Below are 144179 nucleotides of genomic sequence, written 5' to 3' on the forward strand. Positions count from 1 at the left end.
CATTGAGAGCTTTACTTATGAAAGATCTGGTCCATTTTGGGGCTTTGTTTAGTAAACATTTAATGATCCAGACAGTTCGATTATGGAAGTAGTTTGCTGAACTAGATGAAAGAACATTTAAATTGTATTAGGCTAAGATGCCTATTTCCAAAAGCTTTCAAACTTATTTTTACTTTGCACAATAAAATTCCATAATAAACTCACTGAAAAAAATAATCTTCAGACACTCAATCACCTTCAATAGATTAGTTTTCTAAGTTGTTTTGGAGTTGTACAAATCTAATGATAATACAAATCTAATGAGTGACAAGTTAAAATTATATTCACTCCTAGCAACACATATAAGGTTAGCCAAATCAAAGAAGAGGAAATTATGTTACCTGAAAACTTATGGCTGGTTAACTCAGTTTTCGTCTTCTGGTATCCTCTGTGCATTGCTTGGGTTTATATCTGCAGAGATACTTTTAGTAATGATTCATGTTAGTATCATTGTATTGTAATCATTTTGCAGAGAAACACACAGTACCATGCTGTCACTGATGCACATTTACTGCTCAATTAAAAAGGAAAGAGAAAATAATATTATCTTAAACTTCAGTGGGTAGTTCATGTATAGCCATATTTTTTCTTACTGTGCACTTGATTTCCTGACCTAAAATCTTTTAATTAGGTGCTAGGGATCAAGCAATTCTTTAACTTTAATAATTGACATGACAAACCTAGAGGTGTCAAGTTACAAACTGCAAAACCTAGAGGCATCAGGACTCAGCCCTGACAAGTCCTGGCTCAAATTAAGCACTGCTAAAGGCTCTTAAGCATACTAAGAATTCCTAGGACAAGAAGGAACATCCTATCATGGGTCAGAAATTGGTTAAGATAGAACAGGGCAGAAATAAATGATCAATTTTTAGAGTAGAAAGCAATAAATAGCAGGGTCTAACAAAAATCTGCACCAGGATAAGTGCTGTTGAGCACATTCATGAGTGGTCTTAAAAAGAGGATAAACAACGAGGTTTGCAGAGGGTACAAAATTTCTCAAAATAGCTGAGTTGAAACCATACTGAAGAGTTACAAAGGAACCTCAGGAAACTGGGTGACTAGACAACAAACTGGCAGATAAAATCCAATGTTGATAAAGCAAAGTAATGCACCACACACAAAAACAAATCATAAGCACATTTAGACCCAATCCTTTTGTAAGCAGGTACCAATCAAGGAAGAGATCTTAGAGTCGTTGTGGGTAGTTCTCTAAAAACATTTGCTCAGATCACATCTGATAAAATTCAGGATGTGACAGCGTGTTTATCAAGACTGATAAAACTCTTGGACTGCAACCTGTTCCTATTTCTCCACATGGACACCAAGGATACTGCCAAAAATTACTTTGAGGGGGTCACTGCAGACTATGTGGCTTTGGGAAGAAGGATAAAGGAGATTGAGGCATCAATTTTATTGTTTGTCCACCCTAGCAAAGGAAAAGGCCCACATATGGACTATCAGATTATGCAAGTAAATGTTTGGTTGAGCCCGTGGTTTCAGAGACAGGGCTTTAGATTCTTCAATCAGGATGTTGTTCTGTGAAGAAGGATTGCTAGAAAGAGACAAGATCCACCTAATGAATGGAGGGAAGAGCATCTTTGCAGGCAGGCTTACTGATCAAGTGAGAAGAACTTTAAACGGACCACTTTATTGCTGACACATGTTTACCTTGGACCCTCAACACAACATTCTGAGTGGCAATGATTTGGCACCAGTTATACTCCTTTATCCATTTTAGTATGTTAAGTCACATGTCTATCACTAATTTCCCTAAATCCTTCATTCGTAGTGTTTACTCTTATACAATGAATATTAATAGGCAGGTGATGAATATTATTATACCTACCCCTATTTACAGTTTACAGGATTTGTAATTAGATCAGCACATTCCTACATTACATACTTTCCAAATCTTCAGGTTACAGAGATTACAAAGAATGTGACCCTGAAAATACTTTTACAGAGCAAGTAAGAAGACAAAACAAAGAAGACACTGTTTAGTTCAACTATCTTTCTAGGTTCTAAGGATGAAGGGAAAGAGCATAATTATTCATCAGAAAGGACAGTACCTGTTCTGGCCAGATATTTTATCTATCCTTTTAGGGTTCAAGGACAATGGGGGAAAAACATGTTCAAAGGACAATGCCTGCTCTGGCTAGACCTCTAACACTAATGTATAGCTTTCCCAGGACCCTATTAATCTTATATATACCAACAAGAGCATGTTAAATCTCAAACTAATAGCTGGGAATTTTTAAGTAATCAATCGAATAACTGGTCTACCAAAGGCAGTGAATATGTATCCTTAAAGTCCAACACACAAATAGCTTCCTTATAATTGTGGCCTATAATTATTTATAAAACCTTCTTCTGGTATGTTTATATCATCTATAATACATGTTGCTCATATCTATACTATGCTCATAACATAATTTATTATCTTTCAATACACTATTTATAAATGGAACCTTCATAAAAAAGGGAAAGCTTAAAATGGTAGCATTCTATATGTCTGATCTGTGTATCTACTTTTTACTCTTTGTTAGTAGTTCCAGGACAATGCAGCTAGGTAAACAAGCTGGATTCTAGTATGACTTGCATCTTTTGAGTAGATAATTAAATAAATTCTATTTTTTTTGGTGATTCATGAGCCATAAAACTCACACTGATTTTCACACTGTAGCATGCATTTACAGTCTGTGCTCCTTTCAGCATCATGTAGGAAACATACATTGCGTATTCTCCTAGCATGGATATAAATAGAAACATAGATGGTGAAGCACCATTTAATGGAACACAATAAGAACTCTCCTTAATGCTGTGGGTATGTACCTTTTCAGAGTATCTCTACTCACCCACATAGTGTCGCCCTGTCCATGCTGCTGTTTTTAGCAGTCCCTATGCTCTATGCTTCCCCACTGCTGGAGTCTTTCCCTGTTTCAGGAAAAGGCTTCAACAGCAGGGAAAGACCCTTGCAACTCCCCCAGTGACTGCACTAACAGAGCCTTTCACTGACACATATAGTTACACAGTACAGCATGGATACAATCTGTATTTTACTGTGGTGTGTAACTAACCTTACATGTTACCAAAATAAGTGTTGATTGTACATGTGGCCCATGAGTACAAAGCCGATGGCTAAAAACCACTGTAAATCATTAAGAAACAACATACACAGAATTCTATTTTTTACTCTTCAGAATTAAGGCACACTTTAAAAAGACTTACATCTTATCTTGGAGATAGCTGTTTTCCTTTAAAATACAAAAAAAAAAAAAGAAATACAAAACCAAGGAACAAAGAAGAAGGTAATATGTGCAAGTCATCTGAACTTCCCCTTCATGACACTGACTCAACAGTGAATCACAATCCAAACTGGGAAAGCATACTGCTAAATTTGTGGACATATAAACATATTGATGGGGTTTCATAGCTATAGCATTTATGTGTAAGGACTCGCTTTCGATAGCAAACAAATTGACTATAGTCCAAACCAAGTACATGAACAGGCTGTAGCACAGATTGTCATTTCTATCAAATAGAATCCCTAGACAGGCTTCGTCATATATCTGACACTCTTCATTCTGTGCTTTGGAGAAATTGCCTAGATCACTGACAGGAAAACTAGCTGATTTTTTTTAGTTTTATTTTTAATAATATATAAAGTTTGAAAGAACTCTCAAAAGTTTGTTTCTGCTGTAGGATATAGAAACAAGAAGGTCAAAAGAGAAGTAAAGAGAGTCATCATGCAACTTCAGTTATTGTATGCTAAGGACTGGATGGTGCCTCATGCTGTAGCCACTGTTGTGTATTGGGGCCAGATCAGAGCCACTTGACAGAAGCTCTCATCAGTGTGTGGGGAAGAGAAACAACATCTCCAGAAACTTTATTGCATTCAGGATGAACAATCAAGTTACTGGCCAATGAGTTCCAGTGGAGAGTGCAGAGAATATATGGGATCATCATCATCTCAACTCCCTGCTGCTCTCTTTGGCTACATCTGCACTAAAGCTCTATTTCTCATCTTTTGAGTGGTCTCGTCATTTCAAAATATAATGACATCCCTGTAAACCTCGCTATGCTGACATCCCTGTAAACCTCATTCCATGAGGAGTAAGGGATGTTTTGGAATAGCGATTTATTTCAAAATAAGTGCTGTGTAGATAGCACCAAATTTTGAAATAAGCTGTTTCAAAATTGACTTGAAATAAACTACACAATTTGTGTAGCTCAAATTGTATACCTTATTTCGTGCTATGGGTGCAGTGCATCCCTTTGTGGATATTTGACTGACTTGCAATCATTTGAATGCAGGATTTGTGTTACAGAGTCCATAAGTTTCAAGTGAGAAGTCTCAAGGCACTCTGTGTTTTCTTGTGAACCCATATATGTCAGACTAGTCCTATTGTTCTCACCATGAAGTTCTTAAGGGTTAAACTGAGTATATCCATTATATATAAATATCTAATGCCCATATTTTGTTGATTATATTTATTATTATAGCAATGCATTTTATATTTTTCTTTCCCCATGCATATATAAAGTCTTTCCTTGAATTATCTGGTATCAAATTTCCAAGACATAACATACCAATGGAAACAAAGCTTCATTACAGTTCTATATTCATCAGTTTAAAGATGATATTAGTAACAATTTAGACTAATGCAGTACTAACACTTTGTTAATAATAGCACCTTTTCCCCTCAAATATTATTTTACTGTAGCTGGGTTTATGGATCAGAGTAAATAAAAGTTTCAGATCATAAGTACTTTGTAACAGGAGTTATGCCCCCAATCTAACAATTTTGCATGTCAGTGTGATTCCTGGTTGTAGCAAATTACAAGATCAGGACTTAAAACTTTACCCATAGTTCATTTTAAAAATTAGCATCTATATAAATCTTTTCTGTATAACACATTTTATCATTGTTTATGAAACACAGCAGTTTTTGTAATCATTATCTATTATGAAAGTAGTTATAGGTCACAGAGGTCTCCTAATGCAACTTTTTGTCCATCTGCTTCTCATGTGAAGGAGTAATTTTCATAGGAATATTTAATCAGAAAAGCTATTGACAGTCATTTAAAGACAAGAGACCTATTGTGAAATCTCCCACTGAGATTCTGATGCAAAGTAACTTTCCTCTGAGGTCTGAGGAATTTTCCAGTAGGCCTCCCATAGAGAAAATGCAGGTGAAATTAAAATGACTACTTCAAATTAAAGTATCTCCCCAGTTAATTAAAAAATCATCAAAATTCTTGTCTCAAGACATTATTACCCATGTATCCTCTTGGATCATCTTTCCTTCTCCACTTACATCCTCAATACTCTTTCTTCAGCATTTCTAAAATATTTTATTTCTTTTCAAATATATCCTTTCCTATCTATAGCCTGTGCCAATATATTAGATCTGCTAATAGTTTATGCAGTGTTGCTGTAGCAATGTTGATCCCAGGATATTAGAGAGGCAAGGTGGCTGACGTAATATTTTTTATTGGACTGACTTCTGTTGGGCTATGTCAACACTGCAAATCTATTTCAGGAAACCAGAGTATCCCGCAATAGCTATCCCATATCTTCACAGCAAGCCTGCTATTTTGGGCTTACTATTCCAATGTCCCTGTAAACCTCATTCTACGAGGAATAAGGGGCATTTTGGAATAGTGCTTTATTTTGACAGCACCAAATGACGAAATAAGCCATTTCAAAATAGTTGTGATAGGCATGTGAAGGGTTTGTGGATCCTGAAAGATTGGTTTGATGCTCTGTTGATCACTACAGTACTGGAGTGCATGTTTTCCATCTGGATCTGATGCCTCTTTGAGTTGTTTTGTCCTGGTCTGTGAGGAGTTGCTTCTGATGCTATATTTGGAAAGGTTGGGAGATATTTTTTTTTTATTTATAGTCCAGGAAAGAGGATTCAGCAAAGCTTTCTTTCAGAATAGAATGCCCATCAACATGGGTGGTTGGTGAAGCTACCACTTGGAGAGGCAGTAGCTTCCCAGCCTAGGCTCCATTCCCTTTCCACTGTTGCCCTCCTCTCTTCCCCACACATCCTGTGTTCCCACTCACTGTTTGCTTGTCCCCTTCCAGTAAAATCCCTGAACACAAGCAAATTATTTTTGAAAAAACCCTCTACTTTTCTGCAGTTTCTTTCTCAACAAAATGGAGCATGTTTTGTACCATGTGACAGGTATGCAGAAGGTACCTAATTGACAGCACTAAATTTTTGATAAGAAATGTCAGTCATAGGTTTATTACATACCTTCATAGATGACAGCAGGGATTTCTCTACACCCCTGCTATGGGAGTATATACCCCCCAAATTTCTCCAACAACCCTCCCAGTTTTGTGAACTAGTTACATGCCAATTTAGTGATTGTTTGGAAATTTGAATTGAAATTGAAACATTAATACACATTTTAAAAGTATGTACTGTGTATGATAAGATATGTGCATCTGAAAAAGTATAATAGATTTGAAAAGTATGAACATAGACTATCCTTATATGGCTTTGTTTTTTATGATAATGTCAGTGCATTCATTTTGGTGATGTTGGGCAAGAATATATCAACATGTCACCTGAAGAGTCAAGTAGCGTATCTACATCTGACCAGCCCGAAGCACAAATACAACTACCTACTGAAGAAACAATGTCTCCAAAACCTAAAGGCAGTTTCCAATGTTTGTTGATCATATATATATATATAGTGTTCCCATATATTAAAGTTACAAAAGATGGCTACTGGTGCACCTCTTACAAAAAAAGCTTACAAAGAAGGAAATCTTTCCAATGCTATAACTGGTAAAAGTGGAGGAGCTTGATTTGTCAGACCGATCAGCAAAGCCAATGCTGACAAACTACGTGAAAAGGCAGCAAAACACCAGGCTTCTGGACTGTATCAATATGTAGAAAGCCTTATAAGCCCACTTTCAAAGCCAATTTTAGAAGTACTTAATGAGGCTGTTAAGAATGCTGGAGACACAACACAGTTCATGCGAAAAAACATGGCTGTGGCATCATACTTTCTATTTAAGCAAGCGATACCACACACTACAAACTGGAGGCCAATGTTAAGTGCATTGTCACTTGTTCATCCTGAATTTGAACACTGGTTGCGAACAAAGCCAGCAAATGCTCACTATGTTTCTGCAAGAAACTCAACTGACTGACTAGCATGCGGTACAACAGTGAAAGACTCAACAGTTGAAAAAGTGAAGAACTCTCTCACCACATTAAAAAAATTTGCATACATGGCTGATGAATGCACTGATGCAAATGGGCATCAAGTATTAAGTCATTGTGTACGTTATCTTGATGTCAGTGGTAGGCCAGTAGAAGCATTTATAGATGTTCAAGTTATAGAAAACACATTGGCTGCAACTGTGACAACCCACATCTTAGCAGAGTTAAATGCTTGCCAATTGGACCCCCAAACAGATGGTTGCTTGTGCATTTGATGGAGCTGCAAACTTCTCTGGAAGACATGGTAGAGTATAAACTTTGCTCAGAGAAAAGTGTGACCCTAATCTCTCCTATACATACTGCAGAGGCCACCTACTCCAACTAGCACTAGTATGAGCTACAGAATCATCAAAAGACATTAAAAAAGCTATAAATTTAACGTCTTCATTATATTCTTTTGTCAGCAAGAGTCCAAAAAAACTGAATATCTTGGAAAATATAGAATATTCACTGGGACTGAAGTTCAAATTAGTCCAACCTGGCTTTCTTATGAGCGAGTCTTGGCTATTGTCTTAAAATTACTCCAGCCGTTATTACTGGCTTTGAAAAGTATCTACCAAGATGGGATGGATTTAAGTAGTGAGGCTGCTGTATTACTTTTGCTACTATGTTCAGAGAAGACTATTGCCATTCTCTCTCTTGTAAATCTACTGTTGAAACCACTTGGGTCATTAAACAATGACATCCAGGAATCTGCTACAACAGTAGTAGATCTTTGTCCAGCAACAAAAGCTACATTTGGATCAATCAAAGAGCTATCCATTGAAAAAGTACTGGAAGAAGCAAAGATTTCAGACCAGAAGTTTACTAATGAAGGCATTTATATTGAAACCTTAAGTGAAGAGGAGAAGAAGTATTTGTGAAGAAAACTGAAAAAGTACACAGACTTGATTCTTAAAAATTTACAACAGCAACTTCTAGATTCTACTCAACCTCCACGTAGCTTTTACAGATGCCTGTTCTATAAAACACCAACACTTGAGTGGAGTGAGGCACTCCCAGCAATGGGACTGCCATGTGCTCAGGACAGAATAGAGAATTTGAATACAGATAGAAATATTTGAATATCATACAATGAATTAATGAAGATTTGACTTCAACTTCTTTTTTATCTTCACTAGTGGCTTGACCGGATCTTTGTGCTATGTTTCCTGGGATGAAAGTAGTGGGAATTCATCTCTTGCTACTCCTAGTCACAACAGCTACAGTTGAGCATTCTTTTTCATCATTGAATAGAATTTTGTGTTCTGAAAGAAGTCTCCTTCTGCCTGATCATGTGAATGAACTAATGAGCATATCAATTGAAGGAATGGAAGTACCAGACACACGAGAAGCCACCGAAGATGAACACATTGCATTTGAGAAGTTCATTATCAGAGTCATGAAAAATTATAACAAGAAACCAAGAAGGATGTAGACGTAGTGCTTCATAGAAGGCATGAGTAGCCAACTTTAATTTGTGTGATTTTAAAACATGAGTTAAATCAAATAAAATGGTCATGAAACATTTTTCAGTTTTTACTATGGTGCCATACAGCCCACCTTCGCCCTCATGGTCTCACCCCTTGTAGCTGGTCAGAGTAAGTCTAAGGTCTGACACTGGGTTCCCAAAGTACAAAATACGCCACACAGGTATCTGTCAAACACAAGTAGTTTATTTCCTGACTGCTAACAGTTGTGCCCCATAAATGGAAGAACAACATAACAAAGAAGTGGCATATCTTACGTCCCTTCCTGAAAGCCTGGGACCCCGGGTAGGCTGTGGATGAAGTGGGAGGTTGTCTCAGCTTCCAAGGCACCGGTACCCAAAGCCCAGTGGTGAGGTCCGATTTCCTAGGCTCTGAGGAAGCCTTAAATATAGTTTTCCTGCCTTGTTTGGCAATTTGGAAATTTCCAGGGCTTACTCATTAGTGCTGATGTAGAACTTAGCTGTTAGTTATCGATCTGGTTCTGATCTGGATCTTCCTGTTCTTTGGCCCTGTTTACATGATCAGTACATTAGGGTAAACATAATTGTTTATGTGTTCTTGCCCTTTACCCTTATCTCATACTTGTTCTTGCTATACTGGCAACAATGCTTATCTTAAGTGGCGTATGTTCCCAAAGACTTGCTTCTGGCTCATCGGATATAGGGAAAAGGGAAAGGGGGAAAGAATGCAGGCCTCACCACCTCTAAACTAACACGTACAAAGTTCTTCCGCAATTGACCACTACACCCCTCATCGGCCCTGACACCCCGCCCCATAAATTTGAACACCCACCTAATTCAGTACAGGATTTCCCTTAATTCCTGGGGAAAACACTGGATGACAGGCAGGCAGTTTGCAAATGCCCCAGACTCTTCTCATTGATACTGGGGAACACAGAATGACAAACACCAGTTTAAGCTAATTGAGAAATCTTTGTCCTTTATTCACATAATCAAACACAGTGTTAGGCCTCACCCTATGCTGCATTTGCCCCCTGACAGGAAGAAAATGAGTAGAATCAGACTGCAAAAGTTGCCACCTCATTTTCATTTCTTCATACAAACCAGCTGAGGGCTTCCTATGTTGCTTGTCTCAACAGCAAATAAGCACCTCAGACAATGAATAAGAATTGCTAAAGAATATACCAGTAAAATAGAAGCTGGCTGCTGCTTTAACAAGAAACAGCCCCCATTCAGCTCACAGAACCAAGAAGGCAAAATATTCCACTCAGGCAGCATGATGGTACCAGCTTTATGTACCAGACTGGCAGACCCAGTATCCCCAGAGGTGAAGGAACCAAATCCCTAACCCTGGTCTCAGCAGGCAAATGTAATCTCCCAACCAATGAAAAGAGCTGAGACTGAAAAGGGTTGATACCTATCCTACCAATAACTTCTCTCTTCCTTGCCACCACGTCCCTCCTCCCTCTGCCTCCTTTCTTCCCTCCGCATCCTTTCTCCCCAAGCGCCCACTGCTCAATACCACTGCCCTCCACAACGATGCATGTCCCCTGCCTGACAATTTCAGAATTTGAACAAGTAAAAAAAATTGTCCTGGCTCAGGCCATTGCTTACCTATGGGAGAGCTCTGAAGGACTCCTCTGGCCCAGGTGAAGGGAGATCCATTACTCCTGGCCATTTATTGTTCTGTGATAAGAATATATTAATCATTGTTTTGTTTTGTGCATTTTAGTACAAACTAATTGATCATGATAAATCATAGACTTGTGTATGGCTCTTTGAAGAAAAAGTTTAATATGGCAAGGTAGGGAGATATATCATTCAAAGAGGAAGGACGCATGATTAACAGATTGGTAACAAATTTAAAAAAAATTATATATTTCCTCTTCAGTGCTTACAGGGTTTTGAAAGTAATATTGTTAAATCTTTTCAGAGTAAAGAAAAATCAAAACAGGAAAAGTGGAGATAGCTAACTGCTGAGTGTCTGCTACCAACTTAAATGAAGTTTTGCTTCTTGGTCGTTAATTTGACTGTCTTAGGCTATGTCTAGACTACAATGATCAATTGGAAAAAGAAATGCCATTTGTGGTACGCAAATTACATATATTTTTCCGATTTACTTCCAAAAGAGATTTTTTCGAAATTTGGCCCATATACACAGGGCCAAATTTCAGAAAAAAACCTCTCTTTTAGAACATCCCTGCTTCCTCGTAAAATGAGATTTACAGGGATACTGAAAAAATGCTTCCACATTTCCAACTTTTTTTTCGGAAAAGCAGATGTGTTCCTTGGATGCAGCAGAGCTTTTCTGGGGTACCTCCGGTATCCTGGAAAAACTCTGCAGTTTAGACATACCCATAAAGAGTTATAAGAAAGGGGAAAATCCTGGCCCCATTGAAGTGAATAAGAGTTTTGCCACTGAGGATATGTCTACACTAGCCCCCTAGTTCGAACTAGGGTGGCTAATGTGGGCATTCAAACTTGCAAATGAAGCCCAGGATTTAAATATCCTGGGCTTAATTTGCATGTTCCCCGGGCAGGTGCCATTTTTAAATCCCCTTAGTTTGAACTGACTGCCCGTGGCTACACGCGGCAGTCAGAAGTTAATCCGAACTAAGTCCTTAGTTCAGATTAACTGTTACTCCTCCTGCAATGAGGTGTAACAGTTAATCTGAACTAAGGTCTTACTTCAGATTAACTTCTGACTGCCGCGTGTAGCCATGGGTAGTCAGTTCAAACTAAGGGGATTTAAAAATGGCACCTGCCCGGGAACATGCAAATGAAGCCCAGGATATTTAAATCCCGGGCTTCATTTGCAAGTTCAAATGCCTACATTAGCCACCCTAGTTCGAACTAGGGGGCTAGTGTAGACATACCCTGACTTCACTAGGACCTAAATTTCACCCAATGTGCCTGACACACAAGTTGACTTAGCTTGAAGATGTGTGACTTCCAAGAACCATTTCATTTAAAAAAGTTTACCCTGAATGCTGCTCAAAGTCCATGAAGAAAAGAAAGTAAATTTATTTTACTTTTATTTTAAAATATTCTGTACCCCATTTCCAACAATCTTTTTTTTCCCCAAAGAAACCTTTAGGGGCTGGAATGAGAAAAACAGAAAAGGAAACCTTACTTTGAAACCTGATAATTTTTATTTTGATTTTTTTTAAAATCATGACACTTCATAATATCATTTGCTGTTTGCAAACAGGAATGTATATGTATATAAAATATAGTAATTTTCTGTGCATGTGACAATTTATAATTGAAGGTAAATTATGCTAAACTGGCAATTCTGTCTTATAGCTTTCTTTCAGGAAGGAATTCAGGTATGAATAAATCTGGATCTCACAGATGTCTTGTAGAAAAGTGAAAAGGTTTTATCAGTACTAATTAATTAGTACTAATAAATGTAATTCCTTAGGCTGCTTATCTCCGGCAACCATTATTTCCTTAAAATGTTTCACCCATGGACCTGGGATAATTAAACCCAAATTAGCAGTATTTCGCTTTTCTCATTTACTTTTTCTAAAAGTAAGAACATTCATTCAGACAATAGTCAATTATTAATATGTTATTGTGTGTTCTGGCAGTAGTAATATCCAAGACCCAAATAAAAAATAACTCTATCTTATGCTTGGAGTTGCTTAAAAACATAAAAAGATACAGTCCTACTCTAGAATATACAGATACTAAAGGTATGCCTACAAAGCAACATTAACCCACGTCTTCACAGCAGGCAGTTATTTTGAAATAATGTTGAAATACTGTCAACCTAGAGGACTTCTTACTCTGAGGACACGTCTAGAAAAACCGTTCTGCGTCCAGGGAACATATTTGTTCTTCCGCCTTTTTTTTGCAGACAAGCAAATGCACTCTTTCAGAAGCTCCTGTATTCCTAGTTATTCCTTATTCCATGAGGAATAAGAAGGCTTCTGAAAGAGGGCTTTTTTTCAAACATTTGGCCCAGTCTAGATGGGCCAAATGATGGAAAAGCCTCTTCCAACAAAATAATCGGAAAAAGCTATGCAAACTGTGGAGTGCATTTTGCGTATCTTTTTCCCCCAAAAAGATGTTGTCTAACTGTACCCCGACTGCTGTAACCCTCATTGTATGAGGAGTAAGGGAAGTCAGCGGAAGAGTGCTCCATTTCAACATAAGTGCTATGTAGACACTCACAATTTTTAAATAAGCTATTTTGAAATAAACTACACAATTGATGTAGCTGAAGTTGCATAACTTTTTTTTGAGTTAAGCCCTGCTGCGTAGATGCACCCTAACATGACAAAATAAAAACAGACAGGATAGTAGAATGGGATGCAAAATGGGGTTCAAGAGTAGGACTGGGCTGGGTAGATTTTATGATCATTGATAGCACTTATTCACTAGTGGTGATGAAACTATTTGTGTAAAGGCTGCACTGTCTAGTCCAAAGAGATCAGAGTAAAGGTAGCAATATATTTTGTTAGTTCAATTTTTTCTCATTGTATGTGTATTCCTTAATGGTGGCAAAGCTGGGATGAGGAAAGATATCTAGTTAGGAACAAGAGTTGGGGAAGAGGAAGAAAAGTCTGCAGCAGAGAAATGAAAAGGGAGATGAGACAGCTAGAATGTTGAAGAGGAATCTGAAGAGATGGGAGACTGAGAACAACAGTGGTGTGACTGAAGTACATTCATACACAATATTCACTCAACATTTTTAAAGGTCATTCTCTATTAATAGAAAAATCACACAGGATGGGAGTAAAGGGGGTGGTGCTAAACTTCTGCTCTTCTTCTGCTGCCAGCCAGCATAGCTCATTTTGCTTAGGTGAGTGGATCAGAAGCAGCAGGTCTCTTCTAAGACCACTATCAAGGATTTTTCCCCACTGTATAGTAAAAGTCACCAAGTTTAATCTCTGAGAAGTGAACTAAAAATCTGTAATTATTCATCCATCCCATCCTACTCAATGCCCAGCAGGTTATACTGATTAAATTCAGAACATTATTTTGGAATTATCAGACAATCTTAACACAATAAAAATAAAAGGTAACACAAATCTTGATGTTGCTTTTACTTTAGTGATCTTAATATGTCTCCTGTTGATTTCACCCTTGAGTAACCCTCTGGTATCATCACTTTTTTTAAGATCCCTGTTTAAAGACACTGATCTTCCTCCCATGTTCTATTAGTTTACTTGACTTTCGTCACCGTGGGTATCTCTAGACTACAGGGATTTGTTGACAAAAGTGGACTTTTGACAACAAAACTATACCTGCATCTACACTGCTGCTGAGTTCTGTCGACATAATGTCAGAACTCAGCAGTTTTGTCGATGGCTGTAAACCTCATTCTATGAGGAATAACGCCTTTTGTCGACAGAGTTCTGTCGACAGAAGGTGTTATTGCATCTACACTGTCCTTTGCATCTACACTGTCATGTCAACAAAGCGGCTTGCTTTGTCGACAGAACTGGATATAGTCTAGACACTCTTTGTCGACAGAAGCTTTGTCGACAGTATCTGTCGACAAAACTTCTGTCGACAAAAGCCTGTAGTCTAGACTTACCCTGTAAGTGGAAGAGAATCCCACCCTTTGTTAAAGAATAGTGTTCTAGCCATCACAATATTACAAGTACATTGTTCCAAGTAAATGTTTCTTGTAAGCATTTTAACTTATGCCACTGCCTCTGTGTTAGCCATTTTTAATTACATCTGGAAGGATGGTTAAAAATATAGATTATACTTATTCTTTTTAAAATCTGATTAAACCAAAGAGGATTTTTTTCCTCGCCTGCTGTTATAAACCTGTATTCTCTATGTAATTTTTCTGGAATGGAACATGCAGAAGCATGGTCAGCTATAAATTGTTGCAAGGTACTTGTCAATCTCAAAAAAATAGAGATAAGCAAAATCAAAGGAACACACTTGATAAGATAATTACCTTTCAGTTTGCAAAGGGCTAACAATTGAATACATTACCATTTTCAAAAAACTCAGAGCGTGTATAATGATTCAACATCTTGCTTTCATCTAATGTCTTGTCAGTAAATGCTGTAAACAGTACACATTTTTCAAAAAAGTCCAGTTTAGCAGGCACTACTCTTCAGAAATTGGAGTTCATAGTGATTACTCACATTTATGAACATTTTTTCAAGCAATGTGATAGACAAGTTGCCTTCATGAAGTTTTTGTTCCAGTACTCTTTGTACATTCTGAACACCCACATTGAGAGTGCAAGGAATGTTGAGTTGTGCTATTCCGCTTTATATACATACTTTAGCTGTACTTGGGTTTAAGTCAAATTTTAAGTTTTGATGCTAGCTTTACTGACAATAAATCAGAATTTGGGGAAAAATGGCAGCATTTGGAGCCTAAAGAAAACAATGAACTCGACATAGGTGGACCCATGTACCCACACAAAGCACACAGTGGTGGATATAGGTCTTTAGGTATACAATGATCAAAGCAAAATTATAATGTAGACATACCAAATATTTCCTGCTTGTTTCCTACTTGTCTACAGAATGAACTACTGTAAGGTATTTCCACTATATTGCAAATATTAAAGTATATGGTTGCTGTTATTATTAGTATCCTAGATGTTTCACAGAAACACAAAGTGTGTGTCTAAACTACATGGCTCATCAAAACGAGGTTTAAAGGATCTGCCAATGAAGGTTTCTGGGGTTGGCAGATCCCCATCTAGACTGCCGCGCTGAGACAACAATCAGCTGATCGGCACAGCGTGGCAGCCATTTTGATTTAAATGAAGCTGCGATTATTTAAATCACGGCTTCATTTCCCTTTTCCATCCTCTGTCGATGGAGCCATGTAGTTTAGATGTACCCAAAATGCCACAGTCTCTACCTTGGGGAACTTAAACCTTGAGACTAGAAAGATGCAGGTATGTGATAAGTTTATACATCATAAATAGTCCCATTTATTTCAATGGCCCCACTGTCTGTACAATTTAAATATATGCTTAGTAGAATGTGGGTCGTGCAAATGGGCAAATATTGCAAATGGATCTGTATAAGAGAATGTATTTGCAGGCTCTAGCCCTAAATTAAGATATTAAACTATAAACCAGAGTCGTAAATAGTTGAAAGTGAGTATAAGGACAAAGTTATGCAGTTATTCAGTTAAGGTACACACATTCTGAAAGTTCCTTGAACAACAACCAAATTTTAAAACCCACTTTTATACACATGTGCACACACATAGTATATTATTTACAAAATGTTTCAAAGCTCTCACTCATGCTATAAAACACGATTTATTGTTAAGCTTTTGTATGTCTGTAAATCAAATACTGCTTTCTAAAGCTAAAAGCCACAAAATTCCATTTTAATGAACAGAGACATTTGTCTCCCTAGTCATATTCATGTAAAAACTTTTGAAAGGGTGCTCTTTCATTTTTATAATTCTCTGGAAACTCTCCTCTCCTGTGCAGTGAGTGATGGAAATTCTTAGCATTCTCAGCCACTTCACAGCCTTTTATTATTATTTCCTCTTTCTTTACAATGTACAGTATGAACCATGGAACTTTAGACGTCTATAAATATTAATGATCATAAATGTAACAGGTTTTCACAAAGTGAAGCTTAGTATGAACATAACACAAACTCTTGACAATTACTACCACATTTTTTTCTTTTCAGTTGCAGTCTGTGGATGGGCTTTTGAAGAGCACCTAAGTGACATAGGGTTTACAGCATTTAGAGCACAAGTTACATAAATGCTTTTGTGTATCTCAACCCCATCCCAATGAACTGTTGACTACATAATGATAAGGGATGGCAATGAAACAGAAAACATTTTGTCATTGGTGTATCTTAACTACTTATAATGGTTTCGTTTACCATAACAAATATAACATCCCTGAGCACTACTAAAGTCCCTATCTTACAGGTGAGAAGGAACATTCTGTGAGAACACATTGATACCATCTAAATATTCAATGGCAACAAGACAGGTGGTTTCCCTGTTTCCCACACTGTCCAGCCAGCCAACTCTGGAGAAGGCTGAACAGCCAGATACAGCTTGCCAGCCCAGAAATCATCAAGACATCACATTTTCGTTCTTTCAAAACAGAAATTTTGAATTAGAATTTAAAATGGTCATTTTACATTTCCATTTTTTAATTCAGATTCAGAATGAAGAAAGTTCAGTAATGCTAATTTTTTCCATGGTTTTCATTCTGCTTCCCACACAATTACACTGGAACATGTTTCCTCTCAGTACCTCCGAATTATCTTTGATTCCTCACACTATGTTTTTCATATGCATATCCTCAACCTCTATGGTCTGAACTTCTATAGTTTGACATCATCTGTGGTACAGCATCCCTGTAGGTGATCCTAGGTTGGAGCACTCATGGGAAAAACTTGGGCCCCACACACAGAAACCACTGCCCTGCCCTCCGAGAGCTTCTGGTGCACTGCAAGCTCAGAGAGAGAGGAGGAAAAGAAGCAGGGACCGGGCATGCTCAGGAGAAGAAGCAGAGTAGATGTGGAGCCCCATATAACCACAAACACTGGCTGGGGGCTCTGCACCCACTCTGCCTCTACCCTGAATGCTACCCCACCTCTTGGTCAAAGGTGGATCCTCTGCTGCTGCCAAAGCAGAACCCAGCAGCCACTGGTAGCAGAGGGACCCGCATGGATCCTCCTGGTCTGAGAAATTCCCTGGTTTGTGTCCTGTCAAATCCCAAGGAACAAATCAGACCAGTGAGATACAACCTGTGCTCAGATGTTGCTTAGTTATATTGTATATTGCCATAGCTCAGTGGTTCTCAAACTTTTTGGCCTGTGGACCACCTGGCTCAATGTAAACCTTTCCACAGACTACCAGTTGCTAACGGAAATGCCCATTAATTACATAATTATGCCCGAGCTATTTTGTTAGTGCTGCTGCTAGGGAGACTAATTTAAATTATTAAACAAATTATGTGCTTTACCTTTCTCATGTTAGTTTATCAAACTTCATTTTAAATAATGTAAAATATTAAATTATGTCCAACAAAAAAGGTTTCGGTGTTTCCTCTATTTATGGCAGGTGTGGAGAACCTTTCTTGTGTCAGGAGCCACTGACCCACAGAAAAATCACTTGGGGACCACACAAGTGGGAAGCAACAACAACAACAACAAAACCTCTTCCACAAACCCTCAACCCCCACTGGTGTGGGCCCCTAATGAGACACTTCACTCCTCAGGAGTGAAGGTGAAGACTCTGGCCAGAAGGGAGGGTGCAGAAATGGACTGGGGGTAGGGTGTCTTACTAGGGGCAGGGAGATGGGGGCAGGGAGTGCCTGAGGCTAAAGCTTGGGGGCAGAGTGGCTGAGGGAGATGGGAGGCAGGGTGCTCCTGGGAAAAGGGCTGGTGTCAATGTGGCTCCAGGCAGGGGTGGGGTCAGGGAAATGAAGGGGCGGGGAGGCTGTGTGAGGCACAGCAAGCCGGAGTGGGCAGGTATGTGATCTTGGGGTGTTCAGCCTTGCAAGGGGTGGGGTTCCACAGAGTGCCCTGCCCCCCGGACCAAATCCCTGTGCATGCAAAGCCCCAAATGGCCCTGAGGACCACCTGCATACTGCATGTGCAGTTCTTCAGCCCCAGCATTGCCTCCTCCCACTGCCACTGGGCGCTGTGCAACCTTGCTGGGGAAGGGGGGATGTGCCAGCTGTTGGTGCACCATGAAAGCTCACCCCTCCCAACTAAGTCGTGTGCAACCCAACCTGCTGCCAGGGAAGGGGAGGCACCAGCCACTAGTGCACCACGAGAGCCCATCCCACCTGGCTGAGCCTCACGCAGCCCAACCTGCTTCCTGCCTCATGGAAACAACCAAGAGATGCTCCGCTCTTACCATGGCAGTGGCACTCCTCCACATGTAGCTTCATAACCTGGGTGGAGGGGTGGGGGAGGTGGTGAGTTTGCTTTCTTCACCTCCCCTGCTGGCCAGAGCTGGTGCTGCAGCCTAGTGGCTGCACAACAACCACGAGACTGCAGCATCAGTGTGGGCTCCCCCAGCATGCAGGAAGGAGGAGGGTATGTTTTTGCCACGAACCACCTGGGAGGTGTCTGCAGATCAGTAGTGGACTTTGAGAACCACTGCCATAGCTGATATTATCTACTATATATTTGCAAGAGTTTGTCTTTTTGTCTGTCTTCCTGTTCAAGAATTGTCTAAACGGTAAGAGCTAGGATCACCAAATTCAGTTTGACTGTTCAGGAAAATGAAATGTGCCTGGAATGGGATTGCTTCTCATAAAACCATACAGAAAAAAGACAGAAGCACCATTAGGTGAAAGGGTCTGGCTGGGGGCATGCCCCTCCCTGTCAGAGACTGCCCCATCTCCGAGCCTCCCATCCCCCAGATGCCAAGTAGGGAGGACAGAGGGTGCTGAAACATTCATCGGGGGCTAGGGGGAAGAACAGTTTGCTGCATTCATCATTCTTTCTGGGGTGTGCAGGGAACAGATTAACATGGATCTGCCCAGCTAGGGGACATCCACCCTACTAGGATGTGCTCATGAGAACTGCAGCAGCCATGGAGTGGTGCTTCTCAACTGGCCCCAAGCTGCTAGGGTAAGAGGGAGCTGAAATAGTCCTCTCTCTCTGGAACAGCCTGAACACTGAATCCCTCATCCCTAGCCTCACAGCAGAGTAATGATTTAAATAAAGCATGCACATTTTCATTTTATTTTCCAGTTGTAGTGCCCCCTCTTCACCTGGTTACCTTCTTTAAAGCCAATCTCCTTACAGGTTTTGATGGATAGGTCTGGGTTCTTCTGGATCCCGCAACCCACTCAACTTTATTTTTTCTGATGGATTTATTTGGCGGTGCCTCCATCCCCCTCACTCCTTCCTGGCAGGGTCACCAGGGCAGCTTGGGAGGAAAATTATAGCCCAGGGTAATCCCCACGTATTTGCCAGATAGTTGGAGACTCCCAGAAAATAGCACAAACACATACACTATAATAAACACAATTATATTAAACAGGAGACAAATATAACAGAACAGGGTAAAACACTATTTTTAGGGTCACCGGTGCCCAGCAACTATAAGATCACTGTCCTGCTGGTACGCATACTTTGTTGGGACCCTTGATGACTGTTGACCACAAAATACTTCTCTGCAGTGGTTTAGCAGTGGGGCTGACTAGGTCCAGTACAGCCCAAAGGACTCACAAATGGGAGAAGGCAGAAAATCCCTCCACAGGTTTAATATGCTTCAGGTAATAAAATCCCCAAACAAATTCCCTGACTGACTAAAAATTGGTGCACTCACACACTCCATGAATGAGCCTCAGGTTGAGAGATGACTCAGTCACTGCAAAGGGGCTGCTCTCTTCTCGCAGGGATCTTCTTCAGGCAGGAACCAGGCTGCTTCAGTCCCAGAATTTCCCTTCACCGCAAAGGGGTGCAGGGCTCAAGGTGTAGGCCACCCAACTGCACCAAAATTCAAATTATAACCTCCTAGCCCAGCATTCAGACCCACACAGCAGGCAGCAGCCCTGAACTCGCCGCTAGAGCAGAGCTGACCATGCGGTGACTCTCTCAGGGTATGTCTACACTGCATCCCTAGTTCGAACTAGGGATGCAAATGGAGACAATCGAAGTAGTTAATGAAGCGGGGATTTAAATATCCCGCGCTCCATTAACATGATCTCGCCGGCGCGCTAGTTCGAATCACAGCTGATTCGAACCAGGAAGTGCGCGCTGGGACGCGTTAGTTCGGACTAAAGCCCTTAGTCCGAACTAATGTTACTCCTCAAAAAATGAACTAGGGATGCAGTGTAGACATAGCCTCACCCAGGGAGCTGGAGAGCCAACTCAGCCTGGCTGGGGAAGCCTCCCAGCAAACTCCACAAACTGGGAATCAACAGTGGAGACATAAAACCCAGCTGAGGGATCCTGCCTTCAGGTCCCTAGAGGCTAGCTCCCACACAGCCAGTCCTCCCCTTGCCCTGGCTGGCTCCAGACTCCCCTCAACTATGGTCTCTCCTTCCCCCTGGGAGGGGCATCTCACTCCCTATGGGTTGCCGGGCGGACTCTGGCCCTGGTAGGAAGGGGGAGCCAAGGCAAACTCAGAGTACCTCTCCCTGAGCTGCCAGCAGACAAGGCCCTGGGAATCTAAGTAATCTCCTTGGGGGTTACACAGTAAAAAAAATAATTCAGTTACAGACCTGAGCAATGATCATCTAGTTAAACAATAATTGCAAAGTACTAGCTTATGAGCTATCATCATCATAATATGTGAGCACCTGATGTAAAACATTACCAGGTAGGAATTATATTCACCCACATCCTTCTAACAGTAGATAGATCTTCCTATTTGGTTTCCTATGACAAGGTCAGACGATTTGATTGTCCAGGACAAACTTTGATCTGGTGTAAACAGATGTTCCATTGAAATTAGTATAACTATGCTAATGTATAGAAACTGTGGAACTGGCCCTCAGATTTCAGTTGTTCTCATCCTTACTTTTGAAACAAAACTTGTCCCTGGATGTTGAAATACATTGATCTAAGCATGGACACTGATTTGTTCTAAGATAGTATTGAGTAATTTAGTTTCAAAAGTACATGTTATTCACTGCATGACTGGGCTTTTTAGGGGAGAAGAGGCCAGTTGCTCCTGTGCCAACTTTCATTCATTGCTTCCCAGCGTGAAGAATGGAATTAAGGGAGATCAGATAAAAGTTAAGAGGGATCTACGCCAATAGAGAACAGCCAGTAGAATGACTCCAAGGGAACCAAGATGGTCTGTACCAAAGATAACTCAGAAGGACATTGTGAAGAGGAAGGGGCTGAAGAGAAGCCAGCAAAAGGATGAAGAATCTTTTTGCTTTCTGGGACTGTTCTATTGGACCTCTGCTACGCTGGAAGATCAAGCCATATGTTCAGTACTGACCTGTTCATGATGATCTGAGGAGACTCACAATGGGGTAGGAAATTGATGCAAGGAGGGTTGGCATTTGAATGCCTTTCTAGCAAGGGATATGACAGAGGTAGCCATGCCCTAAACACAGATACAGATCAATACCTAATTTGTATGTCAATAGAGTGTGCTATCACATGTGCATTTTGCATGCAATTGCACATACATTTTTAAACATCTTCTAACATATGCATGTCCTATTTTATCTTTATAAAATTCTTGTTTACAGGGCTGATGTAAAAAGCTTTTAGAACAGCACTTTTTGAGTGAGTATTATGTAAGTGAAGGCTTACTGAGAGTGAACAGGCTCCATTCAATGCAGTGAACCACATTTGATTTGTACAAAGAGTGTATATATCGAATATAATTTGTCAGCAGAAACACAACTTGCAATTATTTTGCCACAGTACGCTGACCTCATCAGTATTATCTGACAAGTACTATGTTACAGTGACACCATTCACATAGCTAAAGATAAGAATATATCAATGTTTCCATTAAAACCCATATTTTCAGCGGTTTACAACTAAGCTATTTAAAAAGTGTCATGGGCTGAAACTTAACATACAAGGTCTTAGCACACAGCAATTCTTTTTCACACAAAACTGTTAAAACATTATGTTATATGCATTTGAATTCTGACATTAAAATACCATTATTTCCATTGTAACATTATAGAATGCCACATTATGCTGTTTTATAGAATATATATTTGTAATAATTTAATTTTTATTGTTCATAGCATCTCCATTATATCTCTAGTCATTAGTGAACTACATCATTAACACTTGGAAAGGTCTATTAAATTGAACATCATATGCAAGAGATAATTTTGATCGTCACAACCGAGAACACCAAATTCAAGTTGCATTGCTGAGAAATAAGGCAGATACACCTGCAAATGCTAGTGGTTATCTCTCATATTAAATAAGCCACAAAAGTAAATTTCTCTCTCACCACACTGGCTAACAGAAGTCAGAGATCCAAGATAATTGGATGTGGAAGAAGGAGGATCTGGGGAACCACAGATAGGTCAGCCTAACCTCAGTCCCTGGAAAAAAAAAATCATGGAGGAGGTCCTCCAGGAATCAATTCTGAAACACTAGGATGAGAGAAGGTGAGGAACAGTCAACATGGATTCACCAAGGGCAAGTCATGCCTAACCAAACTGGCTCTGTGGATATAAAAAAGCAGTTGATGTGATATACCTTGACTTTAGCAAAGCTTTTGATATTTCTCAAAAAGTATAGCCTGGATGAGTGGACTATAATGTGGATAGAAAGCTCACTAGATAATCAGGCTCAACGAGTATGATCAATGGCTCAATGTCTAAGTGGTAGCCAATATCAAGAGAAGTACCCCAGGGTTCAGTCCTGGGGCTTGTTTCGTTGAAGATCTTCATTTATGATCTGTATGATGGATTGATTTGTACCCTCAGTAACTTTGCAAATGACACTAAGCTCTGGGGAGAGTTAGATACATGGGAAGTTAGGTACAGGGTCCAGAACTGCTGGGACAAATTGTAGTATTGGGCCAAAAGAAATCTGATGAGGTTTAACACGGACAAATGCAGAGTCCCTTTCTCTACTACAGGCTGGGGATTGACTGGCTAGGCAGCAGTTGTGCAGAAAAGGACATAGGGATTATAGTTGACAAGAAGCTTGATATGAGTCATTATTGCAATTAGCTTTTTTTCTCTTAAAAAGACTAATGACATATTAAGCTACATTAATAGGACCATTACCAGCAGATTGAGAGAAGTTTATTGCCCTGTATTTGGCACTGGTAAGACTACATCTATAAGAACATAAGAATGGCCGTACTGGGTCAGACCAAAGGTCCATCTAGCCCAGTAGCCTGTCTGCTGACAGTGGCCAGCACCAGGTGCCCCAGAGAGGGTAGACCGAAGACAATGATCAAGCGCTTTGTCTCCTGCCATCCTTCTCCAGCCTCTGACAAACAGAGGCCAGGGACACCATTTCTATGCCCTGGCTAATAGCCTTTTATTGACCTAACCTCCATGAAAATATCTAGCTTCTCTTTAAACTCTATTATAGTCCTAGCCTTCACAACCTCCTCTGGCAAGGAGTTCCACAGGTTGACAACACGCAAAGTGAAGAAGAACATTCTTTTATTACAGGCAGTCCCCGGGTTACGTACAAGATAGGGGCTGTAGGTTTGTTCTTAAGTTAAATCTGTATGTAAGTCGGAACTGGCGTCCAGATTCAGCCGCAGCTGAAACTGACTGCCAGTTCTGACTTACATACAGGATCAACTTAAGAACCCCAGGCATCCCCAAGTCAGCTGCTGCTGAAACTGATCGGCAGCTGATTCCAGGAAGCCCGGCGCAGAGCAACTCTGCCTCGGGCTTCCTGTAGTCAGCGCTGGTCAGTTTCAGCAGAAGCTGATTTGGGGACGCCTGGGGCAGAGCAGCTGGGGTGCTGCTGGGTTGCTCCAGTAGCGCCGCTCCTCGGCGCTACTGGACCAACCCAGCAGCACCCCATCTGCTCTGCCCCAGGCGTCCTGATTCAGCCGCTGCTGAAACTGACCAGCAGCGGCTGAATCAGGACGCCTGGGGCAGAGGAGCGGGGGTGCTGCCGTGTTGGTCCAGTAGCGCCCAGAGCGGCGCTGCGGGACCAACTGGCAGCACCCCAGCTGCTCTGCCACAGGGTCTGGAGAAAAGCCTAGTCTGCTGGGGGGGGGGCGTACTAGCTGTGCCCCCCCCACCCCAGCAGACCAGGAAGACGCAGGCGGCGGACCGAGACGCACCGCGGTCCCGCTACTTGGGTCTACCACGGTTTTGCTCCCCATCTCCCTGGTCTGCCAGGGAGACGGGGAGCAAAGTCTCTGAGGATGCCAGCAGCGGGACAGCTGCGGGGCGTCTGGGCTGTCCCGCTGCCGGCTTCCCTGAGGCTTTGCAAAGCCCCCCTGTGGCTTTGCTCCGCGTCTTCCTGGTCTGCAGACCAGAGAGACGCGGAGAAAGCCCCGGAGTACACGGGCCTCAGGACCGCGAGGTCCCGCAGTCCGTGTCCTCTGGGGGAGCCCCGTTCGTAACTGCGGATCCGACATAAGTCGGATCCGCGTCAGGGACTGCCTGTAGTTTTAAACCTGCTACCCATTAATTTCATTTGGTGTCCTCTAGTTCTTCTATTATGGGAACTAATAAATAACTTTTTTTTATCCACCCTCTTCACACCACTCATGATTTTATATACCTCTATCATATCCCCCCTCAGTCTCCTCTTTTCTAAACTGAAAAGTCCCAGTCGCTTTAACCTCTCTTCATATGGGACCTGTTCCAAACTCCTAATCATTTTAGTTGCCCTTTTCTGAACCCTTTCCAAGGCCAAAATATCTTTTTTGAGGTGAGGAGACCACATCTGTACACAGTATTCAAGATGTGGGCGTACCATAGTTTTATAGAGGGGCAGTAAGATATTCTGTCTTATTTTCTATCCCTTTCTTAATAATTCCTAGCATCCTATTTGCCTTTTTGACCGCCACTGCACACTGTGTGGAAGTTTTCAGAGAACTATCCACGATAACTCCAATATCTCTTTCCTGATTTGTCGTAGCCAAATTAGCCCCCGTCATACTGTACGTATAGTTAGGGTTATTTTTCCCAATGAGCATTACTTTACACTTATCCACATTACATTTCATTTGCCATTTTGTTGCCCAATCACTCAGTTTGGTGAGATTTTTTTGGAGACCCTCACAGTCTGCTTCTGTCTTGACTATCCTAGGAGTTTGGTATCATCCTCAAACTTTACCACCTCACTGCTTACCCCTTTCTCCAGAGTATTGGGCACATCTGGAGTATTGTATCCAAATTTGGGCACCCCCACATGAAAGGATGTGCACAAATTGGAAAGAGTCCAGCAGAGGGCAACAAAAATTATTATGGGGGTCAGGTGAATGATTTATGAGGATAGGCTGAGGGAACTGGTCTTATTTAGTCTTCAGGAGAAAAGAATGAGGTGGGATTTGATAGCAGCCTTCAACTACCTGAATAGGGATTCCAAAGAGAATGAAACCATGATATTCTCAGTAGTGGCAGATGCCAGAACAAGAAGCAGTACTCTCAAGTTGTATGGGGGGGTTCAATCTTCTTTCAAATCCTGCATGTCAGCACCATGAACAAGACAACTAGAACTATTTGAAACACCAAAATCCCAACAATTAAACAACCCCATTTCCATGCAGGACCATCCCAACAATATTTCCCACAATTTGTATTCCAGTCTTTCCTTGCACACTTTACGTGTTTAATCTCACTGGTAGAGTGATAGACTGGCCATAACATGTTTTTCCTGTTTTTGTACTTATAAATAATTCCTCAAAAATGGATGCTGAAGCAATAGCTAAAATGATTAAATTCATTTGAATGTGTACATATATTATATTTAAATGCAATATGCAGTTCACTTTTAATTACTATATTTCTCTTCATGCACTCAAACTTTAAATCACACCCTTTAATAGCAACAAAACAGCAAAATAGCTATCTTTACGGGGCTTATGAAGTACATGATGCATATAATTAATTATGAGTACTAGGCAACAACTTCTAGATCACACACAATCATCATCCACATACATAACCAGAAATATATTTACAAATGAATTAATAACATAAAACTACTTTCTATATTTTCTAAACTCACATTTTGTGATTGCAAGCTGTTCCAGGTGCAATTTTTAAAAAAAATTAGACTCCCAATTCCACTGTCTTCCAGCTCTGGACCTCTATTATTACCCTGTCCTTGTGGTACATGGGCTCCAGTACTGTTTGATTAATATAAAGGCCTAAGATTACAGTGAGGAACACCCACCTTATTTTCATAGACTTGTAGAATCATAGGGTTGGAAGAGACCTAAGGAGGTCATTAAATCCAACCTCCTGCTAAAAGCAGGACCATTCCCAACTATATCATCCTGACTAGGGCTTTGTCAAACTGGGTCTTAAAAATCTTAAATGTCACTTTGGACATTAATTAAAAGTACAGTGAATTCTCTAAATCCTTTATTATAGGTAAAATATATAATTTTCCAGCAGGTTTCCTAATCTCTATCAGCTTGGGTAAAATTTGTCCAGATAATGCTGCTAATTTCTAGTGGGAATATCCCATTAACACCTGACTACCAACATCAAAGAATATTACTCTGGAGGGCACCAATCATCTTCAAGTGGTGGAGCTGATCCTTGTCATGGGGTTGCTCCCATTTCACTAAAACTTGTGCCCATTGATCTTGTATGGAGCATAACTGATCCATGGATACCCTCAGGGTTTTGCTAAATCCTTTAGATGTTGCTCTACTGCATTCATTTTAACCTCATGTCTACTATTAAGAACTCCTACTCTAGTACCAATTGCTCCAAAAGATACACCTTTTCTTTTGGCCCTTATAGGGCCTGGGTATGTCATGAAGATTTGTCCAGTGACTTCAACTTTCATATAATAGACAAACTTTTCACAGTGGGATTCTATTTCCGAGATGTTTGCTAAGATTAGGTCCACAATAATCTTCTGATTTTACACACATTTCACGGTGTTTACTGTACATCCACACACTAATTATAATTCATTTTACTCTTTAATTCATTGCTCAATGCTTATTTACATTGGTGTGGATGAGATTGCATCAATCAAATTAATTACGGGTAGTTCCACAATTCACACTTCTATACCTTTTACTCTACTGGGTTCTTATCTTTTTGAGCTATACATTTACAACCATTTTACCAAAGCATCATTTAATCACCTAGGGTATGTCTAGACTACATTTCACAGGGCATAAGGAATCGGTCAGCAAATGCTTTCCTCGTCGATCGATCCCCATCTTGACTGCTGGTTTGTGCCGACAAACAGCTGAGCTGGCACAACGCAGCAGTCATTTTTATTCTAATGAAGCGGGGGATATAATGAAACTTTATTGACTATGTTGGTATGTCTAATTTATATGCCTCCGTTGGCAGAGGTATGTAGTATAGACATACATCTATTGTCCAAGCATCCCTTATAACTGTTATTAGTGCCCTGAGGACCATATGGCCTCCCAAATGTAAGACAAAAAAAACCCTTGATTTCTCTTTTGATGTCACTATATATAGTCTTGACTCCATTAGACTTTGGGTACGTCTAGACTACATGCCTCTGTCGCCAGAGGCATGTAGATTAGGCTACCAGGCATAGGAAAATGAAGCGGCGATTTAAATAATCGCCGCTTCATTTAAATTTACATGGCTGACGCGCTGAGCTGATCAGCTGTTTGTCGGCTCAGCGCGGTAGTCTGGACGCGTGAGTGTTGACATCAAAGGCATTTGTCGACCACCCAGGTAAACCTCTTCCCAGGAGGCATTTTGGGTTTTTTGTTTGTTTGCTTGTTTTTCTTTTCACTTGTAAATGTCCCTTCATTTTGGTTTTTGTAAATATAGCCACTGGTGAGGGTCAGTTCTGTACCATTGATATTTATCCATGTCCAGGAGATATTGGCAGCCATTCTAGGGGCTCTTTCTCATCACCAGGATCAACATAAATTTGGACTTTAACATTCACTTTGCATGCCACTGTCATCCACAGGAAGTTTTTCCATCTTTCAGGCACAACAGGTTCTGGATTCATACCATCAGAGGAATCAGCCAGCAATCCAAATGCCAGCCAAAACAGAGCACAGAAATGTATCATCCCCATGGTTTTCCAGCATCTATGTAAATAATAATCTGAACTACAAAGCAGAACAAAACATCTACTTGCAATGCTATTTTCCCATATTGTATATGGAAATATGCTTTTTAATTTGAATATGCATAACTCAAGTGTGCATTATGCAAATTGGGGTACATAACGTATCCATGACGACTTTGTAATCCCTTGACTGTTTATGTTCTACTTATGCGCATGTATCATTTTTGTATATGAAGTTAAAATTATTAAATATAAACCCATTTGTATATCTAGATGTGCTAATGAAGTCCATTAACAGTACTCAAGGAACTTAATAGCCTAGTGCTCAAGGTAATGATCTGTGAATAGTCTTGTTTTTCCTGTAAGCCTGCATTGTGTTTGGTCCAACAAAGATAGATGACCATACCACCTGGCGCTGGACTCTGTCTTAAATTTTGTACTTTTCCATGGCGGTGGGGAAAAATTGAACAAAGGTTTCCTGGCCTTGGTAAATTCTATGTAAGAAATGGAAAGCAAATAATGATTTCCTTCAGCTGTCTTCACAGACTGTTCCTCACTCCAAGAGGATACTTGAAAATACCTGGAAACAAAAGAACTCTAACAACAGGAGTGAAGATGTGCTGCTGGACCCATGTAAAAAAGAGCAGCTCTGGCCTGAAAAAGACTTTGCCTGAAATAAGAACTAGGATGAAAATATATGATTTGTCACAACTTATCCAGGGCAGCTGGCTACAATAGTTTGGTGGAAAACAGACATATCAAGAGTTGGGTAATGGGTTTTCTGGTTTTCCTGAATACATTGCCAGAGACTGCAGCCACATACTCAAGGCAGGCAGGCAGGCAGGCACCTGAGGTTAGTTAAGAGCTTGCTCAAGCAGCAGGCTAATCAGGCACCTGCAGCCAATTAAGGCCTGCTGGGCTACTTTAAAAGGTTCCCCTCCCCAGATAAAGAAAGGGGAAGGAGAAAGTGAAGGACTGAGAGGAGGAAGTATGTTGCTGGGGACTGCAAAAAGGAAAGAGTATTTGGGCTGAAACAGGAAAGATTTGCTCAGGTACCAAGGAGAAGGTAATAGGGGAGTGTTTAGGGAAGGTACTAGGGGAGTTTAGGGAAAAGGGTGCTGTATTGTGGCTAGATTAAAAAAAATGCCAGTTGCCACTATCTAGCATCCCTTGATCAGAACCTTGGAGTAGTGGGTGGACCTGGATTCCTCCCAACCATCCCCACACCACTAAACAAATCTGTTCCTGGAAAGGGAGGATATGATTATAGAGGGGATCCACCCCAATTCTTTGACTTTGCCAATGATGGGGATGGCTCAGTGAGCTGTGGCTTTGGCCTCTAGAAAATATAAGAGGCAGTGTGGAGAGTCACAGCGAGCCTCTGAGGCACATAATAACCACCCAGAAGAATGGGATAAACGAGGCATGACTGGAGCTTTGTCACATTATCTTCATGCATTAAGCTTAGCTGACATATTTTGGGGTATTTTTTAGTCATGTAACTTATTTTGATATACCTGTTATCACTTGTAACCACTTAAATCCTACTTTATATAATTAATAAAATAAATTTTATTATTAAACCCAGTGTAAATTATTGTTAGCGGGTGGTGAGCAGGGGCAACAGCTGTGCATATATCTGCTTCATTGTTAAAAGGGGCAAACTTTATAAAACTTTTATACAGAGTAAGACTGATTTATCTGGGATTTTGATCCATTTGGGGCATTGCACCTGGATTCTATGCCATGTCCCTGTGACTGGGCCTTCCTAGAGCTGAGCTATTCTCAGTGTCTGTGTTGCTATGAAAGTTGTAACCCCCAACTCTATGCCATTGCTAGGGAAGACCACAGGTTCTGATTCAACAGGATGGGGTCATGGGATGCGCCAAGGGCAGCTAGGCAGCCTCAGGGATATGATGAATTCATCAGGTGACAAATTCATCAGGTGACAGTCTCAAAGGGATCTCTGTGACCCAACCTATCAAATTACTATCCCTACGTTATGTAGACAGAGGTATACATTTAAACAATTAATTAAACATTAACTTATACCCATTTGGGCCAAAGTCCCTCCTTTTCCTCCTCCTATTTCCCTTCTTTAACTTTGGACTGTGCTTGGAGCAACCAATGTGGACTTCCAGAAATTCATCAGCCCTGATTTGCTCAGGGCTTGCTGCTGCTGGATACATGACAAATATTAATCTTTCCATTGAGAACATATTTCACTTGGGAACTGTCTGTTTTCAGTAACACAGGGGACAATCCCCAGCTATTTGCAAAACTTCAAAGACGAAACAGTATCAAAACCTCCTTTTTCACAGGGTGTGAATCACCTTCCTACTTCACTTAAAGTTTTGGAAGCAGAGCCCTGCTTTAAGGCACTGACTCAGAACAGTTTCTATTCTTCTTTCTGTAATTGCCCTACGCTTGGGATATACTAGGGCTGGGTTATGCCAAGGCTTGTTTTAACTAGACTTTGGCTTCTTGTTTCCAATGGCTCTAACTCTATTCCACCGCCTCCTTTTTATCAATTTATACTGTGGGGCTGATTTTTCTAATACCACAATAAAATCCCAGGAGAAATTAACCATTTCCAGAAGAAAAGTAAGAGTTGTGACATCTGTGGCAGTTAGCTGGTAATTTAAGCATCAGCTCTGCTCTTTATTAATCAGGAGAAAGCCCTTTATGTTCCCAAATCACTGTAAGATAATTTACTGTGTGGGAGCACAACTGAGCTTTCTTGTGGGCTTACTTTATATCCAGTTTCCTGACTCTTTTATAACACCCTATCCAATACTTCCAAATTCTCTTCTGTAGTCTGAGTGCAAACTAGTATGTCATTAACATAAAATATCACATTATCCCTCTCAGGCATACCATTCCACATCTTGACTATGTGGGCATGACAAATAGGGACATTATTGCAAACCCTGGGCCATGGCAAAACAATTCTTCCTATGAAATGTAAAAGCAAATTTCGTTTTTATCCCTCTAAATCAGGATAGCAATTCCTGGCCAAATCCAAAACTGAAATCCAATGGGATTCTCCTCAGTGGAGACCAGCACCTCTTGATATTTAGCCACAATGGAAATCTTTTTCATTGATTTATCATAGAGCTTCAGCACAGATATTTCTCATCTCCATCCTGCCTACTTAACTTATTCTGAACCCCCTTTTTCTGCATAAACAAAAGTTAACACAAGTACACATTTAAAATAAAAAAATGCACCCTGACAAATTATCAGCTTGATCACATATTAAATTTTAATAATCTCCTATTTATGAAAAATGCAGCAGGGAAGCCACCTTCTGAACATCTCCCCATGGCCAAAGGCAGTGCCAAAGGGGCCTGCCTGTTTCTCTTCTTCAGGACCCTTGTCATAGCCACAGAAATGTGTGGCTATCTCCCAGTCCTGGGGCCAGTTCAAAATAGTTCTCACAATTTAACAAATAAAATCCATCACCATAACACATTCATATTCAGCTCTGGATTTTTGACATGCATCTGTCTCAGTATGCCACTCCCAGCCTTTTCTACAGCCTGATCTGTGCCTTCTGGAGTCAGCTGACCAAAACCTCCATGGACAACACAAACATTCCCCTCTAATACTACACTGATCCCACTGCTGCTCTACAGCAGGGGTGGGGAACATTTAGCTCTCCATCCACATGCAGTTCATCAAGGTTAGCTGCCGGCAGACTACCAGATAATTTGTTTACCTGAGCATCTGCACACACAGAGCCCATAGCAGGCCAGGCCACTGCTTTCTGCAGCTCCAATTGGCTGGGAATGGCAAACCATGGCCACTGGGATCTGCAGGGCTCCATGTCTGTGGACACTCAGGCTGTGTCCAGACTTCAGAGTTCTATCGGAAAAAGATACCCAAATTGCAATTTGCATATATTTTTCTGCTTTTCTTCTGTAAGAGGATTTTCTGACAATTGGCCTGTCTACACTGGGCCAAATGTTGGGAAAAAAGCCTCTTTAGGAACATCCCTTCTTCCTCATAGAACAAGGTTTACAGGGATGCCAAAATAGCATGTCCCTTATTTCAAAAATTATTTTACAGTAACAGACACATTCCTTGAGTTGTGAATGCCCTTTATTCAAAGGACAAGAGTAATTCAGTTAGATCTTCTAAATTACTCCTCACTGTGATGACTACCTTGTGGGACCATTTTGGAAGTGGGAGATTGTCAGAGCACAACAGTGCTCTGGCTATGTTCTTTCACTCCTCTTCAAAATCCCTGTCACCTACAGGTGGTGCAGCAAATAGGGATATGTGTGAGATGCATTCAAAGAAAGTAGACAGAGTCTGCAATATAGACGAGTGGCTTAATAATTAGGAGACATAGGTTTTAGTATTACCTGTGGCCTTGAGCAAATTCTTTCCCTTTCAATGCCTACTTTGCACACAACTCATTTGTTTATTTGGACTGTGAGCTTTTGGAGGCAGGCACACATGTTTGGCTGCATTTAGAACAGTAGTCAAAGTAGAGGATTACTTTGCAGTGGGTCCTGCACTTCCTGTTGGATTTGCTTGCCACAGAGGCTCACAACAGCCCACAGTTTTTAGGCACCATGCCCCTAAGGTTTTAATTTGCTGTTTGTTGAGATATTTTCATCATTGCCTAGGATATGGTAAAACAGAGAATAAACTCCACAGTCCTTTTCCCTGAGTGGAAATGGGAAGGTGGGTGTTCAGATGGGAAACTGGGCCCACCCTTTACTCAGGGTTCCAGCCCACGGCCCTGTGAGAGTAGCTGCTCATGTGAATTCCCAACACCTGCTATAATTCAGCTCTAAGACCAGGGTGCTACTTCCCCATACCTTCCCCCAGCACCTTCTTTCTCTCAGATTCATCCACCTAATTGTGATCTCCTTTCCTCCTACTCCCAGCAGCGCTCTCCACCTTCCTCTCAGCTGCATGTGCCCTTCAACTGCAGGCAAGTTTCTTTCATAGCTAGTCTGAACTGGCTTTCTTAATTACTACCAGGAATCCTAACTGGCCTAAGCTGGCCTGCTTCTGCAAGCCTGGTCAATTAGCCCCGGGTGTTCCACTGCCCCTGATTGCCTCTACTGCTTCTAAGCCAATCCCTCCCTGTTAAAGGGATCTCCTCAGTCTAAGGCTTATATATCTCCCCTCTACCACTTTTTTATATAGCCTTTGTTCTGACCCTGTCACTCAGACATACAAATAATTTTTGTTCTTAAATAGATGGATTAAACCCGCTCACATTCCATGTAAAACTTTTAATATGAATGGTACTTAAATGATGATTTTTTTGTTACACACAGATATTTTATGTCAAGTATATAAGAGTATGTCTACACTACAAAGTTAATTCAAACTAACAGCCCTTAGTTTGAATTAACTTTCATAGGCGCTACGCATACAAATGGCTAGTTTGAACTTAATTCGAACTAGCGGAGTGCTTAATTCGAACTAGGTAAACCTCATTCTACGAGGAGTAACGCCTAGTTCAAATTAAGTACCTCGAATTAAGGGCTGTGTTGCCACTTAATTCGAACTAGTGGGAGGCTAGCCCTCCCCAGCTTTCCCTGGTGGCCACTCTGGGCCAAGCCAGGGAAACTCTTCTGCCCTCCTCCCGGCCCCGGAGCCCTTAAAGGGCCACGGTCTGGCTACGGTGTCTGTGTCAGGTGCAAGCCTGCCAGCACCCAGCCAGCAGACCCTGCACCAGGCATGGCATGAGCCAGCCACCCGCTGCCACCCAGCCCTCCGCCTCTTCCCAGGACCAGGGTGGCAGCTCCCAGGAGCCTGCCCGGGGCTACAAGAGGCGGGCGCCCGCCTGGGCTAGTGCGGAGATCGTGGACCTCATCCAGGTTTGGGGGGAGGCCTCCAACGTCCACAATCTCCACACTAGGCACAGGAAAGCAGCCGTTCTAGGGCAGGATAACTGCCAGCCTGGCCACCAAAGGCCACATGCGAACCCAGGATCAGGTTTGCATGAAAATCAAGTTGGTCCAGTGAGACCCCTGACCCTGAGCCCTGAGCTTAGAACATAAGAATGGCTGTACTGGGTCAGACCAAAGGTCCATCTAGCCCAGTAGTCTGTCTGCCGACAGCGGCCAACTCCAGCTACCCCAGAGGGGATGGACTGAAGACAATAACCAAGCCGTTCGTCTCGTGCCATCCATCTTCAGTCTTCCACAAACAGAGGCCAGGGACACCATTACTACCTCCTGGCTAATAGAACTCCATGGACCCAACCTCCATGAATGTATCTAACTTCTCTTTAAACTCTTTTATAGTTCTAGCCTTCACAGCCTCCTGCGGCAAGGAGTTCCACAGGTTGACTATTTGCTTTGTGATGAAGAACTTTCTTTTATTAGTTTGAAGCCTGCTACCCATTCATTTCATTTGGTGTCCTCTAGTACTTATATTATGGGAACTAATGAAGAACGTTTCTTTATGCACCCTCTCCACACAACTAATGATTTTATAGACCTCTATCATATCCCCCCTCAGTCTCCTCTTTTCTAAGCTGAAAAGTCCCAGTCTCTTTAGCCTCTCTTCATGTGGGACCTGTTCCAAACCCCTAATCATTTTAGTTGCCCTTTTCTGAACCCTTTCCAAGGCCAAAACATCTTTTTTGTGGTGAGGAGACCACATCTGTACACAGTACTGAAGATATGGCGTACCATGATTTTATACTTCCCCTCCTCCTTCTTCCCCTGGCTTCCCCCTTCCAGATCTCTCCTCCCAGGTTTCCCCATCTCCCTCCCACCCTCTCTCCTCCCCTCTTCCACCTCCTTTCCCCAGTCTCCCCAGAGGTTAATCCCCCCCCCCAGTTTTGTTAAATAAAGAGAGTTTCTATTTTTGAACACACGTGTCCTTTATTTTTTAAATCAAGAAAGGGGGGTAGGGAGGGGTAAGTAGAAAGAGGTTAGGGAGGAATGGGGCACGAGCCCCCGATGGGGAGGATTGGGTGGCTCTGTGGGCTCCTCGGAGTGGAAGCTCTCCTGCAGGGCCTCCTGGATCCTGACAGCCCCCCGATTGACCCCCCGGATGGCAGCCTGTGGCAAGTGCAGCCGGACTGATGGCCAAGTGCTGTGATGTGCCAAGGCACTCAGGGCACTCCAAGACAGGTCTGCTTTGCTGTCCCTCATCGAGGTAGACGAGCAAGTGGTGAACCCTGAGAACTGTCTGTCCGGGGTGGGGGTCTGGTCCCTTTAAGCACAGCCCTCAGCTAGCCTGAGGCAGCAGCTTCACACTCTAAGTCCTAACCTGATGCCCTGCCAGCCAGCCTTAACTTCGGTTCAGGGTCCACTCAATGTGGACATGCTATTTCGAATTAGCAAAACGCTAATTCGAATTAGGTTTGTTCGAATTAACTAATTCGAATTAAGTTAGTTCGAATTAGTTCTGTACTGTAGACATACCCTAATAGTGCACACAGCTTTTGACTGATTTAATAAAATACATTACAATTCAGCATTGATCACAGGGGTAGAAGTAAGGATGAGACAGGGAGGGCATATACCTTACCTATTTGGTTATTTATACATACCACTCTAGATAGATAGATAGATAGATAGATAGATAGATAGATAGATAGATAGATAGATAGATAGATAGATAGATAGATAGATAGATAGATAGATAGATAGATAGATAGATAGGCTATTTCTAAACTTTACCCCTCTGTCAGCAGAGGGATGTAAATTAGACATATTGAAAGTGCAAATGAAGCTGGGATTTAAATATCCTGTGCTTCATTTGCCTAATGAAGGCCACTGCTTTTTTTCGAAATGGGGCTTTTAAAAAAAAACCCAGCAGTTTAGATGGGGCATCTTCAACAGACATGCCCTGTTTTGAAAAATCTTGTACTCCTCATTGCTGGTTTTTTTTTCAAAAAGCCCTGTTTCGAAAAAAAGCGGCAGCCACCATTAGGCACATGAAGCATGGGATATTTAATTCCCAACTTCATTTGCACTTTTGATACGTCTAATTTACATTCCTCTGCCGACACAGGGGTATAGTTCAGATAGATAGATAGATAGATGTGTGTGTGCAACTTTGGGCATATGCATTATAATATTTTTAATTATGTGGACATATAATCTTCTTTCCTACTGCAACCCTAGAATCAATCAGACTGACAAAAATATAAGCAACTGAAAACAGGGCATTCGACTGATTACCTCTGAATTACTATTTCTAGAGCACACAGACAACGAATGGCCAATCTTGACTTAGCTTATTTAGTTTTAAGTAACATCTAGGAGCTAATTTAAAAAATGTCAGAAGCAAAGCCACCAAGTAATATTAGTCATAACATAATTGGATAATGAATTGGATGAAACCTATGCTTTATAATCAACTCATTCTGATAACCATCATTCTCTCTCACTCAATCCTAAATTGACAATGATCAAAATGAGATTTGTAACATCACAGTTGTTCAGCAGCATTCGTTCTGTCTCTAGCAGTTCTTGAGGTAAACTCTAGTAAGGTAAGTAGTGAAAAAAATTAGAAAAAAGCAAAATAACCATCTTCAGAATGAGAATTTTCTACAGATATTGGAGAACTCATAGCCAATAAAATTTTGTCCTGCAGAAAAAGAAAATACATAGGCCTTTACTAGCCAGAATAGGGTACTTTCAAGATCTCAGATATTATTATCCATTATCTATTCTTAGCAAAAAGCTCAGGAACTAATTAAACTCCTTACTGGTATTGGTGCATTCACAGTGGTAAAATTAATTCACTTTTGTAGCAGGTGGTTTTCTGCAAATCAGATACATTTACTGAAATTACTTACCAGCTGTATATTTTTACAACAACAGCAACAATGTAAAGCAAGGAAGAGGGTGGAAAGATGGCTGTAAGGAAAAAAAAACAAATAATATTTTTTTCTCCTCGAGTACACCAAATCTGTGTCTACTTTAATTTATCATTATGATGTTAATTTATTAAAATTCCCTCGGGCTCTTTAACCATTCTGCAAATCCCAACTAACATGATATATATTAATAGATACTTATCCACTTTACTGCACCAGAGCATTAGACTTCAGATATTCTTTATGATTATGCTAAAACAGTATTTGTATTCCAGAAGCATGCATTCCCTGTGGTGGGAAAAACACATCTCTGTCATGGGCTGAATTGACTTTTTAACAGGAATTTTACCAAGTCATAGAATCATAGAATAATCGAACAGGACGGAATCTTGAGAAATCATCAAGTTCAATCCCCTGCACTCATGACAAGACTAAGCTCTATCTAGACCATCCATGAGAGATGTTTATCTAACCTGCTCTTAAAAATCTCCAATGATGGAAATTCCATAACCTCACTAGGCAATTTATTCCAGTGCTTAACCACACTGATAGAAAGTTTTTCCTAAGGTTCAACCTAAACTTCCCTTGCTGCAATTTAAGTCCATTGTTTCTTCTCCTGTCATCAGATGTTAAGGAGAATAATTTATAGCATTCATTCTTGTAACTGCTTTTTAGGAACTTGAGAAAGCTGTTAGCATGTCCCCTCTCTGTCCTCTCTTTTCCAAACTAAACAAGCCAAATTCTTTTCATCTTCCCTCACAGATCATAGGTCATGTAATCATTTTTTGATGCTCTTCTCTGGGCCTCCTTCAATTTGTCCACATTTTTCTTGAAATGTGGTGTCTGAACTGTAGAGTAGAGCGGATTTCTTCTCGTGTCTTGCTTACGTTCCTATTAATGCATTTCTGAATAATGTTTGCTTTTTTTTGCCTGAGTGTCACACTGTTGACCCATATTTAGCTTGTGGTACACTATGGTTCCTGATCCCTTTTTCTGCTGTACTCCTTCACAGGCAGTCATTTCCCATTTTGTATATGCGAAACTGAGGGTACGTCTACACTTGCTCCGTAATTTGAACGACGGATGCAAATGTAGGCGACCAAAATTGCTAATGAAACGGGGATTTAAATATCCCGCACTTCATTAGCATGATCTCATCGGTGCGTTACTCTGCTCAACAGCTGTTTCGAAACTGGAAGTGCACGCCGAGATGTGTTAGTTCAAACTAAACCCCTTGGTTCAAACTAACGTTACTCCTTTTTTGAGGAGTAACGTTAGTTCGAACCAAGGGGTTTGGTTCAAACTAATCCCTGCATGCACTTTCAGTTTTGAAACAGCTGTTGAGTGGAGTAACGCTCAGGCGAAATCATGTTAATGAAGCACGGGATATTTAAATCCCAGCTTCATTAGTAATTTCGGTCGCCTACTTTTGCAACCCTAGTTCGAACTACTAAGCAAGTATAGACGTACTTCCTAAGCAGAGTACTTTGAATTTGTACTTATTGAATTGTATCCTATTTTCCTCAGAAGATTCCTCCAGTTGTCCTGATTATTGCTCCAAGCTTGATATCATCCACAAACTTTATAAGTGTATTGTCTATACAATTATCTATATTGTTGATGAGAATATTGAACAGAACTGATCTCTGTAGAAACCCACTTGTTATGCCTGTCCAGCATGATTGTGAAACATTGATAACCACTATATGGAAGCGTGTACACACACCCAGTTATACACACCATATAGTAGCCTGATCTATGTTGGATTTCTCTAGTTTATTTATAAGAAGGTCATGTGAGACTCAAATGCTTTTTTACAGTCTAGGTTTAAGACATCTACTGCTTCCCTCTTATCCACATGACTTGTTATCCTATCAAACAAAGTTAAGTCCCACCTGTGACTAATTATCATCTTCACAGTTTAGGCTTCAGATTGGACTGGTTGGTTGGGTCAAGGCAAGGTATCACATGATTATAACCCAGAGGGAGGGTTTTGCTTTTTCCTTGAGAGATTGCTTCTTCAGGGTATGTCTACACTACCACCCTAGTTCGAACTAGGGTGGTTAATGTAGTCATTCGAAGTTGCAAATGAAGCCCGGGATTTAAATATCCCGGGCTTCATTTGCATCTTGCTGGGCTCCACCATTTTTAAATCCCCGTTAGTGTGGACTCCGTGCCTGCGGCTACACGTGGCACGGAGTAGGTAGTTCAAATTAAGCTTTCTAATTCAAACTACCGTTACTCCACGTGGAACGAGGTGTACCGGTAGTTCGAATTAGAAAGCCTAATTCGAAATACATACTCCATGCCACGTGTAGCAGCGGGCACGGAGTCCGCACTAATTGGGATTTAAAAATGGCGGCGCCCGGCAAGATGCAAATGAAGCCCGGGATATTTAAATCCCGGGCTTCATTTGCAACTTCAAATGACTACATTAACCACCCTAGTTCGAACTAGGGTGGTAGTGTAGACATACCCTCAGAGAGGTGAAAGCTGAAGGTATGAAATACCTAGCGGATGGCTCTGGGGAGCCCAGGCTGGGATTCACAAAAGTACGAGTCAAAGACTAGATTCACAAAAGGCCTTAGATGCCCACATCCCACTTTAGGTTCCTTAATCCCAGAGTCAGGCACAACTGTAATCCATAACATTTCTGCTCAGTTGTGTCCAAGCTCTAAGCACCTAAAGTCACACTGTACCAGTAAAAGTTTCTCAGGTACCCTTATTTCTGTTCAGTGCATTTTGACATGATAGCTATTGTTGATCATGAGTTTTTAAAAGATACCTCACAAGGCATATCTTGTACAAACATTATTACAGCTTAAATAATAACTAGAAGACTTGTCCAACATTACACAGGTTCTTCAGGGCAGGGGTGGATAGTGTGGGAGGTTCAGGATCCAGGGAAAAGTTTCAGGGGTTCAGGGCAGGTAGTGGGGTGGTGCAGGAGTCATGGCAGGGGATTAAGTATGTGGAGACTCAGGGCAGGGGGTGGAGAAGCAGGAGTCAGGGCAGGGGGTGGGATTTGTGGGGAGATCAGGGCATGGGTTGCAGGAGTTAGGGCTTAAATTATGTTCCTAGACTCTGTGCTAGAACCTGGGAATTGGCAACAGAGGATGGATCACTTGATGATTTCCTGTTCTGTTCATTCCCTCTGCAGCACCTGGCATTGGCCACTGTTGAAACGCAAGATCCTGGACTAGGTGGACCTTTGGTCTGATCCAGTATAGCTGTTCTTCTGTTATATTAAATAATATATAGAAACTAGCCCCATTGAATTCAATGCAAACTCCTCTACTATGTTCTGTATATAAACTGGAATTCTGTTCACACAAACAAGTTTGATACTTAGGGTAAGTAGACCATTACTGCCCAAATGGGCACTATTGGGCCACTTGTCAAATGGGATTCTATTGGACATGAGTAATGGCATTGTAATTTGGCTAGTTGGACATTAGTTCCTTAATGTATATGCAAATAAACAGGTGCATGTGATATCATAGTGCTCCTCACTCATAAATATTCAGGTGACCATTAGGAGTTCATGAAAATTTTGTGAATCCTAAAAAACTCATGAACTTGTACCATTTTCATAATTGTATTTTGTGCACACTGTTTGCTGTTCATTACTCCTTTTCTGCCACCACACAGAAATTTCTGTGCGTGACTAGTTACACACTATAAAATTAGAGACCATGGGATCAAGTAAACAGTTGGTAAGCAACCCACATGCTGAAGTGTATTTATCCAAAAATCCTGGTGAATATTTATAAATACTGTATATACAAAAATAGTCATTAATACTGGGTCACACTTCTTTGGAGAACTAAAACAGCTAAAATGAATTGACATTTTTGTTGGCAAGTATGATTTGATAAGCTTTAGTTAGGAATGCAGAAAGCTGCCTTTCCACATAAATATGATGTAATATTCCTTAGATATGAAGCCTGACAAGGCAACATATTCCCTGTGTCTATTGCACACGTTAAATGAAAATCTAAACTAATTTAGAACTATTCATATTGTAGTAGCATTTAGGGGCTTCATATGGGATCAAATTCTTTTGGAAGAATGCATTGTACATACCAGTGCTGAACTAATAATTGTTTGGGTTTTGTTGTTGTTTTTGTATTATTAGTATGGCAAGTACACAAGAAAGTCAGAGGTCCTGTTCTCTTTGGTATTGAAAATATTTACAATTTGTAAAAGTTCAGTTCATCATGAGAACACACACACATCTGTTCCCCTTTTGTAATCTTTAGCACATTGATAAGGGTATTTGCATGTATAAGGTTCTAATTTGGAGCAGGAATTCTGTGGAATTCAGTTTTCCCAGTGTTTATGTGAATGCTTTTATCACCTAATAAATGGCTATTCTGGGGAGGGGGCTGCTCTCGCTCTTTCATGTTGATGCTGTTCAACTTTATAATAATACTTTTTGGTTGACCAAAAAATGCATTTTGTGGTGAACTATTCACTTGAAAAATAACACCCAGGTCTAGTACAGACCCTAATAGATTTGCCTCAAAGAGCTTACTAACTAATAGTTGAAATCTAACAAGTAGATTTTATCAGCTGTACCCTTATAGGGTACATCTAACCTACATCCCTCTTTTGAAAGATCATAGAATTCCCCCAAAATAATTCATAGAGCATATCTTTGAGAAAAAAATCCAACCTGAATATAAAATTGCCAGAAATGAAGTCATACTAATTATTGGTAAATTTGTCCAATTGTTAATTAACAGGGTTTGACAAATGGCAGTGAAAGCCGCTTGCCAGCCCCGCACTGCGCATGCAGAAGAGTCGCATTGTGCATGCGTGTGCCGCCGGTAAACGAAGCATGCGGCTTAAATCTACTTGCCACAGGCGAGTAGATTCTATAGTTTGTTGAGCCCTGTTAATTAAGCTTCTCCTTTAAAGTTTATGCCTTAGTTTCATGCAGCCCTCCCATTCAACAACCATGAAATGGCCATAATAATCTGGTACTGACAGGCTTCAGAAGATAATCCAAAGAGAGCAGGAACTACATTAAAATTATTTTCTCCACCTCCTGCACATATCACACTGATTGATTCAATCCAGTGCATCATCATGAAAGATGTGGAGAAATTGGAAAGGGTACAGAGAAGAACGACAAGAATGATTAAAGGTCTAGAGAACATGACCTATGAAGCCAGGCTTCATGAACTGGGCTTGTTTAGTTTGGAAAAAAGAAGATTAAGGGGGGACATGATAGCGCTTTTCAAATATCTAAAAGGGTATCACAAGGAGGAAGGAGAAAATTTGTTCTTCTTGGTTACTGAGGACAGGACAAGGAGTAATGGGCTTAAAGTGCAGCAGGGGAGGTTTAGATTGGACATTAGGAAAAAATTCCTAACTGTCAGGGTGGTCAAATATTGGAATAAATTGCCAAGGGAGGTGGAGGAATCTCCCTCTCTGGAGATATTTAAGAACAGGTTAGATAGACATCTGTCAGGGACGGTGTAGACGGAGCTTGGTCCTGCCTTGAGGGCGGGGGGCTGGACTCGATGACCTCTCGAGGTCCCTTCCAGTCCTATTATTCTGTGATTCTATGATCATCATCATCATCAAAATAAAATAATAATAATAATAATGATAAATTTGCATAACCTAAAAGAATTCCTGAAACAAAGAAAGATGTAAAGACAAATGATAACCAGAACGTCTAACCCTTAAAGGGACAGTTTGTATTAAAATGAGAGCATCTGAAAACCATAAAGACTGCCTGGGGAGGAAAATGTCAAAATGTGTGCCACATGAGAGTACTACTAATGGTACTTGGAAGACCAATGCATATCACAATGGCACAAAGGGATAAGCTAAATAACAAAAGAGTGACTATGATGGAGCTCAGAACAAAAGTTGTACACTTTCCTAGGAAGCAAGTATCGAGCAATATAGCCATAACTTTGAGTGGTGTACTACAGGGTGTGCAATGCCTTTTATGTGAGACAAAAGAAAATATGAGACTGCTAATGTTACTTGTGCCTGAGACAGCCCTCTAGTCTTAAGTGAAGTTAAAAAGGAAGATAATGGATCATTTGACACTTAGTTACTCTCACCCTCGTGGATAACAGTAAATTAATGTGTCAGCCACAATCAAGAACCTTCAGTTGCCTATGTTAGCAAATCATAGGCAGACATAAATGAACACCAGAGTCTGTACTTTTCAGCATGTGTTCTACATATTTTTTCTTCATTTACCAAAATAAAAAAAAAATTACAGCAATTACTTTTAATAGTATGGAGTTCTGCCAATTAATGAAAAAATATTTAAAGAGGTTATGTGGTCCATTTTCTCACACTCAAGTATTGACACAAGAGTTATTGAGTCAAAACCTCAGCTGGTACACATTTTCATAGCTCCACTGATTTCATTTGAGCCAGACTAGTTGCATATATTGAGGATTTGGCCTATATACCTGTGGTTGTAGCTGAAAAGGATGCAGCAAGATTCTTTTAACTGTCTTTTTAACTGTTTTTGCTGGAGCTTTGGTGATTGGTTTGGGGACCCTTTTACCCCAGCTGTATTAAATAACATCTAATTTCATGTATAATCTTCACAGGTATTGTAATATATATGCTTGGAGTTGACTTTCTATGAACCTCTGTTCAACCCTTGGACTGGAAGGCTTTCAGAAAGGGGCTGACCCACTGAAGTCACTAGAACCATATAGTGGAGGATAAACTTTGCTATCTATACCCTCAGCACTAATTTTCTAACTGCCACAAAGTTGTTTACTTTGCTTTCTTCCCCCTGAAGTAAGCGGCAATGGCAAAATAAACTGCTGTTATTTGCTGCAAGTATTCAGTAAAATAATAAAATAAAATAGTTTTAAATATAAACCATCATAATGGGAATTGTTACGTATGTTCTATCTGTAGCTGAACATCTGGTGGAGACATTTAAAAAACATGGTACCTCTTCAACTGATTATAGTCTTTCCATTATATAGAGAACATTTCTAAACAAGCAAGAAATAATCATAAATATATCTCATTTTTGTAATCGTGCAGGATATTATTCCAGACATGTGTATAAATACAGCTACACAACAAATATTCAGCATACTCATGGGGGGGTTTGGCCTCAATCCTGCAAACACTTATGTACATATTTGGGACTACATCCAATGTAAAGGTCAGTGTCAGCAAGCTCAGGATATTAGTTATTTTGTACTGAAAACTTGCCAGATCATCTGATTGAGCTGAAGAAGAGGGCTTAACTTAGACAATATCTATCTATTTATTATATGTACAGATAGAAACACAAAACACTGTATTTGAATAACACAATTAAGATTGTAAAAACAAACATTTAAAAATTACAAAATACCAGAATTAAGGTTCCCTGTCCACCTTTAATTCAGAACTCTTGTGTATATGTATTCTACTCTTCTTTAGGACCATGACCATGTATTATACTCTTTCTTTCTTGAAATATTTTACTAAGCAAAATTTCCTAAACTTTTAGAAAACCAGACTGAAAAAACAACCCCAAATTACATCATGTGGCATCATCTTGACACCGACATGGATCAACAGCAAAATTATGATACAGACCTCTGTCACTTACTGGAGTAAATCACAGCAAAAGTGGTTGTCATGCTCTATATCAGGGCAAGGAACTCTCAGCCCATGGTCCACATGTGGATCATCAGGGTTAGCCGATGTTGGGCCACCAGATGCTTTATTTACCTTAGCAACCACAGGCATGGCCACTCACATCTTCCAGTGGCCCTGATTTGCCATTCCCAGCCAATAGGAGTTGTAGGAAGTAGTGGCTGGTCCACACCACTTCCCGCAGCTCCTAATGGCTAGAAATGGCAAAGCATAGCAACTGGGAGTTGTCAGCGATCATGCCTGCAAATGTTTGGGTAAACAAAGCATCTGGCAGCCTGCCTAAGGCTAACCCTGACAAATTGCATGCAGCCCACGGGGCAGAGATCTCCTATCCTTGCTGTATTCTTAAGCAGAATTATTGAAATATGTATAATTGCTTGCATAAGTACATCTTATTAAAGCTCTGTATAATCAGCCTAAATGCAACCTGTGTATTAGCACCATTATATATATTATTATTATTATTATAACTATGCATGTCTGTGACCACATGTATTATGTCATGACACCATTGGCTTTATAACTCATCTGATTTTGTTTATTAGTTGTCTATAGTAACAGTTTCATTTCAAATTTGAAAGTGTACATGAGTATTCATGGGTGAAACCCGTTCCTTCATGAATATTCATAGCAAGAGTCTGTTATCTCATTAATAATAAGTGTTATGCTTATCGATCAATAAGAATGAAGAATGCTAATAGTGCATCCTATACTAGACCAATAATTTTAAACTAAAACCTTCATGCATATGCATGAGTGTAGCCTATTATAACCTGTACAATGCCCGTTGCTGTTGTTGTGTCGGGGTGTCGGGTTAGGTTAGGTCAGGCTAGCGTATGCATTAGAGGGTGTCTGGTATCTTGTCCTAGGTCGGATGTGAGGGTTAAGTTCATCTTAAAGTCAAGTCAAGCAGAAGGCTTGTTCTTGTTCTTTAACAATTTTACCTTTAGGTTTAGTTTAGTTAGTTTAGTTTTAGTTAGGATTAGATTTTGTTGTCGAGTCTGTCCGGTAGGCAGTGTCGGTCTATGCATGTCGGCCGTCGTGTCTGTCCGGTGGGCACATCGTGAATTAGATAAGGTTTTATTTTAGAATATATTAAGGTTAGGATAGAATAGAGGGTCTAGCTTCCATCGCCGTCCAGCTGCTCCGAAGTGCAGGAAGAAGGACGAGGACCGCGCGGAAGGCCAGTCGTCGTTTCCCATTCCGGCTTCGTCGAGGGACGCCTTGTTGTTCCTCTCCAAAGGCCCAGAAGGACCTGAGGATTGAGGTTGCCAGCATTGGTGCCGTCAACCACCGAGGGACTCCTGGCTGTTCCTATCCTGAGGCTTCAAATTAGCCAAAGGATTGAGGTCGCCAGCTAGTAATCCATCGCCCCTTGCGCCGCTAGACTCTGGTAATGTTGCTTAGTATTTAAGGGGACTGCCCCTTTTGGTTATTTGAGATATAGATATATGTTACAATATAGTCTTGTTGTTATGAAATGTATCCAAATTGTCTAGTCTTTATTTATGCGTCTCCGCTCATGGTAGGAAACTAAACCCTGGTGATTAGATACAGGATTTGGGGTCGCATTTGCAATCTATCTTTTATTTAATTAGGCTAATTGATATTGATAATTAACACATTGGCCTGAAGCTGGGCTGTTAAAGGCATTATCAGCGGATCAGGTGTAACAGTATCTTGACCAGGATTATACAGGTATAAGACATTTTCCCAGTGTGTTTCACAGGAATATGCTGACAGCAGAAGCATGGTTGGTCTTTGGAATCCTGGGTGCCATTCTCAGCTCTAGAGGGAAGTGCACTTATGAGAGCACAGGTTCTTTTTTTGTCCATTACACCCCACACATAATCCCTTCAATCTGCCCTGGTACTAGTTCTGTGTCTTCTCCACTTATGGCTCCTTGTTCTTGTATCAAGTTCCTCACCTAACCAGTCCAAGTCTCCAATTCTGCAGCTTCTCCCCTCTGCCCCAGGCTCCATGCCTAACTTGTCCTAATTTCCATCCCCTCCACCCAGACTTTGGTTATAGTTTCTCCCTCCCGCTTTTTTGAGGAGTAGGGTCATAATTTCTCTCCATCTTCTGGGTCCAGATTTTGCCCCATCCACATTTGTTACTTCTCACTCTATGGTAGCCAGGTCCCAGCAAGGAGTCACATAGACAACAGAAGAGACAATCTCATGAGGAACTTTCAGTTGCAGTGTAGCTAGAACCAGCATTTGCAGGAAAAGTCCTTTTGGCCTCTGAAGTCCTCAGTTTGAACATGCTCAATAGTTTGTTGGGAAGGTACATGCACAGTCCAGATAGCATGAAGGAAGCTCAAAGGAATGGAGCAAATCCAGTGCAGAAGGAATTTTCAGAGAACTTAGCTGCCAAACTTTGACAAGTCTCTACTGGACAGATGTCATGGGTGACATCATGAACAAATTTCTATTGTTGAAAGAAAGAAGCTTTCAAGTTACTGAGTGCTTTTCTTCAAGTCTCTATTGAGCATGTGTGAACAGCTTATTTTCAGAGACTTATCTTGGACAAATTTGGGTGTATCTTCAGAGGGAGCGCAAAAGGTCTAACCCTGCACTATGGTGACTACTTTGACATATTTTAAATCTCTTTAATCCAAAGCACTTGGGATTTCAACAAAACAGTTACAAGAGTATTTCTAACATGCTCAGAACAATCTATTTTTCTTTAACTTCATTCTTGGGAATAGCTGAACCATGATTATGGAACATTTCTAGAAATATTGAGCCTGAGGCAGACACCTGCCATAACAAAATTCAGCCTGTGTGACTTAAAGCTTGGCAAAGTTTTATGCAACTGAAAATAGGATCTTACAATAGGAAGAAACAGGCAACCTGTCTATAATATTTTGTATATATTAATAAACCCTATATTAGAAAGAGAGCCTGAGATAGAAGCCCTTGTGTCAGAGGCATGGTATCAGGACTGAGCTAAAATAGTCATCAAGCTTTGTTGATATAAAGCAAAGTTAGCAAAGTCAGGCTGTAAGCAAATGTCAAGCTTTGCCTACTTGAAAGTTAACAGAATCTGGCAAGAATAGGGCTGATATTGCAGAAACACATTCCTAAGAAGTTCTAGGCAGAGTAATCACTCAAACATATTCCAGAAGAGTGGCACCAGAATATCCTAATCTCAAATCAGGTACAAAAACATTTCCCAAGGATAACAGAAGGATTCTGCATAGACAATGAGAAGTCCTGTGGCACCATATAGACTAACAAATTTAATGGAGCATAATCTTTCGTGGGGAAAGACCCACTGCGTCAGATGCATGTAAGTGCCATTACTGTGCTTTGTTGACAATAAACTTGACTCAGTGCCTTCATACCCTAATGGATCTTGTGGTCTTTGGGTGCTTCTTTCGAGGTCTGTCAAGGAACATACACGTTCAGACAAACATTTAACAACAATTCCCTTTATTTTTTTCTTAGCATAGATTTATATTAATTACTTAATATATGCAAATATATTTGAAATTTAGTACAGCTGATTATGTATAAATTGCATGCTCACTCAGGGTGAATAATTTTAAAAATTTTGTTTGATTGTGATGAGCAAGTTTCTTTCTTTTTTTTTTAGATGACCAAGATTTTGTGCCTATGCTTTGTGACCCTTCATTAGTTTTGGCAAGATTGTATCATTGGCACCAGGGATTGTTACATGGCAAGAGTATGAAGCCAATGAGATTGTTCCAAACAAATGACAGTAATATCTAGTATCGAAATATACTGCTCATGCTGGACTAGATCCTTCAGGAATAAAGAGAAATAAAGTTGTATTATGAGTCTGGGGGTATGTCTACACTACCACCCTAGTTCGAACTAGGGTGGTTAATGTAGGCAACCGAAGTTGCAAATGAAGCCCAGGAGTTGCAAATGAAGCCTGAGGAGTAACGGTAGTTTGGAATAGGAAGCCTAATCCGAACTACCTACTCAGTGCCGCGTGTAGCCGCGGGCACGGAGTCCGAACTAGCGGGGCTTTAAAAATGGCGGCGTCCGGCAAGATGCAAATGAAGCCCGGGAAATTCAAATCCCGGGCTTCATTTGCATCTTTGGTTGCCTACATTAACCACCCTAGTTCGAACTAGGGTGGTAGTGTAGACATACCCTGGGATATTAGTCTAAGACTCTGTGCTAGAGGTCAGTGTTAATTAGTAAGGCCGAGAAGTAGCTTAACGCACAAAAAGGCAGACTGGAGATACAAAATGGGGAGGTGGATGAAAAAGAGTGATGGGTTGCTGGACAGGTCAGGAGAGGTGAACAGTTACTTAGAAAACTTCACTATCTATATTGGGAATCTTTCTGGAGCAGCTCTGTGAATTCTGGATGTTGTTGATCTCCACTGTCTGTTTCCTCCCCCCACCTAAGGAAAAAGGTGCCAATAAAGATAGAGGAAAAGAAGACTCTGAATGTTGAAGTAACAACACTTGAGAGTTTTATTGTGCTAGGATTCTGAAAAGTGCTATCTTGGGGGTTGAGTTTAGGACAAGTCCAGAGTTATTTATTTTTGTCTCTATTTTCTTGAGTAATCTTTGTACCATTCTATTGGGTATTCTGTGTGCTGCAGGGGGAGAAAAAGATCACAAATGTTTCAGAGTTTTTTAAAACTTTAAGAGTCAAAAATAGATCCAATTAAGTTACCATGAGTCCAGAAGGGAGCACAGAAGCTTCATAAAATGGTTTAAAATAGCACTTCTAAATAGAACAATGTCAAAGCATTACAGTCCAATATCTCACAGCTCTGGAGGGCTAGAAGTGAGTGCTAGTCCCAAAGGCTCTTCCCGTCCCAATGGTATTAAGTGCCTTTGTCAGTCCTTGCAGGGCCAGGAGGTGTTGGACTTTAATGCTGTAAGATTGTGAGGTATAAAAAAGGACTTAATTTGGCTTATCCCAGGCATTGAACAGCTGCAAGTTTGTTCTGTGGACGGCAGCACCACATTTTAAGAGTGTAAACAAACTTTTAAGAGGGGAGATCTAAAACTGTTAAAGGGTTTGTAATGTTAGAAAAATCCTGACGAGAAAAATTAGAGATACGGGTGAATCACTCAAAAATGCAAGATATAATTTAAGATATATCATGGTCCTACAACATACTGATTACTATGATTACACAACCACCCAATTGCTATGATTCTGGTTTTAGTCAATGTTCTCCGTATTCTTGCCAAGCTTTCCTATTTATTCCCTTCTGTAAATCTAGCATGCAAGTGCTAAAACAACCATCCTTTTCCTGGTTCCCTAATCATATGTCCCTTCTCTCTTCCCCACTTTGAATTTTGACTTTGACTCCAACTACATTATTTCACATTTAAATCAAGCTTTTTAATCACATTTAAATCACATTTCATTATCTCCTCATGAACTGTCCCTTCTGACCCACCACACATGCTTCACTCAAATAAAAACTATCATTGCTCTCTGTCATCTCTCAACCTCTGGAGGAGTGGGGAGAATCAATAGCTGCTGTGGGAATACCTGTTGCTGCTCCACTTAGTGGTGGTAGGTCTGGAGCACCATAAAACTCCAGTCAACCTGCTTCCTGCACTGTAAATTTTCCAGCTTGATGTGTGCTCAAGTCACCAGTATAGGGATGAGGAGGGAGATCATGGAGTTGCTCAGTACCTCCAGTTCCAGGACAGAGAGAGAGCTCTGCTGTCACCTGACAGGATGCAGCATATGTGACTGTGGAAAAAGGCATACGATTTGCTGTAATGGTCAAAGATATAGCTAGCTACTACTTTCTTAAGCAAGTGCATCAATAATCTTCTATAGCCATTTTAAATTAGTTTGTGACAACTTGGCTTCTAACACTAGAAGAGGAGCTATGGTTGATGCTTTAGGTGACATCTGGCCAAAATATGTTCTGCGGCTCACCAACTGTTGGGAGTGTGGCCCACAGGGTGCTAGCTGAACACTGCTTCTAACAACATCTTCCTTTCTTTCTTTCTTTCTTTCTTTCTTTCTTTCTTTCTTTCTTTCTTTCTTTCTTTCTTTCTTTCTTTCTTTCTTTCTTTCTTTCTTTCTTTCTTTGACATGCAAGTGATTCATGCAGAAATGTTTCAGTAGTATTCAATATCTCCAGTCAGTTAAAGAAAGTACTGTATTGAGTCCAGATGCTACACATCCTTCTCCACTTCAGGCAATTCTGCCTCTGCTACCTGACCCTCTTAGTATGGTTCAGTAGTGTATCCTATCCCTGGTCTACACTAGGGGATAAGTCTGAATTAAGATACACAATTTCAGCAACGTTAATTGTGTAGCTTATGTCAAAGTATCTTAACTTGAATTTTGGCACCAACCACACTGCGGGAAGTTGAAGGGAGCATACTCTCCCTTTGACTTCACTTGCTCCTCATAGAAGTAGGTCTACCAGCATTAATCAAAGCATCCTTCTTAGTTTGAATTAGTGTAACTTCAGTAGACTCGCTAATTTGAACCCCAGAAAATCAAGTGTAGCTGTTTCGATGTTATCTGTAGAGTAGACATGGCCCTACAGCTGGAAGGAGAGGGAAAACGGGAAACAAATAATTGGAGTAAGGGGGGAGAGAGAGAGAGAAAGTAAATAAAAGAAAGGATCAGGACAAGACATTCTTATTGGTCAGAAATTGTATATCCTGTTAATCATAAACAAGAAGTATTGACTCTTGAATACCTTTCCCACACACCTCACTCACTACTATCACCCCCAGAGTGAGGAACTACAAGAATAACAGAAGCAATCTGAATACATTTTTCTGCTTCATGTATGAACCACACTTACTCAGCCTATTTTCAGCTCTGTGTAGAACTCCTTGGCAGTTGCTCAGGATCTGGGCCCAGAATTTTAATATACTCCTATTCTGTGAGTTTAGTTCTGCTGCATATCCTCCTCCAAAGAATGTTCTAAAATAATATCTTGAAATCCTAGGGCCTTGCTGATCAACTCCTCCCCCTTTTATGCCTAAAACAAGCTCCCTACCTGCCCTGGTCCAACACAACTCCCAGGAAGTAGACACCAGGTCCCTATGACCCCTAGGCATCCGGGTGGCGAAGGAGACTTTACATCAGGGCTACTCAATTTTTGAAGCTGCAGGGGTCACAATGATACTCACAGCACATGTAAGGGCTGCAACTTAAGTGTGGTTGCATATACATGCAAATATATATGCAAATAGCTTCCTTCACACTGATGGGCATGAATACAAAGATTAAAGCAAGACTACACCACATACAGGCCCCATTTAAATCAGTTCTTCTGATATTAACAAAACACAATGTTTACCCGATTTCCACCCATATGACAGCACTTTTAATGAGCAATGACAGTCCAGGAATTTAACTACTAAAATGCCTATCAATAGAAAACCATTATATTGACTATTTTTTTTTGTTTTGGCTCCCACCCACGGGTCATGTGTTGAGCCTCACGTAAATTCAAACTGCACCACGGACCACAAACAAATGGGCCAGCAGCATGTTGAGTAGCCCTGCTCTACATCCTGCCTCTGTGTAGCTGCCAGCTCCATAGCTCCCATTGCCCAGGAAGTAAGACCAATGGGATTTGTATTGCTGGGACCTCTGGGCATAAGGGCTGTATGCAGAGCCTCCCTGGCCACTCATCTGGCTACTAACCACAGGGTCTGACAGCCACTTCCTGGAAACCTCATAAACAGCCTCCAGGACCCAGCACACCAAATTTCCTCACTAATCCCAACCCCTGTCCCAGCCCAGAGTCCCCTCCCACACCCTAATCCCTTCATCCTTGTCTCATTCCAAAGCCCACACCACTAGCTGCAACCCTCAGCCCACTTCCACACCTCAACACCCTACCTCACCCATTGAAAGTGAGTGAAGGTGGGATAGAGCAAGCAACAGAGGGAGGAGGATAGAATGTGGGGGAGCAGAGTCTCAGAGGAGGTGTGGGACAGAGGTTGGATCTCAGTGAAGGGGATGCAGAGAGTCCCCAAAACTTTTAAATCAAATGGGATCCCTCTGGTTGCTCAAGTTTGAGAACCTCTCTAATAAAGGATTATTTTTTCTGCAACTCATTTGAAGATTCAGAATTGATAGGATGCGTAGGTGACACATGTGATGTTGGCTACCTTCAGCCCTCGAGCATATGGGCTTATTCTAATTGTAAAGGGATGTTATAGGTCACCATGCCCTGAAAGGCAGTTGATCAATGGAAGCCATCACCAGTGTTCCTCTGCTACGGCTGCATAAAGTTTCAATGACCTAGGTTCTTAGCTGTGTAGTGGTGCCTCCATCTGACTGTTAAGGTACTTGGGAACCTACCAAACTCCCTATGTGATTTTGACTGTTCCTGACATGGTACGCAATATGACTAGCCTGATACTTGTACATATACTCTTCTGATACCTATGTAATGGATGAAGCAACAATCAAGGTGCTCTTTATTTATAAAGTAAAATACTGAGAGTAGGGGAAGATTGATTTTGAGTGGATAGATGAGTAACACCATTCAGCCTGTCAATAACACTACACTATTCTCTTTGAGTATACTAATCCGGTTTATTTCACACTAGTGGTCTCCAGAATACAGAGGAACCCAAATATTTTAATACATCATTTTTGGATTGAAGGCACCTAAGTGGAGTGAGATGATAGCAGGCTAACTTTCCACAGTAGCAATGGGCGTGAAATACTGGCCTCTTCTGTGTTTCTAAATCCATTTGCTTCCTCCCAGAGTAGTTCAGCAAATGCTTTTAGAGCAAAAGAGAAAAGAGGCAAGGGGATCATTCAGACAAAGAAGTCCTCCTTTCATGCCCTGTCTGAATGGCTTAGTCACCCTTTCATCTCCCAGGGTTTGCACAATCACAGAGAACACCACCACTTCCCTTTATTGGCACAGTGAGCATGCTGGAGTTTTCCACTTCTCTCATCACCAAGCAAAAAGCTTAGCTTTCTTTTCTGTCGGATCGATTAACCTGGTTACATAATTATAAGATTGTTTTAAATAGATTCCTAAGCCAGAGCGGACAATCGTGATCATCTAGTTTGACCTCCGGTGTAATGCAGGCCATATAACATCAGCAAAATAATGCCTAGAATATTTTTAATGAACATCCCACTTGATCTATCACAACCCTTGGTAAGTTGTACCAATGCATAATTGTTTTTACTGTTAACAATTTACACCATGTAAGAAGTGTATTTTTGTAAGGGAATCAACAGCTTCACTTTTCAATTCCCTCTAAGCGCTCAGATGACTATGGTTCAGTCCAAGGCCCTATATTGTAGACACTTAATATACTAAGCTTTCTTTTGATGTGCAGGTGTAAGACTTCTGTGGGGCCTGGGTGTTTAAAGATAAGCATACATGTAAGTGGTCGCAGGATCTAGTCCATATTTTTAGTTTGTTTCAATGACTCTTTGTTTAAGAAGGTAGTTTCTGTGAGTGTATTATCTTGTAGTAAGATAAACACCACTCTTGTCTTCACATTCCTTATCCCCTTAAAGCATTCCTGCTACTCAGTAGTAATCTATCAATCTTTCTACTTCCATATACCTAAATTAATGTTATATATTCTGTTCAAATAACCTCTTTGTACTACACTTGAACCTTTGTACACTGGACGTCCCTAATTCAGGAACACCTGTGGCAAGGAGGAGGAAGCGGCTCTGCACCCTGCCACTCCCTCTGCCCTAGAGCTAGGAGAATAGCAGCACACCGATGCACTTCCCCTACAGTTTTTCCCCAATGTTCCCATAGTGGCAGAGGATGGTGTCTGGGAGTGGCATAGCCTCATCTGCCTCTCAGGAACAGGGCACCAGCATCACACCCCATCACCCTCACGCTCAGAACTTGCATCACCTGCCCTGGCATGACAAAATGTTTAGTCCAGTATACCCTGTTTTCCAAAGTTGTCAGCTTAAAGAGGTTCAAGTATAATTTATTTTTATCTCTTAGGTACTATTGTTTTATTTTTCTGTTTGTCTTTCTCATTAGATTCCTTTGTAGCCAGCGTTTTTCAAAAGATTCAAAATGTATTTACCGAATAAACTATTTTTTAAAAATAAGAAATAAATACTGACTGCTTTTTTCCTGTTTTGCATCTCATGTAGTCACTTTGCATTCACAAGTGTAAAAGATTTATCCAAAGCCCACTGAAGTCAATGGGCTTCACTGTATAACTGCCACCAGGCAGATTCAAAACTGAAAGTTCTGGAACTTAGTGTAGCAGTCTCTACAGCTTGAGTTATACAGTCCATTACCTCTGAGTGCTGGCTGTAGAGCTCACTCATTCTTCTCTCCCACTGTAAGTGGTCTAAGTGTCACTACATCAGACAGTGAACCACATCCCCTAAGTGTGTGGGTTACAACTGCACTTCAAATTAGTCTCTAAATATCTTGGCTCTGCACTGTAGAGGTGATGCCATTCAGAATTGCGTCCAATGTATTAAAATAATACTTAGGAAACTAGGTTTCTTTCTTGTTTCCTTTATTTAATGTGATTAATGATTTGTAGGCTTCATCATATTCTACATCCCTAATTCAGCCAAAGATTGTCATAATTTAATGTTACTATAACTTTGTGTTAACTATGCTTCTGCACTAATTAATGCCATGGAATTTGGCCTAATTAAGAAAGTTCAAAACATGTGTCTGATATAACATTTTGACCAACAGTACTAGTGATATAATTAATGAATTATATCAATTATAAGTAATGAATTATATTTTGCCAGATATACCTAATGATGGTAATGTGCCTGAGTAACCCTGTAACTAGAGATACGCTTAATACTACTTAGACATGTGCTGTCCATCAAATCATGACATACTTCAGTTTTCTTCACTCTTTGGTTGAACAGTGTTTTTCTTAAATCTTCTGATGACCGTTCTTGCTGAAATTATATACTAATATTGTACTTTGCACACAGTAGTACAGGCAGTCCCCGACTTACACGGATCCGACTTACGTTGGATCCGCACTTACGAATGGGGCTTTCTCGCCCCGGAGCTCACAGGCAGCGGTCAGCCACCTCGACCTCCGGGGCGAGAAAAGCTGCTCCCGGTGCCCCTGGTCTGCTTGGGGATGCCTGGGGCAGAGCAGCTGGGGCGCTGCCGGTTGGTCCCGCAGCGCCGCTCTGGACACTACTGGACCAACCCGGCAGCACCCCAGCTGCTCTGCCCCAGGCGTCCTGATTCAGCTGCTGCTGGTCAGTTTCAGCAGCGGCTGAATCAGGACGCCTGGGGCAGAGCAGCTGGGGTGCTGCTGGGTTGGTCCAGTAGCGCCAAGGAGCGGCGCTACTGGAGCAACCCAGCAGCATCCCAGCTGCTCTGCCCCAGGCGTCCCCAAGTCAGCCGTTGCTGAAACTGACCAGCACTGACTACAGGAAGCCCGAGGCACAGTTGCTCTGCCCCGGGCTTCCTGGAATCAGCGGCTGATCAGTTTCAGCAGCAGCTGACTTGGAGTTCTTAAGTTGAATCTGTATGTAAGTCAGAACTGGCGGTCAGTTTCAGCAGCGGCTGAATCTGGACGCCAGTTCTAACTTACATACAGATTCGACTTAAGAACAAACCTACAGTCCCTATCTTGTACGTAACACGGAGACTGCCTGTAATTTCTTTTTCCTTTCATGTCATTAGAAATAGGCATCTGTTGTGAAGGCTAAGGTACTCTACATAATATAGTAAACTGTACACAAATCTTTCCAAGTCTCTCTTTCAGATCGGAATTGTTAAGAAAATAGAAATGAGATGCTATTTAGCTAGCACTGTAACAGAAGCAAGTAAACAAGATATTTTCTCTACATACGAGTGTCAGCGGTAAAGGTAAAAATGTATTGTGAATTTCTTTGTTAGCTCTTAGGTGCACATGTACCATGTCACCTAAAATAACATTAAGTGCTCAGACTCTCTCTCTGACATACATAGCAACCTGAGAATATCTAAAGATTAAGGACCTTATGATCCTTCCTGTACAAAACAAGTTTAGAAGTTGAGGAAATAAAACCCCTGGGTTTTTTTTTGTCCGATTTTTCTCTCTTCTCTTTGGGTTGAGTCAATGATGGTGCATAAGTGGAAGTCATCAGGAGTTGGGAGTGGGGGTTAAAGATTCTTGTTTTTCACATGCAGACTTTGTGAAAAAGGGATTTTATACTTCATGGCCTCTTTCTCCTATTTCCATGTTATTGAAATGGTTTTGTCTAGAGCTTGTTGGGAATATCGTTTCCAATTGCAAAATGCTCATTTATCAATTTTAAGTCTGTCATGCTTTTTTAAAAAGAACTTTTGTTGAGAAGGTTTCTTGGGTCCAATATGGAATTCAGAGAGAGAATGAACACTCACCCATTCTCCCTCCTCACCCTCAGTAACCAATATCCCTACTCTCAGGGCAAAGATGTGCTGAGGAAGGGGGTGGGGGGGAGGGAACCAAACAAGTTCAGATCTTTTTGCTCTGAATAAGGAAGAGCGGAGTCTCAATTCCAAGTATCTCACTTGCTAGAGGGCAGACCTAATCATGAGACTATTCTGGGTGAATCTCTTTAAAAATGCAAATGTTCCACCCATTGTATAATGTGAAATTATTTGAAATCTCCAGTTTTCATGGGATGGGAAAACTGTCCCTCCCAGGTCTAGTTTTGTACTTCTACATGCTGCATTGAACAGAGAATAAATAGTCCTCAGTGTAAATTCTGGGAAAAACTTCCTTTAATATAGCTCCAAATTAGTCCTTTATTTGCAAAAGGGAACCAAACAAGGAATACATTAAATAGTAGGGACTTGAATAAATGCAACCATTCTGAAAAGTTTGTATGTCTCATAATTTTTCATGATGACACTGTATAATGACACAAACTGTTACGTTGCCAGATCTTATTAGTGCTTGCTAGCAGAATGGGGATGCTGTCATTTTCTTAAACTGCCCTGTTTTTGCTATGGCATGACATTACATTTTTGCTTTTAACCAGACATCTGTTCTTTGTGATTATAACCAAAATTAGAGAATGTCTGACTTGTACTATAGTAAGAAAAAGTCAAAATTTGCTGTTTACCCCAATTATAAAGCTAGATTTTATTAAAATAATCTCAAAATTATTTTTTTTCCAGAAATAGCTTTTTATAAGTAAAAATTATAAAAATAAGCAAATATTTATATAAACATATAAAAGTCACTATCGCTCACAATATTTCTTCAAAACTTCTTGACTGGTTATTAGTGTACATTGTAATAAAAATCATATTCAGATTATATAGTCGTTTTAGTTTATTACATTGGGTCCATACAACTCCCTTGCATAACAACTATGCTTAATTCAATATATTAGAATCATAGAATCATAGGACTGGAAGGGACCTCGAGAGGTCATCGAGTCCAGCCCCCCACCCTCAAGGCAGGACCAAGCTCCGTCTACACCATCCCTGACAGATGTCTATCTAACCTGTTCTTAAATATCTCCAGACAGGGAGATTCCACCACCTCCCTTGGCAATTTATTCCAATATTTGACCACCCTGACAGTTAGGAATTTTTTCCTACTGTCCAATCTAAACCTCCCCTGCTGCACTTTAAGCCCATTACTCCTTGTCCTGTCCTCAGAAACCAAGAGGAACAAATTTTCGCCTTCCTCCTTGTGACACCCTTTTAGATATTTGAAAAGCGCTATCATGTCCCCCCTTAATCTTCTTTTTTCCAAACTAAACAAGCCCAGTTCATGAAGCCTGGCTTCATAGGTCATGTTCTCTAGACCTTTAATCATTCTTGTCGCTCTTCTCTGTACCCTTTCCAATTTCTCCACATCTTTCTTGAAATGTGGCGCCCAGAACTGGACACAGTACTCCGGCTGAGGCCTAACTAGTGCAGAGTAGAGCGGCAGAATGACTTCACGAGTTTTGCTTACAACACACCTGTTGATACAACCTAGAATCATATTTGCTTTTTTTGCAACAGCATCACACTGTTGACTCATATTCAACTTGTGGTCCATTATGACCCCTAGGTCCCTTTCCGCCATGCTCCTTCCTAGACAGTCACTTCCCATCTTGTATGTATGGAACTGATTGTTCCTTCCTAAGTGGAGCACTTTGCATTTCTCTTTATTAAACTTCATCCTGTTTACCTCTGACCATTTCTCTAACTTGATAAGGTCATTTTGAATTATGTCCCTATCCTCCAAAGAAGTTGCAACCCCACCTACTTTGGTATCATCTGCAAACTTAATAAGCGTACTCTCTATCCCAATATCTACATCATTGATGAAGATATTGAACAGTATGGGTCCCAAAACAGACCCTTGAGGAACTCCACTTGTTATCCCTTTCCAGCAGGATTTAGCACCGTTAACAACAACTCTCTGACTACAGTTATTCAGCCAATTATGCACCCACCTTATCGTGGCCCTATCTAAGTTATATTTGCCTAGTTTATCAATAAGAATATCATGCGAGACCGTATCAAATGCCTTACTAAAGTCTAGCTATATGACATCCACCACTTCTCCCTTATCCACAAGGCTCGTTATCCTATCAAAGAAAGCTATCAGATTAGTTTGGCATGACTTGTTCTTCACATACCCATGCTGGCTATTCCCAATCACTTGATTACCTTCCAAGTGTTTGCATATGATTTCCTTAATTACCTGCTCCATTATCTTCCCTGGGACAGACGTTAAACTGACTGGTCTGTAGTTTCCTGGGTTGTTCTTATTCCCCTTTTTATAGATGGGCACAATATTTGCCCTTTTCCAGTCTTCTGGAATCTCCCCTGTCTTCCTTGATTTTTCAAAGATCATAGCTAAAGGCTCATTGACTTCAGAAAATGAAGATAAATATGATCATATTTCTTATTATTCTGAAGCTTAATTTGAAGCACTTGACAGAAATATCAATCGGGCGTAGCTACAACATTTGTAAAATATACTGAAATTATCAGTTGATAATACTGTATGAGAATGGTGGTCATTATTCTTCTTGTATAGGATTAGGCAATATATTCCCTGCTGATTTTGCAGGCATTAAGAGGAGAACAGGTCCTAAAGTGAACTGTAGTCAAGGTAGATTATTTAAATAATGTGTAGAAAATAGGTGGGGTAGAGGGTTTTGAGTTTTGTTTTTTTAGGAGATAGTGTCTACATTAGCAATAGAAGAGTAGGAATAACTGTAAGGCCATGTCTACACATCAGGGATAAACTCGAAATAAGCTTGCATAGGTTAAGTTGAAATAGCTTATTTCAACTTTTGGTGCTGTCCACATAGCAGTTATTTTGAGATAGAGCCCTCTTCCCCTGACTTTCCTTATACCTTGTATAATGAGGGTTACAGGAGTCAGAGTAAGAAGTCCTCCAGCTCGACATTATTTTGACATTATATTGAAATAACTGCTTGTGTATAGACACCGATTATGTTATTTCAGAATAACGTCAATTATTCTGAAATAATGCTGCTATGTAAACATAGCCTTAGAGACGGCTTAAGAGTGCTGTGAAAAATGAGAACATTTTTTGTAATCAGATTTAGTAGTTTGCTCTAATATGTAGGATTGTATTCAGTGGCCCTGAGTGTTTTTCTAAAACTTCACACCAGAAGTTCTCTGTCCATCACAGTTCTGCCATAAGAGATCAGAAACAATCAAGGGATTTGTTGACTAGCCAAATAAAGATGAACAGCAAATAACATGAGATATCCTTGTGAGATTTAGATATATATAACGTTGGTTCTGGAGTTTTTACTGATAAGATGCAGGGCTTTGGCATAGCCCTTTATTAGTGCTAACCCAAAGTTTTTCAACTAAATAATGATTGTCAAAATGGAAAAGTTTTGCAGAAATCTATTTTGACTAAACAATTGTTAGGACTGTTTCTGAAAATGGAATTTTAATAAGACCCCAGCATAGTTAATTGGTCAGGATATGCAACTAAGGTATGTTTACACTATGGGATTTTCCTGGGATACCAGAGGTATCCCAGAAAAACTCCACCGTGTGCAGGGAATGTGTTTGCTCTTCCACTTTTTTTTGCGGAACAGCAGACGTGCTCTTTCAGAAGCCCTGTCTTCCTCCTCCAACAAGGAAAAAGGGCTCTTCTGAAAGAGAAGGCTTTTCCAAAATTTGGCCCAGTGTAGACTGACCAAATAGTATATTCAGGCCAAATTTCGGAAAAGCGTCTTTTGAAAAAATTACGCAAATTGTGGAGTGCAATTTGCATACCTTTTTCTGATAGATCCCCGTAGTGTAGACATAGCCTGATACATGGAAGTCCTAGGTTCAGGATACTGGTCTGAATAGAGAAGAGCAGAAACTTAAAGCTAGAACTTTCAGCCTCCTAGGTAAGGGCCCTAATTACCAGGATATTCTGCAGAGACTTTCATGTTGGTCATAAAAAAAGTCCCGAAGTTCCTTCATTAATCTGGCTGTGGAGAAAAACAAATAGAAAGCTCAACATTTTAAAAAACTGATTTTTTTTCAACTCAGTCCTGCTCATTATAGAGGGGAGGAAAGTAAGTTTAGGTAAGAGCCAGAGCTTTTTTTGAGGTATGCGCAACTGTGTAGACGTACCCTGAGTGGCCAACTGTAACCCCTTACTACAGTGCAGAAGTTTGTATTACCTATTTTTTGGAATGGGAGATTATTCCAATAGGTACTTCGTCAAGAATAGGAAGAGTAGTGAGTATTTTAAGCCCTTCAGCTGGAATGTGATGGGTAGTCTTAGTTCACCTTCTGGCAAAGTCAGTGTTATTAATTTGTATTGATGCAGTCCAGTGATAGCTTCCGTATAGTAATGCTTGATCATAATGCCGAGTTGACTAAATTAAGGTGCAGAATTTATTTCTTAATAATGTTAAGACTGAACTATTGTCAAGTGGGACAAGCAAGAGAGAAGGAGACTGGCAACATGCCCATATTAAAATAAGATGGTGTTAAAGTGAATTGTTCACTTTCCATTTTTGTTGCATGTGCTCACTGACAGAAGCAGAGTGGCCAAGCCTGCAAAAGCAGCTGCAGAAAAGAGAAAAAAAATGACCTAAAAACTGTAAATGGCAACAGTTATCAAATAAACAGACCAGGAGAGCTTTTAAATATTAATAACAACACTTTGTGTCATAGGTGCAGGAAGGAGGAGTGTGAAGGGTGCTGCACCCTCCCCCCCAGATCTGCTTTTGGGAGGCTCTTCTGGGGTCCTGCTGGTCTTGTCAGCCCCCAGAGTCCTGCTACTCCTATGGGATCTGCTGCCTCTGGCAAGGTCTGCGTGCCACTTGGGGTCCTGCCACCAGCCTGGGGCTCTGCTCCTGGCCTGGGCCTGGAGCTCTGCAGTCACCTCCAGCTGTGGCTATGTTGCCGTTGCTCCCAGACCAGATGTGCCGGATGCCTTTTGTGGTGTGGAAGAAAACAAGCTTTCACTCTGCGTTGTGTTTAAGCAACAGTGGCAATAGCATTCAGTCCATCTGGTCTGGAAGCACTGGCAACTCTAGGTGCGAACCCAGTCAGGGATGGTGAGGAGTGTGAATAGTGGCATTGGGGATGCAGCTCAGCATCCCCATCATAAAAACAATTCCAGTGCCACTGCTGTCAGAGTTACCAAAATAAAAACTGAAAATGATCAGTCACTATAAGATGACACACAATGGGAAATAGTAAAACTCTGAAATGGAGAATATGTTGAATTACATTAAAACAGGCACAGGTTTAATTAGAGCATATAAATAAAGACCCCAGGTATAGCCCACATAATATATCCCTCTGTTTGTCAGCCTTCATTTCTTTCACAGCTCTCCTGGAGTCCATGATTTTAAATGTTTTCATTTTTTGGGATTCATGTGTGTGACATATTGTGCACTTGGATAGGGGCTTTCATGAGGCCCTAGTTAAAATTCTACAACCTAACTGAAATGGGGAGGAAAACCAGGATGAATTCCTTATGTTTGTTGCATCCAAGTCCCTTAGGGATTGTTTAAATCATCCCTAGTAGATACGTTTTGTTCCCTGGGCTTATAAAAAAGAAGCTGAGATCAGAGCTCTTATTTGCCTTTGAAATGGCATCAAATTATCACTATTTTCCACACGTTTATGAGAGAGGATATTCTGTAAGCTTCACTTCCTCTCCCAAAGTCCATTCAACTAATCTCACTCATCATCAAACTTATATAAATCAAATGTTGTAATCAGACTACATAACATCTTTTCAGGACTAAGGATAGGAATGCTTCCAACAGAAATGTGCTCAATAATCTTGTTTCCTGTAGCTTCTTTGCTTAGCCATCTGGTTATGAGAAGGAATACTTTGTTAATAGGGGAAAATAAACAACTATTTTACTCAACCCCTCACAAGTCCTCTCTCTGAGACTGCGCTCTCACCTGTGGAATGCAAGATTTAACACAGGCAGCTGGGACGATTCGTGTAGTGGGAGTGCTGAAAGTGATTGACCAAAACTGTAAAGTGTAAACCCTGTTTATAAGGGAAACTACTGCACACTGGAGAGCACTGCAGCACCCCCTGCACATCTAAGGTATGTCTATGCTACAGAGAAGATTGAAGTTGCCACAGTTGATCTATCAGGGTTTGAATTAGCGGGTCTACTGAAGACACACTAATTCGAACTGAGAGGGGCATTTCAGTCAGTGCTGGTAGTCCTGAGAAGTAAGAGAAATTGGAGGGAGAGTGTGCTGCCTTCAACTTCCCACAGTGAGGACAGTGGCAAAAGTCGACTTAAGATACTTTGACTTTAGCTATGCAATTAACATAGCTGAAGTTTAGTATCTAAATTCAACCTTATTCCACAGTGTAGACATACTCCCAGTTCCATCATCATTAAAAGGTCAACATTTTTGTGGAACTCCTGTACAGGACAGGAGCCTGGTAGCTCCAGTCCTTAGTCTGCTTGCTCCTTTGCCATCACAGTGGACCATGCCAGTGAAATCTCAGTACGAGTTTACATTCCTTCAGGGATGATGAGGTGATGAGGCCATAAAATAATATGGGAAGTGTCAGATTAGATTTTTTTGTAAAGCATGGTTCTGATTTGTGATTTTTAACATGTTGCAATCTGTCTTCTTTTACCACAGCAGAAATAAAGTTTTACTTATTTGGAATAAATTTGGAAAAAGCTATTCTGGGCATACACTGGTGTATTCTTTCAATACATTGGATTCTGAATATAGCCTTCTAAGATAAAGTAGATGAATGCAGATAATTGATCAAATATTTAATGATAGGAAATTTCCTTGTGCATGCTAACCATTCTGGCTAATTCAGCAGTTGGTTTTGTATGATATTGGTGGATGTGTAATTCCTGCCTTGTGCAGCCACAGCAGCATATGCAGGATTGCATTTTGTGGCATGAATCCAAAAAACTTAAATACTAAACAAAAATTATTGCAGGCCTCCTGCCAAAATAGGCCACTTTTTCATCTTTTGGATAGATTTCAATTTTCAATAATCATTTTTTAATGTTTTTGCATCGCTGGAATCTACTTTTTCCCTCAATACTAACTTGACCGGCATCCACATTTTGTTTGGCACCTCTCTGAGAGGCAGCTCTCCTACTGGTCAAGAGTTTCATTGTTCTTTTGGAAGTTCATGGAATACGTAGAATCACCACATCCAAGCACCTCCCAAACACTAATGGATTTATCCTCCCAATATCCTTGTGATGGAGAGAAATACTATTACCCCAATTTACAGAAGGATAAGTGGAGCACAGTGGAATTACATGACTCCTCAAAACTATTCACCTAGGCTGTCAGAGAGCTAGGATTTAGACCCATGTTTCCTGTGTCTCATTCTGGCAACTTAACAGCATGACCATCTTTCCCCTCCATTAATCATTGGTGAATCTGGTGCAGAAGATCGACAATTAGGATATGCAGCAATCTGAGTTATGGGGTAGACTGACTCCTAGTTTTGTCCCATTGAAACTTTTCCTGGATGTGTTACTTCCTTCATACATATGGCTATAATCATGTTTGTTGAGTATATTTAGTATTAGTGGCACCATTTCTATAGCATACTTTAACACTCTTTAAAATTGATGTTCACAAATTTGAAACGGTTCTGAAAATGGCTATAAGAATAATACAATGTCTGTTTAAAAATACCTTAATATGAGGCACTAAAACAGCTCAATTTATTTAATTTATGCAAGAGAAGGTTAATAAATGATTTGGTCATAGTCTATGAGTTCTTAAATAATAATAAGATTTTGGACAGTAGCAAGTTCTTTGATTTAACAGACAAAGATAAATTAAGATCTAGTGTCTAGAAGTGGAAGCTACCTATTTTCAGAATATTAATATTATTATAAAAAACCACAAATAAATTTACTGGAGTGGAAACAGCACTATGCAGGCAGGTTGTGTGTGTCAGTCCAGGCAGCAACAGATTGCAAAATTCCTCTGACACTGGGGCAGGCACTACCAGTGCCAGCAGCTCTACTTCACTGGGCAGATCACTCTGCCTCTCTTTGGACCCAGAGTCTGTTTGTCTTCTATGGCAGCACTTTCCCATTTACTCACAGTACCTTCTATCTTGGCCCTTATCAGTCACAGGCATAGGCAGGGTTTCTCTCATTCAGGGACAATCCCCAATAGCCTTGGAAGCAGCCTGCCCCTGCAGGCTCTCAGCAGCAGGTTCTAGCTTCCTGTAGCAGCTGCTTTACTGGAAAAGGCTTCACACCAGGAAGCTTGCTCCTCTCTCCAAATTGAAGCCCTCCAACTCCCTCCCTGCAATGCCTAGAAGAGAATAACAGTCCCCTACTTTTTTCCCAAGGTATGATGGGAGTTGTAGTCTCTAGAGTAGATTGCAGCACCAAGAAGCCTCCCAGTAAAAGTCCTAGGCTCCTAAAGTAATGAAAGCCTACACATAGTTCTATCTGAGACTGACTCATTGTAGAACTCAAATATGCAACACACTAGAGTCCTATTTGATTTAGAACACAAAGGATAGTAGAGATACCTTTTCAAACACTTTCAATCACTTTTTTTGATTGTATCCCTTGGGTATAATACGGTCATGCCAATTTTCTTCCACAATTTGATCTGATAAAGTGGATCTGGCCTACAAAAGCTCAGCACCTAATAAACCATCTTGTTAGTCTTTCAAGTGCTGCATAGTCCTGTCTTTTACTTCAGCTACAGTTACACAATGTGCTGAATGGCTCATATTCTAGCGGATACTTGAATATTCCAGAACTTCACATTTCTTGCTGATGCTTTTAGAGGTTATTTTTAGAGCTTATGTTTTTTAGAGGTTATTTTTAGAGCTTATATTTTTAGAGAACTGAGGAACAGCAATGGAGTAAACACTTCAGTAATACAGACTGGTCTACCATCCTTCTGATTTTATTCTCTTTCTTTCCCCATTCATGCTGTATTGACAGAGGTCTGCTGCACATTGCTAACATGTTTCCACCATGCTAGTCTATATTTATTTTTAAAGTGCCTCAGATGGTTTTCCCAGGTGAATGCCTAGTTTTCCTTTACAACTGACAATCTATCTTCTCTATGCTGCCACTGCATCTGTAATGAACAAATGTTGCATTGAGAACATTTTCCCATTCCCAACAATAGTCTATTTTGCACTACAAAATGACTTATACGTAGGACCAACACAGCTACAATGACACTGAGTCTTAGGTTCAGTAGTAATTCTTCAGTTTTTAGTATCCCATAAGCATCAATGTAATTGTTAAATTCTCCTTCTGCCATATATGGCCCAAGCATTTTTGCAATCCCTACTGCTTCTCGGCACCAGGCCTCTCTGATAGCCCCTGAGGCTGCATCCCTCAGGGAAAGGGACTTGGTGGAAGGGGTGCAATAAGGAGAAAGAACAGGACATGGCAGGGATGGCAAGGAGCGGGGCTTAGAGTCTGGGTATAGACACAACACCCTAGCCATGAGTTTGAGACCCCTGGAATCCTAACTTTGCTAAGTTACAGTCCAGAGGAACCTGGATTCTCTGTCATTCCTTCTGTTTTACTACTTAAATCCAGAGTGGGGAACCTCTGGCCTGCAGGCTGCATGTGCTTCATTAGGGTTAGTCACTGGCAGGCTACTAGATGCTTAGATTACCTGAGCATCCACAAGCATGGCCACTCACATCTGGCCCACAAAAGCTCATCACCTAATAAACCATCTTGTTAGTCCTTAAAGTGCTACATAGTCCTGTATTTTGTTTCAGTTTAAGGTATAATTACACACTGTTTTGGTCACACTGGATGAGTTAGGTGATTTATTTATACAGAGGGAGCTTGTAATATTAACTCAAATATACAATTTGCATGTACGGAAGTATGTAAACTGAAAAATCAGAGATGGGCACTTGAATCACTGTGAAAAGACATGCAAGAGGAATATGAAAATAGATGAATCCAAAATCACTTCTCAATATCCACAACTACAGATGGAAAGCTTTTTATTCTTCTTGTGTGAGTTTTGTATAGGGTATGTTCAAACTGCAGAGTTTTTCTGGAAAATCTACACTTTCGTCCACACTGCAATTGTGTGCTTTCGACAAGAAATTGAAAAAATGTAGGTTTTTTTTCCAACAGCAGTAAACCTCTTTCTATGAGGAAGAAGCCTTTTTCCAAAAGATCTATTTTGGAATAAGGCATGTGTGAATGGGGAATAGGGTTTTATTTCAAAAGAAGAGTTCTCCAGGAAAAAGCACAGGTGCTCTAGTGGCCACTCCATCCATAATAATCACAGCTTATATGCGAGATAGTGTCCATTCAGTGTGGATGCTATCTTTCAAAAAAACAGATCACTTTTTGGATGCACTTTTGCTGTATAGACACTATTTTTTAGGAAGAATTTTTTCTGGAAGATCTCTTCTGGAAAAGCTTCTTTTGAAAGAAGCCTGCAGTCTAGATGTAGCCCTACTTATCTCTACTAATATTAGGATACGTCTAGACTGTGTTGCTCTTTTGGGATACCACAAATATCCCAAAGTAGCAATGCTGTGTCTTTAAAAGCTCCTGCTATTTCCCAAAATGGCGAATGCTCTGGGTAGACAGAGCCAAATTTCAAAATAAGTTCTTTCGATTTAGACTCAGAACAAGTTACACAATTTGCATAGTGCAAATTGTGTAGCTTATTCTGACAGAAAGTGCTGTCTATACACATCCTTAGTTAACATTTATTCAAAGATGTTATGTTCCAAAAAAACTCCCAACAATGCAGCAAAGCTGAAGTGAAGTTCAACAAAATCTTTCCATTAAACTCATTTTGGACAAAGTTTGAGGGGATTTTATTAAATATGTTGAAAATCTTTTATTTTTTCACAAGTCACATATTTTTTCCATGAAAAACTTCAGATTTTAGTGGAAAAACTGAACAATTGAAAATAAAAGCAGCCTAAACTTCTGTCTGAAAACAAAAAAGAAAAAAAATCTAGAGAATTCTTCATTTATGTTCCTCCTGCGACATGTAGTTGGTATACCTTACTTTACCATTCTCATGAATGGGTCATGCTCTGTGGCTGGATTGCCTCTCTCATGGTGCCCTGCAAAATATCATCAAGAAGGGTTATAATCTAAGGGTATGTCTAGACAACAAGCCTCTTTCAAAAGCTTCTTTTGAAAGAGATCATCTAGACAGCCACAACTTTTTTCAAAAAAAGATCCATTTTTTTGAAAGAGAGCATCCTGGATGCTCTCTTTCGAAAAAGCCCTGTTTGTGGTCAAGAATGCCTTTTTTTTTGAAAGAGCTCTTTCGAAAAAAAGGTGTTCTTCCTTGTAAAATAAGGTTTACTGCTGTTGAAAAAACCTCTGCATTCTTTCGATTTAATTTTGAAAGAACACAGCGGCAGTCTAGATGCAGGTGAAGTTTTTTTCGAAAAAAAGACAACTTTTTTCGAAAAAAGCTTGTAGTCTAGACATAGCCTCACTGTTGCACCCTATGTTTTAGTGGAGAATGGGGCCTGAGACTTTGCACTAGCATTTCTGATTTATGGTTTTGTTTTTTAATTAGCATGCTCAAAATTCAAAGTGTTCCGTGGAACGAAAACAACACTCTCTGACTAGCTCTTGTGAAAAGATAGAACAGTCTATTTATTAATTATTGTTATATTTAATTATTATTATTATACTGTAGTTCTAAATGCAAGTTTTAGAAAGCGCAGAAATCTGACTTGAAAATCCACAAGGCACAAACTTAGTGTTTCATAAAACCAAAAATTCTTTCACTGTGTTTCTGCTTACCATTTCCTGCACTTAAAATTATCCAATGATAAAAAAGAACACTTTAGATTTTAATTTCATGTTTCTGTATCAATATTATGGCTGATTAAAAGATCCAGTTTTTCAAGACATTAATCAAGAATTCATTAAATATTTTACTTGTGGTTTTGATCAGCTCTAATGCATATATACGTACACATGAACCTCTTTAATTCAGCAACCCTGGGAAATGGTATGCCAGATTAAAGAGTTTGCCAGGCCAGCATGAGTGCTGTGAGAGATATACCTATCTCATAGAACTGGAGAAGTCATTGAGTCCAGTCCCCTGCCTTCATGGTAGGACCAAGTACCATTCCTGACAGATTTGTCCTAGATCCCTAAGTAGACCCCCTCAAGTATTGAACTCAAAACCCTGGATTTAACAGGCCAATGCTGAAACCACTGAGCTGTCCTGCTGGACATGAGAGTGTGTGTGGGGGGGGGGGGTGAGGGTGGGTAGGTAGGTGGGCTTACCTACTTCCCTACTCCAGGCAGCATACATAGTGCTGTATTCCCCGCCACTTCCATGCACTACCCCCCAGTGCTATGGGAGCAGCTGGGAAAAGCCTTATGGGAAACAGCTCTGAATACTGCCCTCCCCAACCTGGGGGCAGCAGGGAGCAGGAGCAGTAGCACACAGAGCCACTTTGTCCTCAGCACCACAGGTGTTCCCGGATTCAGAACTACAAATACTATAAATGTATTAACTTAATTCCATCTATCATTTCTTTCTCTGAGTTCCTTTGGAGGTTTCTCGACATTGTAAATTTTTATTTTTACATTTGTAAGTGGTTGGAAAACAGATTATTTGCAGCTTGGCTCAGAGAAGATGTGAGAGTGACTAGATTGGAGCCTTCAGTGCAATACAAGCTCTTTCAACAATTATTAATTTAATGAGGTTCTCTTCTGACTAACCTCAAGATTATTGTCATTAAGAATTTACTACAAAAGGAGATTTCAAGAAAACAGGAAAACTGTTGTGATCATGCATCTGAGGGAGTATAATTGAGTGAATGGAGAACCCTTAAAATCTCTCATTTCCTAACTTTTTGATGCTTGACTTGTGTTCTTAATATCGTTTTTTGTGCTCTCTCTCTCTCTTCATAAATTGGAGGGTGGGTTTTTTTTCATGCACAAAATTCAACTATATGATTTTAGCTTGAATTACTTCCAGTTTAGATTGTGGGAGAAAACAACAAAACAAGAGAAAAGAATAAACTCTGCATGATGGAGAAAGCAGTGTGTGTCTTTACAAAATGCTCCATAATATGTGTTTCAGATGAGCTGCTGCCTCTGTTGACTCTTAAAACTTTAAAGGTTCATAACAAAGAAAATAGTAAGTAAACAACTATATATCCCTAGATAAGCCTAGATTGTGCAACCTTTGCTCATACTCATGATCACTTACTCAGACAGTTAGACCCAATAAAGCTAATATAGTTCAATAACAATAAAGGTTTAATCCAGTCTTAGCATGCTATATTTTAAAATGTATTATTAAAAGCTGATCTTTCAGTCATTTACATGTTGTTTCTTGCAAGTAAATCACTTTATAAAATAAATTGCCCCCTGAAAAGCTATTGAACATGAGGTAGAAAATCAAGTCTCTCTCTTGGGCAAATTGCATCTAGTGATCTCACTTGTAATTATTTTGTTATTTTAGTATGGGTGAATCACAATCACCAGTGATGATGAAATGTACACTGCTAAATAGAGATTGATGTTAATTGTAGAATTTCACTAGGCCTCGGAGTAATACCATTGTTAGCTTTCTCTAGATAAAGCCAACAAGAATTAAATCAACAACATCAGCAGTATTGCTTTGGTCATATACTGCTTGTTAGTAATACAGAGCAAGAGTGAGAAAATGCTGCTGATATTCTACAATTCCCATCTCCACTGCAAATGTGTGTAATGTATTTTTCCTTTACAGAAATAGTTACTATTAGTCTTTCATGCAAAACTATTTAACATGGTTGATTTGGTATTGTGCCACAGAAAATAACTGAGAAAATAACTGTATTTATTCATTTCATAAGCATCAGACCACATTGTGAACATTTTTATGTGCCTTTTGTTCTCTTACACTGACTAAAATGACAGGAAAAGGTGCATGGAGGGAATTACTTAGAAATGTGCTGAATAGATGTAAATAATTCAAGTAACTACAAATCTGGATGCTTGCCAGCAAGCCAGCAATGTTAATACTTACCTATTTTTTCTACCTAACTTCATCAGATACACTTAAACTGGACTTTAGGAGGAAGGTTATCTTCATGGTGTGTAGGGAATTAGCTGACTCACTTTCACTGACTATAGTAAGAATTGTATGCCTAATTCCCGGGGCATGTTTTAAAATGATCCCCAGATATTTTCAATGAAGCTGTTAAACAGATAACAAAGCTGATATGAAAATGGAGTAAGGGTATGTTTCTGATATTTCATGTGGTTCACATTGTAGAAGTCTCTCCCTCCCCTTTTTTATTTCTCTATCAGCAAAATCTTCATGTCCTGGAGCGGTATTGCAATAGTTATCTAAGGCAGTGGCAATGACAAAGCAGAGTAACTTCACAATAGTCATCTCTTCTAATACAGTTTAAAAATTCAGTTCTGAGGAGCCTTTTTTATTCCTTCCCTTGAATAGGTGAGTTGTACATTCTTGTCTGAATGATGTGAGGTTTCTCAATGCCATGTAATATCAAGCTGTCATAATCAGAAACATGGTTTTTGAACGCCATAGAAAACAGTTATTAGAAATTACAACTGAGGGCAGATGGGAAAGCACTAGCCTTAAATCCCACACTCCATATTATAGATCAAGTTCTTAAAGCTTTTCAGAAATGTGCTTACTTCTGTGTTCAACTTCAGCGGGTCTGCTAGGGCTGTCTATAGGAATCTTTTCAATAAGAGATGATTGGTTCTATCTGCATCAGGTTCTGTTACAATCAACAGAAAATCCTCTCTTAATGCCAGTGATGAGATATTGTAAGTTACAAATTAACATCTTCTGCATTGATGCCCCACACAAATGGAGATTGAACCTTAAGACCCTTTCTTCTGAATGGTTTTTATGCAAAAGTTTGTGAAGTGCTGATCATCTGTTGCTAGGTCAACACTGGAGAGCTCTTTTTGTTTTTGAAGGTAGTTTTATTGCTGGGTTTGCTGATGAGAGTTTATTTGCTCAGAGAGGAAGTGTGAAAGATATATTACAGTATATTATGCTAAAATGACACTTCAAAGGCATACAGGCATCAGTTTGGTACTTTTGACTTGGAGGAAGGAGTCTGTTAGTTTGGTACTGCCAGCTTGGTACTGATCTATAACTAAAACTGGACGGAGATATTTAATCTATTCCCATTAAAATCCGTGGGAGTTGAAGGGATTCTGTATCTCCTGGGAAGCTATTATAACAGAAGACTGGAGGGTAGCAACTAGCATTGTTATTAGAGCTGGGTGAAACTTTTCAGACATCTAGTTTATTCACAACAATACCAACAAAATTTTCTGGTTGACCTGTGACTTATTTGCAAATTTGATATGAATTTGCTGAATTGATTTGATTGTTGAATCTATCAATCCATAAAGATTTAATACTATTCACAAAATAAGCAGTGGTGAAGGGAAAAGGCCGATGACAGTAACCTTCTAAATTTTAGCCCAGTGATTCAGGCACTCACCCAAGAAGTAGGGGAACCTCAGTTCAATGCCCACCACTATTTGGTGTGGCTAAGGGATTTGAATGTAGGTCTGCGGCATCACAAGAGAGTTCTCAAACCACTCTAGCATTGGTGTGAGACTCCCTCACTCTTTCCTGGAGAGGTGTTTTTACTTTTAATAAACTACTGAAAGAGGGACATGCAAATGGGATCTGACATATCTTATCTGATGAGTGCAGTAATTACCAGACTATAGAGCAAGCGCAGGTAAGATGTGTTCCAAAGGCTGCCCCACTGAGACTCTCAGAGTATGGCTAGACTGTGGGGATCTATTGCAAAAAGATACGCAAAACGCGCTCCACATTTTGAGTATCTTTTCCTGATACTTTTGTTGGAAGAGACTTTTCGGACGTTTGGCCTGTCTGTTGGCTTGGTATTTGGAATATGCATTTCAATTATTTCACTTGTGTTCTCAGTATGTTATACACAGTGGTTGCCATTATTTTTTTCTTTTAATCTGTTTAATGGATATATCTCTATTTCATCTTGCTAAGAAAAGAAAATATTAGTTCACAGCTGAAACATTACTAACAATGAAATTTTCAGCCATACCCACAGCAATGTATTTCAGTTCGTGCTATATAGGTAGTTATCTACAAAGATTAGAATTATGTCCTCAACAATTGTGCCTCAGAAACCTATTGTTACCTAGACAGTATAAGATTTAGCTGACTATCGCCTTATTTACATGTAATTGATTTTCATGCATTAAAAACTGATTCTGGGTTATAAACAATTCAGCACACTTTAAACATTACACTATATTCTATAATATCTATATGGATGTGAGGTCCTCCTATCTGGATATATGTTGTGAAGAAAAAAATAAGGGATTAATACTAAGCTTACCACTTACAATCACTATATTTTTGATTGGTTTGTGTGAAGGAAGTCAACAGAAGTACTCTTTAGAATCTGCAATCAAATGCTGAGATACTGATTGTGTGTAATTCCCAGTAGATGCACAGAATCCCTCAGGAGCTTATCTCTGCAGATTTTGTAGCTGAAAAGCAAACAGTCTGCAGCTATATAACATGTTCTCCTGGGCTTGATCCTGCAAAGTGCTGGGAGCTTCCAGGAGGTACAGAGCACACTCAATGAAGTACCTAGGATTGGAGGATGCTCAGCAGCTTGAAGGCTCCAAGCCCCTACCGGCCATTTTTCAGTTGAACCATTCATCATTTATAATGTCATATTGTGGGCAAATCTAGAGTTTATGCTTGAAATGTCAGCAAATATATCCTGGAGGGCAGAGGGAGGGGAGTTATGCCAAACTTAAAATGCTGAATCTGCAGCATCTTCCAGATTTCAGGCTTTAATACCCAATATGCCAAAGAATCTTTTCAGTACATTGTATTATGTCAAATACCTTAGATACGGGACTGGGAGACACCAGTTCTGACACACTATGTGTGACCCTGGGATTTCTTTCTTAAATATTTTCATTATAAAAAATAGATGTGGAGTAAGAGTGGGAATGCTTGTCAGGCCCACTGTAGTTACAATTTTAACACTGTTTCCATTCTAGATGGCTATTTTTGTATATAACTTTACAATCCTAACATTCTGTTTTATTGTATGTTGGTATGCCTACCCCTGATTTTTTATTGACATACATAGCTACAAAAACCAGTTTATTGTAAACATGCATTGATACCAGATTTAATTTCCCACTGTGTAACACATACTTTGTCTCTTGTCTTATTTTTGTTAGTGACGTAACATATGGTATCATGCCCTGACGATCAAATTGTATTAGCTGTGTACGTTGCCTACTTATTCCGATACTCTATAATACAGTATATTACATCATTATGTCTGTGTGTAACAAAATGTTACAGCATTACTGTAATAAGGAACCTAAGTATAGTCCTTCTAGAATAAAACTAAGTTTTGCGTCTTTTATCTCTTTATAACCAAATGCCAAAACCAAAATAAAGTGTTACATTTGTATGATAAATTGATTTACTTTTGCATTCTCTTAGCAATAATAGCAGTTATTAATAATACAACCATGATACACTTTTATTTTAATATATTAATTGTCACAATATCAAATCAAATTTCCTTGTGATATCTAATGAGATTTTGGCTATTGATAGTCTAAAAATGTGAAGTATTAAAATCATATACAAAATATCAAAGTACTATTGCCAAGGAACACATAACATGCTACAAGGTGTACCTCCCTTCACCGGGACACTCTGTTCTGGCAACATCCATGGTCCAGGAACATCCTGGACCACAGAGCAAAGGTGTAAGGAGGTCAGGCCACAGGGCAAGAGTGGTGCGTGGTAGGGGGAGGGGGCTGCATCTCAGCCAAGAGGCCCATGTTAGGGAGGGGTGAGTGGCATAGCAGGGAGTTTTGGCCCCTGCAGCCAGGCGACAGTGGGGCGGGGGGCTGGCAGCATCCACAGAGCTCCAGTCCTGGCAGACGCAGTCACAGAGCTCTAGCCCCAGCACTCCGGCCCCGGCAACAGTGACTATGGAGCTGAGGCCTAGAGAGCCACAGCTGGGTAGGCAGCATCAGGACTGGGCTGGAGTCCGAGGGTAGCACTGGCCTTATTGGAAGGGATCTCCCCTTATCTGGCAAATCCCCTTGTTCAGAATCAGTCAGGTCCCAAGGGTGCTGGACGAGGGAGGTCCAACCTGTACTTTCTTCCAGGCATCTTATTTAAAGTTTTCTAAAAGTTCATTTTCTCTAAATGATAATATATTTATAAAGCATACCCAGGAGTCTTAGTGATAGAAATGTAGCCGTGTTAGTCTGGGGTAGTTGAAGCAAAATGCAGGACAATGTAGCACTTTAAAGACTAACAAGATGGTTTATTAGATGATGAGCTTTCGTGGGCCAGACCCACTTCCTCAGATCAAATAGTGGAAGAAAGTAGTCACAACCATATATACCAAAGGATACAATTAAAAAAATGAACAAACATGAAAAGGACAAATCACATTGCAGAACAGGAGGGGGATGTGGGGGGGGGGGGGGGAGAAGGAAGGAAGGTAAGTGTCTGTGAATTGATGATATTAGAGGTAGGGAGAGTGGGATGTTTGTGAGTTAATGGTATTAGAGGTGATAATTGGGGAAACTATCTTGGTAATGGGTGAGATAGTTCAAATGTTTGTTAAGTCCTTGTTGGAAAGTGTCGAATTTTAACATGAATGACAGTTCAGAGGATTCCCTTTCAAGTGCAGATGTAAAAGGTCTATGCAGCCAGACCGAATATTATCTCTCTAGGAAATTGATTTTTTTCTATTAAAAATGTTATGTTTATTTTCCTAAGAGTTATTTTAAATTCCTTGTAACCTTGGCCAAAGATGAGTTGTGGGCTTTTGCTAATGCAGATCCTGAATAAAAATAAAAAAGTCAAAGGTAGGCCAAGTTGATTTTTTTCAAAGACGTATCTTAATTGAAATTTGACATTATATAACCATAACAAAACCAATAGAAAAAGGAAAACACTCAAACAAATTCTAGTGAAAACATAGCTTCAAATGCCAAGTGTGGTATGTTGGCCTTTAGAATATGATAAAGGCCCATAAAAGAACCATAACACAAAAGAACAGAATAGAAACATTGAAATAACATAGTATACATTTTTAATGTGAATAAAATTCCTTGATTTTTCTTTTGTTATTCAGCACTTTTTTTGTCCTAGTCTGCAATGCTTTCTTCATAAACATCCTAGATGTGTGATGAAAGGAAGGAAAATATAGGTGTCTAATCTACATTTCTGGCAATTGCATATGATTAAGAGGAAAGAAACTGTTCATTCTCAGAGATAGATCTTCATTCAGACAATATATTAGTTTGCAACCTCCTTCATACAAAATATCACAACAATCTTTAAAAAGTCTTACATAATCAAAAGACAATAGGCAGTTTTTCTAGCGCAAGTTCAGAGGTTTAAGTTGGATGCACTGCAAAAATTCCCCAGTGTTTATAATTGTTGTAATGGTATAGAAGGTGAGTTGTGCTAAATGCATACAAAATTAAAATCCTGCAGGGTTTATATTCCTCAGTCTAAAGACAGGATTGTACCAGGGCAGGATCTCACAGTAACTAGTCATTATGATTGGAACTGGAGGAGAGGAATAAAAAGAAGGTGGATATGAGTTCAGAGAGATAAGCTTCAAGGAATCTGTTCTGGCTTTGATTCAATTTGTAGTTGTCAAACTGGTTTCCTATACTCCAATCTACTTCTCTTCTTCTGACATCTCCACCTCCTTTGGCTACTCCCAAACTTCCTGGATTTTCACTTTATACCACCCAGTGTAACAGATGTGCCTATATACCAATCCTGGCATGCCAACTCCCTTCCTCACCTTTCAGAATACTTCTGAAATTTCACCTCTGTGATGCATATTACCTGTAAAATATACCATAATACTGCTATTGTTCTATTTGCATTGTCTCTGGCAAATGTGTGGCCTTACTGAAAGCACACTAAAGAGTTGTCATAGGCCTCAACTTGCCTAGAAATCAAATATATGTCAACATGGCGCTATTTAACTCTAGCACCAAAAGGCCATAATAAGTTGGATTCTGTGTTTCTCTCCTGCTCTTTACTTGGAAATATTATCTTGATATTCGATGCACTGGCTCCCTGGCCCACACTGGCACACCAATGCCCACAGAGATTCAGAAGCATCTCTTTGGGAGAGAAAGGATGCTGAGAACATCAGCTGGAAGCAGGAAAGAACTGGCTGCGTATGGTGATGCCTAGACATGGGTTAATAAGTCATCTACTGGAAGTTCTGAACAATACAGTATATTAAAAAAATCATTTTGATCTAGAATAAATATCAAAAAAATGTAAAATAAAAAAAATGGACACATTTATTTTTGGGGTCAAACAAATTTTTTTTTGCCATCCAAAATTACCCATGTCATTTTGATCCTGAAAACTTAACATAACAGCTGTATTCACAAAATGGAGGAGAAGAAAGAGATGCTGCTACCTCCTCAACAACAAAAGCGACCTTTAGCCCAGTGGTTAGCGCACTCACTTGCAATGTGGCAGACATAAATGGGAATATGTGCCTCACAGGGAGAAGGTGTTTGACCTACTTCCCTAGGAGAATGTCCCTACCACTGGCCTATGGATATATTATGGCAGATGTCCTTCAGTCTATCCTGTTGAAGCTGTCCATGCATAAATAATTGGGTCAGGTTTCTTCCCTCTCTGAGAAGTTCCTTAACAATCATGGCTGAGTTATTCTTCGTCTTATCCAGTGTTTCTACTACAGTAACCAAACTCCAATACTACTAAATTTTCTAATACCCAACAAACCCCACACCCTATCGGGGCCCATGTTCTGTATCTCCTTATGTCCATCACATAGGACTTCAAGGTAATTATGAGCACTATCCACTCCTTCTGTTATTCTTGTTTTCTTCACCTTCCCTGAGCTATGAAGTGATTTGATGATGCCAAGAGATCATGCATACAATTAAACTGCTCTTTGATGGATGGCAGGATTAAATGAATTTGTTTACTTCCATTTTCCAGTATAAATGTTTCTATTCAACAGAAATAAAAAATACACCTGCCTACAGTAAAATAATGTTACCAGTTAATAGTAATGGTTCAGCCAAACTAATGTAACAAAAAACAAAAAACAAACAAAAAAAAACCTGTAATGATCCTATGGTCAGTAGGGTGGGGATGATTGGTTCTAGGAGTCACAGGTTTAAACTGCCCCTCTCAGAAATAGTTTACTACAAACATAGTTATATATTTTGCATGCATACATTAGGCAAATTGCAAGTTTGGAATGAAATGTAAACAACATTCAATGTGCGTAGAAAAGGTATTTTACTCTGAAAATCAGGTATCTTATTCATAGTATTCAAACCTACTGATGGATGTGACATTGTATGAATTTTTTTTATTCTAACAAAGCTGTGATGTGTTATATTGTTTCTGCTCAGTTTCTGCTTTTTTCTCTCCAAAAGACACTTTTCTTACTGATCTCTAGTTCTTTCAACTTTTCCAAGTGACTCTTCCCTTTCATTAACAACTCACAGTTCTTCAGGGATACAGAAGCAGTTAAATTATTTCATTTCAAATTATATAGAAATAAAGATAGATGTTGAAAAGGATGGACAACTTAAATGTACACATTCTCAAAAATTAAAATCTGTTTTGGAAAATTACTTTGTCTCCTAGATGATATACTTTTCACCTAAATCTGAAAATGTGATTGATCAGAAATTACAATTATAACATTAATGAAAAATTATTTTTTGGCAAATACTACAATTGAATCATTGTAACAGCTGTGACAGAAAAGTATCATCTAATGAATATGTTGGTTGTGACTCTGCGCTGCAATATCTGGAATGGATGAAGTATTGAGACCAATATAGCATGGCATATGTAGCATTTAAACCAAAGAAAAGAGTAAGGAGCTCAACCTCTGCTTAAAAGTATTAGGTGATATCCACTCCTCTCCTATGATCTACTATAACTCTCCCTTTCCATTTGCTGGAGTCTTATGTTTTCCTTCTTATTTCAATTGTCTTTAGTTACAGGATGAACTGGAATGCTGGAAAGACATCAATTTTTGTTTCCTAAATTCTGTCATGTGATATGGATTTTATTATGCTACAGTTGTCAACCCTCCAGGACTGGCTTGGAATCTCCTGGAATTGATGCCTATCTCCCACTGACTATTGAAAACAATCCTGGAGATTCTAATAGGTCATTTTAAGAATGAATGAATGAATCTGAGAGCACATGTAATCGCAAATCCAACAATATTTGGGACTTTAAGGATAAAAAGCCCTACCCCAAATAACTTTGCATTGTGAGAATTTGCTCCATTGGTCCACTTTCATCCCATTTTCCCTCTTCCCCCCCATAACTGAAATTAGATTTCCACTCTCATGATAACTGTTGTTTAAATATAGAGTAAAAAGTCAATGGGAGTCTAACCATAAACTGTAATGAGCTTGTTTCAGGCCTGTATTGAGCTTGTGTTCATGTGTGTGTATGTTTCTGTTTGGAAGATAATAGCCTACATAAGCACACAGCACCAAGCATGCTGATAATTTTCAATAAATAACCCCAATAAAAGGGATTTTCTCCTTATAAAATGAATAATGATCATTGGTGCTCATACACTTTTAATTATTCAGGGCTACAACATAAGCTCTAGGACTAAAATTCTTGAAGTAATTTGGAAGAATAATTTGCTGACACTGATATAATAGAACACCATCGATATTTTACTTTTTAAATAGATTTCTGCTTCAAACGGCATTCATCATCTTGAATGAAACCAGCATAATTTTGACAAAGGTTTAAACAGAAGTACCTCAGGGTACTTTTCATGTGTCAGGAACATCTAATTTTGTGACATCTAAGGCCAGATTCTCTAATGGATTGTAGCTTCTGTACTACTCAGCTACAGCTGGCCAACTGAGAATACCTGAGTATGAGAGCCAAGCCCTCAGCCCATAGGCACTGACTTCTCATTTTGCTGGGGGATGTTCAACCCTACTCTTCTGCTCCAGGACCTGCCCTTTCTCCACCAACCTTAGACCCCATCCTGCCTCTTTCTGCCCCTGCTTCATCCTCACCCTGCCTCTTCACTCTCTCCTTCCACAACCCCATCCTCACTCCTCCCACTCCTTCCTGGAGCTGGAATGCTATGAATCAGGTGTTTGAGGTACTCTGGATGCACTGGGAAGAAGAGGGTAGGGATAGGAATTTATAAGCAGGAGATGTGTGGAGGGAGGGGGCAGAGGGTTAGAGCACCCACTAATTTACCCAATGCGTGTCTCAGCCCTGGAGCAACCAAAAAGTCAGTGCCAATGCCTCAGCCTATATAAAGCTGGAACATCCTGTTCTTGAACTAAGTTTCACACTCACACACCTCTCTCTCCCCCAGGTATCTGGGACAGAGCCCTGTTACACTAAGGCAAAACCCGTCTCTTGCACTGTTCCTTGGGAGCCTGACTGCTCATGGGGAGAGCACATCCTTCACATAATGGCTACGTCTAGACTGGCATAATTTTCTGCAAATGCTTTTAACGGAAAAAGCATTTGCGGAAAAGAGCGTCTAGATTGGCACAGATGCTTTTCCGCTAAAGCACTTTTGCGGAAAAGTGTCCATGCCAATCTAGACGTGCTTTTCTGCAAAAAAGCCCTGATCGCCATTTTCGCGATTGGGGCTTTTTTGTGCAAGACAAATCTGAGCTGTCTACACTGGCCCTTTTCCACAAAAGCTTTGTGCAAAAGGGACTTTTGCCCGAACGGGAGCAGCATAGTATTTTCGCAAGAAGCACTGATTTCTTACAGTAGGAAGTCAGTGTTCTTGAGGAAATTCAAGAAGCCAGTGTAGACAGCTGGCAAGTTTTTCCACAAAAGCAAAGATTTTGCAGAAAAACTTGCCAGTCTAGACACAGCCAATGTGTTAGCGCGCTGTACTTGGCTTCCTGGCAGACTCCTTTCTCCAACTCAGACTAATTTCAAGGCTTCCCCATAGTATGGACATGCTAGTTTGAATTTGTTAAATTGGGAGTTAAGTCAAATTTACTAATTTTGAAATAGTTTCCTAGTGTAGACATGGTCTGTATGAGTAAGATATTTATTTGAAATTATTACATTTTTTTTACTCCAATCTCCTTCCGACGTTAACCAATCTGGTCCCTTTTTTAATCCCTCACCCCAAAGGTTTTGAATTAAAAAAAAAAGTTTGAATGCAACCTTTAAAATCATGTTAATTAGCAAGATGTTGACCATGATTTTTCATTCAGCATGGACGAGGACTACTGCCTGCCCCACAGCCAATGCACCCATTAATGTTGGGCCTTCCCCGCCCTGGACCAGAGACTGAATTCAGACAAAGGGTTACCTGGAACAGTGCTGAAGGGTGTTTATTGATGTAAATTCTTAAGGGTACAGTAATACTCCCACGTAGATCACACTCATACTAGCAGTCTGGAGGCAGGCTACAAGTATGGTGTAGATTTCTTCCAATTTCACAGACAACTGGAACTAGCCAGGCAACCATTTCCTGGAAATCGACCATGAGGACACAACATCCCTGGAGGTCCCTTTGGGGGGACCTTTTTCCATGGGGGGACTTTTTCCTCGGGGCCAGTGTAGCCAGATAGGAAACTCTCCCCATCTCCCTGCCCCGTAACATCCATCTTTACTTGTCTGGAAGCATACAGGGCATACAGAGCAGTAAATCAGCATAGTCTTTGAAAGCCTTGACAGGAGGCCCAGATATGCCAGTTCACCCAGTGACCCTGGACAACTGAAAGCAGAGATAAGAGGGTGGTCAAACTAATCGCTGACCAAGAGGCTGCCGAGGAGTGCCTTTGACTGAAACCTATATTGATACGAACACACACTCGTCCGGGGGGGAGGTATCTCCCGCCCAGTAAAGAATGTCCAGTACTCACAATTTAGTTATCTCTCTTACAAGTGTAAATTAACTTGAAACTCCCTTGTAAGAACTGGCGTCACAAAGACAGAACAACACTTTTTGGCATCTGAGATAAGAAAGAGGATACGGGCCCCTAAGGGCAACTCTCAGCCTTCCCTAGGCTGACCGCTGTGAAGGGATCATGTATCCTAGCAGTCAAAGTCTGAGATGTAATAAGCTCTCCCTGTAAACTCTGGGGCATCTGTCAGCCTGTTGGCTGCCCACTGCGAAGGGATACCGATCCTAGCGGTTAAAGACACGGATGTTAAACTCCTCGGGGCACCCGTCAGCCTCCCTAGGCTGCCCGCTGCGACGGGACCTTGTGTCCGAGCAGTTGAAGACTCGGGTGTAACACACACACACACGCACTGCCCTGACCATCGGCTGACAGCGGGTCCCAGGGTTTCTTCTGTGGTGTTATATTTTGTCCAGAAAGAGAAAGAGAGCCCTGGCCACTCATCATGTTAACTTATACACCTGCATAGTCCTTCCTTGCCTTAAAAGGTCACAGAGAGCTGGACTGCCTTGTGATTGGATGTTTCTCATTCACACTTCCTCATTCATTCCCTAGATTACATGTATATTCATAAAGTAATTTCCATTTATGCAATATAGCCATGGAACAAGCATTTTGATCTTTATCATTAAACCACATACATTTGCTTAGCTAAGCAAATAATAAAGGTTATCTAGGCTGCATCAATTAAACAGCTTCAAAGAATAGGTTTCCAAGAATAAGCATCTTGCTTCTACATGCCACATTTGCTGATACAAGTCAAGTGGCAGCTGAGAGAGACGGAGACACAAAACAAGGCATTTTGCATCCAGCCAGCCATTGTTTCAATGGGGGGTAGGGCAACTGACTATAGGGACCACCTGTTCTCAACATTGTCTTGTTAGATCTGTGTGAAGCCTAATAGGGACCGGATTTATATATGATACACTGTTAAAATATAGAATCAGACTCATCTCTGTCCACACAGACTGAAAAATCATGGTCAATAATAATTAAGAGTTTTGTGCTCTAACTTAATCGGAGCCTCTAGTGAAGACAATTCATAAATAAGATCAGCTAGATACTCATATAGTTGAAAATTTGGCCTAAATATCTCAAATACATGCTTCCTCACACAATTTCAAGCCACTACTGATTCCTAGCAGGTTATAAATAACATGAAAACAATGTTTTTGGTCTATTTTACTGAAAAACGGACTGCATAGGAAGCACAGAGCCAGCTTAAAGATTATCCTAATGCTTCAGAGTATCAAAAAGGATGATTCAGATTCACTTCTGAGGTTGAACAAAGGATCCTCAATGTTCTAATTTATTATAACTATTCTGCACATCCTTATAATAGACTCTAAAATATCACAAATATTCATTCAAAGATGCTACAGTTTTTGTGGTGTGATGCTATACTCCAAAATGACGATGTTTTTCAAATGAGTGCAAAGAAAGAAGAAAAATCCCTTAGTTCTTTACTATAAATCTCTTGGGATATTCAAATAGCTTATTATGATCCCAATGGGTGCTTCTATAAGAAATACTGAATTCCTGTCACAAAGCATTGTTATACTCAATTTGCGTTCTTCACTGAAGCTGAAGACCATGCTAAAACTGCAAGGATTCTCTATAGCAAATTTCAAGTAATTTTCCCCTCTTGGAGCACATAAGAACATCTTTCCATATACTGACTATATTTACCTTTTTGTGTTTGCTTCCCAGACACGTGTGTGAATTGATCTATACATACCTCAATCTATGCCTAGCTCAAATTTTTTTTATTAGCAGACTTTTGTCATGTTCTAGCCATTCAACTGTGCAGTAGCCTAGCTATTTACAGCATTCTAATATTCTGTAATACCTGACCAGCTTCTGAAGCAAAAAATGTCCAATGTTTTGGCTTTACAGCCCAAATGAAAGAAATCATTTTAGTTGTGCTGAATATATATATATTTTTTATCTTTTTTTAAATACTTCTAAAGGTTGGACCTTCCTGGTCCAGCACCCTTGGGACCTGACTGATCCCAGATGAGGGATTTTGCCAGACCAAGGCAAATCATATCTGGCCCTCACCATGACCACCTACTAGCCCTGGATTGTCCACTGGCCTCCTCACTGCCTCTGTCTCTACCCAGTCCCGCTGACCTGCCAGCCTCCCCCCATTCCCTGCTAAACCAGGTAGCCCAGCTCCCTGTGCACCAGACTCCTGGACATGCTAGGAAGCCCTGCTGCAGCACGCTGGTTTTCTGGATGTGCTGGGCAGCCACACTGCAATGCCTCAGGCTTCTGGACGTGCCAGATCCTAGCCCCACTGGGCTGCCCCGTTGGGTTGTACAAGTTGAACCTCCCAAATCTGGTACTCTCTCATCCGGCAACATCCACAGATGTTGCTGGACAAGAGAGCCCTGGAGGTGAGAAGCAGGAGCCAGCTGGGAATCCCACAGGTGCAAGGGAGTCCCAGCTGGGCCGGTAGGCGTTGGTCCTGTGGTGGGTGGGGAGTCCCAGACCAGTGACTCCCAGTAGTGGCTGAGAGGAATCCTCACCCCGACTGTGCCGCAGGGAAGCCCTGGCTGGGAACAGGTGGAAGCCAGGCCAGGGGTGGCTGGGGAGGTAGTGGGAAGGAGATAGGGGAACAGTGGCGGATCCCCAGTGGTAGCAGGGATAGTGGTCGTCAGAGAGATTCTCTGGCCTGGCTCAGAACCCCAGCAGCAGTGGGGCCAGTAGCAGCTGGGGAGGAATCTCTTGTCTTGGTCGGAAATCCCAGTGGAGTAGGGCTAGCAGTGGCTGAGAATAATCCCAGACTGAGGAGTCTGACTCTGGGAGCCCTGGCACAGGGCTAGCAGTGGGGAGGGAAGCCCAGACTCCAGAGACCCCCATGCCCCATAGAGGGGCTTAACCTTCCCTGGTCCAGCAAACTCCATGGTTTGGGTCCACTCATGTCCAAAGGTTGCCAGACCATGGAGGTCCAACCTGTATTTAGCAGTCCAGCTGTGGTGCACCAGGCAGCCCAGCTGTGAGCCCAGCTGCCAGCCTTCCACCAGGACTGTCTGGTCCTAGAACATCCCTGGTCCTGCTGGACCATGGATGTTACCATACCAGGGAGTCTCAGTTAACAGAGGTATAGCCTGTGGGAGCTGTGGCCTCTGCTCACTATGCTCTCCTATCCCCTCTTTTTGGCTGCTTTCGCTTTGCTGAGAAAGCCTGTTGATGCTGATGACACTGATGTCGTCATCATTCAATTACCTGGCAGGAACATTCTGTTGTCTGGCAGGAAAAACTGTTTTATATAGAGAGAGATATGTGAGTGGGGGGTGGGGTGGGGGTGGGGGGAACCTATGCCACCATAGGGATAACATGAGTGTAACAGATAATATGGTTTTGCACTATTACTGCTGAATTGCTATGTAATCAACGTATGACTGTGACTGATTATTAATGTATTTTATTTAATACTAATGTTTACAAAGCTTTGTATTTTAAATATTGTTTCCTTTAGATTATCATGTACCGTGTAATCATTCTACTGTGAAGTACCACAGCCTTTTTGTACTAGTACATTGTGAAAAGAATTGTGAAGTTGTTTACTACAAGAGAACTATGTAATAAACATCTGGCAGTAAGTGTCCTGGAAGTAGCCGGCTCACTAGAGGTAATTTATTGCATTTTTATGTCAGATCTTGAACTCTTTGAATAAGTGCAAAACATTCTAATAGCTTGCATTATCCCCTGATGCTTAGGAAATTCAGGTCTACAAGTTAATTTTCTGATAGAAGATTCTGGTATTTAACCATAAATACACAAAATGTACATTTTGTTTGCTTTTGCATTGTTCCATACTCTAGTGCATGCAAGTGTTCAGATCTAGGAAATGGATTTTTTCTGGAACTTCAAAGCCATGCAGTAAAGGTAGCAGCAATTACATTAATTATGCTCACTGCTCTCACTATACAGAAGAGGTGGATGAGGCTTTTTTAAAACAACTTGCAAAATCATCCACAGCGCAGGATTTGGTGGTGATGGGGGAGTTCAGCTAGCCAGACATATTTTGGGAAACTAACACAGCAGTGCACAGATTATCCAACAAGTTCTTGGACTGCATCGGAGATAATTTTTTTTATTTCAGAAGGTTGAGAACAGCTTCCCCCCGGTAGCTTTCTTGATTTGATTCTAATAAATAGGGAGGAACTAGTTGAAAATTTGAAAGTGGAAGGCATCTTGGGAGAAAGTGATTATGAAATCATAGAGTTCATGATACTAAGGAATGGTAGAGAGGAGAACAGCAAAACTGAGACAATGGATTTCAGGAAGGCAGATTTTAGTAAACTCAGAGAGCTGGTAGGTAAGGTCCCATGGGAAGAACAACCGAAGAGAGTTGGCAGTTTTTAAAAGGGACATTATTAAGAACCCAAAAGCAAATTATTCCACTGTGTAGGAAAGATAAAATCTATGGCAGGAGACCACCTTGGATCAACTGGGACATCTTACATGATCTAAAAATCAAAGAGGAATCATATAAAAAGTGGAAAATAGGTCATATTACAAAGGATTAACACAGGTGTGCAGGGGCAAAATTAGAAAGGCAAAGGCACAAAAAGAGCTAAATCTAGCTAGAGGCATAAAAGGTAACAAGAAGATATTCTACAAGTATATTAGGAGCAAGAGGAAGACCAAGGACAGGGTAGGCCCATTGCTCAGTGAGGAAGGAGAAACAATAACAAGAAACTTGGAAATGGCAAAGGAGCTTACTGACTTCTTTGTTCCAGTTTTCGTCAAGAAGATAGATGGTGATGGGATGCCTAACATAGTGAATAATAGTGGAAATGGGGTAGGCTTAGAAGACAAAATAAAAGAACAAGTTAAAAATTACTTAGAAAAGTTACATGTCTGCAAGTCACAGGGGCCTGATTAAATGCATACTAGAATACTCAAGGAGTTGATAGAGGAAGTATCTGAGCCTTTGTCTATCATCTTTGAAAAATTATGGAAGTCGGGAGAGATACCAGAAGATTGGAAAAAGGCAAATATAGTGCCCATCTTTAAAAAAGAAAATAAGAACATCTCAAGAATCTACAGATCAGTCAATTTAACTTCTGTGCCAGGGAAGATAATGGAGCAAGTAATTAAGGAATCCATCTGCAAACATCTGGAAGAAAATAAGGTGATAGGTAACAGCTATCATGGATATGTAAAGAACAAATCATGTTGAATCAATCTGTTCAATACTATATCTTGGCAACATGTGTAAGATGAAGAATGCATCCTGTGCAAATGGAAGGCAAGAGGACTGATGGAGGATGGGATATAACTAAGTCAAGTCCCTAGTGGAGAATCTATGCAGGCAAGAAATCTCTTAGGGTACATTACACTGCGGACTAAAAAGTCGAGTTAAGCTATGCAACTTCAGCTACGTTTATTGTGTAGATGAAGTCAAAATACCTTAATTCAACTTTTGGTGATGTCTACAACAGCAGGAAGTTGAAAGAAAAACACTCTTCCTTTGATTTCCCTTACTCCTTGTGGGTATGTCTACACATCAAAGTTAATTCGAAATAACAGCCGTTATTTCAAATTAACTTTCCTAGCATCTACACAGCCAAACCGCTATTTCAAAATTAATTTGAAATAGCGGAGCGCTTATTTTGAATTTGGTAATCCTCATTCTATGAGGAATAACGCCAAATTTGAAATAGCTAATTCGAAATAAGCACTGTGTAGATGCTTATTCTGAAATAGGAGGCTTCCAGCCCTTCCTTGTTTCCCCTGGTGGCCACTCTGGGCCAAACCAGGAAAACTCCTCTCCTCTCCCCAAGCCCTGGAGCCCTTAAAGGGGTAGACTCTGGCCACACTTCACATGCCAGATCCAGGCCTGCCAGCAGTCGCTGCCCCTGACCCAGTGGCCCCACAATGAGTCGGGCAGCCAGTGCCAGCCAGCTGTCCACTGCCCAGTCCCTCAGCTCCCAGGAGCCAGCAAGGGGCCGGAGACAGCAGGTGCCTTCCTGGACTAGTACGGAGATCATGGACTTCATTGAAGTTTGGGGGGAGGCCTCCAACGTCTATGATCTCTCCACTAGATGGAGGAACACAGCTGTCTATGGCTGGATAGCTGCCACCATGGCCACAAAAGGGCATATGCACACCCAGAAGCAGATGCGCATGAAAATAAAAGATTTACAGCAGGCGTATGCCAGGGCCACATGGGGCAGCTCCCCAACATAGGGGCAGATACCTTCCCCTATTTTGGTGACCTGGATCACATCCTGGGGGGCAGAACAGTTTGTGCCACACCGGGGAGCACTGATCCGGGAGCAGATGGCCCTAACCAGGGCGTGGAGGAGGAGCTGCAGGAGGCGAGATGGAGGGTGCCACGCCACCAGGACCCCCAAGCCGACCCAGCAGCAAAGTCACCAGAGTCATCCGGGGTGGCCACAACATATGAGTGCCATCACTGTCCCCTTACTGGGGGGGTGGGAAGGGAGACTCGGGACCGAGTGCATGTGTGTCTTGCTTACCACGGATCATGCAGCAACCTGTGCATGTGCAAGCACGTGCCGTGCGACCCCTGGGCAGGTGGTTTCAGCTGGTTGCCACATAGGGGCCTTGGCCCGATAGCCACATGCATATGTGACGAGACATGACATGCTCCTGACCCCGGGGCGGGACACAGCAGGATGTCCTCCCTTCACAAGCCCCTCTACCCAGAGGCAGGGGACATCTCCCTCCCACCTCAGCTGCACTATACACAGCACAGGGGCATGGGTATAATCTCAGGGCAGCTCCCACTCCTGGGGATAGCCGGACATTCCGAACATGGCCTCTGTGCAAGCACATCGGCTCTGACAGTGCAGGGCACGGTCATCCTCACCTCACAGAGGGGAGCTGGGCTTCTCCCACTGTGTCCCCAGGGAGAACTGACCACTTCTCTTGTTTTTCCACAGCTGAACCAGCTGCGCGTACAGGGTACACCACCCCACCCGGGACATGTTCCCACACCCGAGGGGTCCGCAGGACCACCCGAACATTGCAGGGGTACCAACAGCAGCACCTGGGGGCCCTGTGAGCCCTGCACAGCACTGTGGAGCACTGGGTGCAAGAAGATCGTGAGTTCCGGCAGAAGCTGCTTGCCCAGGGTCATGCCATCTCCCAATACCTGCAGACCCTGGTGCAGTGCATGCTGCCTCCTGCTGCTCCAGTGCCTGCTGCCTCCCCAGCTACCGCTTCTCCTCCCACTACTTCCCCCCATCCCGCTTCTCCCTCCACACCCTCCTCAACCTCCACATCTGCTCAACCCCTACACCCTCCTCCCCATCTCCCTGGGGATGCTGAGGCCCCCACACCCGCTGTGGAGACAGTTGGCCCCCCTTCTCCTTGCTTCCCCTTCCAGCTCCCACCCTCTCTCCTCCCCTTTCCCACCTCCTTTCCCCAGTCTCACCAGAGTTTCATACCCCGCCCCAGTTTTGTTAAACAAAGAGAGTTTTATTTATAAAAAAACATGGTTTTTATTTGACATCAGGAAGTGGGGTTGGAGGAAGGGTGGGTAAGTGGAAGATGTGAGGGAGGAATGAGGCACAAGCCCCCAGTGGGGCAGACCAGGGAGGCTCTTAGTGTTCCTCCAGGTGGAAGCTCTCCTGCTGGACTTTCTGGATACTCACAGTCCCGTGATGGACCTCCTGTATGGCAGCCTGCAGAAAGTGCAGCCAGGCTCACAGCAACACATCCATGAGAAGCACCAGAGGGACCAGGGGCAGCTCTGTCTCCATGTTGCAGAGAGCTGTGGTGTCCCCGAGTGAGGGCAAGCAGAGCACTCCGAGACACAAATGCTTTGCTGTCCCTCATCAAGGTAGGCAAGCAAGCAGGGACACCTGAGAACTGGCTGCCCAGGGAGTGGGTGTGTCTCTTTAAGCACAGGCCTCAGATAGCCTGAGGCAGCAGCCCCACACAATAAGTCCTGACTTGATGCCCTGCTGGACATGGTTCCGGATGGCCTTAAATGCGAATCAATTCCCACTCTGTATGGACGTGGTATTTCAAAATAGCAAAATGCTATTTTGAATTGCATTTTGTGTGTAGGCGCGTTATTTCAAAATATCTTATTTTGAATTAACTATTTCAAATTAAGATATTTCAAAATAACACTGGAGTGTAGATGTACTCTTTGAAATTCAGGTTACAGAAGCCGGAGTAAGACTATTTCAAAATAACAGGCTTGCTGTGTAGACATGCACTCTGTTATTTCAAAATAACGTGAGTTATTTTTAAATACATGTGCAGTGTAGACACATCCATACAGTTTACCCTTCTCTCCTCCCAGGGAAGAAACACACTGACTGGTTTAAACTGGCCCAAGATAAAGGACTTGAAACTGTAGAAAATGAGAGGCCTGAGCTGATGGAAAAAGACAGACACCATTTAAGAACTCAGAAGCATGACACTGACCAGCATAAACAGGCCCTACAGGAAAACTAGAAATATTGACCTATCAGGGCCTCCATGTGGAATATAAGTGACACCTGGAAAGATAAGCCTGTGTAGAAACTTGTTGAGGCATTTAAGGTATGTTTTCTCTGACATGCCTTTGCTCTGAATAAGCAATATTTTTTGTTATGAAGGCTGGCAGGTCCCTGAATAACCTTGTCTTTATCTCTGAGGGTGCGATTATAAATTGCATATCTTATTTTGATCTTATTTCAAAATAGCTTATTTCATAATTTGACATTGTCTTCACAGCACCAAATTTCAAAATAACTCACTATTCCAAAATGTCCCTTACTCCTCATGGAATGAAGTTTACAGGGATTTTGGAAGAGTGAGCCTGAAATAACAGGCCTACTGTTAAGATGTAGGATAGCTATTTTGGGATACTCTGGTATCCCAAGATAGCATTGCAGTGGAGGCGTAGCCTGAGAGACCAGAGCTGCAAAGTGCTGAACTAAAGGCAGACCTGCTGAGGTGACCATAGTAAATCACTGGACTCTGCAGTGAAAGACTGTAGTCAGGAGGGAGAAAATTACAGGATTCCTTCCTAAGAAAAGTCATGTCTAGATGCCTGAGACCTAAGTGGAGCTCCCTTGAAGAGGCCACAAGGGAGTGAGAAGTTCATTCAATTCAGGAACAGTCAAAGAAACAATTAACTCCTCGTGAAATGAGGAGTAACGGTAGTTCGAACTAGGAAGCCTAGTTTGAACTACAGGCAGTCCCCGGGTTACATGGATCCGACTTACATCGGATCCCTACTTACAAACGGGGTGAGGGAACCCCGCACTACCTGCTTCCACCCAGCAGACCAGGGAGATGCGAAGCTAGAGCCCCCCCCAGCAAACCAGGGAGACGCAGAACGGCTTTTCTCAGCAGACACCTCAGCTTGAGAATAAAGGACTGGGGGTATGTCTACACTAGAAAGTTAGTTCGAACTAACGGACGTTAGTTCGAACTAACTTTCCTAGGCGCTACACTAGCGCTCCGTTAGTTCGAACTTAATTCGAACTAACGGAGCGCTTAGTTCGAACTAGGTAAACCTCATTTTACGAGGACTAACGCCTAGTTCGAACTAGCTAGTTCGAACTAAGGGCTGTGTAGCCCTTTAGTTCGAACTAGTGGGAGGCTAAGGCTTCCCAGGTTTCCCTGGTGGCCACTCTGGCCAACACCAGGGAAACTCTATTGCCCCCCTCCCGGCCCCGGAGCCCTTAAAGGGCCACGGGCTGGCTACTCACTTTGTGCCAGTTGCAAGGCTGCCAGCACCCGTGCCTGCACAGCCTGCACCTGCCACAGGATGAGCCAGCCATCCGAGGGCTCCCAGCCCTCCACTGCTCCCCACGACCAGCCTGGCGGCTCCCGGGAGCCTGCCCGGGGGCGCAAAAGGCGGGCGCCCGCCTGGTCAAGTGCGGAGATCGTGGACCTCATCGAGGTTTGGGGGGAAGCCTCAAATGTCCACGATCTCCGCACTAGCCACCGGAACGCGGCCGTCTATGGACGCATGGCTGCCAGCCTGGCCGCCAGGGGCCACCAGCGCAGCCGGGAGCAGGTGCGCTGCAAGATTAAAGACTTGCGGCAGTCCTACTCCCGGGCCTGCCTGCCAGGGGCTGACCCGGAGGCCTGCCCCCACTTCCATGCCCTGGACCGCATCCTGGGGCCTCATGCCGTCCCTGCCCCCCGGGACGTGATTGACCCCGGGGCAGAGGGACCGCTCCTGGACACCGAGGAGGAGGAAGAGGGCTCTGAGAGCCAGGAGCCTGCCGCCAGCCTTCCCAGGACCCGGGACCCCCGAGGCACCCCACAGAGCCGCTCGCCTGCATCATCAGAGGCCGGGGAGGCGTCCACCTGTGAGTACCCTCGTGTTCCCCTTATGTGTACGGGGGGCTGGGGCGAGAGGGAGCCCCGGGACCGTGCGCCTGGGCCTTGCCCACTACGGAGCAGCAGCTGGGGATCCTGCAGGGGCCCTGGCCTTGCAGAGGGGAGCTGGGTTTCACACACCTGGGCCCCTGGGGTAATTGACCGCTGGTCTTCTTGCACCACAGCTGCAGCACCGGGGACTGCAGGGCGCACCACACCGCCTGCAGCAGCCGCCCGCGCCCGGGCAAGCAGGACAGCCAGGAACCAGGAGGACTACCAGAGGCGGCATCTCCGGTTCCTGGACCGACAGCTCCGTCTCCAGGACCACTGGGTCCAGGAGGACCTCAGGCTGCGCCAGAGGAGTCTGGAGGCCCTGGAGGAGCAGGGCCGTGCCCTGCGAGGCCACCTCCAGAGCCTGCTAGACCGCTTTCCATTTCCTCCTCCCCCTGCTCCCCCTCTTGCTCCCCCTCTTGCTCCCCCTGCTCCCCCTCTTGCTCCCCCTCTTGCTCCCCCTGCTCCCCCTGCTCCTCCTGCTCCTCCTGCTTCCGCTCCTGCTTCCGCTCCTGCTTCCTCCACACCCCCTGTCCTCTCTGCCCCCCCCTCCACAACCATTCCCCACCGACGCCCCCGGACCCGCAGTGTGGCGAGACGGGAGAGGCACCCAGACTCCCACCCCTGAGCTTTCCTTTCCCTTCCTCCCTTCCCTCCCCTCCCCTTCCAGCTCCCTCGTCCCAGGTTTCCCCCTCCCTTCTCCCACCTTCATTCCTCCCTCCCCCACCCCAGTTCTCTGAAATAAACAGACGTTTTTGTTGGAAAAACAGGTGTCTTTATTGTACAGTAGATAGGGAGGGGAAAGGGGAAGGGGGGGGGTAGGGTGGAAGAAGGCCCCGGTGGGGCATGCAGGGAGAGGTCAGTCCTCCTCCTCCTCCACCTGGAAGCTGTCCCGCAGGGCTTCCCGGATCCGGATGGCCCCCCGCTGGGCTTCCCGGACGGCGGCGGTGCGGGGCTGACCGTAGTGGCCAGCCATGCGGTCAGCCTCAGCCATCCAGGCTGGCAAGAAAGCCTCCCCCTTCCGCTCACACAAATTGTGGAGCACACAACATGCCGCCACCACGGGAGGGATGTTGTGCTCGGCCAGGTCCAGACGGGTGAGGAGGCATCGAAAGCGGGCTTTCAGTCGCCCAAAGGCCCCCTCCACCACGATGCGGGCCCTGCTCAGCCTGTTATTGAAGGCCTGGCGGGAGGGATTGAGGTGTCCCGTGTAGGGCTTCATGAGCCAGGGCTGCAGTGGGTAGGCGGCATCCCCCACCAGGCAGACGGGCATGTCCACGTCCCCGACCCTGATGTGGCGGTCGGGGAAGAAGGTCCCGTCCTGCAGCCGCTGGCACACGGAGGAGTTCCGGTACACCCGGGCGTCGTGTGCTTTGCCGGACCAGCCCACATTTATGTCCGTCAACTGTCCCCGGTGGTCACACACGGCCTGCAGGATGACGGAGAAGTACCCCTTGCGGTTCACGTACCGGGACGCCTGGTGTTCCGGGGCACGGATGGGGATGTGCGTCCCGTCGATGGCCCCCCCGCAGTTGGGGAAGCCGAGGGCGCCGAATCCCCGGATGACGGCATCCGGGTCGGCGAGGCGGACCACCCTGCGGAGCAGCACCCGGTTGATGGCCTTGACCACCTGCGGAGAGAGACACAGCAAAGCGTCAATCAGTGGGGCGCCCGGGTGGCTGGGAGCGTGCGTGCCCTGGCAGTGCCCCGCGCCCCACTCCCGGAAGCAACCCCCCTGGCGGCGTGTAGTACGGCCGGGACAGCCCGACCCCTCCGGTGCGGGGCGCCTTCGCCTCCTCCCGCCCCCCCCTTTGTCCCTGGGGCGGCCCATCCCCTCCTCGCAGCCCCCCTCCCCCCCGGCTCGGTGGCCGACGAGCGCCGTACCTGCATGAGCACCGCTCCGACAGTGGATCTCCCCACGCCGAACTGGTTCCCGACGGATCGGTAGCTGTCCGGCGTGGAGAGCTTCCAGAGGGCGATGGCCACCCGCTTCTGGAGGGGGATGGCGGGCCTCATGCGAGTGTCCCTTCTTTGCAGGGCAGGGGCGAGCCACTCGCAGAGCTCCAGGAAGGTGTCCCTCCTCATCCTAAAGTTCTGGGTCCACTGTCGGTCGTCCCAGCGCTCCAGGACGATGCGGTCCCACCAGTCGCTGCTGGTGTCCAGACGCCAGATGCGGCGGGGCACGCCGGTGCCGGGGCGCCGCCGCGGCTCCTCCACGGCCCCCAGGGCGGCCAGGCGGAGAGGCAGGGGGCTGACGTTCCCCAGGTGGTGCCAGGCAGCCTCGAGCCATTGCTGGCAGGCTTGCAGCAGCAAGTCCAGAACGTGCACCAGAAGGTGCAGGGCGAGCCGTGGCTCCATGTTGCCACCTGCGGCGGTCCCCCCCAAAGGGAAGCACCGACACAGACGGGCACAGAGACCGACGCTTTGCTGTCCCTCGGCGAGGTTGGCAAGCAAGCAGGAAAAGCTGAGAACCGGCTGTCCAGGGGGGTCCCTTTAAGCACGAGCCTCAGATAGCCTCAGACAGCAGCCACACAAAGCAACTGCTGACCTGATGCCCTGCCAGAACCGGTTTCAGCTGCCCTTAAATGCCCCCCTGCGTCCAATCAGTGTGGACGCGCTAGTTCGAACTAGCAAAACGCTAGTTCGAACTAGTTTTTAGTTCTAGATGCGCTAGTTCGAACTAGCTTAGTTCGAATTAACTAATTCGAACTAAGTTAGTTCGAACTAGCGCTGTAGTGTAGACGTACCCTGAGGGAAGTGAGGTGTGGGAGAATAAAACTGAGCTCTGGAGAAATGTTTGGCTAGAGTTTCCCCTACAATATGTACCAGTTCCGACTTGCATACAAATTCAACTTAAGAACAAACCTACAGTCCCTATCTTGTACGTAACCCGGGGACTGCCTGTACCTAGTTCGTGCCCCGTGTAGCCGCGCTGCACGGGGTTCGAACCAGCGGGGTTTTAAAAATGGCGGCTCCCCGCTTATGCAAATGAAGCCCAGGAAATTCAAATCCCGGGCTTCATTTGCAAGTGTGGTATGCCTACATTACCCTCCTAGTTCAAACTAGGAGGGTAGTGTAGACATACCCTATGATAAGAAATAAAGGAAGGTAGGAGGGGTGATGAAGGTTAATCTAAATAATATAATTACAAGGATTAACTATTACTAAACTGGGTATCTTGAAATTTAAATACATTACTTGAATCAGTTATACTGCACAATGGGACCATCAGTGGGATGGAGTGGCAGATTTCTTGTATGTACCACAGCAGAAGATGATAGTCACCTTATGGGTTAATTCAGGGAAGGTTTTCATGTAGCATGAAAGAAAATAGTAAGAAACTATAGGAGAAGCAGAAAAATAGTTATTCAGTGAAGGCATTGTGGGCACAGCAGAGGGGGAAGCATGCTTTAAAGAGAAACAAGAGCAGACAAGTAGGGAAAACCCTTAACTTGATGTGGTGGAAAACCGGGACCTGGTAAGGGATTCAAATGATGATGTGGGGGTGGGGGGGAGGGATGGGAAGGAGATAGAAGCACAGTTATGGGGAAGGGCCTGGAAAATGATCATGCAGCTGTGTTTTTGAGTGAATTGGATGAGTGACTTAAAGTATAAATAACTATTACTCATCATTTTTGTGTTAAAATTTTTAATGTGAATTATACAGTCACCCTAGAGCCTTGGAACCATCTGGGTACTATGCTAGCATGACAGGTTATGGAAAGAAGTGACAGCATTGCCAAGAAAAATAACTGAAAGCAATATGTGTGTTAGCAGCCTAAAAAGTAAGAGGGTTATTTTTGAATGCAATCTGAAATTAATTCATTACTGCAATCAGTTATTTAAAAATATTATCTGATTACATGGAAAGTAACCAATTAGAGTTACTAGTTAACAACTCTACATACATCTGCTTCAGGCAGGAATTTGTCCTAGAAATGGAAAAGAAGCTGATGTAAACTGATATGTGCACACCATGTCTCTTCTAATGATTATTACCTCGATTTTCCTCCTCCCTTTCCTACACCTCAGCATACTGTCATGGTGTTTGCTTTTATTCTATTTCTTCTTTCAGTCATAACAGCAATATATTCAAATTATTTCATTTTCAAAAACTAAATGTGCTTCAAGGTTATATGGACCAGATCCTCAGATAGTGTAATTGGATGTAGCTACACTGAAGCCAAAAGACATTCAGAATGATACCAGCTGAGGACCTGCCCTCCGTATGTACAGTTATTTGGGAATACTGCCTCTCCTATTGTTCAATTTCTGCTATGTTGATATCCATGTGCCTATTCCTGAAGGGCATGGCCTCTCTGCCAGTAGCATGTGCTGTAGTGTTGGGGGGGGGAGTTGTATTCCATAATGAGATATATAAGTATTTGTTTGTGTATGTGTGTGTGTGTGAGAGAGAGAGAGAGAGAGAGACAGAGAGAGAACATTATTTTCCTCTAAATTTGAGGAAAAGGTGAAAGTGGCTTCTGCCGCTCACAAACACACACATCTCCCTCAACACTGCCCCTCCAGCAGGCAGGGCTAGAAGTTCTCTGTGTTCAGGATGTCACCAGTGCTGGATCTGACATGTATCGAACATGGAAGGAAGCCAAGCTACCCCTCCCACACACCCCTGCCGCAGGATTCTGTCCTGGCCAGCATCTTCCCATGACTGCTTGTCCCCGGGCAATGGATAGAGTGAGGCTCCACTAAGATGTCCATGCCCCTGCAGGAAGGTGCCTGCTGTCTAGGCAACAGATGGCCTTGCTTGAAGCACATCACCATCGTCTGAACCAAGACCTTAAATGTTGGCACAGAGATTAGGGCTAGGCTTCATGCACAGTGTCTCCTGGGATGATTGCTCTTATAACTTTTCTTCAGAGCTCAGCAAGGTGCGAGCACATCACATCCACTACCTTTCACATCATCTTCCCACAGTTGGGGAAGCCCATGGTGGCAAATCCATCTGTGATGGTGTTGATGTTCCCAAGTGACGACCTTCTGAAGCAAGATATTATTGATGGCCTTACTTACCTGCAGGAGCACAGCCCCAACTGAGGATTACCCATGCTAAACTGTTTCCTGATGGGGTGGTAGCCATCTAGCATGGCAATTTTCCAGAGTGTGATGGTGACCTGCTTCTGCAGGGGAAAGGTGGGATACAGTCTGGTGTCCTATCAGTTGAGGGCAGGGGTGAGCCACTTACAAAGCTCCAGGAGCGTGGCCTTCCATATGCAGAAGTTCTGCAGCCACTGGTGGTTGTCCTATTGCTGCAGGATGATGTAGTTCCACTGGTCCAAACTGGTCTCCCACCTCCAGAAGTGGTGTTTTATGGTGTCCAGGAGATTGAGGGTCATTTGCAGCAGAAGGAGCACTAATTCTTGGGTGAAGAGGTGCTCCTATTCAGGCTGCTCATTGTCATGCTGAGCCAGCACGTATGCTGTTTGGATGAACTGTGCCATGAGGCTCAGCATGAGGCCCTTGTGCCTGGCACTGCTTTGCAGCAGGCCTGGCTGCATGGTGTAAGTGTTGTGGTATCTGCAAGGCCTACCAGAGCACACAGTGTGAGTTTGCTGTCCCATGTGAGGGGAGGGAGTAGAGGAGTAGCGTGTGAGATGCAGCTGTAGAGAGGAGCCCCTGTAAGCACATATCTCAGGTAGCCTGAGCTAGCAGTTACAGGAAGTATCCACCCTTCTGGTGACCTCCCGAAAGTTCTTCTGGGGGATTTAAATGTGATGCAAGCTCCAATCAGTGTAGACAAGCTATTTTGAAATATTGTGAGCTATTTTGGTGCTTCCTTGTACTGTGAACGCGCTATTTTTATTTTGTTATTTTGGGAGTTATTATCTCGATTTTACTTATTTAGAAATGTTTTCATAGTGTAGACATGCTCAAAGAGTGTTTATTGCTGAAGAGACCAGAGACACACTAGAGAACACAGAAACGATTTCTTTAGGACATAAGTTAATTCTATCAGGCATATTTGTGCATATCTCAATCAATATTGCAAAGTACTGACATCAGAAAACTGATCTTGAGAATCTATTAATAAATGTGTACATTTCTGGGTCCTCCTTTTGCTATTCTTCGTGTGTCTTATTTTAAGAATTGTTCATGCTTTCGAAGTATATATTGGCTTTGAAGATTTGAGAGCTATGCTTGCAGAACACAACAGACACATGGTCCAATCCTGTGCCCTCTACATTCAGTGTGATTTATTCCTATACATTCTGTGGCTCAAGAATCGAGTCTTTTCTCTTGTTTCTGAAGAATAGATACTTTTTAACACTTGTATTTTTCTTCATCTTCTCAGATGTCTTCTTTTTTTAAAAAAAGCTCCTTCTTTTCGTGTATATTCAATTTCCTTCTCTTCATGTATACTCCATAACTGCTCAACAGGCTTATCCTTTCACTAGTCTTCCTTTCTGTAGTCAGTTCTATTTGCACCAAAAATTAATGAACAAAGGTGTTTTAAGAGGTGGAGCAGAACAGATGTGCAGGGAAAAGAAATAGAAATTTAAAAATCCATATAATGGTGACTAAAACATAACAAACACCATGAACACGAATGGTAGACCTCTTCTGAAAAATCCTTTTCAGAAGTGCATAAAGGTATTTATTTATAAATGAAATGGCAAAGGGAAAAGTATACTGATTTCACTGCTGGATGAATACGGTACATCCTGCCAATTCTGTCTTTTGCAGTCCATGCTCTAGTCATGGTTAAATGGATTCTATTTATCTTTCCTGCAGTCCTTTTTTTTCCCCTTTTTTTGTCTAATTTTGTACCTTTTGTTGGAGAGCATTTTCCAGGTGTGTCTGTAAATTCTGTTCTCCATCCTATTGGGATCAAGTATTGCTGAATTGTCCATTGAGGGGCTTTTTTGTTTGTTTGTTTGTTTGTTTTGGTATGGTTTGTTTTTTTAGCCATTTGTACTTGAGGTTTTATCTCTCAACATGATGATTCTATTTTCTATTTATTTATTTTACCTTCTAACACAATCTTTATCACTTTCTGTTTAATGAATCTACAGACAGTAGGCAAGATTCAGTGCATTTTCTTGAGAGCAGAATTGTGCTTCAGAGTCATTGCTGATGAATGATGCTGAGCATATCAGGAAGTAGATTACCTTTCCAGTAGAAGATTCGCCCTAATCTTGTCTCCTTTTCATTACTACAGTATCCTCAACCTTTTACAGATCTGCTATGGCTGTGATCACCTAATCTCTGTTTGTTTGGGTTTTTAACAGCACCAGTTTTAAGAGGTATTAACTGTCCATAACTTGGTGAAATTCTACCACTTTTTAAATAGAAATAATTTACTGCTTTTTGTTAGCAGTCTGGAAGGTGCAACTGCACAACCCACCAGTTCAGAAACACTGCTGTAAGTCTATAGTCTTCACTAATATTTTGGGGACAACTTGACCACCCACAGGAAGTGAATCTGTTCCTATGAGAACAGGGAATTTCAATCTGACTGTTGACTGTTTTCCTTCTCTCTGACTGCAAGAAATCCCCTCTTGGGTGTCAGTTACACTAAGTTGGAAAGGAAAGTCAAGGGAATACCGGGAAAAGATAACCAATTGGGCTCCTTCATATACTTCTACTCCAGCCAGCAAGGGTGTTAATTTATACTGCCTCATTCGGCTTTCCCCTCTACACAATGGAAGTTTCCTATGGAGTTCAGGGGGTTAGTATGGAGTTCAGGGGGTCTAGGAACAGAGGTAGTAGAGGGAATTCTTGGAGATAGTGTTACAGTCATGTTAGTTGGGAGCTGTTGGCAGCAGGGCAGCAGGACAAAAGCCAAGGGGCTATAGAAGTGTTAGTTGGGGGATTTTCTGTTTTATTTTGATCCCCCTAAAATCTGTGTGGGTCTGGAAGTGGTAGTGAGAAGGAGGGTCATGACTTGGAGACAATACCCAGCATAAAGGATAAATCATGCTGTCTTCCTTGATGGATGAATAAGTGTATATGTGAGTCCCCTGTTCCATTTGTGGCTTATGCTAACATAAGAGAGAATGGCAAGGGAAAATATTTGGGATAGAATGATTTCCGGGGGAGGGGGATCACATCCCATTTCATTGAGAGCTCCTATGTTGATTTCTATGTAAAAAGGACAGGGACAAGAGAGACTTGCTGAATCCTGATATTTGCAAAAAATACATGTTTTTTTTTCCCCTCACAAACATTAAAGACATAATACCTCTCCTTTATATTGCTTTGTATCCATAGATATCAAAATGCTTTACCAAATGTTGGAATTGTGTTTGTTCCCTGAACAATATCTGATAATATCAGAAGAAATCAGCTTTAGAAATATAAAATATGCTGAATATTAAGTTAAAATTAAATGGATCAAAATGAGACAGTTGAAATAATTAATGTTGACACATACCCCTTGAAAAAGTCAAAAATTGACATGGTCCTGTTCTGATTAAATACTATTGTATTTTTTAAAGAGTGAACAGCTCTGTAAGCAACATTCAACATTTCTAAAAGGTTTAGATCAACTTTGTGATTCGTGTTTTACCTCTAAGTAAAATAAAGATTATATCTTGAAAACAATCAGGAAGAAGCTAGGACATTATAAAAGTTATATCATAGGGAAAAGAGAAAACAGAAGAAATCAGAAGACAAAAGTAGGTATAAGATATTATTGTAGGGAGCACTTACTCCTTATTCCTTTCAGCGTGAATTTCACTTATTGTGAAAAGTGCCAGATTGACAGATGTGACCCTCAACATGAGAGTTCTCCGAAAGACCATTAAGAAAATGCAGCAAATGTAGAATTTAGCAGTTTCTACTTTACATTGAATTTCACATTGGAGGCAGATTATGATTGGCACTGACTACTAGCTGATTCCTGGGGAGGTTTCAGGCACCAGTTTTGACTTGTAAAACTCCCAAGTGTTCTGGATCCTGACTAGTTCATATACTTCCTCTTTTTCCAGAGCAATTATAATCAGCAAGGCACTCAAACTAACAACCCTATGGATTAAATGGGAGGGGGGTTGATAGCAGTGCATTCTCAATGGAGACAGCCCTGGAATACTCCTTAATAGTCAGATCCTGAAACTGAGTCCCCATCAATCACAGTACAATACTGTATTGGCTTTTTTTTATGCTTTGTACATGATATAACACATCATGGAGTAGTCAGAAGTGAGTGATGTCTTGGAGCAGTTTAGGTTCCTGGACATTAATCCTCTTTCTGTGACCTATTTCTATGGATACTTTAGCCTATAGCAATGGATGGGTGCATTAAGAATACATCTAAATACATGTATTCATAGAACAGGGTTGTGCAACAGCAATGCAAGCATTCATATTTCAACCTTGCTCACAAGTGAAGCACCTAGAGAAGTAGGAGGCTAATTCAGTCTCCATGGCCTTGGTAATTATGTGCTTAAGCATTTTGTTGAATTGAGGCCTTAGTCTCCTTCTACTTCAGTTTCCATGTATACAATGGAAATAGGCACAGGATGGCAGAAAGGTAATAGTATCACAATTATAAACTATTCAAGGGAGGGATCCAATGTACTTGTACAGAGTTTAGTACAAACTATGATCTTGCCTGAAGTGGATACTTTTTTCTGTTGTATTGAAGACCCATTATAAAATGTTTATTTCCCATAAAAATACTTACTGATTTTAATCCAATTACTCCTTAACCTTCTCTTTGTTAAATTAAATATATTGAGCACCTTCAGCCTATAATTTCAGACATGTTTTCTAATCCTTTAATATGTCTCATGAGTCTTTTCTGAACCTCCTCTGATTATTAACTTTCATCTTGAATTGTCAACATCAGAACAGGACACAGTCGGAGCGTCCAGACTACCGTGCTGTGCCGCCAAACAGCTGATCGGCACAGTGCGGCAGCCATTTTTATGTAAATTAAGTGGCGATTATTTACATCGCCGCTTCATTCCCTATGTCTAGAAACCTCATCTACATGGCTCCATCGATGGAGCTGTGTAGTCTAGACATACCCAGTATTACAGCAGTAGTTATACCCGTGCCACATCCTGAGATAAAATAAACTATCTACGGCTACGGCTACACTAGAGTTTTGCCAGAAGAGGCAATGCAAACGAAGCATGGATTAGCACTTTCTCATTCTTCATTTGCATAATCTCTTCTGATCTGCATACTTCAACATCAACATACTTCCTTTTTTGAGGCATAAGGCATAAGGATCTTGCACAAAAAGAAAACGTCCACACTGCTTGTTTTTGTGCAAAAACCCCTTGCGCAAAAACGGATCGGAAGAGATTATGCAAATGAAGCATGAGAAAATGTTAATCCGTACTTCATTTGCATTGCCTCTTCCGGCAAAACTCGTAGTGTAGGTGTAGCCTCCTTGACAGTCCCCTGCTTATGCATACAAGGGTGGCATTAAGCCTCTTGTCCACAGCATCGCACTGGGATCTCATATTCAGCCAATTATCCACCATGCCTATCTTATCCTTTTCAATCACTGCTTCCCTGGGTACAGTTCCCACTTGTGTAAAAGTGACCTACATTCTTTTTTTCTATCTGTACACATTTACATTGAGCCATATTAAAATGTATATTTTTACTTGCGTCCAACCTACCAAGCAATCCAGATAATTTGGTCAGTGACCTTTCCTCTTATTTATTACTCCCCAAATTTTGTCACCTTTAAACTTTGTTTACTTTATACTCCATCACAAGTAATTAAAAAAAAGTTAAATATTGTAGGGCCAGAAGCAGATCCCTGTAAGACCCCATTAGAAATACACATATTTGACAAAGATTCTCCAATTAAAATTACATTTTGAGATCTATCAATTATCCAGTTTTTAATCCAAATAAAATGAGCCATGTTAATACTATATTTCTCTAGATTTGTAAAATAAAATAAAATGTCAAATAGCTTACACAATTCTGAAATCAATACATCAACAATGTTAACTTCAACACTTGTAGTCTTACAAATCATAAAGTCAGTTTGGCAGAATCCATTTTTCATTAACCCGTGTTAATTAGCAAGAATTGTATTGCCTCCCTTTAATTCTTGATTCCACAGGTGTCTATCACAGTAAAATGAAAGGCAGGGGAGGCTCTCAGGCATTGAGAATTTTGTTGTAATATAAAACAAAGAAAATCTCTCTCTCTCACTCTTATCCATCAAGGTCAAGGATTTTCTATCAGCCTCTCACAACACACATAAATAAATTATATGGGCTTAGCCTTGATACATGTTTTCACTTTTACTTTCATTGTAAATGTTGGGGGTTATGGAAAATGTGACTTTGATGAAAGGATTACAACCTGAAAAGGTTGGTAAACATTGATTCGGGGAAGCAGCCATCACTATATATAATTGCTATGAACTTGTTTGAATAAAATACATTTGCAAATTGGGTAATTTTGTGACTAAATTCTGTATTTCAACAAGCACATCTGGATGTTGCATGAGTCCTCTTAGCACAGAGGCCATTTGGAGTGTGCATCCATCTGTTATCACAAGTATTGTTCCACAGTATAACTCCTCCTTTGTTGCTTAGGCATTTTTTTGTAGATTGACACTTCATAATTTTTTGAAAGAATAATTAGCATTTGGCAAAAGAAATAAAATCATTTTTCAAAGCAAAAATATACTCTAGATTATGTTTGAAAGTTCTCACCATAGGGAGAAATAGTATTTTCTAAGGCTTTGTGTGTGTGTTTAGAATTCTCTAGGGTTCCCAGCAACTGAAACTCTAGAGAAAGGAGGGCGTATGAGCCTTTCTTTCTGGTTGGAGTGTGTTTATTTTTTCATTTGCTCAACAGGGGATTATAAGATTAAAGGGAAAAGATGTTATTTTAGTTTTAAAATATGTGACTGTTAAGCTTGAGCAGTTGTGCCTTTTTTAATTCCTCTTTTCTGTCTCTTTCTCTTTTGAGGTTATTTTACTGCCTCTCTCCACTTTTTTCTTTATAGCCCATGGGGGGGAAAAGTGCCATTGAAACAGTTTTTAGTTTCCATATGTATGTCAGGAGCTTGAGTGGTTAGCTGCTTTTAAGGCTCCTGCCAATAGGCTAAATACTATAGTCCTTACTCAAGCAAGAGTGCATTGAAGTCAGCAGGAGATTTGCTTGAGTTTGAACTATAGGAGTTGGCTGTGAGTGCTGAGTTTTCAGAATATCAAGGCACAAGCTCTGTTCTTACAGCCTTTTTGGAGTTTTGTTTTCTACTTTTCTAAAGAGTTTTTTTTTTTTAATTATGAATAATAAAAACAAATAGATAAGGGAAATGGGAGAATTATAAATACAAATATGTAATGGAGGACAAAAATGGATTTTGGGAACTTTGGATCATTGGAAAAAATACCCTCCCTTTGTTGCTTCACTTTTCAGTAAAAGTATCTTGGAAACACAGGGATAAAGCAATTTAGAGAGATAATAGGATAATTCAGTTTCTTGTTTAAGAAACAAAAAATTGTGTGTGTGTTTGTATGTGTGTGGTCCAGATATAATCTAGTGGCAATAATTTAAAACTAATGTTTGAAATCATTAATGATAATAAAAGAGTGTGTTCATTACACAAGTGATTTTCAGTAACTGATAGCAATTTGAAACCCTTAAATTTTAATTTATCCGTTTGCTGAGGTGTATATTTGAATTTCTCCTTCAAAATATTTGTATTGCTTTTCTGGAGTAATGACAATGTAATGGCATATTCATATGTATGTATTAGTTTAAGTAGTTCTCAGTAAATGCAAAATAAGCGATGCTTTTATTTGCTCTATAGTTTCTATGAGTGAAGTACTGCTATGAGCAACCTCTGTGACTGAGATGCTTAACTCCTTGAAGTATTTACAGAGGATGTGTCAGAATACACTCATATACAAGAGTACATGCTTAGTTTTGTGAACAGATTGTCCCTTTACTGAAATATTGTTAAACCTAACCCATTACCCTCACATCCGCTGTTGGCAATCCTTAAAGCTATGTCATCTAACAGCCCCAGGGGGGCAATCTTTCAAGACTTTGATGGTAGTGCTAGCTCCAAAACCCAGCGTCCTGACTGATTGTCTTGACAAGTTAATGGTCTCTATACTCTGCTCTGACTGTTTGTACTTAACTAGCTTCATTCATAACCCTCTTAAAAGTTGAATGTTGTTTTCCTTTATGTCCTAGTCTAGTTACTGGACATAGAATCAACCATTTCTTATTTATGTCTCTTATTGTACAGACCAGTTCTCCTCATTCTGTATACTGGACACCAAATCATAATAATGATTCTTAAAATAAGTATCCAGAGAAAGCCAGCCCATACGGAGTAGTGGTTAACGTGTTCCTTGAATAGACACATCTGGCTATATATTAGTTTATAAAGCAACAACAACAAAAATGATGGTGTTTGTGCGTTCATATTGTATCATGAATTATGCTAGTTTAAAACACACTGACTGTCCTTTTTAATTATTTGTGTTCCCTAAATATTAAAGGAAACTTTGAGGCATCAACTGCAATAAAGATTTTTCTTATATTCATTTTATATGTATTTCATCTAGGTTTTCACTGCTTTGATAGCAAGAAGACATTGTATAGGCTTCACATGACTTGTCCCTTTTATCTGTGAGGGCGTTTTTCTAATCTTAATAAACAAAATGTATTTTTGTATGAAAAACAGCTTACCAAAATTTTCAAGTTGCCAGTGCTACACACTGCTATTTTTACACACATTCCTGATGCGAAATAATACAGTGACATGGAAATATTGTAAGTTCAAATATTTATTTTTAAAGGGCTTCTTTTTATTCAGAGATGTTTAAATAAATATGGTTAAATTGGTTATGGTTTTGTTTCCTTTTTGAAAGAGAAGCTACTGGGAAGAAAATAGCAAATGATGGTGTGTACCTTTTTAATTTATAAGCTAGAGGCTAGAAAGGGCAGATTCCCATTGACTGCTGTATAAAAGAGAAAACAGGACACTGAGATCATAAGGGATGATAAGGAAAATGGTGTTGTAGGTAGAAACTCTACACTGTAGCCTGACTAGCACTGGATATATTCAGACAGATTCTTCTCTGATCTTCCTTTGGGACAGAATGACTCCACTTTTCCCATTACATTGAACTATTTCCTAATAGGCATTTTCTCAGGGTCTTGATGATTTCTAGATTCTGTAAACTGTGCCTGCATCAATGAGCTATTCCAGATACCTATCTAATTAGTATAGGCCATGTGTATGCTAGGAAACTATTTCAAAATTAGTAAATTTGATTTAACAATTCCTGATTTAACAGATTTGAACTAGAGTCTCCATGCTATGGGGAATCCTTGAAATTAATCTGAGGCAGGCTCCATTAATATGGATGCACTTCCTCAGACTTAGAGCCCCAGGAAGCACTGTGGAGTAATTAGTTCCAATTGCTCTGAGGAGCAGTTATTTCTAAATAGTGGCACCCATACCACTGTTATTTCAAAATATCTATTTTGGAATTAGCATTACTCCATATGAAAAGCAGGAGTACAGATTTCCAATTCCACATCTTGTTATTTCAAAATAATGGGCTTGGTAGTGTAGATGCTCTATTTATAAAATCGACCACGGGGGGTCATTTCAAAATAAAGTCCTGGTGTAGACAAGGGCTTTAAGACTAACACATTAGAAGCTGTTTAGACTCTCCTCTCCCTGAAAGCAGCATTTAGAAGAAAACCAGGATAAACTAACAAGCTTGAAACATACTGCCTTTGTAGAGAGATGAGGATTCTACCGGCCTTAATGTAACATGATTTTTTTAAAAGCACACATTTGTTCTTCTGGGCACATGTGCTTCCTAAGGTGTTTCACCAGTTATTTTCCCCATTTAGGTGGACAGCAGCCCAAGCATAGTCAACCTTGTTTATACTATACACCTTCCTATAGTTCTGGCAGCACAGTCATATCCTGGAAAGACCATCATAGCCAATTTGCTGATAGATTCATTTAGGGGAAAGAGTCTCATTCATTTTTAAAAGCTAGTACTTTCTTCTCGAGTATGTCTCCTCTTTTTACAAAGATCTCCAATGCTAACCTGGTGAGGCGACTAATTGATTTCAATGGGAGTCATGTGGTTCAGATGTAGCAAATCTCCTTTTGAATATTTATCAGTTAATAGTTGTTATAACTCCCTGAAGAAAAATGGTGGGATTATTATAGAAATATTCATAAGCCATTAAGGAAACAGGTTCCCGGGCATTCCTATATCTTTTCATTTTGTACAATGTAGACATTACTCTAGGTGTGTTTACTTTTATGACAGCAATGGGATTTTTTTCTGCTGCTTTTTCTTAAAATATCTAATGTGGGTACAAACTGAATATTGTAAAAGATCCAAAATAGACAAATGGCAATTACATTTTTAAGCTATGTGTTGCTCTCAGGAAGGACCTAGGTGTCTGGATATGGATGCAAGTTCTTGTGTTGATACCTTCCTGCCTTTTGTAGCATTGCCATAGTACAAAGTGGGAAAGTGTCAGTACAAGGCATTTAGTAGGATTCATAACCTGTAAAGGAAGACAAGGAGCACAATCCTTCTGTTGTCTCTTGGATCCTGATGCTGAGAGGGTCTTCCAATCTCCTGCACCTTGGTTGTAGCCCAGTTTTGGGGAGCTGGCTGGCTGACTTCCATGGAGTCCTCTTGCCCCGAGATTCCTAGTTGTAGGCAGAGTTACTAAGGTTGCTGCAAGGGAGCAGGGAGCCAGCTAGCCCCAGAGCCCTGGTTGCCATTAGGATCTGAGGACTATCAAGCTGTCTGCCACAGAGGAAAGCAGTCTTGATAGTCTTAGCTACAGTTGTGGTTCCCAGAGATGCTGCTACAAAGCAGGAGCCTGCTGGCCCCCGCAAATCATGGATTCAGTCAGAGATTCAGTCAGGCTGGTAGACTCATTGCTATAAATGTGAGCTCTGAAACACCTAGAGATTTCCACTGCAAAGCTGTCACTGGCTTGGTGAAGGCTTTGTCAAATTTTAATAGATTTGACAAAACATTTCAGTCCATCAAATCAGCATTTTCACAGGAAACCATGGGTCTCCCAAAATATCCACTTCTTTAAATACACCCTGTTCCAGAGCTCTAACTTTGTGATTATAGTGTGTTTACAATTTTCTTTGTCAGGGATATGTGATAGCTGAAGGAAACAGACACACCGATTTTGCATGGGTCCTCCAAAACTAATTACCCTTTAGTTTAAATAGAACAAGAAATAAAGAAATTATAAATAAGTCTGCATGCCTTGGTTTCTGGAACACTCTGGAATGTCCTGTGGACTGAAGTCAGAGACCTCCAAGGAGCCCAGGATTCCCTCTTCCTGCACATGACTTCTTCAAATCCTGAAGTCTGTTTCTTTGCTCTTCAGCCACTTTCCTTTTTCCTTTGAAGTTCCTTCAGGAAATTAGTACCCCTCTTCTAGGAAAGCATCTCCCCCCTGTCTTCCTCAACCAAAAGTTTAGCTGTTTTGATCCCTGATTCACCAATTCTGGGTGGTTTTAAAGGCTGCCATCAACATACTGGTTATTTATCCTGCTTCTCCGTAAATTCCCCTTCTCCAAACCCTCCCGCTCTACAAGTTGGGCAGACCTGGTTCCAGCCATCTTGCAGCTACACTAATATTCTGTTAATGGCTGTATATATTCAGGGACTGATAGCCTTTTCAACCAATTCAAAGCCAGATACACTAGTGACCTACCCCTTCAGCACAAAGGGGTGACAAAGCAATAGCACAATTATGAGACATAAGGACACTTCATAAAATCAAACTGGATTACATAGGCTGCATATAGACCGATTCCCCAAACCATCACATAAGATTACTTTTTTTCTTGATAGAATATATACTTGGAGAATTTTGAACATTTTATCCATTAAACTAAGTTCCATTTTCAAAAGAGACTTAGAGTACGTTTACACTGCACAGCTATTTTGGGATACTAGAGTTATTATACTCTGTGTCTATACAAGCTGCATGAGGGATAAGGAATGGCTCAAAATAGCACATTATTTTGAAATTTCGTACTCGTATACCAAATTTTGAAATAGATTTGAAATAAGATACACATGGGTATGTCTACACTACCACCCTAGTTCGAACTAGGGTGGTAATGTAGGCAACCGGAGTTGCAAATGAAGCCCGGGATTTGAATTTCCCGGGCTTCATTTGCATCTTGCCGGGCGCCGCCATTTTTAAATGTCCACTAGTGTGGACTCCGTGCCGCATGGCTACACGCGGAACAGAGTCCGCACTAGCGGACATTAAAAAATGGCGGTGCCCGGAAAGATGCAAATGAAGCCCGGGAAATTCAAATCCCGGGCTTCATTTGCAACTCCGGTTGCCTACATTACCACCCTAGTTCGAACTAGGGTGGTAGTGTAGACATACCTCAATTTGCAGATCTTATTTTGAATTTAGGGTGCTGTGTATATGCACCCTTAGAAACCTAAGTCTCTGGGCATGTCTACACAGCAGGGCTAAACTAGAAATAAGCTAAGCAACTTGAGCTATGCTAACTGCATAATTTAAGTCAAAATAGCTTATTTTTAATTTGGGCATGTCTGCACAGCACTTATTTCAAAAGAAAGCACTCTTCCTCCGACTTTCCTTACTCCTCATACAATGAGGTTTGCAGAAGTTGGAGTAAGAAGCCGGTTATTTCAATTTTTTTGTTGAAATAACAGGCTTGCTGTGTAGACACTCAATACGTTATTTCAGAATAATGTCCATTTTCCGAAATAATGCTGCTGTGTAGATGTACCCACTTTGACTTTCAGAAAGGCTGGAGCACCTGAAGTCTTTAGAAAACATAATCCTAAGTCTCACATTAGACATGTCATATTAAAAAAAATTGCTCATGCTGATGTTATTCCAGTGAAGACTACATAATGTTGCTGCAACGAGTTGGGTGAAACCTTGTTATGAATTGACTAAAACCCTTATGGAGATTGATGGGTGTGAAAGCACCCTTCAATTAACATAATTTAAGGGTAAGCCCCGATCCAAGATAAAAGAAATTTTAAATTTATTCAGGAGTTTAGATGAGGTAGGTAGAGAGCTTTTTCTGAATAGTGCCTGTATTTCCTGCATGTGGGAAAACAGATCACACAGAGAACAGACAGAACAAAGGAGGAAGAGGCAAAAAGCAGTAGCCAGTGGCCACAGTATAACTCTGGGGAAAGTCTATACAGAACCCTAAACTTGAAATAAGATATACAATTTCTGGTATGAAAATTGCATATCTTATTTTGAATATATTTCAAAATAACTTATTTTGAAATTTCAAAATACCATGCTATTTCAAGCCATCCCTTATCCCTTGTGCAATTAGATTTACTGGGATAGTGAAATAGTGCATCCATTATTTCAAAAAATATTTCAAAAAAATGAGCAGTTTGTGTAGATGTAGTTTAGCTATTTCGGGATATCTCTAGTTTCCCAAAATAGCTGTGCAGCATAGACATATCCCTAGAGAATGACCTTTTGGGACTCTTGCCTAGAAAGAGTTGGGGCTATAAACTAAGACACTGCTTTTTTTTTCTTTTAGTCTTTATTCTTTTTGTGTTGAGACACAGAGAACTTTGTCCATTCTTTATGAATAAACAAACCTCCAACAAAGAATAGTTTTTTACTTTCCAGGACCCCAAACTTTAACTAGTTGTATCCAAAATGGGCAAGAGTTTTATACTCAATAGGAAGCTTTATAGCCTGCCTTCCAATCTTGGCAAATAAACCAGCATGGTGCCCATATTTTAAAATATTCAAATTTATCATTTCTTAAGTTTTCCAATTCTCTTCAGCAGGAAGTCTTTGAAAAGCCAGTCTGCATCTGAGGATGTAGAATTAAATGGACAAGCTCACAGGACAAGTCTGGTTTTGTCCCTCCTTTCTGTGTCACCCTTTCTTCCATCCTCCCCCCTTGTAAAGCATGTGGAAAACTTTGACTGTTAAGATCTGTGCACTTTCCTACTCCAAAAAAAGTGTTTTTCCTATTCTGGCTAACAGAAGAAATAGAAGCAGCTCAGGGGCAGAGCATATTTTTTTTGAGAAAGGTTGGTGCAGAAGACACTTCCCCTCCCCAAACCAAAAACTAATTAGTCGGGATCAGAGAGCAGCTTGCTTCCCCTGTTGGCATCTCCAGAAAACAGCCACTACTACCTACCAAAACTATGCATATTATTAAAGATGTCCATGTCCAACACAATAAACTTAAAGACAAAATGTAAATGGAATGTCTATCAAATTTTAAAATTAGGATTTTACCAAGCATCTCTTTTTCAAACTGTTCAAAGAGTTGGTGTATATGGCATATCTAGAGTCTTGATATATTGTCTAATCAGTCTGTCATCTGGCATTTTAACTTTGCAATCCACTTGAATGTCTCAGGAATGTTTATATAGCTGAAGTAGTATTGAGAAAATAGTCTTGTAGGAATGTATATTCAATCAGTGTGATCTAGGGCAGAAAGAAAATTGAGCAAGGTTATAAAACTCTTACATTGTTTCCTTTATATGTAGTTTCTCAATTTCAGCAAATATATAAATTAGCTCTTTGGAGAAGAGCACGTAGAAAAGATGTGAAAGTACCATTTGGTTAGAAGGAAGGAGCAGTGGTCGCTTTGTGGCATAGTTCCAGTATGAGTTTTCCAATTGCTCTTGAATCTTCAGAGACTATATATCATCTGTTTACTCATTCAGATACATTGTGAGCCTGGTTCTCACTTGAATCCAAAAATGTTACACTGCCATGTAGATCCTATACAAGTGAAGCTCTGCCAACTTAACTTTTAAGTGTAGACCAAGCCAAGTTCTCTTATACTGTACATTGCATCTCTAGATCAGCCTCAAGTCTGTTTTAAAACCAGCCTTTGCATGGGGAATCCTGATCAGGTTCTTTGAAAACACCTACATTTGTTGTGTCTAGCATAAAATGAACATAGAAAAGGAGTCTCAGAGGGGTACCAGTGTTTGTCTGTAACATTAAAAACAAGTAGTTCTGTGGCACCTTAACCCTGGTCTACACTAGGGAATTATTTTGAAATATCCCCCCTTATTTCAAAATAATAAGTGGTGCATCCACATGACCAAGTCCATTATTTTGAAATAACTTATTTGGTTAACTTGGTTATTTCAAAATCTGTACTCCTTCTTTCCTCAGGGAATAAGATTATTCTGAAATAGTTATTTTGGGAGTTATTAAATTTAGTTATTTCAAAATAATTTCCTAGTGTCAACATGCCCTAAGGTGTCACAGGACTACACATTTTTATAAAAAAAGGAGATGGAAGTTGCTTGGGAATTTAATTGTAATAAATTGAATGAACTGGTAGGAAGATGTACTGGATGAACTAAAAGGTATTTTGTTTCTATTCACTACAATAGTAAGCAATCTACTTCCCAGACATGGCAAGAGAAGACAGCCAACAACTTCCAAGAGAGCTATAAATACTACTTTGTGAACTATTCATTAAGATTCTATGATTACTTTAAAATGACTGATTCAGATCTTGCTACCATTATAACATAGCATTATTTTGTCCACCATGTTCCTATAAAGATGACAATCTCTCTTCATATAAACTAACACAGTAAAATGTGAACAAACATGTAATTACTTTTCAGCAAGGAAATCCGTTCTCTTTCATGAGATTATTTGTCTAGTCAGTTTGGGGTTATTGATATGGTTATTTTCAAAAGACAACTGTAGAATGAAACATGGATGACAACAGCATTGAGTCAAGGATGCAAGAGGACTTGAACAACTTCTCCAAAAACCACACATGCACATGCACTTCCATCCTCCAACTGTGATAACTGTAAATGTGCATGGCATAATATGGAGATGATAAAAAGTGTAACATAATGAACACACCTCCAAGTAATGGGCTTCATCATTTAGAATAGATTGTAGTTCAATGACTGGCTTAACTGTAACCATATTTAAAAAATATCGTAAGAATTAGAGGGATAATATCTTTTATTGGACCAACTTCTGTTGTTGAGAGAGTCAAGCTTTGGAGCTTCAGGTTACCTGAAAAAGAGCTCTGTGTGAGCTTGAAAGCTTATCTCTGTCACTAACAAAAATTGGTCCAGTAAAAGATATTACCTCACCTACTGCATTCAAGGATTGTAATCGTACATCCCACTGAATGATAACAGGGAAAAAAGTTCAAAATGAATTCACAACTGAATTGGCAGCTATTTAAGCTTCTGGGGAACTAGTCCAATACTCTTTGAAGTCAAAGGTAAGACTCTCATACACTTTAGTGGGCTTTGGATCAGGACTGTAGGGTTTCCTTTTTATTAACAAAAAAAATGACCCCCCCCCCCATGAAGTGAAAAAAATGTATTATGGAAAACATATTTTTGATTGCTACATTGCTGGTCCTTTTTTCATTCTACTGAATTTACATGGATGTCGGCACTTAGATAGGATGAAAATATGAGAATAACATACTTCAAAGCATAAATCTGCTACTACCAGCCTGGAGTAAAAAATAAACCTCCCCCATGTTACCACATTATCCAGTATGCTTGTTTGTTTGTTTAATATTTTTCAATTAAGCATCAGCTACAAGGTTCCTCTATGACCTCATGGACAGGGAACAGAAACGGGAGTCGAAAGACCTAGATTCTAATCCCAGTGTAGACACTGACCTGCTATACCACCTTTGCTAACTTGTTTAATTATTGTGGGCTTCTGATTTGCCATTGTTTTAATGCATAGACCATCTCTCTTGTGTTTTGTATAGTGACTACCATAATGATCTCAGTTCAAGCCTCTACATAACATCATATAAACATATAAGCTCTTTCTCAGAGGGTCTGATATATTCTGGAACAGTGCCTTGCACGATTTTGTCCTAGTCTATGATTGTGGTTTATTGGTGTTACCGTAATACATAACATAATAGCTGTAGTCAGAAAGAGTATGCTGGACTAAATGAGCCAGAGGTCTGATTGATAGTTACTCCACAGCACCTTCACACTGGGTATGTCTACACTACAGTGCTAATTCGAACTAACTTAGTTCGAATTAGTTAATTCGAACTAAGCTAATTCGAACTAATGCATCTAGAACTAAAAACTAGTTCGAATTAGCGTTTTGCTAATTCGAACTAGCGCGTCCACACTGATTGGACGCAGGGGCGCATTTAAGGGCGGCTGAAACCGGTTCTGGCAGGGCATCAGGTCAGTAGTTGCTTTGTGTGGCTGCTGTCTTAGGCTATCTGAGGCTCGTACTTAAAGGGACCCCCCTGGACAGCCGGTTCTCAGCTTTTCCTGCTTGCTTGCCAACCTTGCCGAGGGACAGCAAAGTGTTGGTCTCTGTTCCCGTCTGTGTCGGTGCTTCCCTTCGGGGGGGCCGCCGCAGGTGGCAACATGGAGCCAGAGCTCGCCCTGACTCTTCTGGTGCACTTTCTGGACTTGCTGCTGCAAGCCTGCCAGTAATGGCTCGAGGCTGCCTGGCACCTCCTGGTGCATGTCAGCCCCCTGCCTCTCCACCTGGCTGCCCTGGGGGCCGTGGAGGAGCCACGGCGGCACCCTGGCACCTGCGTGCCCCGCCGCGTCTGGCGTCTGGACACCAGCAGCGACTGGTGGGACCGCATCGTCCTGGAGCACTGGGAAGATCGACAGTGGACCCAGAACTTCAGGATGAGGAGGGACACCTTCCTGGAGCTATGCAAGTGGCTCGCCCCTGCTCTGCGCAGAAGGGACACTCGCATTAGGCCCGCCATCCCCCTCCAGAACCGTGTGGCCATCGCCCTCTGGAAGCTCTCCACGCCGGACAGCTACCGATCCGTCGGGAACCAGTTTGGCGTGGGGAGATCCACCGTCGGAGCGGTGCTCATGCAGGTATGGCACTCATCGGCCACTGCGCCGGGGGGGGAGAGGGGATGCAAGGAGGGGATGGGCTGCCCCAGGGACAAAGGGGGGGAGGGAGGAGGCAAAAGCGCCCCGCACCGGAGGTGTCGGTCTGTCCCGGGAGTGGGGCACGGGGCACTGCCAGGGCACGAATGCTCCCAGCCACCCGGGCGCCCCACTGATTGGCGCTTTGCTGTGTCTCTCTCCGCAGGTGGTCAAGGCCATCAACCAGGTGCTGCTCCGCAGGGTGGTCCGCCTCGCCGACCTGGACACCATCATCCGGGGATTCGGCACCCTCGGCTTCCCCAACTGCAGGGGGGCCATCAATGGGACGCACATCCCCATCCGTGCCCCGGAACAGCAGGCGTCCCATTACGTGAACCGCAAGGGTTACTTCTCCATCCTCCTGCAGGCCATGTGTGACCACCGGGGACTGTTCACGGACATTAATGTGGGCTGGTCCGGCAAAGCACACGACGCCCGGGTGTACCGCAACTCCTCCGTGTGCCAGCGGCTGCAGGACAGGACCTTCTTCCCCGACCACCACATCAGGGTCGGGGACGTGGACATGCCTGTGTGTCTGGTGGGGGATGCCGCCTACCCACTGCAACCGTGGCTGATGAAGCCCTACACGGGGCACCTCAATCCCTCCCTCCAGGCCTTCAATGCCAGGCTGACCAGGGCCCACATCGTGGTGGAGGGGGCCTTCGGGCGACTGAAAGCCCACTTTCGATGCCTCCTCACCCGTCTGGACCTGGCTGAGCACAACATCCCTCCCATGGTGGCAGCATGTTGTGTGCTCCACAATTTATGTGAGAGAAAGGGGGAGGCTTTCCTGCCAGCCTGGATGGCTGAGGCTTACCGCATGGCAGGCCACTACGGTCAGCCCCATACCGCCGCCGTCCGGGAAGCCCAGCGGGGGGCCGTCCGGATCCGGGAAGCCCTGAGGGAGAGCTTCCTGGTGGAGGAGGACTGACCTCTCCCTGCATGCCCCACTGGGGCCTTCTTCCGCACTACCCCCTTCCGCTTTCCCCTCCCTACCTACTGTCAAATAAAGACACCTGTTTTTCAAACAAAAACATATGTTTATTTAACATAACTGGGGTGGGGAGAGGGAGGAACAAGGGTGGGAGAGGGAAGGGGGAAACCTGGGACGAGGGAGCTGGAAGGGGAGGGAAGAGAGGAAGGGAAAGGAAAGCTCAGGGGTCGGGGTCCGGCTGCCTCTCCTGTCTCGCAACACTGCGGGTCCGGGGGCGTTGGTGGGGAATGGTTGTGGCGGGCGGGGCAGGAGGGACGGGGGGTGTGGAGGAAGCAGGAGCGGGAGCAGGAGCGGGAGCAGGGGGATCAGGAGGGGGAGCAGGGGGAGCAGAAGGGGGAACAGGGGGAGCAGGAGGGGAAGCAGGGGGAGCAGGAGCAGGTGGAGCAGGAGGAATTGGGAAGTGGTCGAGCAGGCTCTGGAGGTGGCCTCGCAGGGCATGGCCCTGCTCCTCCAGGGCCTCCAAGCTCCTCCGGAGCAGCCTCAGGTCCTCCTGGACCCAGTGCTCCTGGATGCGGAGCTGTTGCTCCAGGAACCGGAGGTGCCGCCTCTGGTAGTCCTCCTGGTTCCTGCCTCTCCTGCTGGCCTGGGCGCGGGTGGCTGCTGCAGGCGGGGTGGTGCGCCTTGCAGTCCCAGGTGCTGCGGCTGTGGTGAAACAAGAACAGTGGTCAATTACCCCAGGGGCCCAGGTGTGTGAAACCCAGCTCCCCTCTGCAAGGCTAGGGCCCCTGCAGGATCCCCAGCTGCTGCTCCGTGGTGGGCAAGGCCCAGGCGCATGGTCCCTGGGCTCCCTCTCGCCCCAGTCCCCCGTATACATAAGTGGAGCACGATGGTACTCACATGTGGACGCCTCCCCGGCATCGGATGACACAGGCGAGCAGCTCTGTGGGGTGCCTCGGGGGTCCCGGGTCCTGGGCAGGCTGCCGGCAGGCTCCTGGCTATCGGAGCCCTCTTCCTCCTCCTCCTTCTCCTCCTCCTCCTCCGTCTCTGGGAGCGGTCCCTCTGCCCCGGGGTCTATCATGTTCCGGGGGGCAGGGACGGCATGAGCCCCTAGGAGGCGGTCCAGGGCGTGGAAGTGGGGGCAGGCCTCCAGGTCGGCCCCTGGCTGGCAGGCCCGGGAGTAGGACTGCCGCAGGTCCTTGATTTTCCAGCGCACCTGCTCACAGCTGCGCTGGTGGCCCGTGGCGGCCAGGCTGGTAGCCATGCGGCCATAGATTGCCGCATTCCTGTGGCTAGTGCAGAGATCGTGGACATTGGAGGCTTCCCTCCAAACCTCGATGAGGTCCACGATCTCCGCACTAGACCACGCGGGCGCCCGCCTCTTGCGGCCCCGGGCAGGGTCCTGGGAAGAGGGGGAGGGTTGGGTGTCATCGGGTGGCTGGCTCATGGGGTGTCAGCTGCTGGGTGTGCTGGCACGGGTGCTGGCAGCCTTGCTACTGGCACAAACTGTGTAGCCAGCCCATGGCCCTTTAAGGGCTCCGGGGCCGGGAGGGGGGCAATAGAGTTTCCCTGGTGTTGGCCAGAGTGGCCACCAGGGCAAGCTGGGAAGGGCTAGCCTCCCACTAGTTCGAATTAAGGGTCTACACAGCCCTTAATTCGAACTAGTAAATTCGAACTAGGCTTAATCCTCATGGAATGAGGATTACCTAGTTCGAACTAAGCGCTCCGTTAGTTCGAATTAAATTCGAACTAACGGAGCGCTAGTGTAGCGCCTACGAAAGTTAGTTCGAACTAACTTTGTAGTGTAGACATACCCACTGGGAGCTTTAATGACATGTCCATCTACAAACAGACTTTATCTACTTCCCTACACACACTAACAATGATAATCTGTCAAATACAAATCTTTATTTTTTGAGTAACTATTTTAAAATGGAACAAAATACAGGACTATGTAGCACTTTAAAGACTAACAAGATGGTTTATTAGATGATGAGCTTTCGTGGGCCAGACCCACTTCCTCAGATCAAATAATGGAAGAAAACAGTCACAACCATATATACCAAAGGATACAATTTAAAAAAAATGAACACACATGAAAAGGACAAATCACATTACAGATGTAGGGGTGGGGGGGGGAAAGAAGGTGAATGCCAGTGAGTTAATGATATTAGAGGTGGGGAAGGGGAATTGTCTGTGAGTTAATAGAATTAGAGGTGATAATTGGGGAAGCTATCTTTGTAATGTGTAAGATAGCTGGGGTCTTTGTTAAGTCCCGTGCGGAGAGTGTCGAATTTTAGCATGAATGCCAGTTCAGAGGATTCCCTTTCAAGTGCAGATTTGAATGTCTTCTGGAGTAGGATGCAGGTTAGCAGGTCATTGAGACTGTGTCCTTTCTGGTTGAAATGACAAGCAACTGTTTTTTCTTTGTGATCCTGTCTAATGTCTGTTTTGTGGGCATTGATTCTTTGGCGAAGGGTCTGAGATGTTTGTCCAATGTACATAGCAGATGGACACTTTCGGCACATGATAGCATAGATTATATTTCTGGAGGCGCAGGAATATGTATTCTTGATCTTGTAACTCACTTGGTTAGGCCCAATAATGGTGTCAGCAGAGTGAATATGTGGACAAAGCTGGCAACGGGGTTTGTTGCAAGGGAAAGTACCAGGGTTGGTATTAGTGTGGTATGTCCTGTGGTTGTTGGTAAGAATCATCTTGAGGTTAGGTGGTTGTCTATAGGAGACTATGGGTCTGTCTCCCAGAGCTTCTTGGAGTTTAGTGTCCTGTTCCAGTATAGGCTGTAATCTACTGATAATGTGTTGGACAGGTATAAGTTGGGAGCTGTAGGTGATGACAAGTGGTGTTCTATTGTTGGTTTTCTTGGGTCTGTCTTGTAGTAGATGGTTTGTAGGTATTCATTTGGCTCTTTCAATTTGCTTTTTTATTTCTCAAGGTGGGTAGTTGAGGTTTATAAATGCTTGGTAGAGATCCTGAAGTTTCTGGTCTCTGTCTGTGGGATTAGAGCAGATGCGGTTGTATCGAAGGGCTTGGCTATAGATGATGGATCGTATGGTGTGTGCTGGATGGGAGCTGGAAGCATGTAGGTAACTGTATGAGTCAGTGGGTTTTCTGTAGAGGGTGGTGTCTAATTTTCCATTGTTGATTTGCACTGTGGTGTCCAGGAAATGGATCTCTCGTGTGGAATGGTCCAGGCTGAGGTTAATGGTGGGGTGTAGGTTGTTGAAATCTCTGTGGAATGTCTCCAGTGTTTCTTGGCCATGCGTCCAGATCATAAAGATGTCATCGATGTAGCGAAAGTAGAGAAGGGGTAAAAGGGGACGGGAGTTGAGGAAACGTTGTTCTAGGTCAGCCATAAAGATATTAGCATACTGTGGGGCCATGCGTGTACCCATGGCTGTGCCGCTGATCTGGAGGTATAAGTTGTTTTCAAACTGGAAATAATTGTGGGTGAGAACGAAGTTACATAGGTCTGCTACCAGGTTGGCAGTGGTGTCCTCTGGGATAGTGTTTCTAATAGCTTGTAATCTGTCTTCATGTGTGATGTTGGTGTATAGTGCTTCTACATCCATGGTGGCAAGGATGGTGTTATTGGGGAGGTTATCGATGTTTTGTAGTTTCCTTAGGAAGTCAGTAGTGTCTCGGAGATAGCTGGGGGTGTTGGTTGTGTAGGGTTTGAGGAGAGAGTCTACATAGCTGGATAGACCAGTAGTGAGTGTGCCAATACCAGAGATGATGGGGCGTCCGGGGTATCCAGGTTTATGGATCTTGGGAAGCAGATAGAAAAATCCTGGTCGGGGGTCAGAAGGTGTTTGTGTGTGGATTTGTTCCCGAGTAGCTGTAGGGAGGCTTTTAAGGAGACAGAGTAATTTCTTTTGGTATTCCGAGGTAGGATCAGAGGAGAGAGGTTTGTAAAATGTGGTGTTGGAGAGTTGTCTGGTTGCCTCTTGGTTATAGTCGGCCTTATTCATAATGACCACAGCACCACCTTTGTCAGCTGGTTTGATTATAATGTCCAGGTTGTTTTTGAGACTCTGGACGGCATGTTGTTCAGCGTGGCTGAGATTGTGTGTCGCTTGTTGTTGTTTGCGAATAATGTCAGTCTGTGCGTTGTTGCGGAAGCTTTGTATATAGAAATCTAGATTGTAATTCCGACCGTCAGGGGGAGTCCATATAGAATTATTCTTCCTTTTGTGTTGATAGGGGGGATCTGGTAGGTCAGATTGGTGTTCATTGGTGGTTTGGAAATATTCTCGGAGGTGGAGGCGGCGAAAAAAAGCTTCAAGGTCACCACAAAATTGTATCCACAAAATGCTCACAAAACAGACATTAGACAGGATCACAAAGAAAAAACAGTTGCTTGTCATTTCAACCAGAAAGGACACAGTCTCAATGACCTGCTAACCTGCATCCTACTTCAGAAGACATTCAAATCTGCACTTGAAAGGGAATCCTCTGAACTGGCATTCATGCTAAAATTCGACACTCTCCGCACGGGACTTAACAAAGACCCCAGCTATCTTACACATTACAAAGATAGCTTCCCCAATTATCACCTCTAATTCTATTAACTCACAGACATTTCCCCTTCCCCACCTCTAATATCATTAACTCACTGGCATTCACCTTCCTTCCCCCCCCCCCACATCCCCCTTCTGTTCTGTAATGTGATTTGTCCTTTTCATGTGTGTTCATTTTTTTTAAAATTGTATCCTTTGGTATATATGGTTGTGACTATTTTCTTCCATTGTTTGATCTGAGGAAGTGGGTCTGGCCCACGAAAGCTCATCATCTAATAAACCATCTTGTTAGTCTTTAAAGTGCTACATAGTCCTGTATTTTGTTTCAGCTACCCCAGACTAACACGGCTACATTTCTACCACTATTTTAAAATGGAGCGCTCCTCCACTTGATTTTATGGGCATTTTTAAAATCAGTTGATAAGCTGTATCCAAGGTCTTTTCCAGCCACAATATATGCAGTGGTGCATAGGAATCAGATGGCTATGGAATTAGGGCATTTGAAAATTAATAACTAATCTGGATTTCTAACCCTTCTGATTTTGTGGGTGGTTAGGTCAGCTCTTTTGGTTCAGCTGATTGTAAAAGTAGTAGCACAAGCAAAATTCGCATGAAGGCTTCCAGCACTCCTGAAGTTTGGAGCTGTTCAGAACTAGGGATTTGACATTGGCCAATCTTTATTTTTTATGTTTAAAACTTTGAGGAGTGACGAGTTGTTCTTGCTAATTCTTGTGTGCTGAATCAGCTCTTAGGGAACCAGCATTATTCTTGGAGACTGACAGAGGTTACCAACTCTTTAAGAAAGGTGAATTAGGTGCTGTGGTGCATAGGAATGAGTGGAAGAGCTTTAAATCTGCTGGAGTTTGTATTTTGTATTGTCTGTGTATCTCTGCCTTTCACTGGGGAGTGCGTATCCAGATTAGCCCTAGGCACCAAAGTGTTTTTAACAAAGCTTCAAAGCAGGCAATTTATGCATCGTTATTATCCCACTTCGAAGGCACACCTCTGTCTTTTGAGGGAAAACGTTCTTTCAAGAAGGATTGTTTGAGAAGTCTGGGCTAAAATTACAGGAAACTGAGTTAGCCAGTGAGCTAAATGTGCTACTTTAATACTCAGGAATGGTGTCCATATATTGCCCAAACACTCCAGATTTTTACTACTATCCCTTCCAGGGAAAATAGACTGTGCAGCATAGAATAAAGTGAATTACATATTCATGAGAAGACAGTGGATCAGTTTGGGTCTCCCTGCATCTTTTCAAGTGCTCATTTCTGTGCAGAGGGAAAAAAAAGTGGTTTAGTTGAGAGATGCTGGAATGATACAGTTTGTGCCTGTGCATGCCTAGAGTGCTGCTGAACAGATCAAGTGGTCCATGATGGTACTTGAATGGGATTAACATTTGCTGTGGAACTGTAGGGCTTGTGGCTAGCCCTCTGCTCCCCTAAGGAGTCTGTACAAAAATACTTGCTATAAGGAAAAGTAGCACAGAACATCAACCCAATGTCGAGTTCCACACTCAAATGTCAGCAGTTTACAAAGAGATGTGACAGAGGGGACAGTGTGTACAGATCCATTCTTCAATGAGCTCCAGTTGGTGTTCGTTACTATTCACTGTTGACAGTAGACATATGACAATATTAGTTTGAGGAGGCCAGGGCACATTATCCTAAAGTAATGTCTGTGTGGTTAAATATTCACCAGAATCTTACAAAGGTGTAGAGAACAATATCAGTGTCTGACGCAAAAATATAGCCCTTCTAGCTGAACCAGTAGAAAATAAAATGGCTTTTGAATCTTCAGCTGGTATATTCTTAAATAGCTGAAAACAATCATAGTGCAGAGATACTCCTTTTCATGCACTGATAACAAACAGGGTGATTATTAGCAGTAGGGTTCAGAGCACTAGAACCTTTGGAAGGAGTACTTATCTAAATGTATATAGGGTTGCCAGATGGTTTCAACAAAAATACCGGACACACTTCACATTACATCACAAACTATATTATACCTTATTTAGAAAAGACCAGACATTTATATTTTCTCATTTATATTTTCTCAGTTTGTTTTCTGAACAGAAAGCTCAAATACTGGACTGTCCAGTTCAAAACCAGACACCTGGTAACCCTAAATGTATATACATGTGCCTGTCCAGCATTCTAAGCACATACACTTGTATCTAGTCAACATCGAGAAATATATAGACAGGCTTTCTGATTTTTTGTTTTAACAGATGTAATATAATAAAAAATTTCTGATTATATATATATTTTAAAAATTTGTATCTAAGAAACACCAGAAATTGTTAAGTACAGTATATCTAAAGTCTTGCCTGCACAGAGCAGTAATGCAAAGGATTAGGGTATAATTTCTAAAATGTACTCATGTGTTCCCATTATCTAGTCCCTATATATCCTTCTGGTGTGCACTGAAGATTGTTTGAAAGAGTACAATGTTAAAGCATACTACTGAACATTACAAAGAGGTTACTGATTACAGTATTTACAAAGAGAGACCTATGAAATCCTGATTTTTAGATGGCTACATAAAACTAAAACATTGCTAAAAATACCATACCAAAACACTATAATTAATCCCCCACTAAAAGAAACAGCAGAAACCTGATATATAGATTTTTAGTGCATTCTGAAGTGAATCAAATCCATATTTGTTTTGGACACAGATGGAGACTAGTTCCAAGTCCAAAGAGAGATCTTTCAAGAGATAATAGATAATAGATGTGAATACTTCTTACTCAGTTCTTGCAGTTAGGCTAGGTCTACACTTCACCCCTCTGTCAGCAGACGGATGTAAATAAAGCACATCGGAAGTGCAAATGAAGGGGGGATTTTAATATCCCGCACTTCATTTTCATAATCACGTTTGGGCATTGTTTTGAACAAGCACCATTTCGAAACTGAAACTGCGGCTTAGCCGTGGTTCTGCCGAAAGTGGGGTGATTTTTCAACAGATCCTGTACTCCTCAAAAAACCGCTGTCGGCTAAGTCGCGGTTTCAGTTTGGAAATGGCACTTGTTCAAAACAGCGCCTGAATGTGATTATGCAAATGAAGCTCAGGATATTTAAATGCCTGATTCATTTGCACTTCCAACGTGTCTAATTGACATCCCTTTGCTGACAGAGGGGTGTAGTTTAGACATGGCCTTAGAGTATTGCCCAAAAACTCAGGGTTAGGGATCCATTATTTTAGGTGCTATGCCAATTAACAGAGCTCTGTGCAGATGCAAAATTTGTATCCACATCTACATCTGTATCTGCCAAAATGAGCCATAGATACTCTCATTGACATCTGCAGTTGCAGATACCTGTGTATATAAAATGGAAATCTGCAAACTTGTAGCGTTCTAGATACAAAATTTGTATACACATCTGCATTCATATCTGCAAAAATGAGTTGACCTTAAAAGAATGCAGTATTAAAACTACTAAGCTAATGTGTCCTGAATTAAATAAAAAAGGAGTGATCTGATTAGAGTCCCTTCTGTATTGAACATAACACTGATCTAGCTGGCAAACCTAGTTTTTAGATTTCAGCTTTAAAATCTGACTGACACATTGTCAAATTCATAAAAAATGATCTTTTTGAACACTTCTACACTGATATAAAGATCAGGATAGTACAAGCTAAGCAACATTCTGTAAGGTTGTAATTATTCATATAGAAAGAAGGCTTAGCACTGCTGCAACAAGCAGATTGTAAGTCATTGTGTACTAGGCTTCGCTATAATCCATTTGTGCACAGATGGTTTATGTTACTAGTCAGTAGAGTACTTGCTTCTAAGTCTGGCACCATGGTGTGACAGGTTTGTATCACATAGCCTCCCTTTGGACTGTCACTTGATGTGCTGATCATACCACTGAGCCTTCCTACCTGCCCTCTAAGGTGCCTCACCATCTTGTCCTGCTAGGCCAGAAATTTGGGTCTTCACTAAGCAAAAGACATAAAGTTAGAGTAACATCCCACTGGCAGAGGAACAGACAGTGATATCAGCTCATCTGTGGAAGGGCTCAGCTACAGGGACATAACAGCATCCCTGAGCACTGCCACTCTGCCCCCCTCTCTCCAAGGGACCAAAACCCCAAATGAATGTGTCTTATTCTGTATAAAAAGTTTACACAGAAAAAGCTCATGGAGCTCATTTTACCCTGGGTTTGATAATAAACAGAAGTGATTAAAGTGAGTTTTAAGTGGTTGCAAGTGTTGTCAAACAGATCAACGTAAGCTTCGGGGGTAGCCGAGTTAATCTGTAAGGATAAACTTAAAAAAAGAAAAAAAACTGATCTGGTAGTACTTTATAGACTAAATACGGAAGAATGCTTCTTGCGCTAAAATGGAGCCTCATTAATTATGCAAATGAGGCACAGCGATAGTCCATGATTTGCCTCATTTGCATATTTCCTGTGCCAAATGGACACAGTATAGACATTGCCATAGATCGGATCATGACTTTCGTGGGCACAGCCTACTTCTTCAGATGACCAGAGTGTTGACTTTAGGATGTTCAGATCCAAAATAAAGTTACTAACTAAAATAAACAAAACACACCATTAAAGCACAGTACACTAAGATAAATTGTTATAAATCATAATTTCTTATTTCAGATAAAATTCTTCAAGCTGGAGCTGATCTTTTCTCTGACCTGGGTCTAAAAGTGTCTTTTATTTCCATGTCCTTTCATGTGTTCCCTTGAGATGAGCAATCTGTGAAGCCAGCTGAAGACCTTTGTTCAATTCTCTCTTTACCTCCCTGGAAGAGAACAATCTTCAACATGGATTACAACAATAGGTGGCATTATAGGATCAACCACAATCCAGGCTTACCAGAAATCTATGGCATCAAATGCCAACAATTCACTCCTCCCCTCAACAGGCCACTGGGGAAAGGGCTAGAGTTGGACATCATTAAACCCCAGCAAGGGAATAAACTGTCAGGAACTTCAACTGTGAGCTAAAGAATGTGGTGAAATCAGCTTAAGATATCCAAACAAAACTATTAGAAGTTCTCTCTATCACACCACGGAGTAAACTGGATGAACAAAATCACATAACCATTCAGTTATGAATAGTTTCACACAACTGCAACTTTTATACTCCAAGACAGAGATATCATGAAGGATTTGTTTTCCTTTGCACAAAAGGACTGTTTAAGGGAGTGAATCAGGGATTGCAATTTCTCACTTAACTCTTGTTTGTAGACCCAAGCCATATATGTTCTGGTGACCCTTAAGGAAGACAACTGAATATGGTTGTTTTGTTAGTCTTTAAGGTGCTACTAGACTATTTGTTGTTTTTAAGTTTTTCCTGAATATGATTGGTTACTTGAAAGAAATCTGTTGCTATTTCTCCAGAAAAATACAAAAGGTATTGAGGTTCTTGTGTTTAAATTAGAAGGAAAAGGCCATACATATTGGTAACATGCACTAGAGGCAGAACAGGAAATTTGAACTTTAAAAGACAAGTTCAGAAAAGTTTTCAAGTTTTCAAAATGCAATCTATTGTGAAACTGCTCTTGCATTTACAAAACCATCCATTAGGTGTCATTTTAACCAAAACATTATATATTACAGCTGAAGCATATTCTGATGCTTATGAGACAAATACAATGGCTCTGTAGCTGTGTAGTAAGAAGGGATGACGTTATAACATGTCTCTGCAAAGCAAGCAGAAGAGGCATTTTCATGCAACATTGGCTAGACATCCAGTCTACAACTCACTAGGGGAGTGTTACACTTGCACCCTCTTTTGAGGGATGCAAATGCAGACATTCAAAATTGCAAATGAAGCTGGGATTTAAATATCCCGTGCTTCATTTGCATATTTGTGTTATGGCACTCTTTTGAAATAGCGCTATTTTGAAATAACAGACACTGTTAAGACACGGTTATTTTGAGAGAAAACCCTTTTCTTTAAATAACCCTTATTCCTCATACAATGATGTTTACCAGTTATTTCGAGAGACGGGTTTTCTCTCTAAATAACCGTGTCTGAACAGCACCTGTTATTTCAAAATAGCGCTATTTCAAAATAGCACCATAATGCAAATATGCAAATGAAGTGTGGAATATTTAAATCCCAGCTTCATTTGCAATTCCGAATGTCTGCATTTGCATCCCTCTCTCGAAAGAGGGTTCAAGTGCCAATGTCTTGCTTTTTAACCTCCCATGATATATTTTTGCATTGCTTCACATTATTGAGTCTCATTTTTTCCCCATTTAAGGGTTTGAGCAGCAAACTATCTAAAGTCACATCACATGCTGGGGGAGCAGGCTGATATGTTGACATATGAGCTTATATTAGGCAAGGGCTAACTTGAAACATCATCTGGAACACAGATGGCTAGCAATTGATCTTGACCAACTAGAACACAGATGGCTACCATCAGGTCTTCAAGGCCATGTCTATACTAGGAAAATATTTTGAAATTACTAAATTTGACAAATTTGAACTAGCATGTTCTCACTATGGGGAAGCATGGAAATTAGTCAGAGACAGGCATGTGGAAATACTACCTCAGAGTTAGAGTCCCAGGAAGCACTCTGAAAAGCTGCGGGACACTTCCCAGAGGCCAATAAGTTCGAATTAGTGTCAACGAGCATCCACACTACCTTTATTTCAATTTTTTTTTCAGAATTAGTGTTACTCCTGATGAAAAGCTGGAGTACAGAGTTCAAATTTCACAGCCCATTATTTTGAAATAATGGACTTGGTAGTATGGATGCACCATTTATAAATTCAACATTGGGAGGGAGGTATTTTGAAATGGGGGCCTTGTGTAGACCAGGACCAAGGGATGATCACTGAGACCATGCACATAAAGCTAACCACCAAATGTAATACACACACTATCACTGCTATGGTTGTATCTTGCATAAAAAGTACCGAGCCAACCATCTCATAATTTTTGATTTCTGGAAGGAGCTTCAGCATTCCTGCATCCAATCCCCATGACTGAGGATCTGTCCAGAATGGGGGGAAAATGTCCATAGTCAGTTAAAGTAAATGACATACCTGGCCACTCAGTATAATTCAGGTTGCTGTGCCAAGCACTATAGCTGCTGGCAGGTGCTGCTCACTGTGGGTATGTCTACACTACGAGATAAGGTTGAATTAAGATACGCAACTTCAGTTACATTAATTGTGTAGCTGAATTTGAAGTACCTTAACTTGTGTTTTGGAGTTATCCACGCTGCAGGAAGTCAAAAGAAGAACACTCCCTTCTACTTCCCTTACTCCTTGTGGAAGCAGGACTACCGGCATCAACTGGAGTTCCTCTTTCACTTGGAATTAGCATGTCCTCAGTAGAACTGCTAATTCCAACCCTGGAAGATCTACAGTTCAATCTTCTCTGTAGTGTAGACATATCCTGATATACTGATCTAATTATTAGTTGCGGTGTCAGGAGAGTCAATCTGTCACAACTTACACATCGCTGTATGCTTTGAAACCTATTGTTCCACTTGCTGGAGAAGGCCCTTTTCCCAAGGCCATTAACAGCTCTGGGAGTATAATATTTTATTATTGTCAATCTGACATTAGACTGGCTGCTGACATTTGACTTCTGTATTCAGAGCTAGTGGACCTGTGGATAACTGAATTTGTTTAATTTTATATTTTGTGGAGCTCAGTATTCTGAGTAACACTTATGCAGTATCAGCATAATGCACACATCATAATCCAGGTTGTTACATATACTTTGCATAGTCAGTACAGGTTCTAGAGATAGCTATGTTTTCAGAGAACTGCTGACAAAATGGGGGAGGAGGAATTAAAAAAAATCAGGGGGGAGGACAACAGAGAAGGGGCAGACAGCAATCAGTAATGCTTCTGGAATATTAAACTAGCTGTGTCCATTTGCCTTCCAGAGTACACTACTATGCTAACTACATTACAAGTATTCTCTTATGCTAATGATAGTCATGTTCGATATCCTAGGCTACATCTAGACTGCAAGCCTCTTTAGAAAAAGAGTGTCTAGACTACAACCAGTACTTTAGAAAAAGCACGTTGCTTTTTTGAAAGGCAGCACCCAGGCAGTTTGGATGCACTGTTTCAAAATAGCACAGTTTGCAGTACATAGCACCCTTTTTTGAAAAATCACTTTTGAAAAAAGGTGTTCTACCTCATAAAATGAGGTTTTCCACAGTTGAAAGAACTGCCGTGTTCTGTTGATTTACTTTCAAAAGAATGCGGCTTTAATCTAGACGCAGGGGAAGTTTTTTTGAAAAGAGGCCACTTTTTTCAAAAAAACCCTGTAGTCAAGACACTCCCCTAGACACAAAATGAACTAGAGGCTTGTTGCTGTCAAATTCTCCCTTCTGTCCATTGCATGAATATAGATGTGTGTGTTTGTACCTCATGAAAGCCTGAAAACAATCACACAAGCCAGGTACTCATGCACTAGTTCCTGCTATTGAAGTTCCTTGGTTCTTCTGCATCTACTAAGCTGCTATTCAGAATATGTACTGGTGTCACAACTGGCATAAATGTGTCCTCTCCCAGTAGGATTCTGATTTCAGAGTAGCCAGGTGCCTTTATAAGATTAAGGTGCCCACTGATGTATATTTCCTTTAAGGGTGAGTACTCTAGTTGCTGCCGAATACTATGTTATAAGTTTCATATAGACATACTGAAGGATGATATATTACAGGGCAAAAAAGAGCATTAGGCCATAGATCAGGAATTTCAGTCATGATGGGACAGCATGGGTAATGGTTCTTAAAGAAGCACAGCATGCAAATTTTGGTCTGTGGTACCACTAATATCCACTTTCTCTTGTGGTGCCTTTTTTACTATCACACAGGTATTGTGCTTGATTATTTTCCTGATACTGTATGATAGTTTAGCTTGTGGAGTGAGATTTTCTGGCTACAAGCTGGAGAGTGTAGTATGTGCCTAAGATTGCACTTCCAATGTGTCCTATTGTGTTATTCCTGAGAATGTAGCCTGAAACCTAGTTTGTATGAGTGACTAGCTGCCCTGTTATACCTATCGCTTAGGCTGAAGAAGAATTGGTCACTCCCACCAACTGCATTGCTCTCATAATAATGCCTGTAATTCTCCCAGTCTGAGAGATGCCATATAGTTGCCTTAAAATGTGTGCGTAATATAGCGTACGTCTAAATGGTACTGACTGAGAATGAGAATGCATGACTGCTTTCTTTTCTAGCAAAAGTACCATTCTCAGGAAAGCTGCACTTCACTTTAACGCATAACCCCAGTAATTAGTGCTGCAATCCTGGTGAATAGCATTGAAAAAATAAATCTGCATATAGCTGAAAATTCCACCTGCTCTGGGTAGCAAACAAATCTTACCAAGGTTGATTCCACTACCTTTTCCACAGTTCTCTACTAAGGCTTTGTAGTCAAGGAGGTTATGGATGTCACTGGAGCCATAAACAATTTAATAACTTATCTGAATCTGATTTATCTTTTTTCAAGGATTATTAAGCTACTGCATCTCTGTGCCTTCCCTGGTTTAAATTAAAATTGTGCATGTGATATTTCATACCCGCTCTGTGTGTGAGTGAGCATTATGATCTCATACGAGGCAACGTTCCCTCTAGTATACATCACTGAACGGTGATAGCCCATTTTCCTTTTCATGTGATTATATATTCATGTGATTATTCTTTTTATGTGATTTCAGAATGACAATGGGAGTAGACTATGACTGAGAATTTGTTTGGTTGCAAAAAGAAAGCGAGGAGACCCATTATTATGTTCATTTAAGCTCTGTAGCTAGACCAAATTGAGGGCTTTCTCACTTAAACAATATTACTTGGCATGGATCAATGTTTTCTTGCTTGTACTAAACAGATTAAGTTTGTAAATTTAGCAAATCACACAACTTAATTTTGTATGCAATTCCTGCTGCTGCAAATGTGCATACACTGCACAAGAAAAGATCTACTGTGTCACTGGAAAAGATATACAATACAGGGAAGACATTGACATTTTTCTTTACATTGAAAGGTAATTCAGAATATACATTCAGGATAGGAGCTAATGCCAAAAACTCTAATGCTTTAACTTAAGGGATATTTTGTTAAAAAAAAAAAAAACCTGACATATATGACTGAAATCTTACTCATCTCTACTAGTAAGCAATTGAAAAATACTTCATGACTGAACAGCTTGGAATGTCACATAATATATTATTGGATGGAATATATATTGGATGAGATATATAATGCATCAGAACAAATATATTCTATTCAGGCAGAATTTTGCAGCTGGTACTATTGATAAAAGATGTTAGCAGAACTAAACCCTATGAATGCTGGTCATAAAGCTCTAAAGATTATTGGCTAGATCAACTACTTGGAGATAGTGTGAGACATCTTTAATTTGGAATGCATTATTACAGTTGCATTTGTATTGCAGTAAGGAAAAGGTAGATTTATCAATGCGGAAAACATACATGCTGTATTCAATAATTTCTAGAGGAAATTCTTAAGTTCTTGTGAAATCCAAAAATACATAATTTCTGCCTATTTCTGAGTCTTTAAATATAATTTCAAGAATCAAAAATAGGACTCTTTCATTTTGAGGAAGATGGCATTCAGAAGCCCCTGTATTCCTCGTTCTATGAGAAACAAGGGGGCTTCTGAAAGAGGTTTTTTTTTTCTGACATTTGGCCCAGTCTAGACGGGCCAAATGTCAGAAAAGCCTCTCTGACAAACAAATCGGAGAAAAAGGTACTCAAAATGCCTTGTATTCTAAACGTACTTAGTACTTGTAATCTATCTGTACTTAGTAATTCATCTGTACATAGAAGGTTTATCAAAAGCTCCTCCCATGGTTAGTACTACAAAGCATTTGGTAACTGGAACTGATTGAAAACTTCCCAAATTTTCACATGAATTTTTTTAGGCAAAGTATTTTGTGCTGTCTTTGAACCAGCTGAGATTATGCATTTTTTATCTTTTAAATTTAATATTTGTAAAATGAATTGTGAACAATTCTCACAAACACTTTTTTGGCAGGGGCAGGGGAAAGACTGGACATATAGATAGCAGGTAGAGTGTTTTGCAATAGTCTAAGTAGATTGAAATAATAAAGGAGTTCTCACTTACACCAGCCAAAGCAGGGGAAGTGATGCTCACTCACACCAAGGAGAAGGTTGTGACAATTTTCTTCCACTATTTGATCTGAGGAAGTGGGTCTGGCCCACGAAAGCTCATCACCTAATAAACCATCTTGTTAGTCTTTAAAGTGCTACATAGTTCTGCTTTTTGATTCAAGGAGACGAGCTCCTCTTTATTAGCAGGGGCTGTGGAGACAGAAACAATTGTGGGGAATGGGAGGGCAGGAGGAAACATAGTTCCATAGTGAGTCTTAAGTACCTACTCCCCACAAAGTGACAAGCTGGCATTTCAGTAGCAAATCACAGCCTTTTCAAACACTTAATTCACTTTTGAAATTGGATGCCATTCAATATGCTAAATTATTTATTATAAATTAAACTCAATAGGAAGAAGTGGCTGTTTGTAAAAACACTTGATGGTGAAAGAGAAACCAGAGTTGACATATATAGGAGAAAGTGTCCAGGGAAACATCAAAGAGGGCTTAATTCTGCAATGTGCTAACCACTCCTGTGAAGTACTTCTTACATTGAAGTAAGAAGGATTTGAGGGTTTTCATTGCCTCACAAGACCAAAAGTGTTCAGAGAAAAGTAGAAAATAAATAACATATTAAAAATAGAAAAGAAATGGAATTTACAACTATTCTCCCAAACTTTTCCTACCCTTTTGTCTGGGTGTGTATTTTAAAGTGGAAGGTGTTGTCAGATGCTGCCACCAGTGTGGTGCTCTGGCATCTGTTCTGCTCCCTTCAGTGTTGATAACCGTTCTGCTGCATGTATATGTGTGCTCTCTCCAAATTCTGTGCAGGTTCTGCGCAGGTAGCCACCACTGCAGACTTCTGAGAGCCCCCAATAACCACAAATCAAACAAGGTGCGAAGGCACTGGAACCAGTTTTTTTGTCAAACAACGTATGGTCTCTAGCACCCTGGGTGTCTAGACCAGACGTCAACAATTTATACTAGTACATACGTATGCCCTGGCAATGGACTAAGCTCAGTTACCAGCCAGGAATTTCTGTATCCCCTCAGCTGGACCAAAACAGATACACGTCACTTCTTACATATCAAGGTGCCACCCTTAAACATATTAGGTTGGCACCTCCTGACATACCTAGATACCACCCATTACCTTATACAGGTGGCTTGATCAAAACATCCCTGTCCATCATGTTGTCATCCTGACCCTGTGCTAAACCTGAGTCAGTATATCCCTGTTATTTATGGGGAGTGTACTGGTACCAAGCTGTTTCTGCAGTGAGATGTTCTGATACTATCCTCCTGGAATGTTTATGTGCATGGCCTGTGCCTAGTACCTCCTAGGTATGTGTATTTCTGTAATATCAGCAGTCCTGTCCTTGCCAAATTTATGTGAGCAGGACCTGCCTTTTGCTCACAGATTAGCTTTGCTTTATGTTAGCAAAGCATTGACTGTTGTTTAGGTCTTAGGCCTCACACCAGGCCTCCATTGTAGGCCCTCTTATTAGTACAGAAGGATATACGGCTAAAATGAATTTTAATGTCAAAATAATGAGTCATAGTCTAGTTCTTTAATAGAGTTTGTTCAATTCTTCAGAACTATGCTCAGGTATTAGGCCTTGGAAGGAAGTTATAGTTGTGTATCAGATATCAACAAAGAGCTATTGGGACATAAATACCAAAAAACAAAAACCTCCAAAACAAAAAACAGAAGTGCTATTCAAAAAGGGTTCTATTAAATAGGATATGGAAGAAGGAAATTCATGTAGGAAATGGTAACTACTCCCTCTTTTTTGCCATCTCTATCCCCATTTTTCATGTCTAGTAAATAACTACGGGGTCAACTAGTCTGTATGGGTACGTCTACACTACAGCGCTAATTCGAACTAGCTTAGTTCGAATTAGTTAATTCGAACTAAGCTAATTCGAACTAACAGATCCAGACTAAAAAACTAGTTCGAATTAGCGTTTTACTAATTCGAACTAGCATGTCCACATTAAGTGGACCCTGAACCGGGGTTAAGGATGGCTGGAAGCAGTGCCGGCAGGGCATCAGATGAGGACTTAGAGCGTGGAGCTGCTGTCTCAGGCTAGCCGAGGGCTGTGTTTAAAGGGACCTGACCCCCACCCTGGACAGACAATTCTCAGGGGTGCCCCACTTGCAAAACAGTCCTGGCTTGGAGTGCCCTGAGTGCTCACACTGGGCACATCACAGCACTCGGCCATCAGACCGGCTGCACTTGCCGCAGGCTGCCATCTGGGAAGAGGGGGCAATTGGGGGGCTGCAGGAGAGCTTCTACCCCCAGAAGCCTGCAGAGCCAGCCCAGTCCTCCCCATCGGGGGCTCGTACCCCATTCCTCCCTCACCTCCTTCCACTTACCCTTCCCTAGGCCCCCTTCCTGATGTACAAAATAAAGGACAATTGTGTTCAAAAATAGAATCTCTCTTTATTGAACAAAACTGGGAGAGACTGGGAAAAGGAGGTGGGAGAGGGGAAGAGAGAGGGTGGGAGAGGGGAGGGCAACTAAAATGATCAGAGGTTTGGAACAGGTCCCATATGAAGAGAGGCTAAAGAGACTGGGACTTTTCAGTTTAGAAAAGAGGAGACTGCAGGGGGATAGGATAGAGGTCTATAAAAGCATGAGTGGGGTGGAGAGGGTGCATCAGGAAAAGTTCTTCATTAGTTCCCATAATAGAAGAACTAGAGGAAACCAAATGAAATTAATTCATTCAAGCTTCAAACAAGTAACAGAAAGTTGTTCTTCACAAAGCAAAGAGTCAACCTGTGGAACTCCTTGCTGCAGGAGGCTCTGAAGGCTAGAACTAGAACAGAGTTTAAAGAGAAGTGAGATCAATTAATGGAGGTTGGGTCCATGGAGTGTTATTAGCCAGGGGGTAGGAGTGGTGTCCCTGCCCGAAGTTTGTGGAAGGCTGGAGAGGGATGGCAGGAGACAAATGGCTTGGTCACTGTCTTCGGTCCATCCCCTCCAGGGTCCCTAGGGTTGGCCGCTGTCGGCAGACAGGCTACTGGGCTAGATCCAGGACGGCCATTGTAAGCTCAGGGCTCAGGGTCAGGGGTCTCAGTGGACCCCCTTGATTTTCATGCACACCTGCTCCTGGGTGGTCAGGCTGGCAGCCCTAGACAGCCCTAGACAGCCCCTAGCCCTAGACGGCCACTTTCCTGTGCCTAGTGCGGAGGTCGTGGACGAGGCCCACGATGTCCGCACTAGACCAGGCAGGCGCCCGCCTCTTGCGGTCTCGGGCAAGCTCCCGGGAGCCGCCAGCCTGGTCCCGGGAAGAGGGGGAGGGCTGGGGGGCATCGGGTGGCTGGCTTGAGCCGTGCCAGGTGCAGGGTCTGCTAGCTGGGTGCTGGCAGGCTTGCACCTGGCACGGGCACCGTAGCAAGCCCGTGCCCCTTTAATGGGTCCGGGGCTGGGAGGGGGGCAATAGAGTTTCCCTGGTGTTGGCCAGAGTGGCCACCAGGGAAAGCTGGGGAGGGCTAGCCTCCCACTAGTTCGAATTAAGGGGCTACTTAATCCCGTTAGTTCGAATTAACTTTGTAATGTAGACATTCCCTATAGTACTTGTATTTCCTCCATCTGCTTTTTCTCTACATTGGTTCCTCATCATCTGTGCCTTTTCAGCTTTGCTGTGACCTTTGGCTCTTGCAGAATTCCTACACATTTATAAAAAACAAAAAACAAAACAAAAAAACAGTAAGAGGCTATAAGCCAAGTGTGTTCCTTTTCCTTAGGCAGGCATTTGCCAAGGTGATGCTCTTAGTGTAACTTAAAAAACATTGAATGGTCCTGCAGCACCTTAGAGACTAACAAAAAAATGTAGATAATATCATGAACTTTTATGGGCACAACCTACTTCAACATCTGGAACCATTCATAATTTTTTAAAAGTTTTATTCAGGTACAGATAACACAGCTACCCCTCTGAGACTCTTGGTATAAAACATTCTTTGATTTGTATATTTCTTGTCAATCCTCACGAATCCCATAATTCCACTTTGCATTTTTAGTCCTGTCTTGTGCTGAACTACTATAATGAAGCTGGAGATTATTCTTAGCAATATGTAATATAGTCATGCACTTCATATATCCTATTATGCTGTCTTAAAATAACAATGTAATTTCCATTGGTTCAATTTTTATCAAAATATGCACCTATTGTTTCTAAGTCTTTAGAGTCCTAAAGACATACAACATATAAATGCTATTTGCCAGTGGGAATTTTTTAGACAGTTCCCTTCTTAGGAAATTCACTTCAGGGAGGAAAGCTCACATGCTTAAAGTTAGGCACAGATTTTAGTACCTTGCTGATTCAAGGCCTCATTTAATAGGAATCATGTATCAGCATGATAATTACTCAGAATAGCACTTTTTTTTTTTTTTTTTTTTTTTGGCCTCTGTGCCATCCTGACCCTATGGAGAAATCTGAGAGTGTGTCTAGACTACAGGGTTTGGTCAACAAAAGTGGACTTTTGTCGACAAAACTATACCTGCGTCTACACTGCTACTGTGTTCTGTTGACAGTAAGTTGACAGAACGTGGCAGTTTTGTCGACGGCGGTAAACCTAATTTTATGAGGAATAATGCCTTTTGTAGACAGAGTTCTGTTGACAAAAGGCGCTATTGCATCCACCCTGTGCTTTTTCAAAAGAGAGCGTCTAGACTCTCTGTCAAAAAAGTGGCTTGCTTTGTTGACAGAACTGGCTGTAGTCTAGATGCTCTTTGTTGACAGAAGCTTTGTCAACAGTATCTGTCGACAAAGCTTCTGTCGACAAAAGCCTGTAGTCTAGACATACCCTGAGTGATCAATAAGCCTTCCAACTAAATTACTAGTCATTAGCAGAATCATACTGGAAAGGATCTCAAGAGGTCTAGTCTTATCCCCAGAACATTTGGAAGGATTTAGTATTATCTTGACCATTCCTGACAGATGTTTGTCTAACTTGCTCTTAAAAATCTCCAATGACAGAGATTTTGCAACCTTTTTAAGCAACTTATTCCAGTGCTTAACCACCCCTGACAGTTAGGCAATTTTTCCCAATGTATAGGCTAATCTGCTCCTACTGCAAATTAAGCTTACTGCTTGCCCTATCCTCGCAGGTTGAAAAGAACATTTTTCTCCCTTCTTCTTTTAAAAAGCTTTTATGTCGGGGAAGAAAGGACTCCAGCACATGGGTAGCATGTGGTTTGTCACAGTTAGTCACAAGCAGGCCATCAGATGAATTTTTACCTGAACACCCACAGGCCTGGAGCCATACAGCCACAGAGGCCACGAGTCACAATTCTCCATCAATGGGAGCTGCAGGAGGCAGTGGCCCAGCCCATGACACTTCTTGCAGCTTCCATTATCTGAGAACACCACAGTCACTTGGAGTCACAAGCGATCGTGCTGCAGACACTAAGGTAAACAAATCATCTGTCTCTCTCTAGGCTGTATTTCCCTAGTTTGTTTATGAGCAGGTCAAGTGTGGCAGTATCAAAAGACTTATTAAAGCCAAGCTATACTACATCTACCATTTGGCCCCTATCAACACAGCCTCTTAACCTATCAATGAAAGCTACTATGTTGATTTGATGTGATTTGTTATTGATAAATCTATGCTGTCTGTTACTTATCACATTATCTGTGAGTAGATTGCTTAATTATGCATGCCATCTTTCCAGGTACTGAAGGTAGATTGACTGGTCTGTAATTCCCCAGATCTTCTTATTCCCCTTTTTTATACATGGGTGCTATATTTGCCCTTTCCCTGTCCACTGGAATCTCACGCATATTCCATGGCTAATCAGAGATAACCACAAATGACTCAGATATCTCCTCAGTCAGCTCCTTGATATTCTAATGTGTATTGCAGCAAGCCCTGGTATCTTGAAAACATCTAATTTGTCTAAGTAAGTTTTAACATTTTCCTCCCTATTTTAGTATCTGATCCTGCCTCATTTTCACTGACATTCATTGTTACATGTCTTTGCTACTAAACTTTTTGGTGAAAACAAACAAAAAGTCATTTAGCACTACTGTTTTCTACATTTAGTCCACATTTTGCATAGCCCTCCTTTCTTGATTAATGGGCTTATATTTTCCTTTGTCTTTCTCTTGGGTCTACTGTATTTGTACAATGTTCCCTTGTTACCCTTTATGTCTCTCATTAGTTTAATCTTTTTTGTGCCTTGGCCTTTTTAATTTTGTCCCTACATACCTCTGAGGTTGTTTTATGTTCATCCTTTGTACTTTGACCCAGTTTCCACTTTTCATACGATTCTTTTTTGAGTTTTAGTTAATTGAAGATCTCCTGGGTAAGCCAGCATTATCTCTTGCCATATTTTATTTCTTCTCTACACAATGGGATCATTTACTCCTGTGTTCTTAATATTGTATCTTTTAAAAACTGCCAACTCTTTTCAGCTAATTTTCCTCTTGGATTTGTTTTCCAGAATATCTTACTTACCAACACCCTGAATTAGCTAAAGTCTGGTTTCTTGAAATACATTATCTTTATTGTGTTATTTTCCCTCTTAACATTCCCTCTACCATTTATTGATTACTTTCATCTAACTTGCCTTTCACTATCAAATTCTCAGCTCTGGTTTTTTTTTTTAAATCAAACCCAGAACAGTATCTCCTCTACAGGTTGGACCTCCCATGTCTGGCACTGTTGGGACCTGACAGTTCCCAAATGAGAGAATTTGCCAGACCAGGGGAGGTGTCCCCTGCCACCTGCCTGAAGACAGATGGCCTCCTGCCTGGCCCCCTCAACTCCCTCCCAAGCTGGGCTGTCCATCATTCTGCTGATGAACCCTGACTGGTCTATGGGCAGTTGGGGTTCTCCAGCCCTGGCACTGGGTTTGCATTGTCGCAGATAGCCAGGTTTCCCCAGCTCCATGCTGCCATGGCAGCTAGAGATCTCCAATCACTGATTCCACAGTGCTGCAGGCGGCTGGGCTTCTTTGGCCCTTCACTACATGGATTGCTATGGTTCCCAAGCCCCGCACTGCATGTATTGCTGGGCTTCTCTGGCACCCAGATCCATGCTGCCATGGGTGGCCAAGTTTCCTTGCTTGGTGCTGCTGCCTGCTGTTGGACTTCTCCAGCCCTGTGCTGCTGCACACAACTGAGGTTCTCTAGCCCTCAGCTCTGCACTGCTGTGGGTAGCCGATGATCCCCAGCCCTGCACTGTTGCAGGTTGCTAGGGTTCTATGACCTCGCCCCAGCACTGCTGTGGGGCTCTGCTAGCCCTGATGCACTCATCCATGGCTGGGCTGCTGGACCTCCTGCCATGAGGCTCCTGGACTCTCTGGTCCTGCTGGACCACAGATGTTACCGGACTAGAGAATGCTAGACTGGAGGTTGCCGGATCAGAGGTGCAAGCCGTAGTAGCTTTCTCCACCTTCTGAAATTAAAAAAAAAAGTTTCTACTATATTCTAAGTACTTGTTGGATAAACTATGCTCTGTTGTTTTATCTTCCCAATAGATCATCACCAAATCCCATAGTTGGGATGATTATGTTAGTTGTTTTAAAAAAATCCTCATCCACTTCTTCTTTCTGGTTAAGCAGTGTGTAGAAGACTGCTACCATGACAATATCTTTTCTAAGCCATTTTTATCCTTACCCAGAGACTTTCAGTAAGTCTGTCTCCAAATTCCATCTTGATCATAGTCCAAGGCTACGTCTACACTGGCAGCTTCTTGCGCAATAACTGTTTTGCGGAAGAATTCTTGCAGAAAAAGTCTTCCACAAGAGCGCATGTACACTGCCATGTACTTTTGTGCAAGACATGTGCTTTTGCGCAGAAGTGTCTATGGCAGCGTGGACACTCTCTTTCATAAGAAAGCTCTAATGGCCATTTTAGCCATAGGGGTTTCTTGTGCATGAAATTCATGTTGCCTGTCTATACTGCCCTTTTGCACAAGAGCTCTTACACAAGACGGTTTATTCCTTGTGGGAAGAGGAATAACTCTTCCGGAAGAAGCCCTGTTTTCTGACGCTAGACTGTAAATTTAGTTGCACAAGAAACTGCCGGCATAGACATAGCCCAAGTGTATGCATTTTTGATGTATGGGGTAATATCTTTTCTCTTCTTTTCTCTGCCTCTTCCTCCCTTCAATTTAATTTCCCTTCTATATTTTCTCATCTTTCCCTTATCCCATATAATTTCTGTTATTGTTTCCACAGCCCTCCTTCCTTGATTCTGACCCTTTTCCCAGATATCTGTGTTTTTTACTTACATATTTACTTTTGTTGCTTGCCCATACTGAACCTTCGCACTAGGTTAGCCAATCTATATCTAAATATGTTCTTCTTCTTCTTTGATAAGTGGAACCTATTTCTACTTAGCAGTTCTTTTTCCTGGAAAAGCATTCCTCAGTCAAGGATGCTGAAGCTTTTTGGGTGACACTGTGACCTTGCAGCAGCATTTACCTCTAGGATGCCTCTGTCTATCCTTGACCGAAAGGATCAAAAAGTTTCCTACTGTTTAAATTCTGCAGTAGGTTTAAATTTAAATAATCAGCAAACTTTACCATCTAAAGTATATAAAGTATACAGTTCTTATTAATAGTTCAGCCTGGCAAAATTAGTTTTTTTTTATCATTCCGATTGATATTTGTTTCTAAGCATTTTTATCAATTTAAATTTTCATTGTTCTGGTAATTTCTGGAGAAGGAAAGAAGATCAGAGAATAATTATTTAATGACAACAGATGTTAAGATTCCAAAAGTTAAAACTTGTAATCATTAAAATAAAAAATGATCAACATCATGTGTCAAAATATACAAAGTAAATGTCCTTAAATCAAATTATAATAAGTTCTTAAGAAGCATTTTTCTTTCTTTTCCTGTATGTACAATTATATTATTATAGATGGCAATATGTTTCATCAGTTTGTGTGTATAAAGTGAAATGAAATTTTATTGACAGATAAAAGTCTAATCTTTCCAAGAATAGTAATGATGCAAGTGCTTTACAGTGTTTCATGAGAGAAATTTTCAAAGCTAGTTATTTCTTGAAAACCCTAAGCTCACTGAATACTTTCTCTATTTTGGCATGCCTAGTTACTTCTAAAAGTATCTGGAAAATACACGTTCCATCTTTTCCATGGAAATGGAAAAACAGTAACATCTGCCAGCAAACATCTGACATTCACACAGTTATGTAGTTGGTTTTTTTTGTAACCCACATAGATTTTAATTTAAAAACATAAACAGAGACTGAGAAAAGGTCCTGATTAGAACATCCTTTCCTAAATTCTGATGCATCAAATTCTGAAACAGTATCTAAGATCCTTAAATTAATGTGTTGGACTAGTTGATTAACAATAGTATATCATAATATGAATCATCAATCTAAGCTTCTGTTCTGCCTAATCCTTTGATATTCTCTTTTTTCCCCCTATTGTAATGACCAAAGTTCCACTGTTAGAAACAGCAAAAATGGGAAAACAGACAGCATCATCTAGTTTCCACTGTTTTAGGAGGAATCAATGGAAAGAAAACCATTTTTCAGTCTTGGAGATGTAATATTAGAATATATCAAGATGTTCAGATCTAGGTATGGTTTCAATATTTAATATTATACATCAAGAAAATAAAGTAGCCCTACTGAGTTCTTTTTAATCAAACTCGTTCTCTGAGCTAGATCCTGTAGGTAGGATTTTCAAAAGTACTGGCATTAGCCTAACTCTTCTCCCATTGTAAGCAATGGTAAACACCCTATTGTTTTTAAAAGAGAGGAAGAGTTAGGCTAACACTGAGCACTGCTGAAAATTTCACCTCTCTGGTCTACTCTAGGAAGTTATTTTGAAATAAACCTCCTTAGGTCAAAATAGTAAGCAGAGCATCCACACTACCAAGCCCATTATTTCAAACCCGTTATATCCCCCCAATAAACAGTCCTGTTTTTTCAAGAAACATCTTTATTATTTGTTCTGCAGGGGAGGGGAGAAGGTGAGAAGGGAAGGCAGGGGAAGGGAGGGGCAGATGAGGAAAGGCACAGAGAGGGAATTCAGGGTCCCCTTGTGGAGAGGCATAGGGGAGATTCTCACAGCTGGCTTTGAATGAAACTCTCCCCCAAGGCCTCCCTGATTAGCACAGTTCCTTGATGTGCTCTCCTGGTGGCACTGGCATCCAGCTGCTTGACTGCCCTGCCCAGATGTTCAGCCTCACCCCTCCCTTCCCCCAGCAGAAAAGTCATGTCAGTGAAGTGTCTCTTGTGGTCCCTTGTGCAGCACCATAGAATAGTAACCCTTTTTGTTTATGTAGTCTGAGCCATAAATGTCGGGGGTCAGGATGGGGATATGAGTGTGGTCTCTGCTCTCTCCTTCCCTCTCCCCCCCTGCAGTTGGGGAAGCTGATGGCAGCAAAGCCATCAACGATGCTGTCCACGTTTCCCAGAGTGATGACCCTCCATAGCAGCACATTGTTGATGGCCTTCGCTACCTTCAGGAGCATGGCCTGGATTGTGAATTTCCCCACTCCAAATTGGTTCCCAATGGAGTGGTAGCTGTACAAATAGCGAGCTTCCAGAGTGTGATGGCAATGCACTTCTGCATGGGGTTGGTGGGTCACATTAGGGTGTCCTGTCACCGGATGTCAGGGGCGAGCCACTTGCTGAGTTCGAAGAAGGTGGCCTTCTGCATGCAGGAGTTGTGCAGCCATTGCTGGTCATCCCATCGCTCCAGGATGATGCAGTCCCACCAGTCTGAACTGGTCTCCTGCTGTCAGAAGCAGTGACCCATGGTGTCCATAGAGTTTAGGGGCATGCACAGCAGCAGGAGCACCAGGACCTGGGTGATCAAGGCCTGCTGTCCAGACTGGTCCTCGTCCTCCTGGAGCAGCATGCAGGCAGTCTGAATGAACTGGGCCATGAGGTGCAGTATGAGGTCCATGAGCCTAGTACTGCTTTACGACAGCTATGGCTCCACTTGTGAGTGCTGTGACATTCACCAGGGCTACCAGAGCACACTGTCCCTTTTACATCCCACAAGAGGGGAGCCAGTGGAGGAGTGATGTGTGTCACGCTGCCATAGAGAAGAGTTTCTGAAAGCACACATCACAGCTTGCCTAACCAAACATCCACAGGAAGTGTTCACCCTCCTGGTGCCCTCCCCAGAGTGCTTCTGGGGGCTCTAAGTCTGAGGCAGGCTCCAATAAATGTGGATGTACTATTTTGATTTTGTTAAATCAGGAGTTATTATATCATTTTAGTTATTTCAGAATAATTTCCTACTGTAGACATGCCCTTCCAGTCTGACTTTAATTTCTTAAGAAATGTGGTAGCCTTTTAAAATGTGTCCTGCTCATCTGCTAGGCAGATGCCACAGAGTCATTTTTTTTTCTGAATTCCTAATTTGTGTATTTTGCATTTCAGTTAATATGTTACACTGTTTATTGAAACATGAAATGAATCTATAAATATTGCAATTGGGAAAGGTTCTGAGTTACTGGGTTAGGAAGAGATACCCATGCATTATTCACTATAGGTGAGCTCAGATAGTAAGATTTAATTTAAAAAAATGCTAGGAGGCAAAGCCTCAGCTCAGCCCTCAAAGCCTCTAAGGTCATGTAAATGTGTGAAGACATCCTCCTTTTTTCACAGATCATAGGGCTCCAAAGTGGCTCCATGAACACAGTAGCTTCTATGATCCTAATGTCCTTTCTGAAATGGGGAGTAAAATCTGAGAAGCAATAGATCTTCCAGGCCCATCCCATCCATTCCTCACAGTCTCTGTGTATATCAGCATCCATGGAGCCTATGGAGATGTGAGGTGCGTGCAGGGGTGGTACAATCCTTTTATACCAACATCCTACTTCACTTGTTTCAAGGAACTTATACTGTTCAGCCATAAAGAGACACTCTGTAATCTTGAGGGTGGGCCAGGATATAATTAAGAAATTGTGTTCAGTAAGTCATCTTTATCTGAGATCCAATTACACATCCCTGGGGTGCACCTGGGATTCTGAACCGAGTCCCTGGACACTCCAAGTTGTTATCTATACAATAGCTAAGGGGGACATTGATTTTGTATCTGGCATTTCAAAATAATTATATGGATTTTCAGCTTCACTGATTTTGGACTTGGCACAATTCCTTTACCTTTCTGTTCTCCTGTTCTTAGACAGTTTGGAGGACAACATGGCTCCACTCATAACTTAGAGCAGTGTAAAGGCTAGCCGCAATCTACACCAGCTGTTACAATCTCACAGGGCTCATGGCATTGGCTTA

The 144179-nt window shown here is 41.7% G+C and overlaps 1 long non-coding RNA gene across 2 annotated transcripts; it reads right to left on the reverse strand.

Moving 5' to 3' along the window:
- Window positions 1-8934: 8934 nt before the first annotated feature.
- Window positions 8935-50481, reverse strand: LOC112544044 (uncharacterized). Of its 2 annotated transcripts, XR_012901494.1 has the most exons (5): window positions 50274-50481; window positions 37111-37171; window positions 10330-10401; window positions 9548-9639; window positions 8935-9264 (listed from the first exon to the last, which is right to left on the reverse strand). It is a non-coding gene; the product is annotated as an uncharacterized LOC112544044 (long non-coding RNA). The 2 variants fall into 2 exon arrangements; XR_012901495.1 differs by lacking the exon at window positions 9548-9639.
- Window positions 50482-144179: the final 93698 nt, after the last annotated feature.

The sequence above is a fragment of the Pelodiscus sinensis genome, chromosome 1, assembly GCF_049634645.1.
Source record: "Pelodiscus sinensis isolate JC-2024 chromosome 1, ASM4963464v1, whole genome shotgun sequence".
Lineage (NCBI taxonomy): Eukaryota > Metazoa > Chordata > Testudines > Trionychidae > Pelodiscus > Pelodiscus sinensis.